The sequence below is a fragment of the Gigantopelta aegis genome, chromosome 7, assembly GCF_016097555.1.
Source record: "Gigantopelta aegis isolate Gae_Host chromosome 7, Gae_host_genome, whole genome shotgun sequence".
NCBI lineage: Eukaryota > Metazoa > Mollusca > Gastropoda > Neomphalida > Peltospiridae > Gigantopelta > Gigantopelta aegis.
Window position 1 is genome coordinate 34,207,102 of NC_054705.1, and position 144,179 is coordinate 34,351,280.

At 37.7% G+C, this 144,179-nt stretch overlaps 2 protein-coding genes across 2 annotated transcripts; one reads left to right on the forward strand and one right to left on the reverse strand.

Annotated features, from left to right (window-relative positions):
• Positions 1-24,972: 24,972 nt before the first annotated feature.
• On the forward strand, positions 24,973-40,454 carry LOC121376806. Its single transcript, XM_041504580.1, has 5 exons — positions 24,973-25,041; positions 27,674-27,796; positions 31,579-31,729; positions 32,404-32,533; positions 39,437-40,454. The coding sequence occupies exons 2-5, from the start codon at positions 27,676-27,678 to the stop codon at positions 39,575-39,577; spliced, it is 543 nt and encodes a 180-aa protein (XP_041360514.1). The 5' UTR covers positions 24,973-25,041; positions 27,674-27,675; the 3' UTR covers positions 39,578-40,454.
• A 20,145-nt stretch (positions 40,455-60,599) lies between these two features.
• On the reverse strand, positions 60,600-116,313 carry LOC121377371 (dual specificity tyrosine-phosphorylation-regulated kinase mbk-2-like). The gene is made up of 13 exons (XM_041505346.1): positions 115,726-116,313; positions 104,310-104,441; positions 102,814-103,051; positions 99,423-99,586; positions 87,015-87,151; positions 80,634-80,774; positions 76,625-76,763; positions 72,266-72,347; positions 70,655-70,888; positions 67,386-67,515; positions 65,040-65,218; positions 64,178-64,297; positions 60,600-61,940 (listed from the first exon to the last, which is right to left on the reverse strand). Exons 1-13 carry the CDS (start codon positions 116,254-116,256, stop codon positions 61,282-61,284), a joined length of 2,886 nt encoding a protein of 961 aa, XP_041361280.1. The 5' UTR covers positions 116,257-116,313; the 3' UTR covers positions 60,600-61,281.
• Between the last annotated feature and the right edge of the window lie 27,866 nt (positions 116,314-144,179).

The window sequence follows — 144,179 nt, forward strand, 5'->3', positions numbered from 1 at the left end:
AATTAATTTTAATATATAATCTATATATAATATTAATGCAAAATTACAAAACATACCATGCACAGTTAAAATTAAAGTTTGTTTTGTTTAACAACACCACTAGAACACATTGATTAATCAATCATTTGCTAGTGGATGTCAAACATTTGGTAATTCTGACACAGAGTAATCAGCGGAATCCTGCTACATTTTTCTAATGGAATGGAAAATGGAATGGAAAATTGTTTCACGTGCACATTCAGAGCAAACTGTTGTAGCACACGCCTGGACGGAGGAACCAGTGGAGGCCGGTACTTATGCCCAAGACAACTTGTTGTAGCACATGCCTGTCCTGGACACAAGTACCAGTCTTAGCCGGTTCCTCCGTCCAGGACAGGAAAGGGTTGGGGTGGGGAAGGAGGGACTGCCTACACTGGCAGGTGCAAGGGAGCACGAGCAGTCCAACCGTAGTTGCTAACAGGCGGGGTTTTTTTCTAATGCAGTAAGGGATCTTTTATATGCACTTTCCCACAGACAGGAAAACAAACACCACAGCCTTTGACCAGTTGTAGTGCACTGGTTAGAACGAGAAAAAATCCGGTGAGTTGAATGGATCAAATGAGGTGGTTTGATCCTGTGATGCAAGGACTTCAAGTGAGCACTTAACCGACTGGCTAAATCCCACCCAAAGTAAGAGAATAATCAATAGATCTGTGTAAAAAAAAAAATAATAATAATAATAAAAAAAATACCCAACACAACTGAACTAAAAAGACTGAGCAGTTATTTAGAATGTATATTCAAAGAAATATTGGTTAAATATCACTGACATTTTACTATTTTAATACAGTTCTTACTTTAACATGAATACACTAAATAGATTACAGCTCTATTTAGTTGAATAATGAAGAATATGTGTGTTAGTTATTTTTAATATAGCCTCACCGTAATGCAAAATTGCAAAACAGACTGAGTCTTAACTAAATCTTTAACATAAACCATATACAGTTAGTTTGTTTTGTTTAACAATACCACTAGAGCACACTGGCTATTGGAAGTAAAACATTTGGTAATTTTAACATTTTCCATTAGCAGCTAGGGATCTTTAATATGCACCATCCTACAGACAGGACAGCACATACCACAACCTTTGATATACCAGTCGTGATCCAGTTTTAGCAGCTAGGGATCTTTAATATGCACCATCCTACAGACAGGACAGCACATACCACGACCTTTGATATACCAGTCGTGATCCAGTTTTAGCAGCTAGGGATCTTTAATATGCACCATCCTACAGACAGGACAGCACATACCACAGCCTTTGATATACCAGTCGTGATCCAGTTTTAGCAGCTAGGGATCTTTAATATGCACCATCCTACAGACAGGACAGCACATACCACAACCTTTGATATACCAGTCGTGATCCAGTTTTAGCAGCTAGGGATCTTTAATATGTACCATCCAACAGACAGGACAGCACATACCACAGCCTTTGATATACCAGTCGTGATCCAGTTTTAGCAGCTAGGGATCTTTAATATGCACCATTCTACACAGGACAGCACATACCACGACCTTTGATATACCAGTCGTGATCCAGTTTTAGCAGCTAGGGATCTTTAATATGCACCATCCTACAGACAGGACAGCACATACCACAGCCTTTGATATACCAGTCGTGATCCAGTTTTAGCAGCTAGGGATCTTTAATATGCACCATCCTACAGACAGGACAGCACATACCATGGCCTTTGATATACCAGTTGTGATCCAGTTTCGACAGGCTTCACTGTAGTAATCTATTAACAAACGAAAAAGATTTGTTTTGGTTGATGACACCACTAGAGCACATTGTTTAATAATCATTGGCTATTGAATGTCAGACATTTGGTAATGTTTATCTTGTATCAGATTAAATATGCTAACTTTTTCCATTGGAATGGAAAATTGTTTAACATGCACATTCAGAGCAAGCTTTTGTAGTGCACGCCTGTCCTGAGCACAAGTACCGGCCTCAACCGGTTCTTCCGTCCAGGACAGGAAAGGTTGGGGTGGGTGGAGGAGGGACAATTTTCTCAATTATAAAAAAAAAGAAGTTTGTTTTATTTAACGACACCACTAGAGCACATTGATTTTTTATCTTATCATCGGCTATTGGACGTCAAACATATGGTAATTCTGACACTGTTTTTTAGAGGAAACCCGCTGTCGCCACATAGGCTACTCTTTTATGACAGGCAGCAAGGGATCTTTTATTTGCACTTCCCACAGGCAGGATAGCACAAACCATGGCCTTTGTTGAACCAGTTATGGATCACTGGTCGGTGCAAGTTGTACTGACACTTTAGCAAATGAAAAACGCGTAATTTTAGAGTTAATAAAAAAACATGATTATTCCTGCTAACTGGCGGCAGCCATTTTGTTTCGTTTTTGTGACGTCCAGTGGTATAGCTTGGGGTGAAGTGACGTCAGCTCCTGACCATCTCCTGTATGTACAGTGTAAACAAAAGCAGTAATTTTCGACAAGGCGCTTCTCTTTGATCAACCCGACTTGTAAAACAGCATAAATGACGTAATAATATAATAAACTATTTAACTAAATATATTTCAAGTTGCATTAACGGAACAAAATGGGGTTATAGTATTTTTCTCTGTTAAATAGGCCAAAGGAAAAATGTACACTATTAGGCCTATTGATATGCTACGTTGGAGCAAAAACGACAACCCACGATACCCAAGTGATAATTTTCTTTTCTTTGGGACTACATAATTGGTCAGTTTTGTGGTTTTAGATGGAAAAGTCTACTTAATCAATAGTTTTACATAACTATTTACAGTAATAAACCATGTCCATTACCATTTTAGGGGCGACAGGTAATATTCCATAATACCGGTATGTATTTTGGTGTCTAGACAGCGTCAATTAATTGGCTCGTCTGGTATCAAATACACACCTGCCAATCAGGAATCACAGGTAGCAGCAACTAACAGCATATACCAATTAACTAAGAAAGCACTCTGTGTATCATTTCAGTACGTAGGTTAATGCATGGATAAAACATTGTTAATTATTTCGACTTGTTGTGTAGACACTTTGACAATGGTATTTTATTTTGTATTGAAAACTAATATATATAGTGCTGGATATATTTATTGCTGGCTTACTGGGATTTATATTATTACAGAACATTGCAATGTATGACTATTTATCATCCCGCAAAAACCAGGTACATTGTGTTTCTCTAGTTCTAAGGCTCATTCCTGACGTTATATTGTTGAAAGAAAGAAATGTTTTATTTAACGACGCACTCAACACATTTTATTTACGGTTATATGGCGTCAGACATATGGTTAAGGACCACACAGATTCTAAGAGGAAACCCGCTGTCGCCACTACATGGGCTACTCTTCCGATTAGCAGCAAGGGATGTTTTATTTGTGCTTCCCACAGGCAGGATAGCACAAACCATGGCCTTTGTTGAACCAGTTATGGATCACTGGTCGGTGCAAGTGATTTACACCTATCCATTGAGCCTTGAGGAGCACTCACTCAGGGTTTGGAGTCGGTATCTGGATTAAAAATCCCATGCCTCGACTGCGATCCAAACCCAGTATCTACCAGCCTGTAGACTGATGGCCTGCCACGACGCCGGTTTATATATTGTTGAATATGCATACCAGGCCAAATGCCTTAATTGTCCTCTCCTTTAACTGAACTTAGTGTTTCACGGGTTGAAACTAGGGTCTGCACTTTTAATACTAATTAAGCACTGGATTTACTGCATCATCACACACATATTTCTCGGCCTTGGTATGTGCTATCCCGTCCGTGGGATGGTGCATACAAAAGGTCCCTTGCTACTAATGGATAAATGTAGAGGATTCCCTCTCTAAGACTATATATGTCAAAATTACCAAATGTTTGACATTCAACAGCCGATGATAAATAAATCAATGTGCTCTAGTGCTGCCGTTAAACAAAAAAACCCCACCCTTTCTTTTCATCACAGAAAAACCTTATAAGACTGAGTTTTGATCAACACTGAACATGCAATGTTTAAAGGGATCCACTATTACTCTAGCTCTTGTACGATGAGGTTGTCCATAGAGAACGTCCTTGTTGACAACCCCCATCCTAGAGCTTTTGCTCAACACATTTGGAAAGCTTGTTAAGTATTGAGGAGTGTAACAATACTAACATGACGGGGAAACCCTTGTTTATGGGGACAACAGGCCGCATCACAAGAATAAACGAAGGAGACGCCAGACTATGAAGGCAGCACGGGGCGGGGGGGGGGGGCAACCAAATGAGATAGCTCCACTGTCAGGGGCGGTCCCACTTGGTAGCGACTCAAGTCCAGAGTATTAACAGGAGTGCCATGGGGGGGGGGCAAAGCCGACAGCTAAACTGCCGGGGGCGGTCCCTTCTGTGTCACCCCCTTCGTTTTAAGTGCGACAAGTGACAGGAGTAGAACCAGAGGGGGTGGGGGGGACAAAACTGCCAGCGGCGGTCGCACCCAAACCAGCACCAACAAGCCAAATGATCACTCCTGATACACCAGCCAGCCCATCGCCGCCTCTATCTGTTGTTGACCAGCCTCAGTGGCATTGTGGTTAGGCCATTGGTCATAGGTACTGGGTTCAGATCCCAGTTGAGGCATGGGATTTTAAATCCAGATACCAACTCCAAACCCTAAGTGAGTGCTCCGCATGGTTCAATGGGTAGGTGTAAACCACTTGCACCGACCAGTGATCCATAACTGGTTCAATAAAGGCCATGGTTTGTGCTATCCTGCCTGTGGGAAGCGCAAATAAAAGATCCCTTGCTGCCTGTTGTAAAAGAGTAGCCTATGTGGCAACAGCAGCTTTCCTCTAAAAAACAGTGTCAGAATGACCATATGTTTGACATCCAATAGCCGATTATAAGATAAAAAATCAATGTGCTCTAGTGGCGTCGTTAAATAAAAAACAACAACCCCCAAACCCCCCAAACAAACAAACAATCTGTTGTTGTAACAGCAAAAATGCAACAAGACCCCAAGAGGTTGAACATGTCTGTTCTGAATAAGAACCTGCTTGGCAAACAAGACCTTTCTCCAAGGAAAGGTCTGCATCAAACTAATTGCCCAGTACCAGCATTCCGTGCGCGATGACTTCATCGACACCTCCAAATTTACGTAATGAGAAATCATAGCACTCAACACCTTCAGGGGGAAAAGGGTGATACCAAATCACAGCCTTTTATTGGATGACGGCAGATTCTTCTGAACACCTGAGCCGAACAGGCTGTATCGGACAGGCAATCCAAGACAAGACATGGATAATTCAATGATTCACCACATGTTTAAGCTGGTCCTGATTTAGGATTATTGTGGAATTTTCAGGGATGTTATGTCAGCCATGTGGACTTCTTTCCCGACTTTGCTACCAACCAGCCCATCACGTCGCCATGAAAATTTCCAAGAACCTTCACCTCCAGGTAAGGTCTTAGTCAGAATTTAAAACTTTTTTGGCCGCAGTTCCAATGTTTGTTAATTTTTTTAAAATAAATAGTCTGACACACTTTATTTTGAAAGCCCATCAAAATTGCTCAAATCACGTTAAAACATTTTTGGCCGAGCACTGAAATTTAATTTTTGGCTTTAGGTCCTTGATGATTAAAATTACATATTAATATTTTCTTTTTAGAATATCACTATCTGTATAAACAGGGTGTTTGTTGTTGTCCTGTTTACAGTAGCTGAAACGAGATTTTACCTTTCAATAATTTTGTATGTAAGAATTTTTTTTATTATGAAGTAAAATGAAAAATATTAGCACACAACCTCATAGTATATTCAAGACACTAGTATTCTAAACAATTTTCTTTTTTTAATATGTCGTTTTAGTCATCAAAAAGACTTATTTCTCTGAAAATGGTTCAGTGGCTGCAAAATGGTTTAGTGGCTGAAAAACAAATACAGTGAAACCAGTCTAAACCGGATCACTGGATTCTGCACAGCATATATTCCAGTTTGCTTTCTTTTCTGGTAGTCATGTCTTCGTCGACTCTTCATTCGTTTATACTAGCTACACTGGTTTGTTCAGCCGCTAACCTATTGAACAACATTGGAACTCTAGCCGTCTAATAAATAACTAGAGATGTTGTTTTAGCAATCTTTGTTTCAATAAAAATATTCAACAAACAAATGAAATATTCCTATACTTATATTTAGCCGCTAACCTATTGAATAACACTGGAACTCTACCCATTGAATAAATAACTAGAGATTTTGTTTAAGCAATTTTAAAGTCACGGACCCTAGTTTCAACGCAAAAAAAAATGGACATTAAGTTTGGTTAATCTACAAACCTGTAACATTTAAATAAAGTTACAACAGAGTGAAACAAGAGTTTGTTGTGACGTTGAAATAGTGAAATACCCTCTATAAATAGAATAAAACTCGACTCCATAATCATTACTTCTCAGATGCATGTGTGTTTTTAAAAATAAAAAAAGAGAAAATTATGATATTAAAAATGCCAGGATGACCAGAAACACTTCGGATGTATGGAAATGAATAATCTAAACAATAAAATCTAAGTAAAGTATTATTTTAGTTAAATCAAAAATGGCTGAGTGTTTAAAAATTACGGCTGGTCACTTTAAACAATGTTTCTATTTTGTTTCAATAAAAAAATATTTTTTTTATATAAAAGCCAACAAACAAAAAAAATTAAAACATTCCAATACTTACATTTAACCGTTAAAGGGACATTCCTGAGTTTGCTGCAACTTTTAAGATGTTATCGACCAACAGATCCTTTTTAACGATTGTAATTACATATCAATTATATGTTTCTGCATAAAATACTAGTGGCTGTATATTAAACGTGTTTCTGATCGTTCTAATAATTTTAATAGGTTAAAATTCATTTTATTTCCTAAAATATAATTTTTTCGTACGTACGAAATTATTTGAAGACAGAATCCAGTTTGGGCTTCTTACAAATATTAAGACGACCAGAAACACATTGAATAAATATACAGACAATGATATTCTAAATAAAAATTTTTTAATTTAATATGGAAGTTTAATTGTAGAAATATTTTATTAGTCGGAAACATTTTACAATGCAACAAACTCAGGAATATCCCTTTAACCTATCAATAACAGAACTTTAGACATCCAATAAATAACTATAGCCTGTCCCATCATTCTATAAAACAGTTTTCTGTAAATAATTTCAGTTTCGTTTGATGTAAGAAGAAAAGAAAAACTGTTTTAAAACTAACGGACTTTTACTATTTTTGTGTGCAATTTACAAATCAATCGGTTCAGAAATAAATAACTTGTAGTAAATTTCATTGTATGAAGAAAGGCGTTCCCTGTGGGATGGACTATAGAGATTTTGTTTTAGCAATCTTTGTTTCAATTAAAATATTTTTTTTTTTTATAAAAGCCAACAAAGAAAGAAATTAAAACATTCCAATACTTACATTTACCCATTAACCTATTGAATAACACTGGAACTCCAGCCACGGAATAAATAAGAAAACTGACAGAGATTCGTAAAGAAACAGTGGGTCGCCACTTCCCGGTCAATTTGTCACGGTATAGTGGACACGAAAGACATAGATGGAAATCCTTCAAGAGAAAAAAAAATCTGATCTTTTGAGTGTAAATCAATTTCTCATTTATTCCATGATGGCTATTTTGTCTTGATCAATAGTGTGGTCTGGACATTGGTAAAGAAGTAGCCAGTACCCTGGACACACAGAGACAGAAAGCGTTCAGATGGTCTTGCAGAGGCAATCAGGGCAAACACACATATTCTTTTCAAAGACGGCAGTTTAATTACTTCATTCCGAGGTTTCGTTTTTTATTGTCTACAACAGGCAAAAACTCTACCTATGAAAAAGCAAGAGAGGTTTAGTTTCATTTGTAATTCTCGGAACAGAACAGAACAGAATTTATTTACACTCTGGCCGTTCAGCAACGGCATAGGAGGGCCACATAATAACAGGCAAAAACTCTACCAACGAAAAAATAAAGGAAGAGAAGTTTAGTTTGATTTTTTATTCTCTACAACAGGCAAAAACTCTACCAACGAAAAAATAAAGGAAGAGAAGTTTAGTTTGATTTTTTATTCTCTACAACAGGCAAAAACTCTACCAACGAAATTAAAAGGAAAGAGATTTAGTTTCATTTTTTATTCTCTATGGGCGAGATGTAGCCCAGTGGCAAAGCACTTGCTTGATGTGCGGTCAGTGAGGGATCGATCCCTGTCGGTGGGTCCACTGTGCTATTTCACTGCTCCATCCAGTGCACCATGATTGGAATATCAAAGGCTGTGGTATGTGCTATCCTGTCTGTGGGATGGTGCATATAAAAGATCCCTTGCGGCTAATGGAAAAATGTAGCGGGTTTTCTCTCTATGACTATGTCAAAATGACTGTATGTTTGACATCCAAGAGCCGATGATTAATAAATCAATATGCTCTAGTGGTGTCGTTAAAAAACACAAACTTTATTTGTTCAATACTTCCCTTTACTAATTTCCCACTGGCTAAGAGATTATCTTCCATATTTCTAAACTTAAAGCCCATTGTGCTATTTCCCATTCCAGTCAGTGCTACATATTGGAACGGTTCATTAAAAGAGAAAGGGGAGTTAAAGCTTAATTTTTAATTTTTAATGTTTAAATCATTAACTACTAGGAGAGGGGTGCATGTTTATTAACACCCCGGCACATTGTTTGGAACGGTTCATTAAAAGAGAAAGGGGAGCTAAAGCTTAATTTTTAATTTAGTTTGCCGAATAGTAGTTTTATTGGAACCTATACAAAAGAGGTTTAGTTTGATTTTTTTATTCTCAACAACAGATAAAAATCTACCAATGAAAAGAAAGGAAATGTACAAAAGAGATTAAGTTTAAATTTTTTTAATGCCTACAACAGGTAAAAACTGTACCACAGAGATTTAGTTTGATTTTTTATTCTACAATAGACAAAAAATTACAAATAAAAAGGAAATATACAAAAGAAATTTAGTTTCATTTTGCCACTTTTTTTCTCTCTTTCTTTCTTTCTTTTTCTTTATACCAGCAAATTGTTTAAATCATTAACTACTAGGAAAGGGGTGCATGTTTACTGACACCCCAGCACATTGTTTAAATCATTAACTACTAAGAAAGGGCTGCATGTTTATTGACACCCCAGCACATTGTTTAAATCATTAACTACTAGGAAAGGGGTGCATGTTTATTGACACCCCAGCACATTGTTTAAATCATTAACTACTAGGAAAGGGCTGCATGTTTACTGACACCCCAGCACATTGTTTAAATCATTAACTACTAGGAAAGGGGTGCATGTTTAAGGACACCCCAGCACATTGTTTAAATCATTAACTACTAGGAAAGGGCTGCATGTTTAAGGACACCCCAGCACATTGTTTAAATCATTAACTACTAGGAAAAGGGTGCATGTTTAAGGACACCCCAGCACACTGTTTAGTCCATACAATATTAGGAAAGGAATTTATATTTTAACACTATTCCGAATACAATGGAAAATTACAAACATTTTTTTTCATTAAATAATTTTTTAAAATAAAGGAAGGAGAAAAGGGAAAAAAAACAAACAAAAAACAAAGAATGAAAGAAAAGAGAAAAAAATGAAAGAAAGAATGAAAGAAATAAAAAAGAAAGAAAGATAGAAAGAAAAAAAGATGAAAAAGAAAGTGTGACATTTTCTATGGACAAAACTAATTTGGTGTAGAGTGCAACAGTTCTCGTCACAATTGAATCAGGGCAAAGAAAGTATTTAATTTACGTATCAATTCCAGTGGACATTAATGGCAGATTCTAGCTGGACTCTACAAGACTTAATACAAATTGAGCATAAATTGATTACACCCCAATTCACTTCACGCTGACCACAATAAAGTTAATTTTTATAGCAAATATCTGCTGAATTTCTTTTTATAAGAGAAAATCGCAGAGAAAACCCCCAACCAACCAAGCTTCTGCAACACATGGTTTCTTTCTCCATCCTGGCCAGTGCTCCATGACTAGTATATCAAAAGCCATGGTATGTGCTGTCCTGTCTGTTGGAAAGTGCATATAAAAGATCCCTTCCTGCTAATGGAAACATGTAGGTTTCCAAAGACTTTAAATAAAAAATTACCAAGTACATGTATCTCACATCCAATAGTCAATGATTAATATATCAATGTGCTCTAGTGGTGTTGCTAAACAATTTTTTTTTTTACTTTTCCTAACATAGTGTCCAAAATGCAATGGGTTGTAGCATCAACACCCCCCCCCCCCCCCCCCCCCCCCCCCATCAGTGAATTCAAGGTTTTTTCCCCCACGCCAATCGGTGCTACACAATGATCAATAATGGTCATATTATGACTTCGTTTTATAGATATATCCATTACACATCTAGCAGGGGTGCTTCCTGATTGAAATTTCAGGGGCAGATCCATAATTTAATGAAATTTAGGAAATTATTACATCCACATTTTTGGGCATGGTTCGTTAGAAATGGGTACCAATGCTTACTGAGGTCTGTACATGGTATGGTTTATGGTGCAATTTACGGTGAGGGTAGGTTCCCACACAAAGGTGACCTTTAAAGGTCATTCTGGGGGTTATTTAAGGTCATTTAGGATCATATTAGGAAAATTTAAGTTTTTTTTAACATTTTTCTTATCTTTGCAGGTAGGGCTTTTTAAAAATTTGCTACGTAAAATTCGCTTTTCATAAATATGATTATAATGGATCATTATATATTACAATTTGCATGCAAACTATAGGGAAACATGATATAAAAATCAACTGATCTCGAAATAATGTGTTTACTAATGTCTAAAACATGTTTAGAAATAATTAATGGTAGCTTTGCTAGAAATGTGTACTCATGCTTACTGATGTTTATACAGAGTAAGGTTTATGGTGAGGGTAGGTATCCACGCAAAGTGTAACTGTATTGAGATCTGTTTGAGGTAAGGTTTATGGTGAGGGTAGGTATCCACGCAAAGTGTAACTGTATTGAGATCTGTTTGAGGTAAGGTTTATGGTGAGGGTAGGTATCCACGCAAAGTGTAACCGTATTGAGATCTGTTTGAGGTAAGGTTTATGGTGAGGGTAGGTATCCACGCAAAGTGTAACTGTATTGAGATCTGTTTGAGGTAAGGTTTATGGTGAGGGTAGGTATCCCCGCAAAGTGTAACCGTATTGAGATCTGTTTGAGGTAAGGTTTATGGTGAGGGTAGGTATCCCCGCAAAGTGTAACCGTATTGAGATCTGTTTGAGGTAAGGTTTATGGTGAGGGTAGGTATCCACGCAAAGTGTAACCCTATTGAGATCTGTTTGAGGTAAGGTTTATGGTGAGGGTAGGTATCCACGCAAAGTGTAACCGTATTGAGATCTGTTTGAGGTAAGGTTTATGGTGAGGGAAGGTATCCACGCAAAGTGTAACCGTATTGAGATCTGTTTGAGGTAAGGTTTATGGTGAGGGTAGGTATCCACGCAAAGTGTAAACGTATTGAGATCTGTTTGAGGTAAGGTTTATGGTGAGGGAAGGTATCCACGCAAAGTGTAACCGTATTGAGATCTGTTTGAGGTAAGGTTTATGGTGAGGGTAGGTATCCACGCAAAGTGTAACTGTATTGAGATCTGTTTGAGGTAAGGTTTATGGTGAGGGTAGGTATCCCCGCAAAGTGTAACCGTATTGAGATCTGTTTGAGGTAAGGTTTATGGTGAGGGTAGGTATCCACGCAAAGTGTAACCGTATTGAGATCTGTTTGAGGTAAGGTTTATGGTGAGGGTAGGTATCCCCGCAAAGTGTAACCGTATTGAGATCTGTTTGAGGTAAGGTTTATGGTGAGGGTAGGTATCCACGCAAAGTGTAACCGTATTGAGATCTGTTTGAGGTAAGGTTTATGGTGAGAGTAGGTATCCACGCAAAGTGTAACCGTATTGAGATCTGCTTGAGGTAAGGTTTATGGTGAGGGTAGGTATCCACGCAAAGTGTAACGGTATTGAGATCTGTTTGAGGTAAGGTTTATGGTGAGGGTAGGTATCCACGCAAAGTGTAACCGTATTGAGATCTGTTTGAGGTAAGGTTTATGGTGAGGGTAGGTATCCACGCAAAGTGTAACCGTATTGAGATCTGTTTGAGGTAAGGTTTATGGTGAGGGTAGGTATCCACGCAAAGTGTAACCGTATTGAGATCTGTTTGAGGTAATGTTTATGGTGAGGGTAGGTATCCACGCAAAGTGTAACCGTATTGAGATCTGTTTGAGGTAAGGTTTATGGTGAGGGTAGGTATCCACGCAAAGTGTAACTGTATTGAGATCTGTTTGAGGTACGGTTTATAATGAGGGTAGGTATCCACGCAAAGTGTAACCGTATTGAGATCTGTTTGAGGTAAGGTTTATGGTGAGGGTAGGTATCCACGCAAAATGTAACTGTATTGAGATCTGTTTACGGCAAGGTTTATGTTGAAGGCGTGTTTTCACACCATTGTGACATTTAAAGGTCACTTTAGTGGTGATTTTAGATGTCAGTGCAAGTCAAAATCAATATTTTGGTTACATTGTTTTAATATCTGTGAGAGTAAGTCTTTTCTAAAACGTGTTGTTTAAGGTTTACTCTTGATTATGACTAATTGATCAGTATATGTTGCAATATTCATATAAACTAAGGGGAATATTCATTTCATGCGACACATCTTTCCCCAAAAATCTTAATGCAGGTTTTAGACCACTATTAATTTGTAGAATCTTTACACGTACCAATTTGTATGGTTGGATATAAGTCTTCCCACATATAACTGGGTTGTTTTTTTAATATACTTTACTTTATCAATCCCAACATCTGATTCAGCTAGCTAGTAGCTCCATACACGCAACATATATATATCTCAGTTCAGGAGGTCCACAACAGTTCCACTCTTTAAGAATGGAAACAACACTGTTGGTTTCGTTAATAATTAATGAACATTGGAACTACACTTGTGTCAAATAAATGTCACATCTATACTTTTGCAAAATTTACCTTTCTCTTTCCTACTCCTTAAATTTTTGTTGGTACTTTATGTATTGTTTCTCAATATGAGTGTCAAAGAACCATCAATCTTTCCCAAAACTATGTTAACAAATGTGTTTGCAATTGGTTTGTTTTATGCATAGATCAGAGCATAGCCATCAAACATGTAAGGTAAGAACACTATCATTCTACAAATTATCACTCTACGTAGCATTCCCTTTCCACAAGTATTAACCCAGTTGATCATGCAGGATCAGAGTAACAATGTTTTTTGTTTTCTATTCAATATTCTATGGAACATGGGGTTACATTAGTTTGTAAGTATGGGCTCATCATTGGAGATGGTTGAGGATCCAAAAATGGCACATTCAGCTAGATAGGAAATTATGATGCAGCTATATAATATTATACACAATTTTTCATCCAAGCATGAAGCATATTCTCGAGTTGTGGTTGAATGCAGACAGACATGTAATACCAATGGCATAGCCAGCATGAGGACCACGAGACACTTGCCTTGTCTGGAATTTCCCCAGATTTATTTTATTTTTCCCAGAACACTTTTAATGGTTTGCTATCTTGGTCACCCTAAAGACAAAGCTTTGATACCATTTGGGTAGTCATCAAATACTGGGCAGGGCATACTCCACTTGAAACACACTGATATCACAGATCATAGTAGACATTGTAGATTTCCTGAACCAGTTGATAATTTGTATGGTGATATGGCGTCATTGATAAAGCCAGGAAGAAGAGATGGCTCTGGATGTGTTTCCACCATCAAGAATGCCTCAGCTACATTTGAAAAGAGCTAATTTCTAAACATACTTTTAAAGCATTCCATAATTTGACAGTAGTCTACCTCCTGCTGAAGGAGACTGGAAAAATAATTTGAATGTAGCAAAACAAGGCAGATATGTATTTCAGAATACACATGTACTGCAATCCAGTGCTGCTATCGATCAATCATAATATAGAACCGGTTAGTTATATGGCAATTGTTCAATAAGTTTAATAATAGAAACCAATTAAGACATACCATTTTAATTGTTACTAGAATAAACAGTGATATTGTCTTTAATTAAATAATAACATTATATCTTAAATATTGATGATATTCAACCACTCCCCCCACCCCCCATAATAATAATAACAATAATAATTTTCCTTAATTTGTGCCAAATGACTTTAAATATCTTAACATGACGGGGTACCTACCCTCTTTGTAAACCTTACACTATATAGCATTAAGCATGTGTCCCCATTTCTAACAAAACGTGCCTGAAATTATATTTGCCTAGTCATTTAGAAAGACAAATGGGATCTGTTTAAATCCCCAATAATATTATATGAAGCATATTTCATTTCATTCTACACCAAAACCAAAAATTAAACAAAACATATATAAATTTATATTTCATATTTTTATTCATAAACATCTTTGGAACAATTAGTTAACTTAAAATATCATTTGACTTTATTCAGGTTGAGAAACAGTCAATTTAGTGAGTACTCCTTTGTCTTTGGGTAAGCGGAAACAATGTCGACATACCATTAAAAACATGCACATTTCCAGCTAACGCACAGGTTTATTTTTCATAACTGCTATACCAAGGCAAATTATAATAGCCTGTCAGTTTGTATGCATTGTAGAGCCAGTTATTTACATACAGTATTTAGAAGAATGTATCGCACAAAATTAATACTGTAAAATAAATGAATTTTTTGTATAAAATTTCCAAATTACATACAGTATAATTACATACAAAACCCCCCACAAAAACCCCAAAATATACAGTATCTAGAAGAATGTATCACACAAAATTAATACTGTAAAATAAATGCATTTTTTATTCCAGATTTCCAATTAACATGCAGATTATACTGACCAATTAGATACATTTAATAATTAAAAGTAAACTTTTAATAGCACTTTCTGGAAAGAACCTAGACTTACAGATAAAAAAAAAATTAAACTTCAATTTCGACCATAACTAGCTTCGAAAATAACACCCTAAAGGTCAAAATGGCATGAGTACCTACCTTTACCATAAACCATACTCTACATAGATCTCAATAAAGGTCAATTTAGCGTGGGTACCTACCCTCACCATAAACCTTACCCTGTACAGACCTCAGAAAGCATTGGTACCCATTTCTAACAAACCATGCACCAAAATGTGGACGTAACCTTTCCTAAACATCTTCCCCTTTAGTTAAATTATGGATCTGCCCCTGAAGTTTCAATCAGGAAACACCCCTGCTAGATGTGTAATGGATATATCTATAAACCAGTCATAATATGAACATTATTGATCAATATTATTGGAAAGAATTAAAAAAGAAACCAATGATTGTGTCATTTACAGCATATTATATATTCAGAAACAATAACCTTTATGTGACCTTCAGAAGTAGGTCAAATTGACCAATTATGAAAGTCCAGCAAATCAAAATGGAAAGTTTGATATTAAGCATCACAGAAAAACATTTTTAAAGAGTTTAATTTCCCCTATAACTGAAATTTAGTGTCTGTCCCATGGACTTTGTTTTTTGGGTAGCTGCAGATCAAACACAAATTGACTTTGACGTATGATTAAAAATATGCAAATTCCCAATTAACATACAGATTTACGCAAGTAAGAGTTGCAGATCTTAAATCTACACATATTTGTTTTACATGAGAATAAATGTTCAAATCTTCCTGACTCTCCGACATAGATAAATCAACCTGGACTATATTGTTTGTATTTAATAATAATAAAGAGATCCATTCTCCATTAAATTCAAACAATAAATAATTGTTGATTGGGTGGCATTCTTTTATTCATTCATTCATTCATTCTTTTATTCATTCATTCATTTATTCATTCATTCATTCTTTTATTCATTCATTCATTCATTCTTTTATTCATTCATTTATTCATTCATTCATTCTTTTATTCATTCATTCATTCTTTTATTCATTCATTTATTCATTCTTTTATTCATTCATTCATTCTTTTATTTATTAATTCTTTTATTCATTCATTTATTAATTCATTCTTTTATTCATTAATTTATTCATTCATTCTTTTATTCATTAATTTATTCATTCATTTATTCATTCATTCTTTTATTCATTAATTTATTCATTCATTCTTTTATTCATTCATTCTTTTATTCATTAATTTATTCATTCATTCTTTTATTCATTCATTCTTTTATTCATTAATTTATTCATTCATTCTTTTATTCATTCATTTATTCATTCATTCTTTTATTCATTCATTTATTCATTCATTCATTCATTCATTCTTTTATTCATTCATTTATTCATTCATTCATTTATTCATTCATTCATTCTTTTATTCATTCATTCTTTTATTCATTCATTCATTCATTCATTCATTCTTTTATTCATTCATTTATTAATTCATTCTTTTATTCATTAATTTATTCATTCATTCTTTTATTGTCATTTATTCATTCATTCTTTTATTCATTCATTTATTCATTCATTCTTTTATTCATTCATTCTTTTATTCATTCATTCTTTTATTCATTCATTTATTCTTTTATTCATTCATTCATTCTTTTATTCATTCATTCATTCATTCTTTTATTCATTCATTCTTTTATTCATTCATTCTTTTATTCATTCACTTTTATTCATTCACTTTTATTCATTCATTCATTCTTTTATTCATTCATTCTTTTATTCATTCACTTTTATTCATTCATTCATTCTTTTATTCATTCATTCTTTTATTCATTCATTCATTCTTTTATTCATTCATTCATTCATTCATTCTTTTATTCATTCATTCATTCATTCTTTTATTCATTCATTCATTCATTCATTCATTCATTCTTTTATTCATTCATTCATTCATTCTTTTGCTGTAACTATTAAAGGTGGGGGCGGGACGTAGCCCAGTGGTAGAGCGCTCGCTTAATGCACGATCAGTTTGGGATCGATCCTCGTTGGTAGACCCATTGGGCTATTTTTCATTCTAGCCAGTGCACCACGACTGGCATATCAAAGGCCGTGGTATGTACTACCCTGTCTGTGGGATGGTGCATATAAAAGATCCCTTGCTGCTAATCGAAAAGAGTAGCCCATGAAGTGGCGACAGCAGGTTTCCTCTCTCAATATCTGTGTGGTACTTAACCATATGTCCGACACAATATAACCGTAAATAAAATGTGTTGAGTGCATCGTTAAATAAAATATTTCCATCCATCCATCCGTCCATTAAAGGTGCTAAATCATACATGTAGTTATAAGGGCCATATATACGTATATATATATATTTTTTTTTTTTTTTACATTTAATGTAATGGGGCAGGATTTAGCTCAGTTGGTTGAGTGCTCGCTTGTCATTATGTACCTTTATGGTCAGTGATTTCAGTGAACAATAAAATTATCTCTAATGTAAAAACAGGCCTGGGAATTGGTGAACCAGGGTTGAAAATTAACATGAAAACCATGGTCGCCAGCAGGGCCAGTTGAAGAAAAATCTTACTGGCCCTTCTCAAATTCAAACTAGTCCTCAAATTTAACTGTATAACAAAAAATAAAAACTAGAATTTTTTTGTTGAATAATAACAATGTATAATAATATATATATATATATTATAATGTATATAATCCGTTTCCGTCAAAACGAAAACGATGAATTTGGCATATAACTTCATAATGAATGAAGTTAAAAGTCATATTAAACAACATATTATTAACTTTTAAACCCATACCAAGTTGGTATGGGTTTAAAAGTATTACCAACCCAAAAAACTTTTTTTAGAAAAAGAAATCCATTATAAATAAAAATGTTTCTTTACAAATTATAATTAAATGATAGATTAAATATGTTTAATACAGGGGTAAGGAAAAATGATAGAACAGCCACTTTATGCAGCTTGACGTGCATAGTCTCTGAAGTAATCGATAATACAGTATACAGAGACTAAGACCTTAAAAGGTAATAGAGCGACTGTTTTAGTGGAGTAGTCTGAGAATGGCAGTCCTCTATATGGCGATGCAAGAGGGATGAACTCTCAAGTAAAGGATTTTCTAGGTGTATATTGTCACATTGGTCATTTGATTCAGTTTCAGTGTTTCTTTTTTAACAGGTACCATACTCGCCAGACTCTAAAATCAATGGTCGCCCAACGGACTACCTTTGTAAAATTCTTAGTCGCCCGTAGCCAATTTTCAACCCTGGTGAACTGTAAAATAGAGGAAATCTAGAGGGGTCCCGTAAATTCTTGAAATCCTAGGTTAAAATCTGTGCCATCTGACACATTTTGGAGGAAAGGACGATTAAAATGTGAGGAAATGCAATATTCCATGAGAGAAAAACAGCTGATCCGAGGAGAATTCCCACTCCTGAATTTTTTTTCTTCTTTTCTTATTTGCCTGTTAGCTGTCAAGGCTTGTTTAGTGCTCTATTAATATGTTACAAATTATAATTGTTATTGTTACCACAAACGTACAGGCTCCATTTTTCGATTGGTAGAGTCAGACTAATTTTTGTCCGAATTAAAGAAAAATGTTCAAATCTGAATAATGTTTATTCATATTTGCATTAGACAAAAAGTATATATTTTGTTGGGTTCTGGTAAACACACGTCGGATTTGACCCTGTGTGACATTAAAAAAAAAAAAAAAAAAAATTCTGGTAGCTACAACAGTGCCATCTATACCAAAAATAATGACAGCACAACATTTTGGGTTCAAATTGGCCAACGTAAAAGTTGCTTTAATTGGCTATATGGAAATGAATGAATGAATGAATGTTTAACGACACCCCAGCACGAACGGCTATATGGAAAATGCACTGGCGTAGGAAGGTGCCAAAAAGTGTGTGTGTGTGGGGGGGGGGGGGGGGGGGGCGGCACACTTTTATATTTACACTTTTACACTATTATAAAGCAAATATAATGCATAATATCTGAAAAGTGGGGGGGGGGGGCACATTCCCCACTTGCCCCCCTGCTTCCTACGCCAGTGAAATGTGAAGTAGAGACCGCACAGGAAGACTGGTAAATGCCAATAAATGTATTTGAACACAAAATAAGGCTTAAATTAAAAAAAAAATGAAATTCACTGCCAGTTTGTTTACGTCTCGTCACTTTTTGCTAAACGGAGTTATTTCCCCTTAACAGAAAATGTGTGTTGTATTCTGTTCACTATTAAATATGGAAAAAGTAATAAAACTGTCAAATAAAAACTACAATCAAATTTGGATAAAATTATGCAATTTATAGGCACTTAACTGGGGAGGTGGGGGTGCATTTTCATCATCAAACAAGTTAAAAATGAAATACAGTCGACATCGTTCCACTAATCAAAGCCGAAGAATTTACTTTGTTAAAGACATGTTAAAAACTTAACAACTAAAACATAAAATTCATAATTGTCCGGTCACTGCAGAAAGGCCTACGAGATATAAACGAATTTCAATCACGTTCGCCACTCAAATAACTTTATAATAGCTAGTGATAAATATAATGAATAAGGTGTGCTTTACTTACTTTAAAATAAAACTTTCCATTTAACTTTGGTTGCTTTATTGACATTTGGGGAATCTTGATATTAAAATCAATTTATCTCGAAATAATATGTTTATAAGTTTCTAAAACATGTCTAAAACATTAATGGTATCCATGCTTATTGAGATCTGTGCAGGGTAAGGTTTATATGGTGAGGGTAGGTACCCACGCTAAATTGACCTTTATTGAGATCTGTGTAGAGTATGGTTTATTGTAAAGGTAGGTACTCATGCCATTTTGACCTTTAGGGTCTAGTTAGGGTCAAAATTGAAATGTTTATGGGGTTTTTTTTATCTGTAAGCTAGTCTAGGTTCTTTCCAGAAAGTGCTATTAAAGGTTTACTTTTGATTATTAAAGGAAGGGACAATTAAGGCATTTGGCCTGGTATGCATATTCAACGATATATAATGCACATTATTGCTTAATATCAACAAGTATAATCATATAGTCAATTAATAAAACGGTTAAATGTGTCGGCTATTAGATATAACGAGCGCAGCCATTTTGTACCATCTCAGTGAGTATAGCCTCTGGCGAGCTGGTGGTTACGTAATACTTAACGCGTAACTTCAGGAACGAGCCTTAGAACTGGAGAAACACAATTTACCTGTTTTTTGCGGGATGATAAATAGTCATACATTGCAATGTTCTGTAATAATACACCTCCCAGTAAGCCAGCAATAAGTATATCAAGCACTATATATATTATTTTTCAATACAAAATAAAATACCATTGTCAAAGTGGCTACACAACAAGTCGAAATAATTAACAATGTTTTGTCCATGCATTAACCTACATACTGAAATGATACACGGAGTGTTTTCTTAGTTAATTGATCTATGCTGTTAGTTGCTTCTACCTGTGATTCCTGATTGGCAGGTGTGTATTTGATTGGTAACCAGTCGAGCCAATTAATTGACGCTGTCTAGACACAAAAATACATACCGGTATTGTGGAATATTACCTGTCGCCCCTAAAATGGTAATGGACATGGTTTATTACTGTAAATAGTTCTGTAAAACTATTGATTAAGTAGACTTTTCCATCTAAAACCACAGAACTGACCAATTACGTAGTCCCAAACAAAAGAAAATTATCACTTGAAAATCGTGGGTTGTCGTTTTTGCTCCAACGTAGCATATCAATAGGCCTAATAGTGTACATTTTTCCTTTGGATTATTTAACAGAGAAAAATACTATAACCCCATTTTGTTCCGTTAATGCAACTTGAAATATATTTAGTTAAATAGTTTATTATATTATTTATGCTGTTTCAGGTTGATCAAAGAGAAGCACCTAGTTGAAAATTACTGCTTTTGTTTACATTGTACATACAGGAGATGGTCAGGATCTGACATCATTTCGCCCCAAGCTATCCCACCGGACGTCACAAAAACGAAACAAAATGGCTGCCCCTAGTTAGCAGGAATAATGATGGGTTTTTTTATTAACTCAAAAATTACGCGTTTTTCATTTGCTAAAGTGTCAGTATGTGTTGGTGGTCCGGGTATGCATCTTTCCAACACATAAAGCTCTTGTTTGAGTTGACCCTACCTTTAAATGTATCTAATTGGTCAGTATAATCTGGCAAATCTGGAATAAAAAATGCATTTATTTTACAGTATTAATTTTGTGCTTAGCTTAGTAACTAGACGTGCTGTGTGAGGCCTGGCGTTGTCATGTTGGAACACTGCGTTGGCGTTGGCCATAACTGGAACGATGTGTGGCCGGAGGATCTGGTCAATGTAGCCCTGTGCATTCAGGTTGCCCTGCACGTGGACCAGGTCAGTTCTGCCAGTGTGTGAGATGGCTGCCCACACCATGACACTACCCCCGCCGAATCTGTCCACTTCCTGCACGCAGTTTGCCGCATAACGTTCACCATGACGCCTATACACGCGACATCTTCCATCATAACGTCGGAGCAGAAATCGGGACTCGTCACTGAACCACACCTGTCTCCATCGCAGTTGAGGCCATTGTCGATGAATCTGGCACCACTGCAGTCGGAGTCGACGGTGTTGTGGTGTTAAGATGACATCTCGAACTGGACGTCTGGCACGAATTCCTACCTCACGTAGGTGGTTCCATACGGTCTGGTCGGATATCCTGCACAAACCTGGTATTGCTGCGGCTGTGGAGGTGGCAGTAGTCAATCGTTCCCGAAGGTGGCGTACCCGGATGTAGCGGTCCTGCCCGGGTATAGTGACCCGTGGTCGACCGGATCTAGGGAGGTCACGTGTTGATCCATGTTGCTGGTAACGGTCCCACAGTCTGGAGATGGTGCTTGGGGACACATGAAATGCCCTGGCAACGGCCGTTCTGGATTCGCCTGCGTCTAGTCGGCCGATGGCATTGTTTCTCTGCGGTTCACTGAGACGTGGCATGTCCTGGATTGTCAACTGTCGGCCAGATACAGAGGCCAGGCAAGCGAACACCCTGCACTTTTATACTGTCGGTGTTCATGTTGCACGTGCAGACAACGCACGTGCAGTGGTGACATGGTTTGCACGTGGCTGCGTTTTTGCGAATATTCACATTTTGGAACTTTATTGTACAGTAGCTGCGTTTTATCGAATGTAACCGTGGGAATGTGTTTGGGACATGCAATGACCTTATATTCACAAAGCATGAACCGGTAGGAAACATAAAATCGGAGTTATAACCCATTTGTACCCTTTTGCGTTTCTTTTTTTGAAGAGTATAGTTTAACGTGTCCATATACCACTAGGGTTTCGAACATGCATGTTTTAATGGTATGTTGAAATTGTTTCCCAAAGACAAAAAGAGTACTCACTAAATTAACTGTTTCTCAGCCTGAATAAAGTCAAATGATATTTTTAAGTTAACTAATTGTTCCAAAGATGTTTATGAATAAAAATATGAAATATAAATTTATATATGTTTTGTTTAATTTTTGGTTTTGGTGTAGAATGAAATGAAATATGCTTCATATAATATTATTGGGGATTTAAACAGATCCCATTTGTCTTTCTAAATGACTAGGCAAATATAATTTCAGGCACGTTTTGTTAGAAATGGGGACACATGCTTAATGCTACATAGTGTAAGGTTTACAAAGAGGGTAGGTACCCCGTCATGTTAAGATATTTAAAGTCATTTGGCACAAACTAAGGGAAATTATTATTATTATTGTTTGGGTTTGGGGGGGGGGGGGTTTAGGGGTGTGTGGTTGAATATCATCAATATTTAAGATATGTTATTTAACTTATTATAATTAAAGACAATATCACTGTTTATTCTAGCAACAATTAAAATGGGGTATGCGGTCAAAACGGCCCCATGATGAAATGGCCCTGAACATGTAAGTCAAAACGGCCAAAGAAAAAAGTCAAAACGGCCAAAGAAAAAAGTCAAAATGGCCAAAAGAAATGGTCAGAACGGCCATAGGTACTATCACGTTAAATTAATTCCCATTAGTAATAATTAGTAATCAATATAGCCTATATCACAGGCAGTTCAAAAATATGTATAAAAATAACCAAAACAAAGGAATCACTGGTAACAATTTATTAGCCTACACAACGCAATTTACTATTGTAATTAAGACCACCAATTAACATTTTATTTAACAACACTGATAGACCGACCCGGCCGTGTCCCCCGGATGAGTTCCATGTGGCGCTATTCGTCAGGGTGTCGTGCGTGCCCGCCCTGTAATTCATTATTTCAATAATTCAATCTCAGAAAGGAAAGGGGTGGTGGGGGGGGGGGGGGTTCCTAGTGGCGCTGCTCACCCGGGGGCCACAACGGGCCTGTTCCCCAATTTACTAATATAATTAAGACCACCAATTGACCTTGTATTTGAAAAGACCGATAGACCGATCTTTGATACCGTCATGATCAACACACATCCTTATTTTGAAGGACGCATCAAGACTCTCCTGCATTTCTCGACACTTGTGTAGATGAAATACATTTTTAAAGTATTATATCTAAGGCAGTCTCGACCTTTTTTTCAAGGGCCGTTATGACTTTTTAACTTTGGCCGTTTTGACTTTTTTAGGACCCTAACTATTTATGATAAGTATTAAAATTTTATAATGTTCTTTATACATGACAGTGCCAAAAGAAAGTCCTACCAAAAAAGGATAATAATAATATATATATATATTTTTTTAATTGCATCGCCGCATCATATTTGAAATTTCAGAGACCGACTATATATTATAATATATTTTAGAACCTTTAGTGTTCCAAAAGAATCCCTAAGCATTTTCACACGATTTATAACTAATAGTGTGAATAAACTGACGGAAATACAAGGTTTTAGCCATTACATTTTCCCGGAATGTCTCCATGTTTTGTTTTTTTTAGCTCGAATTCAGAACTGAGAGCAGCTAAAAATAACCAATCAGGGACGAGCTTTCAAACATTAACCACAAGGTTATCAACGTATAAAAAAATAATTATGTAATATATCAATATTCGTAATATTTTAGTATTCTTGTTCATCAACACTTAAATTGCTATTGAGAGAGAGAGAGAGAGAGAGAGAGAGAGAGAGAGAGAGAGAGAGAGAGAGAGAGAGAGAGAGAGAGAGAGACGGCAACATTGGCACACATATTTTTTTTTTAATAATAATAATAATATAAAAAAAAACCCACCTAGGAATCAAATAAGCCAACCTACTTATTAACAGTTATTTTGTTGCAGTGTTCTTAATCCGTGAATCACGAAAAGGTAATCCTGAACATTTTGATATGATCTTTTGCGTGTGACGTAGTTGTGAAAATTGGGTGTACGATCGAGGATATAGTGAATAGAATAAGTACATGTAATATATCTAAAATAATGAACCATGTTGCATAGTGTTTCTCTGTATAAAATGTCGATATGATTAATTTAATAGATGGTTGTTTTGTTTGTTTCTTGTTTTGTTTGTTGGGTTGGGTTTTTTTTTTTTTGTTTTTTTATTTATTTGTTTCTTTTTGTTGGGGGTTTTTTTTTTTTGGGGGGGGGGTTTGGGGGGGGGGCTGAGTAGGCTAAGTAACATTTGCGTACACGCTTGGTCCTACACAAAAATTAACACTCGAGGACACTATATAGTAGCCTATCATATCTGACACTAGTTCAAGTGTCCTCCAGTAGCAATATATATATAACGGTAGTAGGCCCTATAGAGGACACCATACAAGTCCACATCATAGTTCATACCTTTAACTTCATTTATTTATTTTTATTTAAAGTCTACAAGTCGTTTGTCTTGGCAATTCTGACACACAGTTGAGATAACTGTAACTTTTGTATTTATACACAAACTACTGCTACAAAATTGTTCTTTTGCCGTGTGTATAGGCATTTCATCAGTCTGAATACGATCAACGCACACATAGAATGTACCAGAATTTAACGACAACCGCAAAGCGTTTACAACCGGAAGTAAACAACATTTCCATGAAGTCGAAGAAAAAAGTGCAAACGATTACAATATTCTTTATTTTATAACACTTTCCGGTACTATCATTGTTACTAGTTTTGATTTTATAACTCATATTTGTGTATGCTTTCACTGTTGCATAGAATTGTCTGTAATTTACATTGCAAGGGTCGAAATTATTTCCATTGCTGCTGGCGAAGTTGCCGAATCTTTGCGCGCACCCCTTTAATTTAAAGGAGTATTATTTTTTAAAATAAGTGTTCTTTGTTTGAAATATGCCTATCCAAAGTTCCTATATTAATATACAAATTTAAAACTAGAAAAAGTGTAATATTAACTAGGTGAAACCCAAAAGCCAGCGCAGGTGAGATACCATCGATGTCCCAAACTGCGTTCACCTAACGACAAAAACACGAATACATTTACGGAAATACTATTCTACATTTTTCAGCTACAATATGTAAATCAAAATAGATAGCAATCAATTCTGATCGTTCTAATATTTGTACTAGGTTAAATTTCATTTTATTTCCTAAAATAAAAAAAATTCGCATACGAAATTATTTGAAGATGAAATCCAGTTTGCGCTTCTTACAAATATTAAGACGACCAGAAACACATTGAATATACAGACACTGATGTTCTAAACAAGAAAATATATTTAATATGTAAGTTTAATCGTTGAAATATTTTATTAGTAGGAAATATCTTACAATGCAGCAAACTCAGGAATGTCCCTTTAATTTTCAGTTTTAAAAGATGAAAGAAATAAAAAGTACCTTTTGTCAAATATATATCATATAAAAAATGCTGTTGGATATATTTAATTTTTGGTGTACGTAGCCAAAACAAGTGTTGCGAAAAGTGACTGTCGTCGACCTTAGTAAGTACTACTTGATGGAACAAGTCATGCATGTACGCTGTATTGCTGTATATAGCCTACTATAGTCAATATATATATATATATATATATATATATATATATATATATATATATATACACAACAATATAGTATACGCACTTGACTAGTTCCATCGAGTTATGGTATAAAGCAATTGTCATGATGTCATGTCAGTGTTCGAGATTAAAATATTTTGGACAGTATCCCGGTTGGATACTAACATTTCAAAATATGGTATCCCACCTGAGAATTTAGTATCCCACTTAAATGAAATTCATAAATAACATCGTAACAAACTTGGACGACACTGTTAATATTTAGCAGTAATCTATAAGTGTTTCTGACATTACTAATGATAAACCGTATCGATTTTCTGCAGATGTGGAATCAGTATCTCAAATAAAATTTGAAGGGAGGAAACTTCCAACAAAAACAATAGCGACTTAGCGATTCCCAGTCCATTGCTATGCCACTATTGCTCCAGTGTTGCATTAGACTGGGTACGAGTAGTGGGAGATATTGTTACGGCGTAGCATTAGACTGGGTACGAGCTAGAAAATACTGTTTCTTAACTTCACCAGTACATGACGACTTTCATTGTTTAGCAAAACATAAAAACGCAGGATTAAAAAACAACAACATATGGTATCCCGGGACATCGGGATACAGTTAATCTCGAACACTGCATGTTAATTACATCACATTGTTCGGAGGCTTCCACCCCTCTTGAAAAGTATTCCATTAAAAAAAAAGAAGGCAATCTGGCAAAAAATTGTAATAGTGTTTTCAAGGATTATGTCTGGACAAAATGTGGGGGAAATCTAACGATAATTAAAGGTAGGTGAGTAATTTATTGTAGTTCGGACTGTAAAATTGTTATATCCAAAATCAAAAACAAAAGCACGTTTTTCCTCATGACATCATATTATATTATTTTTAAAAACAATCATGAACATCATGTATTATTTAAAAACAAGAACATCATATATTATTTACATGATTCATGTATATCCATTGTTTTTCTTCTTGTAAATAAAATTTAGTGGGTTTTTTTTTTCTCTTTTTATGCACCCTATCGCTTTTAGTCACCCAATGCTGCATGCCTGCTAACATGCTTTGTAAAATAGCTTCATCTGTGCAATAACCGTGGTGTATGTGGGGGGGGGGGGGGGGGCCATACACACTCTCTCACACACACAGACAGACAGACATACACAGACCAACACACAGACACGCAGAAACACACACTCACACATATAAACACACAGACACACACAGACAGACACACACACACACAATACACAGACAGACAGACACACACAATACACAGACAGACACACACAATACACAGACAGACAGACAGACACACACACACACAATACACAGACAGACACACACACACAATACACAGACAGACAGACACACACACACACACACAATACACAGACAGACAGACACACACAATACACAGACAGACAGACAGACACACACACACACAATACACAGACACACACACACACACAATACACAGACAGACACACACAATACACAGACACACACAATACACAGACAGACAGACACACACACACACAATACACAGACGGACACACACACACACAACACACACACAATACACAGACAGACACACACACACACAATACACAGACAGACAGACACACACACAGACACACACACACACAATACACAGACAGACAGACACACACACACACACACAGAGCTAGTCCTGCATTAATATTTTGCTCACATTAATTTTGTGATTTACAGTCTATATTTATTTCCATTTCAGAAATGGGCGACAATTTAGCGGAAGCACCCCCGGCTGCCGGTGATGACGAGGGGTTTTCCGATGATGAAAATGTGACCGAAGAGGCCATGGACATTGTACCCAACACCAACCCTGAAGCAGAAGGTAGCACTAGTAGCGATGTTATCAGCCAGACCAGGGCTTCTAGATTATGGTAGCCCCACTCCCACGACTAGTGATATTCAGTGTTGGGCTAGTAAATAACTACTATTGCCATGCCCGATAGGGCTTCTAGATTATGGTAGCCCCACTCCCATGGCTAGTGATATACAGTGTTGGGCTAGTAAATAACTACTATTGCCATGCTCGACAGGGCTTCTAGATTATGGTAGCCCCACTCCCATGGCTAGTGATATTCAGTGTTGGGCTAGTAAATAACTACTATTGCCATGCCCGATAGGGCTTCTAGATTATGGTAGCCCCACTCCCATGGCTAGTGATATACAGTGTTGGGCTAGTAAATAACTACTATTGCCATGCTCGACAGGGCTTCTAGATTATGGTAGCCCCACTCCCATGGCTAGTGATATTCAGTGTTGGGCTAGTAAATAACTACTATTGCCATGCCCAATGGCTAGTGGGGAAAAAAAGGAAGGCAAATGTTGTAAATATGAATATCCTACCTCCACCCCAACGTTAGTGTTTTTAAGCTCTGTATCCCCCTTTAGGTGACATACCTGATTATTACTACTATTAAGTGAAATTGTATTAACTTAAAAGTAAAGTAGGACTAGTGAATTTTTAATCGTGGCTAGTAAATGTTTTAAATGGCTAGTGGATTTTATAAAAATTCTAGAAGCCCTGCAGACTTTGTCGATGATAACGCCATATAACTGTAAATGAAATGTGTTGAGTGAGTCGTTAAATAAAATATTTCCCTCCTTCCTGTCAATGATATGTTATGATCAATTACACAAATTCATTTTGGGATTGTGGCTGGATGTAGCTCCGTGGTAAAGCGCAGAATGCGAAATAAAAGCACCGGTCCATTTGTCCTGACAAGTAAAAAAAATTCTGCTTGGACAAGCAAAATGTACCTCCAGTGGACAAGTAAAAATGTTCGAATCTACTTTATTGCATATCGGTTTATAGATAGCATAAAGCGGTTATTTGCATATAGTTGAATTTGAATAAAACAAACCACTTATTTAGACAAGTGAAACTATTAGTAGGCAAGTGATGTATTTGTCTGGAGATTTTTGCTTATTTCTATAGTTGATGCATTCATCTGATGCAAGGGGCCGGACGTAGCCCAGAGGTAAAGTGCTCGCTCAATACACGGTCGGTCTGGGATCGATCCCCATTGGGCTATTTTTCATTCCAGCCAATGCACCACGACTGGTATATCAAAGGCGGTGGTATGTACTACCCTGTCTGTGGGATGGTGCATATAAAAGATCCCTTGCTGCTAATCAAAAAGAGTAGCCCATAAAGTGGCAACAGCGGGTTTCCTCTCTCAATATCTGTGTGGTCCGTAACCATATGTCTGGCACCATATAACCATAAATAAAATGTGTTGAGTACGTCGTTAAATAAAACATTTCTTTCTTTCATCTGATGCACGGTCAGTCTAGGATCGACCCCAGTTAGTGGACCCATTGGGCTATTTGTCTTATCAACCAGGGGATGGGATTTAGCTCAGCCGGTTGAGTGCATACTTGAGGTACTTGCTTCGCAGAATCGAACCACCTCAGTGGATCCATTCGACTGGTTGGTTTTTTTTATCATTCCAACCAGTACACCACAACTGGACAAAGGCCGTGATATGTGCTTTCCTGTCTGTGGGAAAGTGCATATATAAAAAGATCCCTTCAGGCCTTCGGTTTTCACGATAATGAACGTTTCTGGTACTGGGTTTTTACCCCATCTGACACAATGGGGGATTTTTCATGCCCGTACCGGCTCCATTTACCCAGAGTGAGTGCACCACTAGGCTCAATGGTAGGTGTTAGGCCACATACACCGAGTTTCACCCACTTCACGGGTGCGATTATGGGTTTTGTCTCCCGAGTGTATGATCCCACATAGGGAATGATTACCCGACATGCACTGTAGGTTCCGTGTACTCCGGGCTCGGGTGATACCGAGATAGCTCAACTGACCGCAAGCGTGGAGCACGGCCCTGTCCAGTAGTCCCATACCGAAATGGAAATACTGCGGCTTCACTATTCATCCCATCATCATCCATGTTTGTAGTGTCCAAAAATGCAAAAAAATGTCTTTCTCTCTGTGTTTAATGTTTGTGGCGTTTAAAAATAAATAAAAAATGGCAGGTTTCTTCTGATGACTACGTGTCAGAATAAACCAAATGTTTAACATCCAATAGCCGAAGATTAATTAATCAATGTGCTCCAGTGGTGTCATTAAACAAAACAAACAAACTTTTGTTTTAACTTTCCAGCCAGTTCTCCACAACTGGTGTAACAGAGGCTGTGGTGTGTACTATCCTGCTGCATATAAAAAAATCTATTGCTGCTAATGATAATTGGAAAGAATAGCTTTTTGTATGGCAGCAGTAGGTTTCCACTCTCATTATCTGTGTGGTCTTTAACCTATGTATTATGTCATATAGCCATAATTAAAATGTCTTGAATGCATCTATAATAAAATATTCCTTTTAGATATTAGATACATCTGGGCATTAAAAAAAAAAAAGCATGTACAGGCTCGTAGGAACGACGTTGGGAGGGCACTGACGGATCGGGTACAAACTCTATATCAGATTTTGGTTACAATGGCAAACATTAATGTGTAAAAAAAAAAAAGGCTCACAAGTGTGGGGGGGGGGGTTGGGGGGCGGGGGCACATTCCTATGGGCCTGATGTATAAGCTGCATGAATTGGTGAAGCTGTTCACACAAAAGTTGAAATACAATCCTTGTAATCAAAACTGAAACATACTTATTAATGAAAAAAACCCCAACTCAAGTAAGATCAGGTGTGTGACATGTAGTCTTAGAGAGGAAACCCACTACATTTTTCCACTAGTAGCAAGGGGTCTTTTATATGCACCATCCCACAACAGGATAGCACATACCAAGGCCGAGAAATATGTGTGTGATGATGCAGTAAATCCAGTGCTTAATTAGTATTAAAAGTGCAGACCCTAGTTTCAACCCGTGAAACACTAAGTTCAGTTAAAGGAGAGGACAATTAAGGCATTTGGCCTGGTATGCATATTCAACAATATATAAACCAGCGTCGTGGCAGGCCATCGGTCTACAGGCTGGTAGGTACTGGGTTTGGATCGCAGTCGAGGCATGGGATTTTTAATCCAGATACCGACTCCAAACCCTGAGTGAGTGCTCCTCAAGGCTCAATGGATAGGTGTAAATCACTTGCACCGACCAGTGATCCATGACCTTTGATATACCAGTTGTGGTGCACTGGCTAGAACGAGAAATAGCCCAAAGGGTGTCGACTGATGGGAATCGATCCTGGACCGACCGCGAATCAAGCGAGCGCTTTACCACTGGGCTACGTTTAACTGTCTACTGTTTTTCAGTCACCTACTTTTTAAGGGGTGAGACGTAGCCCAGTGGTAAAGCACTCGCTTGATGCGCAGTCAGTCTGGGATCGATCCCCATCGGTGTGCCCATTAGGTTATTTCTTGTCCCAGCCAATGCATCACGACTGGTACATCAAAGGCCATAGTATGTTCTATCCTGTCTGTGGGGTGGTGCATATAAAAGATTCCTTGCTACTAATGAAAAAATATAGCGGGTTTCCTCTCTATGAGTGTCCAAATGACCATGTGTTTGACATCCAATAGCCGACAATGAATAAATCGGTGTGCTCTAGTAGTGTCATTAAACAAAAACAAACTTTAAGCCTACTTTCAAAGATAAGACATTTGCAACTGTGATAACGTGCCTTTAATTATTTCAGTTGATGAAGTGTTGAATGGACCAAAAGCGACAGTGTACTATGCAATCCAGACAGCAGAGCCAGACGACCAGGGGAAAGATTATACGAAGGATGAAGTGGAGGATATGATGAGATCAGAGGCCTATCAAAGAAAAATCTCCACTTGCCATTTGTAAGATATTTCAAAGTTTACACTCTAAATGCGTCGATGTGCGGTCTGAAACCAAAGTAAAAATACTGACTGACATTTGGCTATGACATTAAACAAGTCGGGGTCTTGACATCTGTTGTGTGATTTCGTTTTTGAAGTCGGATTATGTCCAAAATATTATGGCGACTTCGACTTCTCACTACTGCTAATAACTTGGCGACTTGAGCTGACTTTCGGCGAAGTAAACGTTCATTTCGCCGGCAAAATTAGGGTTTGTAAACACTGCATAGGCATAGGGGCTGGACATAGCCCAGTGGTGAAGTGCTCGCTCGATGCGCGATCAGTCTGGGATCGATCCCCGTCAGTGGGCCCATTGGGTTATTTCTCGTTCCAGCCAGTGCACCACGACTGGTATATATCAACGGCCGTGGTATGTACTACCCTGTCTGTGGGATGGTGCATATAAAAGAACCCTTGCTGCTAATCAAAAAGAGTCCATGAAGTGGCGACAGCGGGTTTCCTCTCGCAATATCTGTGTAGTCCGTAACCATATGTCTGATGCCATATAACCATAAATAAAATGTGTTGAGTGCGTCATTAAATAAAACTTTTCTTTCTCTTTGTTTTTTTGAATAGCCATAGTTTAAAAAGGTGCTGAGGTGTCATTAAATATTGATTTCATTTTTTTTGGCCAGATGTCACAAGAGTTGGTACGACGGGCAACGTACAGAGGACTGCAAGGAATGTGGTGGCTTTACCCTCACGCGGTCCTGTCCAATCTGTCTCGGAAAATGTGAAACCGTTTGGAATCGTAACGTTAAAATGGTAAGAGATGCTTCTGAACTCTTTGCTTTTTCGGGGTGGGATGTTGCCCAGTGGTACGGTAGTTACGAACACTGCATTTCGGGTACCTTGACAAATTTTAACCCGTTACCTACCGTTGATACTGCCAGAGTATGTATTGAAAAAAAAAAGAGAGCAGAAAATCTGCTTGAGCAGGGGTTGGGGGGTGGGGCTGTAGGGTTGACCCACTCCCTGCACATGCGACCTATTGTGTTTTGATCAATATATTTGTGCCACATCCTAATATTCAAGCGAAAACGGTAGATATTCAGGCAAAATGAGTGTAAATTTAAGTTTGCGTAACCGACACGTGAACAGAACAGCGGTTCCCATGAAATATTGTGCCCTGCATAGGACGTTGGTCTTTAAAAATGAAAGGTTTTGAAGGAAAAATAATCTGTGTTTTGCATTGGCAGACTTTGATGTTAAGTTTTTTCAATAGTAGCCCACCGGGATACCCGGTTATAAAATCTGGTAGCCCTCTGTAAAAATTAGTAGCCCCATAACTTTATTTTAACTTTTTTTTAAAAGAGATAAAAGCAAGATCATTTATTTTTTATTTAAACATGTAGGGTGGGTTTTTTAAAAATCATGAGCAATATACTGTGAAATATACACTTCTGAAAACTATGTACATCATAGACCTTAATGAACAATACAGTTTTCAGTTTAAGTCGTTAAATAGCAGATAAGCAGATTTTTAGAGCAGTGTGAAGCAAATAAACAAAACAAAAAATCACTTCCTACCTACCCACATTTGAAACTACTCGTCCGAAATGGACAAAACAAAATATTTGTTTGAGGATGGCCTCAAAGGAGGGGTAAATATATGGTATGAAATTTAAAAAAAAGAAAAAATCTAACCAACACCACCAAAAAAACAACCTTTTCTACCTACATTAACTTGTTTGGTACGATTCCAGAAATACACAATAGTTTGTTTTTTTCCTTCTTATAGTTTTAGCCCTAATCTTGTAATAAAGGCTTACAAAATACAAAACAGGTTTGACATGTAGAACTCTGTAGTTACTGTCTGCTGATGATTAGCTAATGGTACAATCCTGAAGATCGATATTGCATATTTTAACACTTAAGATGGCTGTAACTATCTTCTTATATGTGTCATTTTAAAGAATCTTAACTTGATGTTATTCCACAACCATAGCGTTTTTAATTGATGACAACAGCCGTAAGCCAATTATTCCAGCCATGTGTGTGTTTATGTTATCACAAGTCACGGTCAGATGTCATTTTGAGTGAGGATATCGCGCAAAGCTATAGTAAATGATGAGAGAGATTTAATTTAAAATAATTTGTAAGAAAGATTAATATTTATAACCTTGTAAATATTCGTCAATTTATACATTTCTTTAACATAATAATAGATATTAATTTTGTAAACAATAATCTGCCAATTTGCATACACGTATGTCACGGGGATCCTATAATACCCGTAACTGAATAAAACACGATTATCCAAATATCTCTCCTAACTGTATATCTATTAGATCTCTCTGTATCGGGTAGTCCAATACCCGAGTGACTCGGCTCTAGGTAGATGAGAGATAAGATGTGATATATATATATATTTTTATAGCACGTTTAGTTCACTATAAAACAACAAAACACAATACACTTTGGAATCTGTATTAACACTACGCTGACAAATGTACTTGCCGCAGTAGTTTATTAACAACAACAATATAATAACAATCCAGAACTAATCACTTAATTAGTTAATCTCTAGGTGTCTAGTTTACACAATATTCTAATCACTTCACCGTGATACAACACCCACATATACTCTTCAAAAGAAGAAACGCAAAACCACATTGTCGTAACATTTGGAGAATTGATTTAATTATTGAATGGTGAGTCCGATAATTACCAAATGTTGCAGGATTGTTCACAATTCACTCTAGTCCATTGTGAGTAAGTGATAGGACACACCACCAAGGTCAAGGTCATCTGGAGTCAATACCGGGTGTGGCCTCCGCGTGTGTTGACAACTGCCTGGCACCGCCTGCCCATTGAAGCAACCAGAGTACGGATGACGTCCCGGGGGATGGTGGCCCACTCGGCCTGCAAGGCTGCTGCCAGCTCGGGCAGGGTCTGGGGCTGTGGTTGTCGCTGTCGGAGGCGTCGGTCCAACTCGTCCCATAGATGCTCAATTGGGTTCAAATCCGGTGATATCGATGGCCAAGGAAGGACATTAATGTTGTTGTTCTGTAGGAAAGCCGTTGTGAGACGTGCTGTGTGAGGCCTGGCGTTGTCATGTTGGAACACTGCGTTGGCGTTGGCCATAACTGGAACGATGTGTGGCCGGAGGATCTGGTCAATGTAGCCCTCTGCATTCAGGTTGCCCTGCACGTGGACCAGGTCAGTTCTGCCAGTGTGTGAGATGGCTGCCCACACCATGACACTACCCCCGCCGAATCTGTCCACTTCCTGCACGCAGTTTGCCGCATAACGTTCACCACGACGCCTATACACGCGACATCTTCCATCATGACGTCGGAGCAGAAATCGGGACTCGTCACTGAACCACACCTGTCTCCATCGCAGTTGAGGCCATTGTCGATGAATCTGGCACCACTGCAGTCGGAGTCGACGGTGTTGTGGTGTTAAGATGACACCTCGAACTGGACGTCTGGCACGAATTCCTACCTCACGTAGGCGGTTCCGTACGGTCTGGTCGGAGATCCTGCGCAAACCTGGTATTGCTGCGGCTGTGGAGGTGGCAGTAGTCAATCGTTCCCAAAGGTGGCGTACCCGGATGTAACGGTCCTGCCCGGGGGTAGTGACCCGTGGTCGACCGGATCTAGGGAGGTCACGTGTTGATCCATGTTGCTGGTAACGGTCCCACAGTCTGGAGATGGTGCTTGGGGACACATGGAATGCCCTGGCAACGGCCGTTCTGGATTCGCCTGCGTCTAGTCGGCCGATGGCATTGTTTCTCTGCGGTTCACTGAGACGTGGCATGTCCTGGATTGTCAACTGTCGGCCAGATACAGAGGCCAGGCAAGCGAACACCCTGCACTTTTATACTGTCGGTGTTGATGTTGCACGTGCAGGCAACGCACGTGCAGTGGTGACATGGTTTGCACGTGGCTGCGTTTTTGCGAATATTCACATTTTGGAACTTTATTGTACAGTAGCTGCGTTTTATCGAATGTAACCGTGGGAATGTGTTTGGGACATGCAATGACCTTATATTCACAAAGCATGAACCGGTAGGAAACATAACATCGGAGTTATAACCCATTTGTACCCTTTTGCGTTTCTTTTTTTGAAGAGTATATGTTATAATTGAGAAACACTGCCAGGGGAACTTAATTTATAAGGAATTACAACTCTATTCCTAACTGGTTAGTTTTTAATTAACCTTTAACTACTCATTCAGTAACCTTGTAATACAGAATTAATACTGGTACATATCACAATAAAGACAATAACCTACAGTGTACATAGGTCCTCTAGGATGACCGGCTAGCTTTAATATTTTAGAACAGTGAAGCCTACAATTTACTTCGTCAGATTACCGGAAACACTGTCTAAATAATATTGGTATAATACAGTATTAAAATATTTAAAGTCACATCAATCACATCAAGGTTATACAACAGAGCAGAAAAATATATTTACCAAGTCCCTTCGGACACGTTCCCCCGGAGCCTTCCAAATGTTTCTCCCCGATATATCTAAAATCCTAGCTATATATTAAAAAAATCTCAGAGAGAGTGAATATCGCCTGGGGGCACAATGCGGTACCTCACCTATCATGTGATATTGCCACAACTCCCAGAGATAGTATTTTTTTCTTAGATGGTCAGACTTACGGTCGCCATTTCGCTAGCATTACCCCGATCGTAAACTGAACTACCAGAGTTATTATGTAACTACTGGCCACATGGCTTCCACATCTGGTCTAAGTGTGTATTAGGGGAACACGGTCGCGCGGAGGTATTATGTAACCAAGCTGCACACGGCCCTCTAAAACAATTAACATCGCCACAGGCGAAAAGATAAGAGCATGTTCCGTCACAATGTAGGTAGCCTAGAAGAAAATAAACCACGATTGAGTTATGGTTTAGTTTAGACTTCAGCTGGTGGCAAATAGTCTTGATCATGCCAATAGTTTTGTTGTAAGGTGCTTTTGGAGGAAATAAAATACAGAAAATTCAATGTCGCGTGGGTGGGATAAAATAAAATTTATGGCGACTGGTTTTTAGGTTGTGTCAATATGAAAAAAACTGAGATAAAAAGTTTGTTTTGTTTAACGACACCACTGGGGTACATCAATTAATTAATCATCGGCTATTCAATTTTTAAAAAAGGGACCATGAAAAACGTCCAGTTTTGAGGGAATTCCGGTTTACAGAGTCTCCGGTTTTGTGAGGTTTCACTGTATGTGTATATATATATATATATATATATATATATATATATATATATATATATATATATATACACATATATATACACATATATATACACATATATATATACACACACACACGTATATATACAACGTTCAAAATAAGCACTTGTCCGTTTGTCCTGACAAGTGAAAATATACTTTGACAAGCATAATTTACCTTTGTGGTTATCTGGCGGACAAGTAAAAATTTATTATAATAAAAAAACAGTATCGTAATTTTTAGCAATGGTTGTACTTAAAAGAACCAACGAAATCAGTGGCGTCTCATCCCAAAATGTTATACAAATATCGTGGTTTGAGAGTTAAATAAACATGTTGTTGATAACACAATAGTCTTAGCTCATGAATATTTGGAATACCTGTACCTTGGAGTTGCGATTGAGTTCCGAATTCCCCACTCGGAACGTCTCGGCTGACATAAATAATTTATTTGATAACAATACCATTCGTATTTAAAAAAGAATTTTTTTTAATATTGTTTTGTTGTTTAAGTTTAAAACGAAGTAATTGTCTGTTTACAAGTCAGTTTTCCTTTGTACTGATTACATCAAAGGTAATGTGATAAAACAAAAACTTGTTAGATGGGTTAATCTACGATTAGAAAACATATTAGTTAATATATCATTTTATTATTTAGGTGTAAGCTATATTTACGTATATCTCTGCAGTGAATTCTATGCAATAAATTACTTACAAATAATTGTGTATGACAAAACAAAATTACGATCGATCAACAAACCCGTGAAAAGGCGAGATAAGCCCCATCACGTGGTTTCTTGTTGATTTGTTATCAGAACAAGTCCTTTCTATATAAATAAAAGTTAAAATATGGCTTGTCTCCCCACCATAGAGTAGTGATTTCCCTAGAAATTTGGCACGGCATGGTAGACCAAACACTTTTGGGGCATTTTCACCATTTTCGGGGCATTTTTCTTTCATTAAAAATACACAAAAATTAATTGAAATAAACATTAATGTAATTTATGTGCTTGCTTTAATAAATGAATGGCAAAAGATGTAAAAGGCATATTTTATTCATTAATAGTACCTTTTTGGGTGTTTTATAAAGGTAATTTTAGAATCTTCAATAGTCAGTTGAAGTCGTACCATTGTCGAATTTGGAGTGTGCACCGTACACGAACGCAAGCTCCAATTATACGGAAATTCAGCATTGGGAACATGGAATACACATGCAAATCGTGCAAATGAAGCGCTTTGTGGAAAAGCAAGTTATGGGCACTTAGCAGACCTTTCGCTTTCGCCCTAATTTACGTGCAAATGTAAGCATGTTTTCGCCATTAGAACTAGTCGACAGTGTCAATGACAGTGGATTTTAATTCATTTATGGGTTGCTTAGACCCACTTTCGTCAAAATGGAACAATACCATGCGTGACATTATGGTCTAGCTAATATAATTGACATTCAGAAAATAATGTCGAAAATATCGTCTGACCCTTAAATTCTTTTGAGTAGTATATATATATATATTAAGAACACTTGGTTGGCCAAGTGATCAACATTACATGGCAAACGAAATCAAGCCCCAAACCTTGATTGACAAAACAGTAAATTTAGAAATATTCTGGTAAAGACAGTTTGTCACATTTCTTTCATTTAATTCAAGTTACATCTCGCAAAAAAATATTTAACAGACCGATCTAGTGAAAACTACCTTCAACATACTTTCAATGTAAACAAGCTGTTTTTAGGAAGTATTGCCCTTTCACTGCCGCCTGTGGAATTGTTTTTTCTTTCCAGTCAAATTCCATGCATGAGCAGGGCCCGACCATATCAGTAGCCGGGGATGTTTTGACTACCAGTTTGTTGTTTGGGCTACCAAATGTCTGATCCCAGTAGTTTGCTGGGCTACTAGATTTTTTTTTTGCACATCCAGTTACCACACAATCAACAAGACACTTAAACATGTAAAACAACATGTTTAAATGAAAATTAATTATTTAGGTGTTTTTTTAATTTATGGGGCTACCAATTTTTACCGAGGGCTACCAGATTTTATAACCTGGTAGACCGGTGGGCTACCACTGAAAAACGTTACGGTCAAGGCCTGCTGAGGCACACTGGGATGGAACGTGCGGCCTCACCCCCAACTGGTATGAAGTTTCTGTTCAATTGTGTTTTCTTTCCAGTCAAACGCCATGCACGAGGCACACTGGGATGGAACATGTGGCCTCACCCCCAACTGGTATCAAGTTTCTGTTCAATTGTGTTTTCTTTCCAGTCAAACACCATGCATGAGGCACACTGGGATGGAACGTGCGGCCTCACCCCCAGCTGGTATGAAGTTTCTGTTCAATTGTGTTTTCTTTCCAGTCATACGCCATGCACGAGGCACACTGGGATGGAACGTGCGGCCTCACCCCTAGCTGGTACATGTATGTGGTTCTGTCTATTAATTTCTGTGGATTTGTTTTTTTCTTTCCAGTCACATGCCATGCATGAGGCACACTGGGATGGAACGTGCGGCCTCACCCTGGAAGAGCAGCGCACGTACGCCCTCCACACACTCACCGATTCATCAGAAGACTTTCTGTCTGAGGGGTTACAAGACTTATCAACGAGCTAACGAAACACTGACAATCATCGCTGCACCGATCTCTGTAAATAATAAAACCATATCTACGTACTAGCAGAAAACCCTAAGACCTTAAGTATTGTTGAAACATGTATTATTATTTTTTTTTTATATGTATATTTTTCAAGGCTTTGTATATTTTGTGGAGTGGAAAGCAGTCTTCCCTGCTCAGATTTCAAGATGGAGGGAAATGCTGAGAAGTGAGAGTCGTTTCTAGTCTGTCTCACAGGACACCTTTTTTCATACCGTGAAATTTACCTCAAGTTATTTTTTTCTGATTGATTGTTTTCAAAATACTTATACTTTCTTCTTACGTCAAACCAAACTGAAATTATTTACAAGTTATTATTTTTTAGGTTGATATAAACTTGATAGTGTAACTTTTTTTAGACAGCATTGTGGAAGTTTTGAGGCAAATGAGGATAGAAATATGAGATTTATGTTATCACACTTTTCAAAAATCCTATAACCAGGGCTCAAGCTTAACGTCGAAACCATTGGCCATTGCCGTCATTGAGCTATAAATTGCTGTAGATGGAGAGAATCTGCCAGTATTTAACCTTTTCACTTGCAATATGTCTATATAAAGCAAAATAACCATTCAGTCATGTTTAAATTGGTGACTGTTAAAACAAATTTAAAAACCAAAAATAGTTCATACAACTGACGGCAATAAATTTAATCTGATTGGCTTCTTAAATATCAATCCAAACCCACCACTTAGATTAAGGCTCCACATGTTGATTTCTATTGTCAGGTGACGTACACACGTATAATATAAGTTGTAGAAGCATCATGAGGGGTATATGGCTTTTTATGTACCCTCTGTGTGTTCTTTTACCCCGAGCCAAAGGCGAGGGGGTAAAAGAGCACACAAAGGGTACATTAAAAGCCATATACTCCGAGAGATGCTTCTACAACGAATTTATCTTGCCGACATGTTAAACCATATAGCCAAATAATCAAAATAATGCCAGACAATAATTGTGAACAATTTATTAACGGAGCCGTACCACGCGGACGCGAACGAAACCACTTGCCAGTGACGAAAAATAGTTCCATCGATAAACGAGTTTTTAACTTCAAATGTTTGTAATACGAAATTGTCTGAAACAGATATTAATTAAATAAAACCCAATTTTGATTGATTATCAATGTTATTTATTAACGGAGCCGTACCACGCGGACGCGAACGAAACCACTTGCCAGTGACGAAAAATAGTTCCATCGATAAACGAGTTTTTAACTTCAAATGTTTGTAATACGAAATTGTCTGAAACAGATATTAATTAAAAAAAAAAAAAACCTTTTTGATTGATTATCAATGTTATTTATAATCTAATTATTGCTTTAGCATTAATTGGGGTGGCTGGAAACTGTTGAAAATTACAGACGGGGTATAAGAGAATTTGGCTCCGCCCACAGGGGTATAAGGGATTTGTCCAACGGCAAACAACCAATGAGATTAAAGAATTTTACATGAAGGCGAGATAACAGTGTATGTTACATAAACGCGAGCACCGTATATAACTTGGTTCAAAATATGTTTTAATTTCTCTTAAACCTGTGTTTTAATGATAAATGTATGTCAGAAAAGAATTCTACACTCTGTCCATCCTTCGTTTCAGTTAGATACCTTCAGACCATTGATCCTTCGCAGGCATCGAAATAAACATTATGTCTGGTAACCCATTTACAGGTTACCACAACTATATGAAAGTTAGTATTGAATTCCTGTTATCGGTACCACTAATGAAATCTGGAAGTAAATTTATCTAGTGGGCGCTGCTTAAACATGGATTGCCGAAATTGCTTTGCAATTGCACAAATGCGCATGAACATCGGTGCAATTTCGTACAAGAAAACGAAACGTGGGAAGTAAATTCATCTAGTGGACGCTACTTAAATGCAAAATGACTATAATTGCTTGCAATTGCACATCGATACAATTCCTTACCAGAAAATGAAATGCGGAAGTCCGGAATGCATTGCCTGGTTTACATTTGGAAACGAAACTACCGTTTGTTGAAACTTTTGTCAAGAACGAAACACCGTTCTCAACTTTTCTTACATGTGGTAACCTCCTGGTAACCTGAACGACCGTTCTCGACTTATTTCATTGCCTGCCTTAGGACTATAGAGTGGTCCCCTTCAAACACTGCGCTTGACTGGGACCAAAGCTCAGCTTCATTTCAAACAAAACCAGTTGGGGAGGTGCCTTGTTACCATGTTATAGGTGGATGATAAAACATGTTTTTAAGAATAAAATTAGGGTGTGAAGGACTCAATATTAGATTTGGATATTTTTTTTTTTTTTTTTTTTTTGGCTGCCCTGAAAAGCATCACCGGTAACCAATCATCGTTAAAATTGATGTAAATATATATAATTGTTTTGTATATACGTGTGTGTTTGTGTGTGTGTGTGTCTCTATATATATATATATATATATATATATATATATATATATATATATATATATATATATATATATATATATATACAAAATCTGAGATTTTTCATCACCAGTCATTGTTGTTACTTATATTTTGTGTAAATTATGATAAATATATCTACTTACATGTACATTTTGTATTAGCAAACAAATCACCAGGGTTTTTTTGGTAATTGTTTTACTATCTGTATGAATATATGTTTAATATATGTCGTAGTGTTTGTTGGTGATGGAATCTCATCATTGATTGGTTTGAATTATTTGAAATCTCATCATTGATTGATTGGATTTATTTTGCATCAACCAATCGATTTTCTATTACATGTTCAGTTAGGATTTGAATTTTAAGAACCATGCATGTGTTCACAGGGATCGACCTTGAAAATACCTATTTTGATATATTTTCTCTTTGCGTATACATATTACATGAAAACAAACACCAAGCCCAAGCTAAAGTCGCCAATTGCTAAACCAAATTAATAGTTTTCGCTTTGGCGAAAAAATATGTCAAAGATTTTATTTTTTTTCATCTCGATTTTTAGCAACCAAACATGCTTTCAACCAGTTTTGTTCAGTTGGTTGGCCCCACAGTGTGAATAAGCCCCATTTGGTTGAACCCAAACATATTTGTATCAGTTTCATCATCTAAACTGGAGGGATAGTTACAAATATTGTAAACTGATGGTGAGTGTCTTTTCTATTGTGTGATTACATTCTTTTTCCGGGATCGAATGAAAATAACACCCGGAAAGCTAATGACGTCATTAGAAAGTGACGTCATTAGCAGTTGGAATAGGCCAAGTTGACGGTTCAAGGGTCTCCAGTTAGATTGTAGCCAGGTTTTTTTCTCAAAAAATACCAAATACAATGTATACATTAGTTCCGTAGAAAAATGATTCAGTTTACAATGGACATAACCATATGGAGATTTTAGATTTGCCGGTGTTATTGTCTATTTGATGCCCGCAAATGTTTCATTTTTAACCTAAGGCTGAATCAAATAGACAATAACATCCGCAAATCTAAAAACTCCATATGGTTATCTCCTAAATATTTTCTGCGAAAACCGATTAAATATATATTTTTTAAATCTATCAACACATCAATATAGCCCAAGCGATCAATCTTTTTAATGATATTAATTATGAAGAAAGGAAGGAAATATTTTATTTAAAGATGCACTCAACACATTTTATTTACAGTTATATGGCATGAGACATATGGTTAAGGACCACACTTCATGTCGCCACTTCATGAGCTACTCTTTTTGATTAGCAGCAAGAGATGTTTTATATGGACCATCCCACAGACAGGATAGTACGTACATACCACATAGTACATACAACGGCCTTTGTTACACCAGTTGTGGAGCACTGGCTGGAACGAGAAATAGCGTAATGGGGCCACCAACGGGGATCGATCCTAAACCAACTGTGTATCAAGCAAGTGCTTTACCACTGGGTTACATCCCACCCCTTTACTGGAAGATGATTAGTGTTTGTATAAATTGTTTTTGTCGGCAGTATAGGTATATAATCAGAACCATTACCCCAGCGGTTACTCATAAGAGGGAAAATATTTTTTTCATATTTTCTCAGTTAGAAATATTCTGCATTGGTCTCATGTAGCCCAGCAGTAAAGTGTTCGCTTGATGCACGGTCAGTCTTGGATCGGAAAAAAATTGTTTTGTTTAATGACACCACTGGAGCACATTGATTAATTAATCATCGGCTATTGGATGTCAAACATTTGGTAATTCTGATTTGTAGTCAGCAGAGGAAACCTGCTACATTTTTCCTAATGCAGCAAGGGATCTTTTATATGCACCATCCCACAGATAGAATAGTACATACCACAGCCTTTTATATACCAGTCGTGGTGCACTGGCTGTGACGAAAAATAGCCCAATGGGCCCACCAATGGGGATTGATCCCAGACTGACCGCACATCAAGCAAGTGCTCTACCATTGAGCTACATCACGCTCATCCTAAGACAGTGTCAGAATTATCAAATGTTTTACAGCAGTAGCCAGTGATTAATAAATCAGTGTGCTCTAGTGGTATCATTAAACAAAAGAAACTTTAACTTGTAAGTCTGTGTGAGCCTGTGTGCATGCATGCATGCGAGAAGATAAAATCATAAATACACGTGTTTAAGAACTGGTGAAATTTCCCCAGTCATTATTGTCACAATTTCTGTAAATAAAATCATTGTTGTATTGTGATGATCTATGTTTTAAAAAATATATATGAATATGTGTATAAAACATTTTGCCTTTTGTTTAATTTTTAAAACCATTTACTTTTTTGTCCATGTGCATCCTAAAATTATTTGTTTGGGTTTTTGTTGTTAAAATCCTGCTTCAAAATGTGTGTGTGTGTGCACACGCGTGCGTGCGTGCATGCATGTTTGATATTTGAGTCGTGTTGCTTATCTGTAATGTAACTTTCATTTTTCATGTTTTGTATTGGGACTACCCCATGAATTTATATTTTGTATTGGGACTACCCCATGAGTTTTGTATTAGACTACCCCATGATTTTTGTATTGGGATTATCCTGATATGTAATCATGTGTAAAACTGCTTTTGCAAGACATGAATAGTTGTATATAGTCCGTCCCACAGGGAAGGCCTTTTTTCATATTGTGGAATTTACTAGAAGTTATTTATTTCTGAGCCGATTGTTTTCTAAATTGCACCCAAAAATAGTATGTTTTTGTTAATTCCAAAACATTTTTACTTTTCTTCTTACGCCAAACCAAACTGAAATTATTTACAAAAAACATTTTAATAGAATGATAGTATGGACTGTAGTTTAGCTGCCATTACATTTTACACACATTCATCTTAACCATTCGTGTCTGTGCTCAAACGATGTTGTGGACTGAGCCTTATGACGTCATGAAGCAGGGTTACTTTTTTACTTTGTTATGGCATACTATAGTATTACCATCTAATTTCTTTGTAGCTCATAAAGAGTATAAAATTATGAATTTAAAGGCATATTGTCACAGACCACTGACCTATTTAATGGTCTAACAAAGTATTACCTGAACAAAAATAATTTGATTTGTCCGTAAATGTACTTTATTCAACCATTGTCATAACCACCATACTCCATTTAAAAATGATATTTTGTAAAAAATAATTGAATTATGGCAATGGTCCATAGTTCAAAAACTAAAATTGCCAAGAGGGTTGACATGGATTTCACTCCATCATGGTTCAGTTAAGATGATGCAGTAGCTAGATTTGGTCTCCAACAATTAATGTAATGTTTAATTATTATCCATTTGTAGAGAAATAAGGTCCTTAAATCTGTGACAGTATGCCTTTAAAGTAGTTTTTTTCTTTAACTACACCACGTAAAGCAAAGTTACATGATGTTGACTAGTATAAACTCTACAAGAAGAAACCCGATTCGCATATCTGAAACTCTGACCTACTTTCGAATAGGGGTATCAGGTTTCTTCTTGTTGTGTTTGTACTAGTCATTGACGTGTAAGTTTAATCTTGTAAGTGCACTAAAACATGATCCAACTAAAGGTATATGGCATCAGAGTTAGGATACTGTGTGTATTTTAGACACAGTACTTACCGACCGTTGGTCAGCGAAATTATCCAGATGGAAAAGACCCTCATTGCTATTTTTGTGTGATAAATTCCTCATTTACAACATGAGTACATCTATAAATGTTACCGTACCCATATTGTTAAAAATATCTTGGTACATATCAAAGTGATATGTCCCACTAGAACGCCAAGTGGGACGTAACACTTCGACGTCACAGGATGATGTCATTGATTGGCGCACTACAACAGTACAGGAACGTCAACCAAACCAGTTGAGTGATATAAATTAAGATCAATTATGGGCAATAAATAGGATATTAAACTCACTACCATTTCGTATTGTGTTTATGTCCCCCGACTGTGAAGTGAATTTTCATTGTCACTTGCTAAAGCTTGGGACATAAACATGTTATAAAGCAGAAGCTTGTTTAATATCCTATAAATACATGTACGTCGTACATAAACTAGTTACATCATGGTGTATGTACATTATACTAATGGGAGATGTTTACACAACCATATTGGGGCAGCTATAGTGGGCATAGTAATAGCGGCACGCTGCACACCATCACATTACAAAAGGGTTAACATGTGTAATATATTAATTTGGATACCATTTGTTTTTCATATTAATGGAACAGACATTAACAAAAGAAAAAAAGAAGTCCAGACTGGATTTTCTTTTAAATACTTTCGTAACTACGAACAAAATATTTTTTAGGAAATAAAATGAAAATTAACTTAGTACAAATATTAGAATGATCAGAAACACGTTTAATATACAGCCACTAATATTCTAAACAAGATAATATATTTCATATGTAAGCTTAATCGTAAAAACATTTTATTAGTTGATAACATCTTAAAAATTGCAGCAAACTCAGGAATTAACCATACCCCAATTTACCTTGCAGCTTTTCATAAAATAATTTAAAAAAAATAAATATATATTTTCTCCTTTTTTATTGTGTAAAAATTTCCATTTATTTAAAAAGCAAGATACCAGTATTTGTTTAAAGTTTGTTTTGTTCAACAACATCACTAGAGCACCTGATGAACGTTAAAGAAATAAACAATCCTTAGATACAAGTTGGTACCACAGGTCTTAAATGCCACCTGTGTGCCAACAGCTTTTCTTACCGAGCCCATCCTGAAAGTATGTTGTTCAAGTCAGAACTATCAGTTTTGTAGGAATAACTGGGATTCTGGAAAAATGCCAATACATAATATATATGAACTGTCTATTTACCCCTCGGCAGGACCGTCAAATTCGGCTGATTTCTTTACGGGACAGATTTAAATCATCTCCAAAATAAACTTTGAGTTCAGGGCTGTCTCTCTGCTAAGAATAACCGATCGAACAGTACGCAGTTGGCTCGATCGACAGGGATCGATCCTAGACCGACCGCGCATCAAGCGAGTGCTCTACCCCAACAGCAATTAAAGAGACAGACCTTAGTTTTTAAAGTGTTCCAAAGTGTTTATCGTCACCCTGGTGTTTGTAATGCTACAAAAAAAAAAAAAAAAAAAAAATTCTAATTCTTAAAACACATTTGCGTCTAAAAAGTAATGGTTGTAGAGATGACCTATGACCTATGACCTATATTGTATTTTTAAGAGGGAATTTGCCAGTTTTATTCAGAATGGGCGGGTCGTAGCCTGGTAGTACAACATTCACTTGATGCACGGTCGGTCTAGGATCGACCCCCGTTGGTGGCCACATTGGGCTAGTTCTTGTTCCAGCCAGTGCACCGCAACTGGTATATCAAAGGTAGTGGTATGTGCTGTCCTGTATGTGAGATGTGGCATATAAAAGATCCTTCACTACTAATGGAAAGATGTAGCGGGTTTCCTCTCTAAGACTATATATAAAAAACCCACGCCAAATGTTTGACATCCAATAGCCGATGGTTAATAAATCAATGTGCTCTAGTGGTGTCGTTAAACAAAACAAACAAACTTTATTCAAATGTGTTATTACAGGTTTGTAGATTAACCAAACTTATGCTAGGCTCAAACTGTCAACTGTCACAACTTATGACTGGTGCGCTCAGATTAACAACTAGTGAGTTATATGACGAGAATTGAGTTTTTAGAGCACTCTGACTAGCAGCTGGACAGTCGTTGAAGTCGTGACAGCAAAACGTTGGCAAACTTTTTTCTGGCAGTTGGTAGTCTGTTTTCATGGGTTCAAACTAGGGTCTGTGGTTTTAACTCTTGAACGGCTTTATCTCTTGAACGTATCAGACGACTCCTTTGGGGAAGTCAACAGGCTGGTAGGTACTGGGTTCGGATCCCAATCGAGGCATGGGATTTTTAATCCAGATACCGACTCCAAACCATAGTTTTCAGTTAACAGCCCTCATGCCTGACCACCACCTCGTGTTGCTGCTATACAAGTGGAACCATACCACTTGCACAGTTGTTATCAGTTGGTACTACATATAACAAATAACTTCCAACCAATGGGCTATTCAAATACTACAGATGTCAACCTATGTGTAATCATCAAAGAAAGTTTTCAAAAAGCATATCAGTAGTTTGTTGTATTTTTTTTATTTTATTTTTGAAGAACTATTTCCTAAACCGGACTATATTAAGCTGCTACAGCAAGTAACGACATCACAAATGGTGGTGTGTTGCCTTAAGTCTGTCACCGAGGATGTGACAGTTACACTCCCTACTGATCTTTTGAACTGGGCTTGTCTTTATGATGGTATCTAGCTCAGTGCTCGCCAGAATTGCTTGCATCGCAGGATCGAATAGTATCGGTGTAGCCTGGAGAAATTACCACTTGGGTGTGCATAAATTGGTGCATAGTCGTTCTCTGCAGATTCCAACTCTGTAATTGGTCCACATCATTAATTCCACTCGGGCACCCTTGAGGAATTTGAAAAACCCAAGATGGCTGCCAAGATGGTGGCCAAATCAGGGAAATGGCCACAGCTTGCCTGTGACTTGACAGAGAACAATAATTCTTGCATCTACCCCGTGGTTTTAGGTGCCAAGGAAGACACTGGTGGGACCCATTCTCCGATTGGTTTTTTATCCCACGATTTGTATATCAAACACTGGTATGTGCTGTCTTGTCAATGGTGAAACTAAATATCTCATTCCAATTTACTGAACTTAAAGCTTGTATATTTATATTTTCATGTATTTGATATGGTTGGGGTTTTCTTTTGGGGTGGGTGGGTGGGGGTGTTTATTTATATTTAACTGAAAATTGTTATACGTTTAGTTTTTTGGTGGGTTTTTTTTTTTAATTGTTTAAAGTAAAACTTGATGTAAAATGTTATACCTTTTGATATGTGTTTCTCTACAGTATTTATGAACATGGTGATTATTTTGTCTGCATCTGTCACAAGACTTTTCTACCAACATTTGACAGGGCATTTCATATGAATTTTTGTCAGAATTGTGTGTAACATTCTCCTAGTAATTATTGTTATGCATTTATAAATGATGTTATCTATTGTATTTTATAGTAAATGGTTTACTGTATACAACAATCAAATGTTAGCCCAAGTTTAAATGAATTAATTATAATGGAATTATTAAAGATGGGTCACATTTAACTGACACTAATATATGTATTGCAAATCTGTTTTGTTTAAAATAGTTCCTGTGATTTATGTTCGTAGGAAAGAAAGGGAAAATAAGCTAAAAAGAAAGTTGGAGAAAAAAAAAGATTAAAAAGTGAAGTGGACAAACAAAAACCTTTATAGTTTCAAGACACCACTAGAGCACATTGATTTAGTAATCATCGGCTATTGGATGTCAAACATTTAATAAACGAAAACGACATGGATTATTTTGACTATGATGACGATGATGGACATATGTCAAGTGATTAAAACAGTTTTGAATTTTACTTGCGAACTGCACAGTTCTCTCGGTGATTACAACCATAAAAAAAGAGTAAAGTTTGTTTTTATTTAACGACGCCACTAGAGCACATTGATTTTTTATCTTATCGGCGGCTGTTGGACGTCAAACATATGGTCATTCTGACACTGGTTTTTTTGTTGTTGAGGAAACCCGCTCTCGCCACATAGGCTACTCTTTTACGACAGCACAAACCTTGGCCTTTGTTGAACCAGTTATGGATCACTGGTTGGTGCAAGTGGTTTACACCTACCCATTGAGCCTTGCGGAGCACTCACTCAGGGTTTGGAGTCAGTATCTGGATTAAAAATCCCATGCCTCGACTGGGATCCGCACCCAGTACCTACAACCCTGAGTGAGTGCTCCGCAAGGCTCAATGGGTAGGTGTAAACCACTTGCACCGACCAGTGATCCATAATTGGTTCAACAAAGGCCAAGTTTTGTGCTATCCTGCCTGTGGGAAGCGCAAATGAAAGATCCCTTGCTGCTAATTGGAAAGAGTAGCCCATGAAGTGGCGACAGCGGGTTTTCTCTAAAAAAATGTGTGGTCCTTAACCATATGTCTGACGCCATATAACCATAAATAAAATGTGTTGAGTGCATCGTTAAATAAAGCATTTTCTTGCTTTCCATATAACTTAAACGGTTGCAAACATATATATGATTTACTGAACACTCAAACCACCATTCCAAAATCACAAATAAAATATTCTGAAGAAGGATATCTATGATATATATGATTGGGGAAAATATTACATTCTATCCTTTAGATCTGTCAAAAGCACAACATTATCTTGGTTTCAAAGTTCACTTGGAAATAGAATACTAATTAAAATGTCATTCTCTAATACTCTCAACATCCCCACAACTTCTTTACACTTGTTTACTGCTGTTGCACCCCCCCCCCCCCCCCCCCCCCTCTCGCCCTTTCCGTCTTATAAATATCATAGAAAGCATTAACATATTTAAATAGCATATTTTGTTTAGATACTATTGTTTAAATATGTATTTTGTAAGGCAGTGACCATGGTTCCCCAACCTGAGCACTGCCTATGTTCTGGGGGCAATAAATCTTTTAAAAAACCCCAAAAAACCCAACAACAACATGGCCACCATTTTGCTTCTGGCAGTTTGACACAGTGCCAACAAGTTTTTTTTTATGTTCACTGAGATCTACTGAACATTTCTAGATGGGTGGCACAATATCAGCAGAAAAATCCCACGGGACTCCATTTTGTGGCCACTGGCTCCCTGACTAATATTAAAATTTAAAACTAAATATTTAAAATTAAAATTACATATCAAAGTTGATTTCCGTGAAAATTTACCCATTTTTAACAATGTTATGGCCCTTGAACAGGAAATACAAAAAAATTAAATAATAATTCCCGGACTTTTTTTCTTTTTTTTACAATGCCCCAAGATACGGATCTGACATTTTATGTATAACTTTAGCATGTTCTGTTACAGACCAAGTCTGACTCTCATAGTGACGTACCCATATTTCATAGAGAGATGGCGCTTTTGTTTATCAGAATAATTCAGATCACCCGGTCATGTGTTTAGTAACTTTAGTACAATGTCGAAAATCGTGCTCTTCAGGCTGACATTAAAATAATTTCTCATCTCTGAACTCAAGAGATATGAAATGCTTGAAAAAGTTAACAATATATATATATATTGGTTGAAAGTTATTTAATTGATAAATGAAATACTCACAGGAGAGAGTCTAATGACCAACCGTCAAGCTGGAGATGGATGTGCAACTGAATTAACACATTTCATGTGAAGCAATAATATTGAGTATGGTTGTTCAGGTGGTTACCTGATGTCATGGTAATCACAACAGGCAGGAGGTGATCCAGACTCAGATGTATGTGCTGTGTCTTTAGCATGGGTTGTCTGGACTGGCGAGTAATGGTCTTACTTGGGGTCGAGAAAGTTTATTGAAGTTAAAAAAAAAAAAAATTACAGCTGAATACACAAATAATTATTCAGTAATTTTGTCTCATTTTTTCCTGAAATATTTTCTGGATAAAAGTAAAACAGATAGAAAAAGGTTAATATCCTTGGTCATAATTCACACAAGATTTCTAAAATTTTCCAAAATAATTAACAAACAGTTATGACGAAAACTTTGACATTAGAAATGACAGTTGTATTGTTATTTACCATTAAATATAAGAACTCAATTTCCCAAACCATTAAAGGGACATAATCTAGTTTTTAAACACTAAGGCATATTTTTTACAATTAGTGCCGTTTATGATCACTGAAATCAAACATTACTTATATTTTATTGTTGAGATTATCCATTTCCGTACAACCGAAGTGGTTCTCATCATCTTGGCGTCTTCATATTTTTAAAAGCGCATGTGCATCTGAGAAGTATCAGTTATGGAGTCACGTTTTAGTCTATTTTTAAGGGTATTTCAACATCACAGACCCTTGTTTCACTCTGTTGTATTCAGTTTTGTTACATGTTTCTAAATTAACAAAACTTACTGTCCCATTTAAAGATTTTTATGGGTTGAAACTAGGGTCTAGGTGAAAAATATGCCTTAGTGTGTAAAAACTAGGGTCTGTTCCCTTTAATGTAATAGTCTTGTTTGCCAAACTACATTTTTGGCTAAACGTTGCAGTTCGGTACCCACAATTGTTATTTGTGGTATTTGCAACTTTGGAAGGTGCTGATGAAGGATACGAGGGGTGCAAACTTGGTACAGTTGGTACCCTTGAGCATTTTGAAATATTCAAGATGGCTGCCAAAACACACAACTGGCAATATTTCTGGTATGTTATCACCACTAACAAAACAGCTGATGTTTATTATGGTATTTTAAGGGTCAAGGAGTTCATTTTGAACTAGCCCCAACTAACAAAGCATCACAACATCATTCAAGATGGCCGCACCCATATCAGCCCGAACAAGGAAATTGTAATGATCACATTTTACATCCACTGGAAAACAGATTTTAATGTTAGCAGTTGAATTTTATGGCCAAAGGAATTCATGTATAACAACATCTTACTGAGAGATTTCAACATCATTGAAACACAAAATGACCACGAAAACGGCCACCAAGATTAGGCAGTAGTCATATCTTGCATTCAATTTACCCCAAACAAATAATTTATACTTGAAATACATGTGGACATATAGATCAAACTTTAAACTTTTAGACCTTCGTTCAAAAGTTTATGTCGAAATTACTTTCTTTTTTTAATATTATTAAATAGTCCGATCCTCTCTTCTTTCTCATTTATTTTTGAACTGTCCTTCTAAAATGCTTCAAATTATATAAATATTCGACCGAGCAGTCAATTCTTTTTATTTTTAAAAGGCTTGTAACTTTTTTTCTTTTTAAAAAAAATTCTATTAACTTTTTTACTAATTGCTATTTTCAAAATTCTGCCCATTTTCAACTCTACCCCTCCCCACTCCATCCCGAGTCAGGCCACCGATCTTATCTAATTTCTTTTCTAATCTAGCGACCAAATTTAATGAGTAGAATTTTCTTTATTAATTAGAGATGCTCATCAAGATTTTAAAGGCCCACTATTTAATTTTTGGATGTAAATTTCAAAATTGTCCGCTTAATTTTTTTCTGTCCCGGAACAAGCCCCTGACTATCCAGAGACAGGCCCCGAGACGGACATGCTCGAAACTCTAGTGGTATATGAGCATGTAAAAATTATTCGCACTCGCGCACTCAAATACAGGGTTGTAGTGTGCAAGGAATTCAGCTCTCGCATTTACTTGCTAATACAGATTAATTTTATCATTGCTTGAATCCAAGATGGCAGGCAACATCATATAAACATAAATGGGATGCATGCTATGTTCTGGCACATGCACTTTCAGGCTGTGATATTGCTGCTATGGTACAGGGGCTTTGGAAGAGGTACGGCCGTTACGCACTTGTCAATGATTTTTTTTCCCAATGGCGCTTGCATAGTATAGATCACATCCTATACTGTGTGCAAACATGTTGCAGCGATTTGCAAAATGTTCAAAATCTGTTAAAACACAATTATTTGTGAGTTATTGTAGTAATTTGTATGCGGGTGCATTATGGGTGAAATTTACACAGGATACCGTGAAGTATCTGAACGTATGTTATAATAATGCATATACCAATGGATGATCAGACGACGATGACCATGCAGTGCCAGCAAGATGTTTGTCGGTCATCGAGTCAAATGCTTTGGCGCTTTACTTCGCTCAACAGCATATTCGCTTAAGAGCAGAATTGAAACAACCTCAAATGACCTGCGGTGTACAAATGTGTACCTCAAATCTGTATGTGTAAATCGCTGGCACAAGCTACTGTATATTATGTAATCAGATTTGTATGTAATGTTTAAATATGTTCTATGGATCACTGATCTGAAATAAAAATCTATTATTATTATTATTACATTGCTTTCATGGCCGTAGAAACTTTTAATTACTTCCAACGCTTATGTGGTATAAAGGGTTACAACAGTAATAATCATTAAATTTTCTTGAATCATTTAAACGTATGAAATCTGAAAACTTAAATGATGGGGACGGGTCACCAAATAAGCTACAGAATTTGTTGCCAATTCATCGGTTCCCCTTTGGCGCAAACAGACTATACTTTACATACATGCAATGTATTTTCTTGTTTAGACATCCACAGTCTGTGCCACCATCCTAGAAAAATGTTTTTTGACATGACATAAGAAGAAAAGTTTGATTTGACGTAAGAAGAAAAAAGTTTTGGAATATTTTTTTTTTAAATCCCCCCAAAACAACAAAAAAAACATTGTGTGCTCAGAAATAATTAACTTCCATAGTATGAAAAAGGTGCTGTCTGTGGGACGGGCTCTAGTGGGGTCACCAACAGAAGCACTACACGTGGCAGAGCTCCCTTCCTAGGATATATAATTTGCAACCCCCTCGGGGAGAGTGGAAAGTAAATGTACAACCGTAGGACCCCATGTGCTACTAGGATAAACCGGGTCTGGGTGTCATCAAGAGAAGCACTGCACGTGGCAGAGCTCCCTTCTTAGGATATATAATTTGCAACCCCCTCGGGGAGAGAGGAAAATAAATGTACAACCGCAGGACCCCATGTGCTACTAGGATAAACCGGCTCTGGGTGTCATCAAGAGAATACTTTTGATGCAAATACTTCTGACAGAGTTTTACAGGCAAAATGAGCAGAGAATACCTCTCCCCTTCCCCCATTAGACACACAATCAAGGACAATGCTACCTGGACATTTTACGACAAGTTATCACATAAATATCTTACCAATGGCAGGCACAGTAGTATTTAATGTGCTATTTAAGGTTAGGTGCACTTTGAACTCTGACACACTGAGAGTGAGATGCTATTTGGTATATCGCTACTTTCAGACATGTTGACACATACATGTGTATCTATTTAACAAATCACCGGCCTCGGTGGCATCGTGGTAGGCCATCGGTCTACAGGCTGGTAGGTACTGAATTTGAATCCCAGTCGAGGCATAGGATTTTTAATCCAGATGCCGACTCCAAACCCTGAGTGAGTGCTTCGCAAGGCTCAATGGGTAGGTGTAAACCACTTGCACCGACCAGTGATCCATAACTGGTTCAACAAAGGCCATGGTTTGTGCTATCCTGCCTGTGGGAAGCGCAAATAAAAGATCCCTTGCTGCTAATCGGAAGAGTAGCCCATGTAGTGGCGACAGCGGGTTTCCTCTCAAAATCTGTGTGGTCCTTAACCATATGTCTGACGCCATATAACCGTAAATAAAATGTGTTGAGTGCGTCGTTAAATAAAATATTTCTTTCTTTCTATTAAACAAATCTGACAGTAACAACTTTATTACTCAATACAGAATTTTTATTTTCAAAACAAAAAATATATACATGTGTTTATATTTTAAATATTGCTTTGTTAAAAACCATGGACGGAATACATACATTATATGTAAATATAAAAATATGCTAAAATGTTTTATAAATTGAGATACTTGACAATTGCACAACATATACTGTATAATATAGTTAACAGTCTTTATAAACACACCACACTTTGTACAAATCTTATTTACAGGTAAAGAGGCATAATATATCGGGTGTGAAAAATTTTAAGCTGAATAGTGGAGAAAGTGAACAATACAGAACATTGCAAATTTTGTACAAAACCAGTTTACTATGTTGTATACATCATAGCTAAAAGTGTGTTATGTTTAACGACACCTCTAGAGCAAATTGATTTATTAATCATCGGCTATTGGATGTCAGCTTTAAACTTTTAACTTGTTAGCAAATAGTGAACTTGGGTAAAGGTCAGTTAAAGGTCAAATAATATCAGGCCACAGACGGCCTCAGACCACAATTAATTACACTATGTTTTCTCATATAGCCCCAGTGGCTGTAGCACTTTTATTAATTTCACCAGGACATAGGCATTTCACAAGAAACCTTACCTGCCTGGGGCCAATGAACACTCAAAAGGACGACCCCTGTTGTCCAGCACTTTTTCGCGTTATATCAATGTAAACAAACACACGTGGGCTAAGAGACCGAATCACAACCATTTTTGTGCATTTTATACAAATGTTGCACTACTTCAAGGTGCTATGGGGGACAGTATGCACTATCCAGTGTAAACCAAGTGCACATATTCACTAACTGCATCCTCTTCCCTGTCAAACCCAGTGTAACAATTCAGCATACAAAGCAGCTCCCCAGCCATTACTATAACTATATTTTCTCGCATTCGTTTCCGTATTTTCGCCAACCAAATGGCTGGATAACTGTAGTGTGATGCCATACCACAATTAATTATGCTATATGTTTCTATATAGTGTCAGTGGCTATAGCATTTGTATTAATATCAGCAGGCCCATGGATTTTTGTATGTACCTTTGCCTGCCTGAGGGAAACATACCCTGAAAAGGACAACCCCTGTTGTCCAGCTCTTTCTCCCAGGATATTGGTTTAAACAAACACACCCACTAAACCTGGCCAGAGTACACCCATTTTACACAACAAAAAAACAACAACCTACTTTTGCATGGGCCGGAATTACCACAAACAAATCTTCAATGTCAACAAGTTACACATGTTTACAAACTACATGCTCTCCCCTGTCAAACTCAGTCAAATATTTGCCACTTCAAAGCTGTCTGCTATGAAATAATCACAGTCAAACAGCAGACTACTTGTGCGGACAAATTTCCGGATTTTCCACAACCAAGTGGTAAGATAACTAATCTGAGTTAAAAAATGGATGTTAAACTTACCGTAAATAACAATAATGGGTGAACAGATAGTCATTTATATAGAGAGAAATGTTGCTATTTACCATTACCAAATGTTTGACATCCAATTACCGATGATTAATAAATCAGTGTACTCTAGTGGTGTAGGTACAAAACACATTTGGTTAACCCTTCTATAGTCCGTCCCACAGGGAATGCCTTTTTTTCATGCTATGGAATTTGCTACAAGTTATTTATGTTTTAGCCGGTTGTTTTCTAAATTAGACGCAAAAATAGGTTGGTTTTTTTATTTTTTATTACCAAAACACTTTTACTTTTCTTCTTAAGTCAAACAAAACTGAAATTATTTACGAAAAACATGTTTATAGAATGATGGGACGGACTATAGTAGTTATAACAATATTTATTCACAAACATTGTGACACAACAAGAGAATACTAACATGAAGTAGTGACGCAGTACCAGATACCGCACAAATCACTATATAATACTAACATGAAGTAGTGACGCAGTACCAGATACCGCACAAATGACTATATAATACTAACATGAAGTAGTGACGCAGTACCAGATACCGCACAAATGACTATATAATGCTAACATGAAGTAGTGACGCAGTACCAGATACCGCACAAATGACTATATAATACTAACATGAAGTAGTGATGCAGTACCAGATACCGCACAAATGACTATATAATACTGTATGGCTTTGGAAATTAAAGAAGGAAATACTGCAGTGGTTCCACAAAATAAACTTTAAATGTCTTTATTAATACTTTGTGTATAAAACTAATCCTTGTTTGAGAAATTTGGCAGTTTGGTGTTTATTTTGATTTTAAAAATTATTACGCACACACACACACACACAAACACACAGATATGCACACACACACACTCTCACACACACACACACACAAACACACACACACACACACACACACACGCACACACAGAGAGAGAGAGAGATCTAGTATAACCAGCATCCATTCATATCGACTCGGATCCCTTGTAGGATTGTTTTAAGGATCCGCGGAGCCTGATGCACAAATAACAGGGGCCGCCTTCCCAGGATGTATATTTTGCCACCCCCTCGGGGAGGGGGGGGGGGGAAGGAAAACTGACCTTGGGAAAATAAATGTACACATCACCATGGAGCCCCCTGAAGTGTGGGGCCTGTAGCATGTGCTACATGTGCTACTAGGATACACCGGCTCTCATCCCTTATCCTCTCTTGATTATCTTGATTCTATAGAGGATACTCCCCGAGTGTCTTGTGATATCATAATTTATCAGCATGAGTTGATAAAAGTATGAACTGCCAGGTTTGTCGAGGATTTTTATACTTTTATCAATGAGTGCTGCTAAATTATGGTATCACAAGACACGAAGAGGGTATTCTTTTTATCATCCATTATCATTCTTTTCATTTGCGACAATTGTAAACAATGTCAGTAATGTGGGTTGAATGTCACTATATTTGGCAGCGGTAGACTCGTTTTAAAACTAGCAGAACGACAGTGGCGTGACGTCACTAATGATAGGTTTAGTGCTGAAAGATATACAGTGACGTAACAAAAGAAGCAATATCTCCTTGGAGAATATGGCAAATTATAGTGCCAGCGATATGACCTACAAAAGCCTTTAATGGATGATAAAGCAATATACTACTGTAATTAGTATTCAATATGTCATTTATAACCCAATTCAAAACCTGTCTAACACTGATCATATTCAAATAAAAAGTCTACCATAGGTAGGAATCGTAGTGTGATGACACGTAAATCGTAAATGACATTAGTCCTATATGACAAGTTGTGTTGGAATTGGACCAATTAAAACATGTCCTATTTCTCACAACAAATCGTAAACTCTCAGCCAATCAAATTACATGGTGCATATAAAAGATCCCTTGCTGTTAATCAAAAAGAGTAGCCCATGAAGTGGCGACTATATTTGTGTGGTCCTTAATCATATGTCCGACGCCATATAACCGTAAATAAAATGTGTTGAGTGTGTCGTTAAATAAAACATTTCCTTTCATAAGAGGCTAAACAACATACTGTATTTGAAGCTGTTTTGTTGAGTACTGGTGTATATATATATATATATATATATATATATATATATATATATATATATATATATATATATATATATATATATATATAAAATAATACACAGTGCACATATATTATATGTTGTGTCCTTAAAGGCGCATACCCTAGTTTCAGCCTTTGAATAGAGACAGCAAGTTTAGTTAATATACAAACCTGCAACCCACCTTTGGATAAGGTTATAACAGAGCGAAGTTAAAGTCTGTGATGTTTAAACAGGGAAATAACATCTAAAAGTAACCAGAGCTTGTCTCGATAACCGTTATATTCAGACGAACGTGCCTTTTTAGAAACTAGAGTATGTCACTTTAATAAGAAAGTGGTTGTTATATAAAGAAGTCATACTAACAGGCTCAATAATATACAGTATTTGAAGTTGTTTATAAAAGGAATAAGAAAACACCTAAAACACTTTAGAATTCAATATTACCCCTAAAATAAATAAATAAATAAAGAACAAACAAGAAATAACAACAACAAAGAACCGATATAAAATGCAAATGATTTCACAACAGGCATTAAAACGGAGTGAAACAAACTTTAAAGGTGCAGATCCTAGTTTTAACCTGTAAAAAAAATGGACACTAAGTTTAGTTAATTTACAAACCTGTAACTCATTTGGATAAAGTTACAATCGAGTGAAAGAAGAGTCTGCGACGTTAGAACTATTCTTAAAAATAGACTAGAACTCGAATCAATAAATCACTACTTCTTAGACACACATACGTATATAAAAATATGAAAAATTTAATTTTTGGTACTACAAACACCAGGATGACCAGAAACACTTTGGTTCTACATAAATGGATAACCTAAAGAATGAAATATAAGTAATTTTTTTATTTCAGTGATCATAAACGGCTCTAATAGCAAAAAATATGATGTAGTGTTTAAAATCTAGGGCCTGTCCCTTTAAACAAACAAAGAAACAAAATAAAAATTACAAATCACAGATATAACAAGTGGTGTAGGAGAAAGGAGCCCAGGGGAGTGGGTGGGTGGGTGGGTGGGTGGGTGGTGAGTGTAGGGGTAATTACATCTGGTAAGTCTGACACAGTCTTCTGAGAAAACCGGGGGGGGATTTAACTCAGTCTGTTGAGTGCTCGCTTGAGGTGCTTACGTCGAATGGCGGGTGGGGGTGGACGGAAAGCAAATTTGGATTATAGAGCCAATGAACTGACAACTAAGTTTAAAAAGTTACTCCACTATTAAAGTGGCAGATCCTAGTTTCAAATTTTATAGCATATCTAGGTAGGGTTTGCTATGTGAGATCAGAATTTAGAAAAGAATGAGAGACATTTTTCATGTGTGTGTGGTTTTTAGTACATGGCACAGACACAGTTTGGGCATGAATTTAAAAAAGAACGAGAGACATTTTCCATGTGTGTGTGGTTTTTAGCGCATGGCACAGATGCCATGTGGGCATGAATTTAGAAAAGATTGAAAGCCATTTTTCATGTGTGTGTGGTTTTTAACATTTGGAACAGATGCAGTGTAAGGCATTAAAAAATCAAGCACATTGATAATTTGTAATAAACCTGGGGGGGGGGGGGGGGGGGCGTGATTTACCTCAATTAACTGAGTGCTTGCTTGAGGTGATTGCATTGTAGGATCGAACTACCTCGGTGGATCCATTCAACTGATTAAAAAAAAAAAATTCTCGTTCCAACCAGTGAACCACAACTGGTCAAAGGCCATGGTATGTGCTTTCCTGCCTGTGGGAAAGTGCATATAAAAGATCCCTTGTTGCATTAAGCAAAATGTAGCAGATTTTCTCTTGATGACTACGAGTCAGAATTACCAAATGTTTGACATCCAATGACCGATGATTAATTTTTCAAAAGTGGATGAAGTTGAGATTTATTTATGGACGGTGGGGTGCGGGGAGGGGCTATAGCACAAACTTATAATATCCACCCATTGGTCAGCCACATTTAATACTACACCACTGGGTTCACAAGGTGGATCCAGGGGGAGGGGGGGGGAGGGTGTCACAAAATTCTTAAAACAGCAATTTGTTTTTGTTGAAGACAATAGTCTCTATACCTGTACATGTAGCTCCCAAAGGGGGATTTTGAGCATGTTCAAACATTGAAATAATGATGTTTAGAAATATGTTTTCAGGATAATAATTTTGTGTTGTATATTGTGGATGGTGAATTAATATTAAAAAAAAGTCATAAAAAAGAGCACTCCAAATGAGTGGGAGTGTGTGTCTCGGGACCTGGTGACCCCCCCCCCCCCCCTTCCCCATGGTACAATATATGTTTCAGTTGAGCAAGTACAGTTCTACATGTCGTCACTGGTGATAAATGAGCAAGGAATGGTTGTATGGCATTATTGAAATAAATCCACATACACGTACATCTTCGTATACGCAACACGTGGAACAATTTTATACCGATCCTGCCGTCTTCAGATGGGCGGGAAAAACTTTCCCGATCCTGAGTCGTCGAGAACCGAATCCTGCCTTTCATTTGAGAGTAATAGGATTTTCTCGCTTGCTACATGTGTAACGTTATATTTATCACCCGATGCATGTGCAGAATTTGCCTTGTCGCCAGACATGTGCACAGGATTGACTTTGGCTCCAGATGCATGTGCAGGATTGACCTTCTCACTTGTTGTGTGCATAGGATTGACCTTGTCACTTGAGACATGTGCAGGATTGATCTTGTCACCAGAGACGTGTACAGGATTGACCTTGTCAGTAGATGCATGCACAGGATTGACCTTGTCACCAGAGGCATGCACAGGATTGACCTTGTCACCAGAGGCATGCACAGGATTGACCTTGTCACCAGAGGCATGCACAGGATTGACCTTGTCACCAGAGGCATGCACAGGATTGACCTTGTCAGTAGATGCATGTGCAGGATTGATCTTCTCGCTAGATGCATGCACAGGATTCAACTTGACCGTGGATACATGTGCAGGATTAATCCTTTCACCCGACACCTGAACAAGAGAAACCTTTTCGCCGGAATGCGACAAGCTCAATTTTTCAATCGATTCTTCCACCGCATCCTGCGATTCTGGTTTCTTCCCACTTCTCATACTCTTCACACTCGGAACTAGAACACAAAAACAAAAACAATCATTAAAAACAGAAAGGGGCAGGACGTAGCCCAGTGGTAAAGCGCTGGCTTGATGCGTGATCGCTTTTGGATCGATCCCCATTGGTGGACCCATTGGGCTATTTCTCGTTCCAACCAGTGCACCACGACTGGTACATCAAAAGTTGTGGTATGTGCTATTCTGTCTGTGGGATGGTGCATATAAAAGATCCCTTGCTACTAATAGAAAAACGTAGCGGGTTTCCTCCCTATACGACTGTGTCAAAATGACCATAATATATGTTTGGCATTCAATAGCCAATGATTATGACACTCAATGTGCTCTAGTGGTGTCGTTAAACAAAACAAACAAACTTAAAAAAAAACCCAGAAAATAATTTATTGGAATTAAATAGGGGTACACCTACTTCATGATATATGATATGATACATATATAAAGGATAATAATCGAGTTACCAGTTATTATCAAATTTATGTCCCGAGTGAAATAATTTTCAGTTGTCACGAGCTTTAGCGAGTTACAAATGAAAATTATTTCACGAGGGACATAAATTTGATAATAACTAAAACTGAGTTTGTTATTCTATTTATTACCTCAGCTATTTTTTTCTTCTAAAAACCTTTATTTTTCACGCACATGCACGAAGGCCAACCTGTACAGAAATGATGTAAACCACTAAATACGCACTGTTCTGAGAATTACTACGTTGTAATTTAATCATGTTCATAGATAATTAAAAAAACACACAAGTTCTCTTTATTCTGCTTCAAAATCTATAATGAATTGCATTAAAATGACATTTTGTTATTAATTTAACACCAAAAACAGAGACCCGTAAAGGCAAACTCTTTAAACTACATGACGTCATTTTGGGTTTGTCAAATCGTAATGACGTCATATTTAATACCGACAAAGTCATTGGTTTGTAAGCGTCAAATTGTCCAATAGTATTGTTCGTTAAACCAATGCAGAGTATTTCTCACTAAGAAAATATGGAAAATATTTTCCCTGTTATGAGTGACCGCTGGGATAATAACACGATATACATAACACATGATACGATTCGTATCACAATACCTGATTCACAGGGTTTTCCCAGTAAAAATACAAAATAAACATAACTCAAGTGACACAGTGATGAAAGAAGGAAATGTTTTATTTAACGACGCACTCAACAAATTTTATTTACCATTATATGGCGTCAGACATATGGTTAAGGACCACACAGATATTGAAGGAGAAAACCCGCTGTCGCCACATCATGGGCTACTATTTTCGATTGGCAGCAAGGGATTTTTTACACGCACCATCCCATAGACAGGATAGTACATACCACGGCCTTTGATGTACCAGTCATGGTGCACTGTCTGGAGTGAGAAATAGCCCAATGGGCCCACCGACGCGGATCGATCCTAAACCGACCGCGCATCAAGTGAGCGCTTTTACCACTGGGCTAAGTCCTGTCCTCTGACACTGTGATGAAAGACAGTTAAATGTGGAAACACCACATCATAGACTTTTTGACATATCCTGTTTTTCCTTCCCGCCGATTGGGCCCACTGGGCTATTTCTTCCTTCCAGCCAGTGCTTCACAACTGGTGGTGTAACAAAGGCTGTGGTATATACTATCCTGTCTGTGGGATGGTGCATATAAAAGATCCCTTGCTGCTAACTGAAAAGAGTAGCCTATGAAGTGGCGACAGCAGGTTTCCCCTCTCAGTATCTGTGTGGTCCATAACCATATATGTATGTCTGACACCATATAACCGTAAATAAAATGTGTTGAGTGTGTTGTTAAATAAAACATTTCCTTCCTTCCTTCCTTAATCATGTAGGCTACAAACTTTAATTTATCTGGAGTACCCCCACACACACCAATGTCAATTAAATCAAAGAGTTACTGTTATATGACATCAGACATATGGTTAAGGACCACACATAAAACATTTCCTTCTGTTTTTTCTTGAAGGAAATAATGAACTGTTTTTCATAAATTGATACAAAATTGAAATAGGAATCGATGCACAAGAAAAGGTATCATGTTACTCTATATAAAGAAAAGTAAAAATATGGCTTAATTGTGCCCCTACTAGAGACTGTGGCCTATCCTCTATATATTGTAGCCCCCCTGCCCCCCCCCCCCCCCCCCCTCCTTCCTCCAGATATTGTCCCTATGGATTTGCCTATGCCATGCCAAGCTGATTTCAGTTTACATTTCACACTTTATACCCACCACTTGCAATCTCTTCATGGCTATGTTCAGCAGACGCTCCCACTGGTGGAATTCTTTCCCTTGTTTTGGCACTCTTCTTTTCCTTGAGGGACAATTTCCATTCATCACTTTTTGTCTTTTCTGCAAAAATATAGAAGAAATGTAAGGTGTGAGACCTACTCAAATAGCAATGTTTGAACATCCGTTTCTTAACTGACCACTGACCACTAACCAAAGTGACTAGGTTTTGCATAGGGCTGAAAACTTCTGTCTAGCTTAAGGGCTACATGAACACCTCTAGAGCACATTGATTTATTAATCATCAGCTATTGAATGTCAAACACTTGGTAATTCTGACATATATAATAGTATATATGATAGTCAGGGATCCGAGGGATAATTAACAAGTCGTATTCTTGACAGGTGGTTGTGCCGGGACTCTATTAGGGCCTAGTGGCCTCGGTGGAGTCATGGTTAGCCCATCGGTCAACAGGCTGGTAGGTACTGGGTTCAGATCCCAGTCGAGGCATGGGATTTTTAATCCAGATACCGACTCCAAACCCTGAGTGAGTGCTCCGCAAGGCTCAATGGGTAGGTGTAAACCACTTGCACCGACCAGTGATCCATAACTGGTTCAACAAAGGCCATGGTTTGTGCTATCCTGCCTGTGGGAAGCGCAAATAAAAGATCTCTTGCTGCTAATCAGAAAGAGTAGCCCATGTAGTGGCGGCAGCGGGTTTCCTCTCAAAATCTGTGTGGTCCTTAACCATATGTCTGACGCCATATAACCGTAAATCAAATGTGTTGAGAGTGTCATTAAATAAAACATTTCTTTCTTTCTATAAGGGTCTGGTTGACTCCAGGGATAATTAACAAGTCGTACCTTTGACAGGTGGTTGTGCCGGGACTCTGTAAGGGTCTGGTTGACTCTCTGAACCGGGGGAGGTGTGTCTCTGCCTGTGCTGGCTCTTCAAGACTCGGTCTTTGCGGTGAACCAGACCTTCCTTGATCCAGTCATGCTGCAGTGCTTCGTCGGGAGTCATCCGCAGTGCTGGGTCCCACCTGTGGGTTAAAATCAAACACTGTATTAGCTCTGCAATGGGGGCGGTTTAGTGCTCGCCTGAGGTGCTTGAGTCACAGAATCAAATCACCTCAGTGGATCCATTCAACTGATTGGATTTTTGTTATTGTTCCAACCAGTGCACCACAACTGGTCAAGGCTGTGCTATGTACATGTACTTTCCAGTCTGTAATGCCCGGCGCAGACGAGCGGTTTTTAACGCATGCGTCTTGTGTTAAGAAATGCATCCATATGAACGCAGTAAAAGCACCTCATGTGCGACCCCCTCTGCGTTGCGTTTTTTAACGCTGCGTCGATTTTTCAAATATCAAACATGTTTGATTTTAGACGCACAAATGCATCCGTCTCCTGCCGCATCCGTCTAAAAACGCACATGTGTGCCTTCTTGCGTCTGCGTTGTGTTCACATTTTTATATTGACCAATCATCTGTCTTTTCAGTAACATGCCTTTCATGTTATCTACGGTGGCTGCCATTCTGGACATGTCAAATGAAGTGTTATTCCAAATTCACTTTCTATGAAGTTAGGGTATTTATAGCCATATATTACGAAAGCATATTGTGAAAATAGTGATTCAGTAAAATCACAGTATTTCGTGCATACCACGCATGTATTGCAATTTATGAAAAAACCCCATGCCAATGTCATATATCAGTGTGAAACAGCATATAACAAAATTAACAATTACTGGTTTCAGTGATGAATAGAACTGTGAAAACAGACCTGACCATTAAAAATGACTAACAGGTAAATGTTTTAACACAAATAATTTCCAACTGCTCATCTTTGAAACAAAGACTAGGCATGTGTAATAGATGAAATTAAAAAACATAAATTATTGCATTCATTGTACTATGCCTAATAATAATAATTAAAACAAACAATTGTGAAATAAGAAAGATTTATATCGTAATAGTATATTGTACATAATGTTTTAAATGAAGTTTATTATGTTTTAAAATGTATTAATAAATTACATTTAATCTTTGTTATTTTTCCTAGAGTAAAGTATAAATAAATTAATTAATAAAAGAAATCATCAGTAAATCGCAGGAACGCATCGCAGGTAGGCGCACACGAGACGCATCCGTCTGCATTGAGTCTGCATTTTTTAACGCAGACGGATGCGTTAAAAAACGCTCGTCTGCGCCGGGCATAAGAAAAGAAAGGAAAGGAAATGGTTTATTTAACGATGCACTCAACACATTTTATTTACGGTTATATGGTGTCGGACATATGGTTACGGACAACACAGATATTGAGGGAGGAAACCTGCTGTCACCACTTCAAGGGCTACTCTTTTCGATTAGCAGCAAGGGATCCCATAGACAGATAAGTACATACCACGGCCTTTGATGTACCAGTCTTGTTGCACTGGCCGAAGCGAGAAATAGCCCAATCACTGGGCTACGTCTTGTCCCCTCACTTTTCGGCTTCGTACACAATAAATATACACAAATGTAGCATATTTCACTTGAAATCCATATTTAGTAAAAGGTACAATTTTTTAATTACAAGGTTTTCTTCAAATACACCCACGTGCATTAATAACGTTCAAACAAAAAATTTCAATAGCAATTTTGCATTGGAATTTTTCCAGCATTCTGAAAACAGAAACGTCCTGTACCCAGTTTAGTGTTATTGTAAGGAGATGTAAAGTGATGTCAGCATTCCAATGACGTCACTGGCCTCGGTGGCGTCGTGGTTAGGCCATCGGTCTACAGGCTGGTAGGTACTGGGTTCAGATCCCAGTTGAGGCATGGGATTTTTAATCCAGATACCAACTCCAAACCCTGAGTGAGTGCTCCGCAAGGCTCAATGGGTAGGTGTAAACCACTTGCACCGACCAGTGATCCATAACTGGTTCAACAAAGGCCGTGGTTTGTGCTATCCTGCCTGTGGGAAGCACAAATAAAAAATCCCTTGCTGCTAATTGGAAAGAGTAGCCCATGAAGTGGCGACAGCGGGTTTCCTCTCAAAATCTGTGTGGTCCTTAACCATAGGTCTGACACTGTATAACCGTAAATAAAATGTGTTGAGTGCGTCTTTAAATAAAACATTTCTTTCTTTTCCAATGACGTCACTTTACAAATTCTAAATTATCTGTATACGGTTATGTTGAACCATGTGGATAATGATATCACTCACTCAACACATCGTCTGACAAAATCCAGGAAGTTGGCATCACTAGTTTTAATAGACTGCTGTAGGTCCCGAGAAGAAACCCGCCTCTTCTTGCCCTTACTGTTTGTAACGCAGCGTGGGTTGCCCTTTGAATCTGAAACAAAGAAACAAAAATATCAAAGGTCGTGGTATGTGATGTCCTGTGTAGTAAACTGCATATAAACGATTCCTTGCTACTAACGGAAAAATGTAGCGGCTTTCCTCTCCAAGACTATGTCAAAATTACCAAATGTCTGACATCCAATAGCTGATGATTAATTAATGAATGTGCTCTAGTGGTGTTGTTAAACAAAACAAACTTTAAGACTATGTCAAAATTACCAAATGTCTGACATCCAATAGCTGATGATTAATTAATGAATGTGCTCTAGTGGTGTTGTTAAACAAAACAAACTTTAAGACTATATGTCAAAATTACCAAATGTCTGACATCCAATAGCTGATGATTAATTAATCAATGTGCTCTAGTGGTGTTGCTAAACAAAACAAACTTTAATTCTGAGACAATATGTCAAAATCACCAAATGTTTAACATCCAATAGCCGATGATGAATAAATATGTGCTCTAGTGGTGTTGTTAAACAAAACAAATTTTAATTCTGAGACTATATGTCAAAATTACCAAATGTTTAACATCCAATAGCCGATGATGAATAAATATGTGCTCTAGTGGTGTTCTTAAACAAAAACAAACATTAACTTTTTCTGCACTGCCAAAAAGAGGACTGCCACTCTGAGACCATCTATACATACCATTCATTTCAATTTATTTTCATACTTATTTCTAATTAAAGTTGAAGCATGCTGTCCTGGGTACACATCTCAGCTATCTACGCTGTCTGTCCAGGACAGTGGGTTAGTTGGTTAGTGGTTAGTGATAGAGAAGAGGGTGTAGTAGTCTTATACCTACCCACCGAGTCGTTAAAATTCACTCTGAGTGGCAGCCGGTACCATGTTGCGAACCCTGTACCTACCAGCCTTATGTCCGATGGCTTAACCACGACGCCACTGAGGCCTGTTTCCATTAGTAGCAAGGGATCTTTTATGTGCACCATCACACAGACAGGATAGCACATACCACAGCCTTTAATATACCAGTCGTGGTGCACTGGTTGGAACGAGAAATAGCCCAGTGGGCCCACCGACGGGAATTGATCCCAAAGTGACTGCCCATCAAGCGAGGGCTTTAACACTGGGCTACGTCCCACTCTGGCAATGCAGAAAGAATGTGGGCGTGGCTATCCTCCTGTACGCGAGGCACTGGGTGTGGCTATCCTGTACGCGAGGCACTGGGCGTGGCTATCCTCCTGTACATGAGGCACTGGGCGTGGCTATCCTCCTGTACATGAGGCACTGGGTGTGGCTATCCTCCTGTACGCGAGGCACTGGGCGTGGCTATCCTCCTGTACGTGAGGCACTGGGGCGTGGCTATCCTCCTGTACATGAGGCACTGGGCGTGGCTATCCTCCTGTACGTGAGGCACTGGGTGTGGCTATCCTCCTGTACGCGAGGCACTGGGCGTGGCTATCCTCCTGTACATGAGGCACTGGGCGTGGCTATCCTCCTGTACATGAGGCACTGGGTGTGGCTATCCTCCTGTACGCGAGGCACTGGGCGTGGCTATCCTCCTGTACGTGAGGCACTGGGGCGTGGCTATCCTCCTGTACATGAGGCACTGGGCGTGGCTATCCTCCTGTACATGAGGCACTGGGTGTGGCTATCCTCCTGTACGCGAGGCACTGGGCGTGGCTATCCTCCTGTACGTGAGGCACTGGGGCGTGGCTATCCTCCTGTACATGAGGCACTGGGCGTGGCTATCCTCCTGCACATGAGGCACTAGATAGAGGAACATAGCCTAGTGATAAAGTGCTTGCCTGATAGCGTGGTTGGTCTGGGATCGATCCCCATCGGTGGCCCCACTCTGCCACTGCATTACTGAATGATTTTCAATTTCAACTTATTTTTGTGCTTATATTCAATTACGGTTCAAGCACACTGTTCTGGGCATACACACCTCAGCTATCTGGGCTGACTGTCCAGAACGGGGGGGGGGGGGGTGGGTTAGTTGTTAAAGGGACATTCCTGAGTTTTCTGCAATTTATAAGATGTTATCGACTAAAAGAGACTTTTTAACAATTGTAATTACATATCAAATATATTTTTGTGCATAAAATATTAGTGGCTGTATATTAAACGTGTTTAAATTTCATTTTATTTCCTAAAATACATTTTTTTCGTATGTATGAAATTATTTGAAGACAAAATCCAGTTTACCGTATACGCAAATATTTTCGTGGCTAAAATAATTCGCGATCGGGCTTTCATTTTACATTTTTGCGAGGAATTATTTTCGCGACTGTATCCCCCAATAATAAAATCAAAATTACCCATATTTCATTTGCCAAACTCTTTTCAATGACAATTTCATGCACACACTTGGACATGTTCACCATGCTGTCAGCGAAACGTCAATGTTGTATGTATGTCTGATAAGACTATTGTCATGTTATCGATGGAACACGCACATGCGATACAGAAAATTGAAAAACGCAAATATCACAAGAAATAACTTTTAATTATTGGTGGTACCCACGAACTTCAATTCAAAGTTACAAACAAAACAAACAAAACTGATATTACGTAACAACAGATTTACACCCCAACTGTGTGTCACTTCGATCAAATCCACGTGACCGTGCAGGTTTACAGAATTACGTGACCTTACGGATCTCTGCTTGATTCTGATATGGGTTGGGCATGTAGAGATAAGACCATATATTATAAGGGAAATATTATTTTACCAAATCAGAAATAAGTACGCGCGTAATTAAATTCGCGGTGCTATCAACGTGTTCGCGATTTTCGCGGTATATTTTATTCGCGGACATATTTGCGTATACGGTAGGCTTCTTACAAATATTAAGACAACCAGAAACACATTGAATATACAGACACTGATATTCTAAACAAGAAAATATATTTAATATGTAAGTTTAATCGTAGAAATATTTTATTAGTCAGAAACATCTTACAATGCAGCAAACTCAGGAATGTCCCTTTAATTGTTAGTGGTTAGTGAGAGAGAAGGTGTAGTGGCCTTACACCTACCCACTGAGTCATTAAAACTCGCTCTGGGTGGGAGCCAGTACCGGACTGCGAACCGTGTACCAGCCTTATGTCCGATTGCTTAACCGAGGCCGGTTCACTAGTAAATGAAAACCACCTGTACACACCAAAAAAGAGTCTCCGTCTCGTTGCCTGGTCCAGGACCGGGTTGGGTGGGAGTCCCATGATCTCCATGATGCAGGCGAGTTGCTCCACTTCGTTTTCCCCAGGAAACAGCGGGTATCCGGTGTACAGCTCCGCGAGGATGCAGCCGAAACTCCACATGTCGATAGGCATCGAGTACGGCAAGCCGAGGATCACTTCCGGTGAGCGGTAGAATCGGCTCTGGATGTAGGTGTATACTGGAAGGTATAATATATTAATTATTGAATACAGAATGAATGAGTGGATGGATGGATGGGGGGATGGAATGGATGGATGGATGGATAGGTGGTTGTATGTGTATACTGAAAGAAAATATATAAATCATTGAATACAGAATGAATGGATGAATGGATGGATGCATGGATGGATGGATGGGTGGGTGAATGGATGGATGGATGGATGGATGGATGGATGGATGGGTGGAGTGCTGGGATGGATGAGTGGTGGGATGGATGGTGGGATGGATGATGCATGGATGGATGGATGGATGGATGAATGGATGGATGGATGGTGAGATGGATGGATGGGTGGATGGGTGGGTGTGTGGATGTGTGTGTGGTGGGGTGGATGGATAGGTGGTTATATGTGTATACTGAAAGAAAATATATTAATCATTGAATACAGAATGAATGAATGGATGGATGGATGGAAGGAAATGGTTTATTTAATGACACACTCAACACATTTTATTTATGGTTATATGGCGTCGGACATATGGTTAAGGATCACACAGATATTGAGGGAGGAAACCCACCGTCACCACTTCATGGGTGGGTGGATGGGTGGATGGGTGGATGGATGGATGGGTGGGTGGGTGGGTGGATGGATGGGTGGGTGGATGGATGGGTGGATGGGTGGGTGGGTGGGTGGGTGGATGGATGGATGGATGGATGGGTGGATGGATGAATAAATGCACCATCCCACAGACAGGATAGCACATAATATGGGCTTTGATATACATGTACCAGTCGCAGTGCACTGACTAGAGCAAGAAAGAGCCCGATGGACCCACCAACGGGGATTGATCCCAAAGTGACCACACATCAGGCGACCACTTTACCATTGGGCTAGTAATATTACAGCGTAACAGTTGTAGTTTGTTTTGTTTAACGATACCACTAGAGACCATTGATTTATTAATCATCGGCTATTGGATGTCAAATAAATTCTGACATATAGAGAGGAAACCCGCTACATTTTTCCATTAGTAGCAAGGAATCTTTTACATGCAACATCACATAGGAAGGATTGCACATACCAACGCCTTTGGTATAGCAGTCATGGAACAAGAAATAGCCCAATGGGCCCACCGATGGGGATCGATCCTAGAGCATCCGCGCATCAAGCGAACACTTTATCACTGGGCAATGTCCCGCCATTTTCTTTAGGCCTTTACTCTCCTTTTAGACTAACGGAAGGAAAGTTTTTGAGTTTGGTTAAAATAGTCAAGAGCTAAATTAATAGATTTAGAAAAGACAGACAGAGGGTGATAGATGAGAAAGATGAATGAATGAAAGTGTGGGAGTCAGCCTTGATGGGATTTAAACAGCTGTCATCATACTTCATAATCTTACCTCTTTGGTGCTCGTAACAGCTAGAACCGAAATCTATGACCTTTATCGAACTTTGGCCTCTTTGTCGTAACAATATATTTTCCTGAAACAAAGACAAACAAATATTTTCCTGAAATGAAAGTAAAGACTGTTAACAATGAAAAGTATGTGATACATTTAGAAAAAGATCATTTTGTTTAATGACACCACTCAGAGGGAGATCGGGGGGGGGGGGGAGGGGGTGCCCCCCATCATCTCCTAAATTTTTTGACAGTTATAATTTTATTATGTATCAATTTTTTTTTACGATCCCCCCCCAAACCTCGCCCAAAGTTCCCTTGTCATTACCCCCCCCACCCCCCTAAATGGATTTTCTGGATCCGCCACTACCACTAAAAAAAGAGTAAAGTTTGTTTTATTTAACGACGCCGCTAGAGCACATTGATTTTTTATCTTATCATCGGCTATTGGACATCAAACATATGGTCATTCTGACACTGTTTTTTTTAGAGGAAACCCGCTGTCGCCACATAGGCTACTCTTTTATGACAGACAGCAAGGGATATTTTATTTGCGCTTCCCACAGGCAGGATAGCACAAACCATGGCCTTTGTTGAACCAGTTATGGATCACTGGTCGGTGCAAGTGGTTTACACCTACCCATTGAGCCATTGAGCCTTGCGGAGCACTCACTCAGGGTTTGGCGTCGGTATCTGTAGACCGATGGCCTAACCACGACGTCACCGAGGCCGGTCCACTACCACTAGAGCTCATTTTTACATCCTGTCACGCAGTCTATAGAGGTAAAAAAAAAATCCCTTGCTCATTGTGCTTTTTCTTGTCAAAAGATGCGGCGAGTGCTGTCCTGTCTGTGGGAAAGTGCATATAAAAGATTACTTGCTGCTAATGGAAAAATGTAGCAGATTTTCTCTAAGACTACATGTTCATGTAAAACAAACTACCAAATGTTTGATATTCCATAGCCAATGGTAAATACATCAGTGTGGTCATAAACAAAAACTTTAGCAGCAAGGCATCTTTTATATGCACTTTTCCAGACAGGACTGCACATACCACAGCCTTTGACATACATTTGCACTAGTTGGGACAGGAAATTTCATATTTCAGCTACATGGTCTTAAACAAAAACTTTAGCAGCAAGGCATCTTTTATATGCACTTTTCCAGACAGGACAGCACATACCACAGCCTTTGATATACATGTACCAGTTGTGTTGCACTAGTTGGGACAGGAGATTTCATCTTTAAGCTACATGATCTTAAACAAAAACTTTAGCAGCAAGGCATCTTTTATATGCACTTTTCCACAGACAGGACAACACATACCACAGCCTTTGACATACATGTACCAGTTGTGTTGCACTAGTTGGGACAGGAAATTTCATATTTCAGCTACATGGTCTTAAACAAAAACTTTAGCAGCAAGGCATCTTTTATATGCACTTTTCCACAGACAGGACAACACATACCACAGCCTTTGACATACATGTACCAGTTGTGTTGCACTAGTTGGGACAGGAAATTTCATAGTTCAGCTACATGGTCTTAAACAAAAACTTTAGCAGCAAGGCATCTTTTATATGCACTTTTCCAGACAGGACAGCACACACCACGACCTTTGATATACATGTACCATTTGTTTTGCACTAGTTGGGACAGGAAATTTCATCTTTAAGCTACATGGTCTTAAACAAAAACTTTAGCAGCAAGGCATCTTTTATATGCACTTTTCCAGACAGGACAGCACATACCACAGCCTTTGATATACATGTACCAGTTGTGTTGCACTAGTTGGGACAGGAAATTTCATATTTCAGCTACATGGTCTTAAACAAAAACTTTAGCAGCAAGGCATCTTTTATATGCACTTTTCCACAGACAGGACAGCACACACCACGGCCTTTGTTATACATGTACCAGTTGTGTTGCACTAGTTGGGACAGGAAATTTCATCTTTAAGCTACATGATCTTAAACAAAAACTTTAGCAGCAAGGCATCTTTTATATGCACTTTTCCAGACAGGACAGCACATACCACAGCCTTTGATATACATGTACGAGTTGTGTTGCACTAGTTGGGACAGGAAATTTCATATTTCAGCTACATGGTCTTAAACAAAAACTTTAGCAGCAAGGCATCTTTTATATGCACTTTTCCAGACAGGACAGCACATACCACAGCCTTTGATATACATGTACCAGTTGTGTTGCACTAGTTGGGACAGGAAATTTCATATTTCAGCTACATGGTCTTAAACAAAAACTTTAGCAGCAAGGCATCTTTTATATGCACTTTTCCACAGACAGGACAGCACACACCACGGCCTTTGTTATACATGTACCAGTTGTGTTGCACTAGTTGGGACAGGAAATTTCATCTTTAAGCTACATGATCTTAAACAAAAACTTTAGCAGCAAGGCATCTTTTATATGCACTTTTCCAGACAGGACAGCACATACCACAGCCTTTGACATACATGTACCAGTTGTGTTGCACTAGTTGGGACAGGAAATTTCATCTTTAAGCTACATGATCTTAAACAAAAACTTTAGCAGCAAGGCATCTTTTATATGCACTTTTCCAGACAGGACAGCACATACCACAGCCTTTGACATACATGTACCAGTTGTGTTGCACTAGTTGGGACAGGAAATTTCATCTTTAAGCTACATGATCTCCTTAATAGGGCTAGCTCTGGATTAGCAGAAAATGTCACCAAATTATCTGCTAAACTTCAAAAACGACAGATACCCAGTTATATTCTAACAAAATATAATTTATTTCATGAAATTATTTCGCTAATTCTTTTTGAAATTCGCAATTGGCGAATTTGGCGAGTGCCAGAACTAGCCCTGCCGTAATTAACAAGAATTACTCAGAATTAAATGTCTTGCATACAATAAACTTATTCCGTGAATAAAAATCTCAGATTTGTTAAATTAAAAAAAAAAATTAACAGTTTTAGGGGGCGAAATTTAGCTCAGTCACTTGAGTGCTCGCTCGTGGTGCTTGCATCACAGGATTGAACCACATCGGTAGATCCATTCAACTGATTGGTTTTTTCTCGTTCCAACCAGTGCACCACAACTGGTCAAAGGCCATGGTACGTATGTGCATATAAAAGATCCCTTGCTGCATTAGAAAAAATGTAGCAGGTTTTCTCTGATGATGTGTCAGAATTACCAAATGTTTGACATCGAATAGCCGATGATGAATTAATCAATGTGCTATAGTGGTGTTGTTAAACAAAACAAACTTTTTTAATAACATTTTTAAATCACAATGAAATGCTGACATGAAAATCTCAGATTTGTTTAACAATGAATGATACTAAAATTAAAATCTCAGTTTTGTTTTAACATTTACTGGTTTTAAATCACAGCTTGTGAATGATATTAAGATAAAACTCGCATATTTGTTTAAAGTCTTCTAAAACTGATGGGAAATGGCAGGTATATAGCACAAATGGTTACAAGAGACAAACACCTGACAGGGTTGTATAGAGACAAGGACTGGGATGTGGAGGTGGATAGTGAAAGAAGTTGAAAGATAAGAGGAGCTGCCAAGATCAGGAGGAAATATGATGGAATTTAAAGGAGAGAAAGGATAAGGGACATTGGGGAAATCAAATCTCGGACAAGGACTGGGATGTGGAGGTGCATAGTGAAAGAAGTTGAAAGATAGGAGAAGCGGCCCTTGATCAGGAGGAAATATGGTGGAATTCGAAGTAGAAAAGGGACAATATGATGGAATTCAAAGGAGAGAAAGGATAAGGGACACTGGGGAAATCAAATCTTGGACAAGGACTGGGATGTGGAGTGGACAGTGAAAGAATTTGAAAGATAGCTGGAGCTGCCCTTCATCAGGAGGAAATATGGTGGAATTCAAAGGAGAGAAAGGAAAATACAATGGAATTCAAAGGATAGAAAGGATATGGGACACTGGGGAAATCAAATCTTGGACAAGGACTGGGATGTGGAGTGGACAGTGAAAGAATTTGAAAGATAGCTGGAGCTGCCCTTCATCAGGAGGAAATATGGTGGAATTCAAAGGAGAGAAAGGAAAATACAATGGAATTCAAAGGAGAGAAAGGAAAATACAATGGAGAGAAAGGAAAATACAATGGAATTCAAAGGAGAGAAAGGAAAATACAATGGAATTCAAAGGAGAGAAAGGATAAGGGACATTGGGGAAAATCAAAATCTTGGACAAGGACTGGGATGTGGAGGTGGACAGTGAAAGAAGTTGAAAGATAGCCAGAGCTGCTAAGATCAGGAGGAAATACGGTGGAAATCAAAGGAGAGAAGGAATAAGGGACACTGGGGGAAAACATCTCAGATTTGTTTAAAACATACTAACCGGTTTTAAATCACAGTGAATGATGCGTTCCCGATGTAAAACTTTGAGACACTGGAGAAGCGAGAACGCAAACCTTCGTATCAAGGCTATACTGAAACCTTGGAAGTTATTCTTCTTGATCAGTTCATACAGATTCATTCTGAAAATAAAAATAAACTTATGATTTTATTTTGTTTGACGACACCACTAGAGCACATTGTTTTATTAATCATCTGATATTGGATGTGAACCATTTGGTAATTCTGACATTAATCTACAGAGAAAAGCTGCTACATGTTTTGTTTAATTAGCTGCAAGGGATCTTTTATATGTACTTCTGCACAGACAGGATAGCACATACCATAGTTGTGGCCCAAATCTAACATGTAGTCTTCAGAGAAAACCTGATACTCAGACAATTTATAATGTAAAACTCCATTCATTAAAAAATTATACCCAGACAATTTATAATGTAAAACTCCATTCATTAAAAAATTATAACCAGACAATTTATAATGTAAAACTCCATTCATTAAAAAATTATATCCAGACAATTTATAATGTAAAACTCCATTCATTAAAAAATGATACCAGACAATTTATAATGTAAAACTCCATTCATTAAAAAAATGATACCCAAACAATTTGTAATGTAAAATTTCATTAATTAAAAAACAAGATACTCAGAAAATTTTATAATATAAATCATTAAAAAATGATACCCAGACAATTTATAATGTAAAACTCCATTCATTAAAAAATGATACCCAGACAATTTATAATGTAAAACTCCATTCATTCAAAAATGATACCTGGACAATTTATAATGTAAAATTCCATTCATTAAAAAATTATACCCAGACAAGTTATAATGTAAAACTCCAGGTAGATGATTAATAATCTAAAACAAGTACTTAGTTAAAAAGAAATAGTTTAGTTTATAATGTAAAACAATACTTCTCACTAGTCCAAAAGTACATGTAATAATCAATGATTTATAATTTAAAATGTGCATGTACCCCATTAGTTCGAAAGCGATTCAAAGAAACAAAGAAATGTTTTATTTAACGACACACTCAACACATTATAACGGTTATATGGCATCAGACATACACATATATGATTAAGGACCACACAGATATTGAGAGGAAACCTGCTGTTGTCACTTAATGGGCTACTCTCTTCGATTAGCAGCAAGGGATCATTTATATACACCATCCCACAGACAGGGTAGTACAGCCTTTGATATACCAGTCATGGAGCACTGGCTGGAATGAGAAACAGCCCAATGATCTCACCGATCAGGTAGCCTTATGAAAGTTAAAGTTTGTTTTGTTTAATGACACCACTAGAGTACATTGATTTATTAATCATTGGCTACTGGATGTCAAAAATTTTGGTCATTCTGACAGATAGTTATCGTAGGAAACCCTACGGGGATTGATCCCAGACCAAGAGCACATCGAGTGAGCGCTTTTACCATTGGGCTACGTCCCGTCCATGATTTGTAATATAACGTGTACTACTTCATTACTTAAAAACTAATACATCCATGATTTATAATATAAAACAAATATTTCTCACTAGTTTAAAAGTAATAACACATGATTTATAATATAAAACAAATATTTCTCACTAGTTTAAAAGTAATAACACATGATTTATAATTTAAAACAAATATTTCTCACTAGTTTAAAAGTACATGTAATAACACATGATTTATAAATATAAAACAAATATTTCTCACTAGTTTAAAAGTAATAACACATAATTTATAATTTAAAACAAATATTTCTCACTAGTTTAAAAGTACATGTAATAACACATGATTTATAAATATAAAACAAATATTTCTCACTAGTTTAAAAGTAATAACACATGATTTATAATTTAAAACAAATATTTCTCACTAGTTTAAAAGTAATAACACATGATTTATAATTTAAAACAAATATTTCTCACTAGTTTAAAAGTAATAACACATGATTTATAATTCAAAACAAATATTTCTCACTAGTTTAAAAGTAATAATACATGATTTATAATTTAAAACGTGCATGTACCCATGAGTTCATAAGTGACGCAAAGAAAGTTTGTAATATAATTATAGGACATACTAAATGAGCTTCTGTTTCATATCATGTTTATGTCCCAGTGTGAAATAATTTTCATTTGTCACAAGCTTTAGCGAGTAACAATGAACTTTTTATTTCACGAGGGACATAAACATGATACGAAATGAAAGTGAGTTTAATATATCCTATTTATTACCCATAATCGATCTTAATTTATATCACTTGTTTCCTTGATGTTCTATTCCTGTATGGTTGTAGTGTGTCATTCGATGACGTCATTGTGTGATGTCGAAGTGTTACGTCCCACTTGGTGCCCTAGTGGGACGTATCACTTTGATATGAACCAAAATATTTATAACCATATGGGTAATAACTAGAGATTATTATACGAGTCGTACTTATTTTACAAAACTCGTGTCAGGATTCATGTATTATCCTCGCTCTCGCTCGCGCAATACCAAAATCCTGACACGAGTTTCGTAAAATCAGTACGACACACTGTAATAATTTCTTTATTTCTTTATTTAAAGCGTACGACAGTGGGGAGGGGGTTGTCAGTTATGTACGACTTTTATTGTTTTAATAAAATGATGATTTGCCAGCCCCAAGGATTGAAAGAAACCACAATGTTTATTACTGTCGATCTCGCTCTCAGTCTCAGATGGCTTTGGTCCGGCGTTTTGAACCGACCACCAACTTAATATCCCAAAATCCTTTGCGCCAAACATACCGGATGCAGGCAAAAATTCAAGCATGGCAAGCCATAGTTGTATAGATTTATATGCAGATGTGTTAAAATATGTATCTACGTTGCCTACTACTGTTCACAAAACGCCAAACCATCTATACAAACATTTTATTAATGCATGTGTTCGTGAACGAGCACGCAGGACGTCAAAAAACTGTAAAATGTGCGCAAACTGAATGGAAAGCGGCTTGAAAAACGAGACAAGACCCAACTGAGAATGTTTCAGCCACAACTAGAAGGAGACGATGAAATGACGTCATATTTCAGTTGCACTGTCTGAGCTAGGACTGGAGAAGCAACGTCATGTTATGATGTCGCTTCCCAAAATTATGTCATCATACTTGTTATTATTACACGTGTGCTTCGTATGATTATTATTAACTCGGTTATGTTGAACCATGTGGATAATAACACTTGTTATTATACGTGTGCTTCGTATGATTATTATTAACTCGGTTATGTTGAACCATGTGGATAATAACACTTGTTATTACACGTGTGCTTCGTACGATTATTATTAACTCGGTTATGTTGAACCATGTGGATAATAACACTTGTTATTACACGTGTGCTTCGTATGATTATTATTAACTCGGTTATGTTGAACCATGTGGATAATAACACTTGTTATTATACGTGTGCTTCGTATGATTATTATTAACTCGGTTATGTTGAACCATGTGGATAATAACACTTGTTATTACATGTGTGCTTTGTATGATTATTATTAAAGGGACATTCCTGAGTTTGGGGCTTTGTAAGATGTTTCCTTTAATAAAATATTTCTACTATTAAATTTACATATTAAATATATTTTCTTATTTAGAATATTAGTGTCTGTACATTAAATGTGTTTCTGGTCATCTTAATATTTGTAAGAAGCCCAAACTGGAGTTTGTCTTTAAATAATTTCGCGTGGACGAAAAAAAAACATATTTTAGGAAATAAAATGAAATTTAACCTAGTACAAATATAAAAAAGAAAAGAAACGCGTTTAATATACAGCCACTAATATGTTATGCAGAGAAATATATTTGATATGTAATTACAATCGTTAAAAAGTCTCTGTTAGTCGATAACATCTTAAAAATTACAGCAAACTCAGGAATGTCCCTTTAACTCGGTTATGTTGAACCATGTGGATAATAACACTTGTTATTACACGTGTGCTTCGTACGATTATTATTAACTAATAAACTGTACTTACCCCATGAGTTCAAAAGTGATACATAGATGGTTTCTGAAGTAGAAGTATTCCAGCATGTGGATGATGTTATATTGATTATCTTTGTCTTTACGCCTCAACGCATCGAGAATCTTCACCTCAACTAAGGCTTGGTGGTGAAATCTAAAGGTAAAGGATGGAAGTGTTTTATTTAACAAAATTAACTTTTCAAATTAAAAGTATTTATCTCGCTTTAGGAATGAATGAAGGAAGGAAGGAAGGAAGGAAGGAAGGAAGGAAGGAAATGGTTTGTTTAACAACGCACGGAACACATTTTATTTACGGTTAAATATAGCATCAGACATATGGCTAAGGACAACACAGATATTAAGGGAGGAAACACGCTGTCGCCACTTCATGGGCTACATTTTTCGATTAGCAGCAAGGGATCTTTTATATGCACCATCCCACAGACAGGATAGTACATACCACAGCCTTTGTTACACCAGTTGTGGAGCACTGGATAGAACGAGAAATAGCCCAGTAGGCCCACTGACGGGAATCGATCCTAGATCGATTGCACATCAGGCGAGCGCTGTACCACTGAACTACATCCGGCTCCCTAAAGGTAAAGAAACAAAACTAAATTTTAGAAATTCACACAGATTCTCACTTTTACAATAAAAGTTTTCTCTCCATATATAAAATATTCTGCACCATTAATCTATTAACATATAAAATATAAACACTAGTATTTTATTAATTAAATTTGACTGGAATTAGTTTTAATTTTTTTTTTTTTTTAGCAAGGCTGGTTTTTATTTACTGTATTTTTTTTCTCAATAATTTACACTGGATTTTATTTCATTTCATTTGTTTATTTTAACTTATTTTCGTGCTTACATCCAATTAAAGTTCAAGAATGTTTGCCTGGGCACACACCTCAACTATCTGGGCTGTTTGTCCAGGACAGTGGGTTAGATGTTAATTGTTAGTGGTTAGTGAGAGAGAAGAAGATGTAATGACCTTACACCTACCCACTGAGTAGTTAAAACTCGCTCTGGATGGGAGCTGCCACCAGGCTGCGAACCCTGTACCTACCAGCAGGGCTTCTAGATTATGGTAGCCCCACTCCCATGGCTAGTGATATTTAGTGTTGGGCTTGTAAATAACTACTATATCTAGCCCGATGGCTAGTAGGGGAAAACCCCTTGTCAAATGCTGCATTTACATGTTTTGTAAATATAAATGTTTTGTCCCCTCTTTCCACCCCCAATCTAAGAATTTTAAAGCTCTATCTCCCTCTTTAGGTGACATATCTCATTATTACTATTAATTAAATTGTATTTATTTAAAATGGGACTAGTGGATTTTTAATCATGGCTAGTACATTTTTAAAATCACTGATCCCATGGCTAGTGGATTTTTATAAAATTCTAGAAGCCCTGTGGCACCAGCCTTATGTTGGATGGCTTAACCACGACATCCACCGAGGCTGGTTGTATTTTATTATCACTCTTGATGCATCCATCCATCCATCCATCCATCCATCCATCCATCCATCTATCTTATCCATAATCCATCGATCCATCATTCATGCATCCCATCCATCCATCCATCTATCTTATCAATAATCCATCCATCCATCCATCATTCATGCATCCATCCATCTATTCATTCATTATTTCATCCATGCATCCCATCTATCCATAATCCATCCATCTATCCATCATCATTCATCCATCCTTCTAATCCACCCATCCATCCATGCATCCCATCCATCCATCTGTCCATCCATCCATCCATCCATTCAAGATCATTAAAAATGTATTTAAGGACTGATCTACCAAACTAGTTTAACTACCTCAAAAGTTTTGAAAGACTGAGTATATTACATTACTGCCTTTGTTTTGAAGACTGACATGCATTTACATGACTTCAAATTGTTTTGATAGACTGAGTTAATAACATCTACTGGTTTGAGACTGGGTTATTGGAATAATATGAATTACAACATATTTCTATCCCCTATATTTTGTTTTTTTGTTCTTTCTTTCTGTTGTAATCAGTTTAAACATATATTACAACAGATACTGTTGTGACAAATAACACTAGGAAATTATATATATCACAACAAACAGGAAGGAGTGACATTAAAAAAGTCCGTCTCTCAATCTTTGAGGCAAGATATTTTGTTCAGTTATCTACATTATATACCTTTGTATGACACCAAATAATTGAAATGTGATTTGTGCTTCAGTGTTCATCCATCCATCCATCCATCCATCCATCCATCCATCCATCCTTCCATCCATCCACCCACCCATTCATCCATCCATCCATTCTTCCATCGACCCATCTGTCCATCCATCCATCCTATTCATCCATTCATCCATCAACCATCCATCCATCATTCATTCACCATCATTCATTCACCATCCATCCATCATTCATCCACCATCTATCCACCATCCATCCACCATCTATCCACCATCCATCCCATCCCATCCCATCCATTCATAATCCATTCATCCATCCATCAACCATCCATCCACCCATCAACCATCCATCCATCCACCAACCATCCATCCATCCACCCATCAACCATCTGTCCGTCCATCAACCATCCATCCATCCACCCACCCATCCATCCATCCATCAACCATCCATTCATTCATTCATTCATCCATCCATCCATTCATCATTCATCCATCAACCATCCATTCATTCATTCATTCATCCATCCATCCATTCATCATTCATGAATCATCCATCCATTTGTCCATCCATCCATTCATCCTTCCATCAACCCCCAAAACCATCAATATATCCAACTCTCCATTTAAGATCATTAAACATGTATTCAATGACTGATCTACCAAACTAGTTTAAATAAATCAAAAACGTTTGAAAGACTGAGTGTATATATGTTTTGAAAAAAAAGAAAGAAAAAAAAGAGTTTCTTTTGTTTAATGACACCGCTATAGCACATTGGATGTCAAACATTTGGCAATTTTAACACGTATTCTTAGAGAGGAAACCAGCTACATTTTCCATTAGTAGCAAGTGATCTTTTATATGCATTTTCGCCACAGGCAGGATAACACATACCACTGTCTTTAATATACCAGTCGTGGTGCACTGGCTAGAACAAGAAACAGCCCAGTGGGTCCACCAACAGGGATCGATCCTAGACCGACCGAGAATCAGGCAAGCGCTTTACCACTAGGCTATGTCCCACTACTTTCTTTGTTTTGAAGACTGACATGTATTTACACGACTTCAAAAAGTTTTGATAGACTGAGTTAATATCATCTAATGGTTTGAGACTTGGGTATTGGAATAATATGATTTACAATATATTTCTATAAGCTATATGATTTTTTTTTATTATATATTTTTTTTTCTCCAAATATATCTCAACAAACAGGAAAGATTTAAATTAGTAGATTATGTCACTCATTCTTTCAGTCAGGTGATGAAATTTTTTTACAAGACTGAGTTAATGGGAATACTGGAAAATATTTCTGTTATATCATTGAGAAAATTGTCTGGCTTCTACCATCCATCCATCCATACATCTAACCATCAACTCATCTCATCTAACCTATCCATCCATCCATCCATCCATCCATCCTTCCATCCATCCTTCCATCCATCCTTCCACTCATTCATCCATCCATCCATCCATCCAACCATCCATCCATAATTCATTCATCCAGTCATCCATAATCCATCCATCCATCCATACACATCCATCCATCCACATCCATCCGTTCATCATTCCAATATCATATTTTTTTTATTTACCAAAATAGTTTAACTACCTCAAATGTTTCGAAAGACTGAGTGTATTAAGTTCAGTCTTGGTTGTGCCGCCTATGACATGTATTAACACTAAGTCAAAATGCTTTGATAAACTGATCTAATACCCTCCAATAGTTTGAAAAAAATATAAATTTCTTTCAATTAACGCCACCACTAGAGCACATTGATTTATTAATGATCAGCTATTGTATGTCAAACATTTTGTATTTTAGATAAATAGTCTTAGAGAGGAAACCCGCTACATTTTTCTGTTAGTAGCAATGCATCATTTATATGCACCATCCCACAGTCAGGATAGCACATACCACAACCTTTGATATACCAGTCATGGTACAGTGACTGGAATGAGAAATGGGCCAATTTGATTTCTTTCTTTTGTAATCAGTTTAATACATACAATGAACAAATAATGTTGTTTTGAATAGTAAAGTAAAGTTTGTTTTATTTAACGACAAAACTAGAACACATTGATTTTTATCTTATTATCGGCTATTGGACGTCAAACATATGGTCATTCTGACACTGTTTTTTAGAGGAGACCTACTGTCGACACATAGGCTACTTTTTTTTTTACAACAGGCAGCAAGGGATCTTTTATTTGCACTTCCCACAGGCAGGATAGCACAAACCATGGCCTTTGTTGAACCAGTTATGGATCACTGATCAGTGCAAGTGGTTTACACCTACCCATTGAGCCTTGCGGAGCACTCACTCAGGGTTTGGAGTCGGTATCTGGATTAAAAATACCATGCCTCGACTGGGATCCGAACCCAGTACCTACCAGCCTGTAGACCGATGGCCTAACCACGACACCACACCGAGGCCGGTGTTGTTTTGAATAGATAAGGAAATTAGTTTAAGTATATCACAGCAAATAGGAATGAGCAAAATTACTCAAATAATGGGCCAAATTTTAAAATGTCTTAGACACATGTAACTAAATACATTTACAATGCTTAAACACCGTGTTTAAGAAAAACAGGCTTCATAAATTCGGCCCACAGTGTTTCAAAACCTTTTCCATCAGGACTGGTCTCGGTGACATCGTGGCAGGCCATCAGTCTACAAACTGGTAGGTACTGGGTTTGGATCCCAGTCGAGGCATGGGATTTTTAATCCAGATACCGACTCCAAACCTTGAGTGAGTGCTCCTCAAGGCTCAATGGGTAGGTGTAAACCACTTGCACCGACCAGTGATCCATAACTGGTTCAACAAAGGCCAAGGTTTGTGCTATCCTGCCTGTGGGAAGCGCAAATAAAAGATCCCTTGCTGCTAATCGGAAGAGTAGCCCATGTAATGGCGACAGCGGGTTTCCTCTTAGAATCTGTGTGGTCCTTAACCATATGTCTGATGCCATATAACCGTAAATAAAATGTGTTGAGTGCGTCATTAAATAAAACATTTCTTTCTTTCTTTTCCATCAGAAAATGACAAAAGTTTCAAAAGACTGAGTTAATGGAATAGCTTGAGACTATTTCTGTTATACCATTAAGAAAAAATAGACTGGCTTCAATTTATTGCCAAGTTGTCATGGTTACTACAGACATTAAATAGCAAAAATCAATTATTTCTTCAGAATATTCATTGTGTTTTTAAAGGTAAAAGACATTTTCATGTGACCAATACAGCTTCGTTAATTACTTGTTAATGACCAACTAAATCTTTCTGAAAAACAATGGAAACTGGCTGTGTTGTCATTATTTTTCAAGAATGAAAAATAATGAGAACATTCCCCTACTTAAAATAAATAATGATGTCCATGTGTATATATATACTAGTAAATAATGATAAATGTCATATGTAAGTATATATACACCAGTAAATAATGATAAATGGCATATGTAAGTATATATATACCAGTAAATAACGACATATATCACATATTCAAACCTGATGGATGCATTAACAGTCATCAAACAAAAACATTTCTATGGTAACTTTACATTGAAAATTGTCCTTCGCTCTGGAAACAAAACATGTTATGCACTAATTCAGTTTTATGTAAGGTTATCCAAAATGGTAAAATATAACTTTTCTTTCGAATATACATGTATGATACTGACACTAATTAAACACACTCAGGTAATAACATATATATATATATATATATATATATCATATAATATCTTACATTTTCAGTGCAATCAAAGTATGTGATATTTTTAAGATCACATACTTTAAGAATTTGATAACTTTGCAAATTAGATGTAAATTAATTGAAGTCACGGCACTAGGTTTATTTGACATTTAAGCAAACGTACTTGTGTGACACTCCATAATTGACGTTTGCATTCATAGTCATCGAATAAAAACATTTCAATGTCTATTTGACACTGAAAGCTGTCCAGCGTTCAGAAAACAAAAAAAACTTTAATATATATATGTGTGTGAGTGTGTGTGTGTGTGTGTGTGTGTGTGTGTGTGTGTGTGTGTGTGTGTGTGTGTGTGTGTGTGTGTGTGTGTGAGTGTGTGTGTGTGTGAGTGTGTGTGTGTGTGTGTGTGTGTGTGTGTGTGTGTGTGTGTGAGTGTGTGTGTGTGTGTGAGTGCGTATGTGTGTATGTATGTATAAACATTAGCACAAAACACTTTTATACCTTTTTTTATTCCTAATCATTTTGATGGCGACCATCTGATCCGTCTTGTGGTCGTATACCTTAACCACCTGACCAAACGAGCCTTTACCTAGAACCTCGAGCATCTCATAGCGGTACACAAACTGGTCATGCAGAACCTGGGGGAAACAAGCATGGTAGTCTAAAAAAACAAAATCTAAAAACGAGCAAGGACTTTTAGCTAGAAACTGCAGCATCAACAAACAGGGAGTATTAAAAATATTTTTAAATCTAAAAACAAGCAAGGTATAGTCTAAAAACAAACCAAAAAAATCTAAAAACAAGCAAGGTAGTTTAAATACAACAACAGACAACAAAAAAAACTAACAAGAAAGGTAGTATAAAGTTGTTTTTTAAAATCTGAAAACAAGCAAGGTAGTCTAAAAAAAAACCCACACAAAAAAAACACCCTAAAAACAAGGCAGTTAATGCTAGGCTCAGCCTACCAATTGTCAGCACAAAGTTGGCCAAACTTTCTGCTGTGACGACTTCTACGTATTTTCAGTTGCTAGACTGAGTGCTCTTAGTATTACAACTTGATTCTTGTCATATAACCCATCAGTTGTTAATCTGAGCGCACCCGTCGTACGTCGGGGGCGATGGGGAAATTACAATACAACTGACGAGTTGGCCAACTTCGTCGTGACAGTTGACAGTCTGAGACTAGCATTATAACACTAGACCAAAAAGTCTACCGGTCTTTAAAATCAATTTAAGTTAAGTTTAAGTCCACAGTACTGTATGGTAATTGCTGGGGGTTGAGGAATGAGTAAAGGGAGGCTACTGGTCACATTATAAATTCTACATCTAAAATCCGAACCACATTGTTAACAACTATGATAAATTACTTGCCTACCTTTAATTATACTGTTAGATTTTCCCAACATTTTGTCCAGACACAAATCATGAAAAAAACATTACAATGACACAGGAAATGTTTTATTTAACGACACACTCAACACATTTTGTTTTACAGTTATATGGCATCAGACATATTGTTAAGGACCACACAGATACTGAGAGTTTGTTTTGTTTAATGACACCACTAGAGCACATTGATTAATTCATCATCTGCTATTGGATGTCAGACATTTGGTAATTTTGACTCTCAGTCATCAGAGGAAACCCGCTACATTTTCCTAATGCAGCAAGTGATCTTTTATATGCACTTTCCCACAGACAGGAAAGCACATACCATGGCCTTTGTCCAGTTATGGTGCACTGGTTGGAACGAGAAAAAACTCAATCAGCTGAATGGATCCACCGAGGTGGTTTCGATCCTGCGATGCAAGCACCTCAAGCGAGCACTCAACCGACAGAGCTAACTCCTGCTCCCAGATATTGAGAGAAGAAACCCGCTGTCGCCACTTCATGGGCTACTCTTATCAATTAGCAGCAAGGGATCTTTCATATGCACCATCCCATAGACAGGATAGTACATACCACGTCCTTTGTTACACCAGTTGTGGAGTACTGGCTGGAACGAGAAATAGCTCAATGGGTCCACCGACAGGAATCGATCCTAGTTCGATCGTGTATCAGGTTGTTAGCAATGTGTTTTGGACTCGCTGGTATTAATATAAACTTCACAGATCTACAGCACCAGTCAGCAAGTCATGCTTATTATTTTTTTTTTTATTATTATTATTTTTTTGTTTTTTAACTGCAAGCAAACAAACTGCATGCAGTTTACCTCTTTTTGTTTCGGATAATTTTAATGGCGACAGTTGTGTGAGTCATGTGATCGAATGACATGACGACCTGCCCAAACGACCCAAGACCCAAGATTTTTAGGATATCGTATCGGAATGCAAGATGGTCATGTTGTACCTTATTGTTAGTAGCAAAACAAAATACAATATTAAAATCATAGACTCTTAGTTTCAGCCCATGAAAATGGACACTAAATTTAGTTAATCTACAAACCTGTAACGATTTTGGATAAAATTATAAGAGAGAGAAAGAAAGAAAGAAATGTTTTATTTAACGATGCACTCAACACATTTTACTGACGGTTATATGGCGTCAGACATATGGTTAAGGACCATACAGATATTGAGAGAGGAAAGCCACTGTCAGCACTTCATGGGCTACTCTTTTCGATTAACAGCAAGGGATCTTTTATATGCACAATCCCACAGACAGGGTAGTACATACCACAGCCTTTGATATACCAGTCATGGTGCACTGGCTGGAATAAGAGAGAGAAGCTAAAGTCTGTGATGTTTAAATTGGGAAATACTATCTAAAAATAACTAGAGCTTGTCTCGTAAACCATTAATTCCCAGACGAATGTGTGTTTTTAGAATTATGAAAAATGCATTTTGGCGTATTGCCAAAACCTGGATGACCAGAACCACTTTACGTGTATGTAAATGAATATTCTAAATAATAAAATATCCGTACTTCTAATTTAAAAAACCAAACAAAATTACATATACAATATAAAAGAAATAAATGTGATAGTTTTGCGATCTTTGCCATGACATAAAAACCTTTATTTGTATGTACTGATATGAAGCTAACTATATTAAAAATAGGTAATTTAAAATTTAGTTTGAAGTACTGGTAAACAAGTTGTGCCAGGCTTATGTCACATGACCTTTTTGGGGGTGAGGGTGGGGGTGAGGGTGAGGGTGGGGGTAGGGTGTGGGTTGGGATGGTTGAATCACTGACCAACATTATTTTAATAAAATATAAGGCATTATATTTTGCCAATGTATATAAGTAATTGCAGGATAAACCAATTTAGCGGGACACTGAAAGTGTGTTTTATTCCAATGTACCAGCCTCAGTGGTGCAGTAGTTAAGCCATCAGACTACAGGCTGGTAGGTACAGGGTTCGCAGCTCGGTACTGGCTCTAACAAAGAGCGAGTTCGTAAGGGCTCAGTGGGTAAGTGTATACGGCCATCACACCCTCTAACCACCTAACAACTAACTCACTGTCCTGGACAGACAGCCCAGATAGCTGAGGTGTGTGCCCAGGACAGTGTGCTTGAACCTTAATTGGATATAAGCACGAAAATAAGTTGAAATGAAATGTAATATTCCAATGCATAACATACGATACAGTTACTTTAATTATAGCGAAAATCACTCAACCGAAACAAATGGCCGTACGGTGTTTTCGAAAGAGACCTCTTCATATATTTTTAATTCTATTCATGGCTAATGCATAACCACTTTCTGCACCACCAAGTCCAAACAAATTAATCTTGTTTTCCTGACTTGCTAATACCACCTGCATTTGGCACAGAATCAGAAAACAATATACTGTAGCATTTGTTGACAATACCGTACTCTATCTAAACAGCTAGTTTTCTCATTTACTCAAGAGTCGAAGTGTAATATCTTGTCGGTTTGTTGGCTGCCAAATGTATAAAGCATGCTTTTGTATTCTTAAAGGGACACCGGTCTTTGTGGTGTGACACCGGCCTTGGTGGAGCCATGATTAAGCCATCAGACATAAGACATAAGACTTGTAGGTACTGGGTTCGCATCCCGGTACCAACTCCCTCCCAGAGCAGCGAAGTTTAATGACTCAATGGGTAGGTGTAAGGCCACTGCACTCTCTTCTCTCTCACTAACCACTAACCACTAAGACAGTCCAGATAGCTGAGGTGTGTGCCCAGGACAGCGTTCTTGAACCATAACTGGACCTAATCATGGAAATAACTACAAAGTAATGAATGAATTTAAAGGGACTAACCTGAGTTCTTAGCCCTGGCAAGACTTCAACTTGTCCCCCCCCCCTTCCACCACCCCTAACAAAATAAACACACATCCTTTTTTTTACTAGGGGTTTTAAACACTGTCTTACCGTGACATGTTTCAAATATAAATATTTATATATGGATAATATATTTGGAATGACTTTTGGCTAAATTATTTCAAATTTCGTTCAGACAAAACTCTTTTAAAATGGCTACAAATTTAACTCGTGAACTCAGGATAGGCCCTTTAAATACTAGTACAGGGCTTCTAGATTATGGTAGCCCCACTCCCGTGGCTAGTGATATTTAATGTAGGGCTAGTCAATAACTCCAATCACATTGCCAGATGGCTAGTGAAAAAAGAAAAAAGTTGCCAAATGATTCGTTTAAATCTATATTGTAAATATGAATATCCTAACCCAAATGTAAGGGTTTTTAAGTTCTATGTTCTTCTTTAGGTGAAATGTCAGATTATTAGTATTAGTAAAATTGTATTTATCATGGCTAGTTAATTTTTTAAAATTACTGATCCCTTAGCTGCTGGATTTTTAAACACTTCTATAAGCCCTGACTAGCAGTGCTCATTTTAACTGTTGAAGCCCCTCACTATATCCCATAGGTACTGTTTTTATATGTTACACCCCCTCCCTGAATAATATAGCTGCCCTTTTAAAATGTTGCACCTCATCCTTAAATACTATAGTATAGATACCTTTTTTCAATTTGCAAACCTCCCTGAAAACTATCGGTGCTCATTTTAACTGTTGAAGCCCCTCACTATATCCCATAGGTACTGTTTTTATATGTTACACCCCCTCCCTGAATAATATAGCTGCCCTTTTAAAATGTTGCACCTCATCCTTAAATACTATAGTATAGATACCTTTTTTCAATTTGCAAACCTCCCTGAAAACTATCGGTGCTCATTTTAACTGTTGAAGCCCCTCACTATATCCCATAGGTACTGTTTTTATATGTTACACCCCCTCCCTGAATAATATAGCTGCCCTTTTAAAATGTTGCACCTCATCCTTAAATACTATAGTATAGATACCTTTTTTCAATTTGCAAACCTCCCTGAAAACTATCGGTGCTCACTTTAACTGTTGAAGCCCCTCACTATATCCCATAGGTACTGTTTTTATATGTTACACCCCCTCCCTGAATAATATAGCTGCCCTTTTAAAATGTTGCACCTCATCCTTAAATACTATAGTATAGATACCTTTTTTCAATTTGCAAACCTCCCTGAAAACTATCGGTGCTCATTTTAACTGTTGAAGCCCCTCACTATATCCCATAGGTACTGTTTTTATATGTTACACCCCCTCCCTGAATAATATAGCTGCCCTTTTAAAATGTTGCACCTCATCCTTAAATACTATAGTATAGATACCTTTTTTCAATTTGCAAACCTCCCTGAAAACTATCGGTGCTCATTTTAACTGTTGAAGCCCCTCACTATATCCCATAGGTACTGTTTTTATATGTTACACCCCCTCCCTGAATAATATAGCTGCCCTTTTAAAATGTTGCACCTCATCCTTAAATACTATAGTATAGATACCTTTTTTCAATTTGCAAACCTCCCTGAAAACTATCGGTGCTCATTTTAACTGTTGAAGCCCCTCACTATATCCCATAGGTACTGTTTTTATATGTTACACCCCCTCCCTGAATAATATAGCTGCCCTTTTAAAATGTTGCACCTCATCCTTAAATACTATAGTATAGATACCTTTTTTCAATTTGCAAACCTCCCTGAAAACTATCGGTGCTCATTTTAACTGTTGAAGCCCCTCACTATATCCCATAGGTACTGTTTTTATATGTTACATCCCCTCCCTGAATAATATAGCTGCCCTTTTAAAATGTTGCACCTCATCCTTAAATACTATAGTATAGATACCTTTTTTCAATTTGCAAACCTCCCTGAAAACTATCGGTGCTCATTTTAACTGTTGAAGCCCCTCACTATATCCCATAGGTACTGTTTTTATATGTTACACCCCCTCCCTGAATAATATAGCTGCCCTTTTAAAATGTTGCACCTCATCCTTAAATACTATAGTATAGATACCTTTTTTCAATTTGCAAACCTCCCTGAAAACTATCGGTGCTCTTTTTAACTGTTGAAGCCCCTCACTATATCCCATAGGTACTGTTTTTATATGTTACACCCCCTCCCTGAATAATATAGCTGCCCTTTTAAAATGTTGCACCTCATCCTTAAATACTATAGTATAGATACCTTTTTTCAATTTGCAAACCTCCCTGAAAACTATCGGTGCTCTTTTTAACTGTTGGAGCCCCTCACTATATCCCATAGGTACTGTTTTTATATGTTACACCCCCCTCCCTGAATAATATAGCTGCCCTTTTAAAATGTTGCACCTCATCCTTAAATACTATAGTATAGATACCTTTTTTCAATTTGCAAACCTCCCTGAAAACTATCGGTGCTCATTTTAACTGTTGAAGCCCCTCACTATATCCCATAGGTACTGTTTTTATATGTTACACCCCCTCCCTGAATAATATAGCTGCCCTTTTAAAATGTTGCACCTCATCCTTAAATACTATAGTATAGATACCTTTTTTCAATTTGCAAACCTCCCTGAAAACTATCGGTGCTCATTTTAACTGTTGAAGCCCCTCACTATATCCCATAGGTACTGTTTTTATAGGTTACACCCCCTCCCTGAATAATATAGCTGCCCTTTTAAAATGTTGCACCTCATCCTTAAATACTATAGTATAGATACCTTTTTTCAATTTGCAAACCTCCCTGAAAACTATCGGTGCTCATTTTAACTGTTGAAGCCCCTCACTATATCCCATAGGTACTGTTTTTATATGTTACACCCCCTCCCTGAATAATATAGTTGCCCTTTTAAAATGTTGCACCTCATCCTTAAATACTATAGTATAGATACCTTTTTTCAATTTGCAAACCTCCCTGAAAACTATCGGTGCTCATTTAAACTGTTGAAGCCCCTCACTATATCCCATAGGTACTGTTTTTATATGTTACATCCCCTCCCTGAATAATATAGCTGCCCTTTTAAAATGTTGCACCTCATCCTTAAATACTATAGTATAGATACCTTTTTTCAATTTGCAAACCTCCCTGAAAACTATCGGTGCTCATTTTAACTGTTGAAGCCCCTCACTATATCCCATAGGTACTGTTTTTATATGTTACACCCCCTCCCTGAATAATATAGCTGCCCTTTTAAAATGTTGCACCTCATCCTTAAATACTATAGTATAGATACCTTTTTTCAATTTGCAAACCTCCCTGAAAACTATCGGTGCTCTTTTTAACTGTTGAAGCCCCTCACTATATCCCATAGGTACTGTTTTTATATGTTACACCCCCTCCCTGAATAATATAGCTGCCCTTTTAAAATGTTGCACCTCATCCTTAAATACTATAGTATAGATACCTTTTTTCAATTTGCAAACCTCCCTGAAAACTATCGGTGCTCTTTTTAACTGTTGGAGCTCCTCCCCTGAATATTATAGATGCCCTTTTTACAATTTTTTGCACCCCCTCCCTGAATAATACAAATGTATGCTCTTGTTTAAATGATGGAATCCTTCCCTGAGTACCACAGGTGCCCTTTTGTACTCCTTGAGATAATATAGGTGCAATATGCCCTTATGAAATGTTGCAGCCCCTCCCTGAATATTATAGATGCCCTGTTGTAAATGTTACAGCCCTTCCTCAATACTATAGATGCCCTTGTGAAATGGCACGCCCATTCTGAATACCCTAGATGCCATTTTTAAATGTTGCACCCTCTATGAATACCCTCGATGCCATTTTTAAATGTTGCACCCTCTATGAATACCCTCGATGCCATTTTTAAATGGTGCATCCTCTCTGAATACCCTCGATGCCATTATTAAATGTTGCACCCTTCAATCAATCAATTAATCAATCAACCATTTGACTTGTGCTTACATCCACTGAAAATTCAAGCATGACTGTCTTAGCTATATCCTCCAAGATTGCCTGGTGGATGTTTTGTTTTGGGTGTTTTGTTTAACAACACCACTAGAGTACAGTAATGTATTAATCATCGGCTATTGGATGTCAAACATACAGTCATTTTGACACAGTCGTAGAGAGGAAACTCGCTACATTTTTCCATTAGTAGCAAGAGATCATTTATATGCACCATCTCATAGACAGGATAGCACATACCACAGTTTTTGATATACCAGTCATGGTGCACTGGCTAGTATGAGAATAGCCCAATGGGCCCACCAATGGGGATCGATCCTAGACCGACCGCACATCAACCGTGTGCTTTACCACTGGGCTACGTCCCCCCCCCCCCCCCCGGTGGATGTGTCCAGGACCAGGGGGAATGTTGTACCCCCCAAATCCTCTAAATGTCATCTCTACATGTTGCACCCTTCCCTGAATACTACATATGCCCTTTTTTTTATGTTGCACCCCCTCCCCAGAAAAAAACTTGCATCCACCCCAGCCTTAATGGTTGAAGTATGAAGGAAGGAAGTGTTTTATTTAACGACGCACTCAACACATTTTATTTACGGTTATATGGCGTCGGACATATCGTTACGGACCACACAGATATTGAAGGAGGAAACCCACTGTCGCCACCTTATGGGCTACTCTTTTTGATTAGTAGCAAGGGATCTTTTATATGCACCATCCCATAGACAGGATAGCATATACCATGGCCTAAGATGTACCAGTCGTGGTGCACTGGCTGGAGTGAGAGAGAAATAGCCCAATGGGCCCACCGACGGGGATCGATCTCAAACTGACCGCGCATCAAGCAAGCACTTTACCACTGGGTTAAGTCTCGCCCCATGAAGTATGAAGAAAACTGACACAATAAACAGTTTATATTACAACAATGAACCCTTCGGTTTGTTAAGACGTCACTGTTACGGCTCATTAAGATATCAGAATAAACCAACAGCTTAAGCTAGAACCATAACAATCAAGATATAATTACGTCAATTGTGCTACAGTGCGTTACTATATTTGTTCGCTAATCCGTTGTAAATGTTGAGCTTGAAATACAATACCTTAATTGGCTATTATTGTGTCTCCCCCCCCACACGCAATTACAGTGTTTGATTTGGCACACAAGATCAAATGTTTTCTATCTGGATATTATTACTAGTACTCCATGAAACATGACTGATTTATAACATGTACCATAAATGCATTACGCCAAGTTATTAAGTTGTGGTGAATGTTGGTCTTGGATCCATTATGATATGCACTACAAATAACTTTGAACCAGGTTATTAAGTTTCAGCAAACACCATTCCAGTTATCTTATAAATCTCTTAATATATATATATATTTTTCAATCATGGCATGTGCGTATGACATAAAAATGTACTGAACAACCTGTGTGTGATAAACTTAGTTTTATCATGACCTGTGTGTGTGATAAATTTCATATAGTTATGACATGTGTGTGATAATCTTGATATATCCATGACCTGAGTGTGATAAACTTTATATAGATATGACCTGAGTGTGATAATTTTAATACAGCCATGCTCTGAGAGCAGGGCTTCTAGAAAAAAAACATTTAATCCACTATCCATGGGATCAGTTATTAAAAAAAATTACTAGCCACAATTAAAAATTCACTAGCCCTACTTTACTTTAAGTTAATAAAATTAGATAAGAGGGAGACACAGCTGAAAAACACTAACACTGGGGGGTCGGGGTGGGGGCAGGCATTTCATATTTACAAAATAGACTTAACTGCAACATTTGACTATTTCTTTTTTACTAGCCATCGGGCATGGCAATATTAGTTATTTACTAGCCCAACATTGAATATCACTAACCATGGAAGTGGGGCTACCATAAGCTAGAAGCCCTGCTCTGTGTGTGATAACATTTATATATTCATAACCTGTGAGTGATAATATTAATACAGTCATACTCTGTGTGTCATAATATTTATATATTCATAACCTGTGAGTGGTAATATTAATACAGTTGTACTCTGTATGTTATACTTAAACTTCATGTAGTTATAACCTGTAGGTGTATGTATGTAATACCACACCTTATAATCAATGTGAGCTGTATGATAACCTTCATATAGTTATAACCACTGTATGGATAACCTTCAAATCACCATGACTTGTATGTATTAATGTTCAACAAACTTTGATATAGCTATAACATGTGTGTACTAACCTTAATATAGTTATGACCTGTGTGATAACCTCCATATTGTTATGAACTGTGTGTAATAACCTTCATATAATTATGACCTGTGTGTGATAACCATTATATAGTTATGACCTGTGTGTGATAACCTTCATATAGTTATGACCTGTGTGTGATAACCTTCATATCATCATGACGTGTGTGTGATAACCTTTATATAGGTATGACCTGTGTGTGATAACCTTTATATAGTTATGATCTGTGTGTGATAACCATCATATTGTTATGACCTGTGTGTCATAACCTTCATATTGTTATGGCCTGTGTGATAACCTTCATATAGTTATGACTTGTATGTGATAACCTTCATATTGTTATGACCTGTGTGTGATAACATTTATATAGTTATGACCCGAGTGTGATAACCTTCATAATGTTATGACCTGTGTGTGATAACCTTCATATTGTTATGACCTGGTTGTGATAACCTTCATATTGTTATGATATGTGTGTGATAACCTTCATATAGTTATGAGCTATGTGAGATAAACTTCATATAGTTATGACCTATGTGAGATAAACTTCATATAGTTATGTCTTGTGTGTGATAACCTTCATATTGTTATGACCTGTGTGTGATAACATTCATATACATTGTAGTTATGACCTGTGTGTGATAACCTTCATATAGTTATGACCTATGTGAGATAACCTTCATATAGTTATGACCTGAGTGTGATAACCTTCATATAGTTATGTCTTGTGTGTGATAACCTTCATATTGTTATGACCTGTGTGTGATAACATTCATATAGTTATGACCTGTGTGTGATAACCTTCATATAGTTATCACCTATGTGAGATAACCTTTATATAGGTATGACCTATGTGAGATAACCTTTATATAAGTATGACCTATGTGTAACAACTTTTATACACTAGTAGTTATATGACCTGTATGTGATAAATTTATATTATTATGACTTGTGTGTGATATCTTTTAAAAGTTATGAACACTCTTTATGTTTCACAAGTGAACTGAGTTGCATATTCTGTTTATTACTCATAGCCATTTTGTGTTTCATGGAACATAAATTTTTTTAAAACATAAAAATGTTCCAAGTTACCAAGCCTGAGAACACATTACAATGAACCTACATAGCTGTGACAGATCACTAATGATGTCCACCACCACCCCACACCTCTGACCCCTACCTCCAGGATTGTTTCCCAGCTCTTAATGGTTCTACAACACAACTGTTTTGGGTCTAATATCAGTACTGTGATATTGTTGAATGTGCTGGCGTGAAGACAGGCAATAAATACATTGATATTATCACCTCACTGTAGGAATGGTAGGAATTTCACCATCAATCATTACTTTTAATTGGTTTGCACCAATAGATAAACATTCAGTTGTACTATTGGTTAGAATTATATAGTCAAATCTGCTTAATTGCATAGCCCCAGTGCGTGTAAAATTTATGCTAATAACCAGTGTAACCGATCATCCGATAGAGCCCCATTTTCAGGTTATAAAGTAAAGTTTGTTTTATTTAACGACACCACTAGAGCACATTGATTTTTTATTTTATCATCGGCTATTGGACGTCAAACATATGGTCATTCTGACACTGTTTTTTAGAGTAAACCTGCTGTCGCCACATAGGCTACTCTTTTATGACAGGCAGCAAGGGATCTTTTATTTGTACTTCCCACAGGCAGGATAGCACAAACGATGGCCTTTGTTGAACCAGTTATGGATCACTGGTCGGTGCAAGTGGTTTACACCTACCAATTGAGCCTTGCGGAGCACTCACTCAGGGTTTGGAGTCGGTATCTGGATTAAAAATCCCATGCCTTGACTGGGATCTGAACCCAGTACCTACCAGCTTGTAGATTGATGGCCTAACCATGACGCCACCAAGGCCAGTCAAATTCCAGGTTATAACCAACGGTAAACTTTACAAATGCCTTGTGGACAGTCTATCTTACTCTTAACTGCAGAACATTGTCTGAATGCCGATACATGTATACATTTCATTTGTTTATACATGTATAATTAAAGTTCCATTCATTGGGGTATGAACAACAACAAAATCCATCCTCAAACTTCATGGGCTACTCTTTTCGATTAGCAGCAAGGGATCTTTTATATGCACCATCCCACGGACATGATAGCACATACCACGGCCTTTGGTACAACAGTTGTGGTGCACTGGCTGGAACGAGAAATAGCCCAATGGGAGTGGTAGTCTTCTTTTTGGCAGTGCAGAAAAAAAATTAAAGTTTGTATTGTTTAATGACACCACTAGAGCACATTGATTTATTAATCATCGGCTATTGGATGTCAGACATTTGGTAATTTTTACATAGTCTTAGAGTTAAAGTTTGTTTTGTTTAACGACACCACTAGAGCACATTGATTTATTGAGCATTGGCTATTGGATGTTAGACATTTGTTAATTTTGACATATAAAAGAACTTACCTTGATGTAGGATCCACTCTCGTCGTCAAAGCCATTGTTCTGAGGTGAGCCTGCCACAGCTTCAATCTTCTTTCCTTCCAAACCGAGGAACCAGATCTCAGGATAATCCAAAATCTCCGCCTGCTCAAACTGAGTCATCTTACTGCGATACAATTTTAGTGCCTCTGAAAAAATGTAAGTCATGAAAAATCATTTATTTTTATGTATAATTTTAATGCCTCTGGTTAAAATTACAGTAAAGTACACTTACAACGAACATGCATAGAACGAACTGATCGTAAAGTCACGTTTTATCTCCCTATACATTAATAACTAACTTATGCAAATGTGTACAATGAACTACTGGTATAACGAATTAATTAGCATGGTCTCTTCTGATTCGTCATAAGAATACTTTATTGTAATATAATTAAACATGGTTATAAATTATTTAATTATAGTTTTGGTACCTCTGAAAACCCCCCCAGTAATCATAAAAAACTACTGTGCTTTATGTATATTTTTAATGCATATGAATAAATGTAACCATTAAAATATCTATGAATTATATACATGTATATCTATTATTTATGTATAGTTTTAGTGTCTCTGATACAAAGAGTAATCATGAAAAACTACTATTAGTTATCTATAATTTTAATGCCTCTGATTAAAAGTCATCATTAAAAATGTCTATTAATTATTTAATTATAGTTTTGGTACCTCTGGAATAAAACAACAGTAATCAGGAAAAACTGTTATTTTATTATTATTTATGTATAGTTTTAGTGCCTTTGAAAATCAGTAATATTGAAAAACTACTATTATATATCTATGATTTTAATGCTTCTGATTAAAAGTAATCATTAAAAATGTCTATTAATTATTTAATTATAGTTTTGGTACCTCTGAAAACCCCCCCAGTACTCATGAAAAACTAATATTATTTATGTATAGTTTTAGTTCCTTTGGAAAAACAGTAAACAGGAAAAATTACTATTATTTGTGTATACATGTAGTTTTAATGCCTCTGATTAAAAGTAATCATTAAAAACATCTATAAATTATTTATGTATAATTTTAGTGCCTCTGAAAAAAAAAAATCATGAAAAACATTGATTAATTATTTATTATTAATATTTATCATAAATTTTATGCATATGGCAGGGAGGTTATGACTTAGATATTACAGTTAAGTTATAGGTTAAAAGAACATACAGAGGTATTATACGTGTACATCTAATAGCCGATGATTAATTAATCAATGTGCTCCAGTGGTGTGGATAAACAACACAATCTTCTTCTTCTCCGTAGCAGAGAACTAATGCTATATTTAGTAATTTATTTGCCATTTATTATCATACTGGTCATATTTATTTATTGCCTATTATCATACTGGTCATATGAACTCACCACATATACTGGTCATATTTATTTTCCGTTTATTATCATACTGGTCATATTTATTTATTGCCTATTATCATACTGGTCATATGTACTCACCACATATCATACTGGTCATATTTATTTGCCATTTATTATCATACTGGTCATATTTACTTGTTGCTTATTATCATACTGGTCATATTTACTTGCTGTTTATTAACACACTGGTCATATTTACTTGTTGCTTATTATAATACTGGTCATATTTACTTGCTGCTTACTATCACACTGGTCATATTTACTTGCTGCTTACTATCACACTGGTCATATTTACTTGTTGGTTATTATCATACTGGTCATATTTACTTGTCACTTATTATCATACTGGTCATATTTACTTGCTGTTTATTATCATACTGGTCATATTTACTTGTTGCTTATTATAATACTGGTCATATTTACTTGTTGCTTATTATCATACTGGTCATATTTACTTGCTGCTTATTATCATACTGGTGATATTTACTCACCACATATTATCATAATGGTGATATTTACTTTCCATTTATTATCATACTGGTTATATTTACATGCCACATATTATCATTTATATCAATCATTCGTGGCAGGCCATCGGTCTACAGGCTGGTAGGTACTGGGTTCGGATCCCAGTCGAGGCATGTGATTTTTAATCCAGATACCGACTCCAAACCCTGAGTGAGTGCTCCGCAAGGCTCAATGGGTAGGTGTAAACCACTTGCACCGACCAGTGATCCATAACTGGTTCAACAAAGGCCATGGTTTGTGCTATCCTGCCTGTGGGAAGCGCAAATAAAAGATCCCTTGCTGCCTGTCATAAAAGAGTAGCCTATGTGGCGACAGCGGGTTTCCTCTGAAAACAGTGTCAGAATGACCATATGTTTGACGTCCAATAGCCGATGATAAGATAAAAAATCAATGTGCTCTAGCGGCGTCGTTAAATAAAACAAACTTTACTTTTTTTTATATCAATCATGGTATCATGGGTCATTTATTAACATACTAATCATATTTACTCCCTGCCTATTACCATACTAATCACATTTCTTCACAGCTTATTACCATACTAATCATATTTACTCCCTGCCTATTACCATATTAATCATATTTACTCCTTGCCTATTACCATACTAATCATATTTACTCCCTGCCTATTACCATACTAATCATATTTACTCTCTGCCTATTACAATATTAATCATATTTACTCCCTGTTTATAACTATATAATCATATTTACTCCCTGCTTATTGTCATATTAATCATATTTACTCCCTGCCTATTACCATACTAATCACATTTCCTCACAGCTTATTACCATACTAATCATACTAATAATATTTACTCCCTGCCTATTACCATATTAATCATATTTACTCCCTGCCTATTACCATACTAATCATATTTACTCCCTGCCTATTACCATACTAATCAGATTTACTCTGTGTCTATTACCATACTAATCATATTTCCTCACAGCTTATTACCATATTAATCATATTTACTCCCTGCCTATTACCATACTAATCATATTTACTCCCTGCCTATTACCATACTAATCATATTTACTCCGTGTCTATTACCATACTAATCATATTTCCTCACAGCTTATTACCATATTAATCATATTTACTCCCTGCCTATTACCATACTAATCATATTTACTCCCTGCCTATTACCATACTAATCATATTTACTCCCTGCCTATTACCATACTAATCACATTTCCTCACAGCTTATTACCATACTAATCATATTTACTCCCTGCCTATTACCATATTAATCATATTTACTCCCTGCCTATTACCATACTAATCATATTTACTCCCTGCCTATTACCATACTAATCATATTTACTCCCTGCCTATTACAATATTAATCATATTTACTCCCTGTTTATAACCATATAATCATATTTACTCCCTGCTTATTGTCATATTAATCATATTTACTCACATCGTGTTACCATATTAATCATATCTACTCACCACTGGGGGTCATGGGCAGCTTATTACCATACTGGTCTCGCTTGCACCTCTCTGTGCCCGGGTACGTGGCGAGCTGCTGGGTGATTCCATCTGTCTGTTTGAGCTGCGGTAGAGAGTTGTTGTTCTGTTCCGTCCCCGACTCATACTGGAGTTTCGAGTGGGCGTGACCCTGCCGGTCCGGGTTATGCAGGTGGGGCAACGTCGTGATGGTTGGGGGGACAGTGGCCACAAGTTTATTCTGGAAGAACAAAAAAAGAAAAAAGGAAAGGAATGTAGATTTAAAGATGCACAGTCCTTTAAAATCATTGTGTTGAAGTTTGTTTTGTTTAATGGCTATCGGGTGTCAAACGTTTTAACAAAAAGTGCCAACATACATGTACTTCTGAATTGTAACTGGACCAGGCACAGAAATGGAAATCATTGCCGTAGGAAGGTGCCACAAATTGGGGGGTGGGGGGTGGGGGGTGGGGGGCACACTTTTATATTTATACATTTTTATACTATTATAAAGCAAATATAAAGCAAAATATCTGAAAAGTGGGGGGCACATGCCACTCTTATCCCCCCCCCCCACTTCCTATGCCAGTGGAAATAGTGCAGAGGGGAGGTCTAGAGTGGCATTTAGGCAACACTTTTAAGGGTGTTGGGTCATGCTTCCCCAGATGTTTTTGGCACAGACAAAAAGTACCAATATATCTCTGAATTGTACTGGAAGTTTTTGGCAGACAAAAACAAAATGTCATCATACCTCTGAATTGTACTTGATGTATTTGGCACAGACAATTTTTTTTTAACATACCTCTGAATTGAACTGGATGTTTTTGGCATGCACAAAAAATATCAACATACCTCTGAATTATACTGGATGTTTTGGGGAAAAAACAAAACAAAAAAATTACCAACATACCTCTGAACTGTACTGAACATTTTGGGCAAAGACAAAACAAAAATAATATCCAACATACCTCTGAATTGTATTGGACGTTTTGGGGCAAAAACAAAACAAAAAAATGACCAACATACCTCTGAATTGTACTGAACATTTTGGGCAAAGACAAAACAAAAATAATATCCAACATACCTCTGAATTGTACTGGACGTTTTTGGGCAAATACAAAACAAAAAAATGCCAACATACCTCTAAATTGTACTGGACATTTTGGGGTGAAGACAAAAAAAAACAAAAATGCCAATATACCTCTGAATTGTACTGGACAAAAAACAAAAAATGCCAACATACCTCTGAATTGTACTGGACAAAACAAAACATGCCAAAATACCTCTGAATTGTACTGGACAAAACATGCCAACATACCTCTGAATTGTACTGGACTAAACATGCCAACATACCTCTGAATTGTACTGGACAAAACATGCCAACATACCTCTGAATTGTACTGGACAAAACATGCCAACATACCTCTGAATTGTACTGGACAAAACAAACAAATCCCAACATACCTCTGAATTGTACTGGACAAAACATGCCAACATACCTCTGAATTGTACTGGACGTTTTTCGCACGGACTGGTTGGCCTTGCTTGCTGCTGTTGATGGGGATCTGTGTTGCATATCGTCCTTCGTTTGTCAGACGGTGAGAGCGGTGGATGCTACTGTGCTGTGGACTCTGCAAACAGAAACAACAAGCATTCTGAGAGTACTGCAGAAACAATGTCAGGTGTCCCATACAGATACAACAAGCATTCTGAGAGTACTGCAGAAACAATGTCAGGTGTCCCATACAGATACAACAAGCATTCTGAGAGTACTGCAGAAACAATGTCAGATGTCCCATACAGATACAACAAGCATTCAGAGAGTACTGCAGAAACAATGTCAGGTGTCCCATACAGATACAACAAGCATTCAGAGAGTACTGCAGAAACAATGTCAGGTGTCCCATACAGATACAAGCATTCTGAGAGTACTGCAGAAACAATGTCAGGTGTCCGATACAGATACAGCAAGCATTCTGAGAGTACTGCAGAAACAATGTCAGGTGTCCCATACAGATACAAGCATTCTAAGAGTACTGCAGAAACAATGTCAGATGTCCCATACAGATACAAGCATTCTGAGAGTATTGCAGAAACAATGTCAGGTGTCCCATACAGATACAACAAGCATTCTGAGAGTACTGCAGAAACAATGTCAGGTGTCCCATACAGATACAACAAGCATTCTGAGAGTACTGCAGAAACAATGTCAGGTATCCCATACAGATACAGCAAGCATTCTGAGAGTACTGCAGAAACAATATCAGGTGTCCCATACAGATACAACAAGCATTCTGAGAGTACTGCAGAAACAATGTCAGGTGTCCCATACAGATACAACAAGCATTCTGAGAGTACTGCAGAAACAATGTCAGGTGTCCCATACAGATACAGCAAACATTCTGAGAGTACTGCAGAAACAATGTCAGGTGTCCCATACAGATACAGCAAGCATTCTGAGAGTACTGCAGAAACAATGTCAGGTGTCCCATACAGATACAAGCATTATGAGAGCACTGCAGAAACAATGTCAGGTGTCCCATACAGATACAACAAGCATTCTGAGAGTACTGCAGAAACAATGTCAGGTGCCCCATACAGATACAAGCATTCTGAGAGTACTGCAGAAACAATGTCAGGTGTCCCATACCAGGCCCAACAGATATTCGAATCTTCTAAATTTAAGGGCCGTGAAAATCAAACTTGGTCTGTAGCAGTACATGACAAAGCTATACACAAAATTTCAGCTCAGTATCTAGTGGCATTACAAAAGAAAAGTCTGGAAAATTATCTGTGGGATGGACAGACAGATGGATGGATAAATGGAAGGATGGATGGATGGAAGGATGGATGGATGGATGGACAGACAGACGGATGGATGGATGGACATACAAAATGAGGGACACCACTAGAGCACATTGATTTATTTAGCATCGGCTATTGGATGTCAAACATTTGGTATGTTCGACATATAGTCTTAAAGAGGAAATATGCTACATGTTTTTTATTACAGCAAGGGATCTTTGGTAATTGTGATATACATAGTGTTCAGAAGAAACCTGCTACAATGGATCTTTAATATGCACACTGGCCTCGGTGGCATCGTGGTTAGGCCATCGGTCAACAGGCTGGTAGGTACTGGGTTCAGATTCCAGTCGAGGCATGGGATTTTTAATCCAGATACCAACTCCAAACCCTGAGTGAGTGCTCCGCAAGGCTCAGTGGGTAGGTGTAAACCACTTGCACCGACCAGTGATCCATAACTGGTTCAACAAAGGCCATGGTTTGTGCTATCCTGCCTGTGGGAAGCGCAAATAAAAGATCCCTTGCTGCTAATCGGAAAGAGTAGCCCATGAAGTGGCGACAGCGAGTTTCCTCTCAAAATCTGTGTGGTCCTTAACCATGTGTCTGACGCCATATAACCGTAAATAAAATGTGTTGAGTGCGTCGTTAAATAAAACATTTCCTTCCTTTCTTTCTTTTTTAATATGCACATTCCCACAGACAGGGACAGGATGTAGCCCAGTGGTAAAAGCATTCTCTTGATGCGTGGTCAGTCTGGGATCGATCCCCGTCGGTGGGCCCATTGGGCTATTTCTCGCACTAGCCAGTACACCATGACTGGTATAACAAAGGCTGTGGTATGTGTTATCCTGTGTGTGGGATGGTGCATATAAAAGATCCCTTGCTGCTAATCAAAAAGAATAGCCCATGAAGTGGTGACAGCGGGTTTCCTCTCTCACTATCTGTGTAGTCCTTAACCATATGTCCAATGCCGTATAACCGTAAATAAAATGTGTTGAGTGCGTTGTTAAATAAAATATTTCCTTCCTTCCTTTCCCACAGACAGGATAGCACATACCACAGCTTTTGATATACTAGTACAGCAGGGCTAGCTCTGCCACTCGCCAAATTCACCAATTGTGAATTTTAAGATATATTGGCAAATTTTATTTTATTTTATTTGGGGGGGGGGGGGGGGGGGGGGAGTGTATTATAATTCATATTTTGTTGGAAAATAGAAGTAGGTTTAGAATTTTTAAGATCATTTGTTGAAATTTTCTAATCATCCATAGCCAGATCTGGTTCAGCCAAATTAATACAAATTCTGTGACCAATTTACTTGGACAAATGATGTCACAATGACATCAATGTGATGCAATTTTAAAATTCATTATATAGAGGATAATAAACGAGTTACCAGTTATTATCAAATTTATGTCCTGAGTGAAATAATTTTCAGTTGTCATGAGCTTTAGCGAGTGACAAATGAAAATTATTTAATGAGGGACATAAATTAGATAATAACTGGTGCCGAGTTTAGTTATTCTATTTATTACCTCAGATTTTTTTCTGTAAAAGCCTTTATTTTCGACACACATGCACGTACATGTGTACATGTATAGATACGATGTAAACCACTTTACGCACTGTTCTGAGTATTACTAAAACTTTGTAATTTAATAACGTTCATAGATATATTTCAAAGACAAAAGTTCTTTTTATTCTGGTACAAAATCTATAATGAATTGCATTAAAATGATATTTTGTTATAAATTTAACACCAAAAACAGACAGTCGTAAACGCAAACTCTTTAAACTACAAGACATCATTATGCGTGTTTGCCAATGTGACATCATAGTTAGTACCGACAAGCTCATTGGTTTGTAAGCATCAAATCATCCAATAGGATTGTTCGTTAGACCAATGCATGATAATTTCTCAATGAGAAATATTATCATTTTTATTTTCCCCGCTATGAGTGCCTGCTGGGGTAATAAGTTTTTTAAATTAATGTTTTCACTGGTCAGTTGACAATTTCAGCTGAGCTGATAACTCACACAGTTCACACACTGAGGGTACCTTTGCCACAAGAGGCCAAACATATCAAACAGGATAGTTACATGTATTTCCTTCAAAACCTTGACATGCAAACATTTCACCAAAATAGCCCACATACAAGAGTTCTCAGCTGCATGAGTGAAAAGGTCTCAAGTAACGTTTTGCTTTTGCTCCACTGATACAGGTAGATTCTAGTGTGCGGTAGACTTCAAACAAAACTGACAGTGTGCAAAGTAAGCAGATATTAAAGCATGTAAAAAGATTATTATCAAAGCTCGCACGGTTGTGAAAAGTTTGTTTTATTTAACGACGCCACTAGAGCACATTGATTTTTTATCTTATCATCGGCTATTGGACGTCAAACATATGGTCATTCTGACACTGTCTTTTAGAGGAGACCCGCTGTCGCCACATAGGCTACTCTTTTACGACAGGCAGCAAGGGATCTTTTATTTGCGCTTCCCACAGGCAGGATAGCACAAACTATGGCCTTTGTTGAACCAGTTATGGATCACTGGTCGGTGCAAGTGGTTTACACCTACCCATTGAGCCTTGCGGAGCACTCACTCAGGGTTTGGAGTCGGTATCTGGATTAAAAATCCCATGCCTCGACTGGGATCCGAACCCAGTACCTACCAGCCTGTAGACTGATGGCCTAACCACAACGCCACCAAGGCCGGTCACACGGTTGTGAAATAACCGACGTGAGACACATTTTATGGTCCAAATGTGGTTTACAAAAATCAGCTTAAATACAAAATCAATTCCTCAAATGAATATTTTACTTGTTTTCTACCAGGAGCTTGATGTAGATTAAGTTGGTAGTAGAGTGGCTATATTTGTAACTGAGCAATAAGTATTGAAGTCTTAATCAAAAGTTATATCCTATAATTTTTTGGCTGACATCAAGACTTAAAGGGACAGAGCCTAGTTTCAACCCGTGAAAATTAACACCAAGTTTAGTTAATCTACAAACTTGTAACATATTTGGAATAAGTTATAATTGAGTGAAACATGAGTCTGTGACTTTGAAATGGTGAAATACCCTCTAAAAACAGACTAAAAGTCGACTCCATAACTTACGTTTTTAAAAATATGAGAAATGCTTTTTGTGATATTAAAAACACCAGGATGACCAAAAACACTTCGAATGTACGGAAATGGATAATCTAAAACAATAAAATATAAGTAAAGTATGATTTCAGTTATTAGAAACGGCTCTAATAGTAAAACATATGCGTTAGTGTTTAAAAACTAGGGTATGTCCCTTTAAATGATGCAGGATTACTGCAATAAACACTTGAACACATTGCTATAAGCATTATGATGAGTCTTCTTGTGTGAGATATCAACAATGTACATTGACTTTTATTAACAACTTTTACTTTTTTCTTCTTTTAATATTAGTTTTTAACCAATATAGAACATTCTGCTTTGTTATCTGTGCAATTAAATTGTTTCTGGTAAAATATTAAAAGTTTGTGGAACATTTTGATTTTTGTATGCAATTAACCGATATTTGTCTTTATAAAGTTATTCAAATATGTGACATAATTTGTATTGATTTAATGCTATATGGTTCTGTGCAGCCAAATAGTATGCAAATAACTGATTTATGGTATAAACTGTTATGCAATAAAGTAGATTCGACTACTATTCTCGGGTCTGTGCAGCCAAATAATATGCAAATAACTGATTTATGCTATAAACTGATATGCAATAAAGTGGATTCGACTGTATTATTCTCGGTTATGTGCATCCAAATAATATGCAAATAACCGATTTATGTTATAAACCGATATGCAATAAAGTGGATTCGACTGTATTATTCTCAAAAATCTCTAGAATGAAAACTTGAAAACTGAGTTAGGTTTAACAATACCACTAGAGCACAATGATTTTATTAATCATCAACTACTGGATGTCAAACATTTGGTACTTTTTACATTTAGTCTTAGAGAGGAAACCCGCTATGTTTTTCTATTAGTAGCATGGGATCTTTTATATGCACTTTCCCACAGACAGGATAGCACATACCACAGCCTTTGATATACCAGTCATTGGGCTGGAACGAGAAATAGCCCAATGATTTCAACGACTAGGTAGCCAAATGAAAAGTTAAAGTTTGTTTTGTTTAACGACACCACTAGAGCACATTGATTTATTAATCACTGGCTATTGGATGTCAAATATTTTGGTCATTCTGACAGATAGTTATCAGAGGAAACCCGCTAGATTTTTCCATTAGCAGCAAGGGATCTTTTATATGCACTTTCTTGAAGATAGGATAGCACATACCATGACCTTTGATATACCAGTTATATGTGCCAAATCTCCTTCTTTTTCAATCCAAATCTCAGGTGAGATAATCAGCTGACATACTACATATGTATATATTATTAGGGCCGTAGCTAGGATTTTTTGTTGGGGGGGCGGGGGCCAACTGAATAGTTAACAGTATAAAACTCCTTAAACGGTTAAGAAGAGAATTTTTTTTAAGTTTCTATTTTTTTTTCCGGATTTAGCTGCGGCCCTGATTAAAAAGAAAGAAATGTTTTATTTAACGACGCACTCAACACATTTTATTTACGGTTATATGGCGTCAAACATATGGTGAAGGACCACACAGATAATGAGAGAGGAAACCCGCTGTCGCCACTTCATGGGCTACTCTTTTTGATTAGCAGCAAGGATCTTTTATATGTACCATCCCACAGACAGGGTAGTATATACCACAGCCTTTGATATACCAGTCGTGGTGCACTGGCTGGAACGAGAAATAGCCCAATGGGCCCACCGCTGAGGATCGATCGCACACTGACCGCGCATTGAGTGAGCACTCTACCACTGGGCTACGTCCTGGCCCCTGGCCCTGATTATGTCTGCCGATTATACATATCAAGTTGGTGCCATTTATAGATGAAACATTTTCATTTACTTAAAATTAAATAAGTATACTTCTTTTTCTTTGCCTTAATTAATGAGAATACACCTTACCATTTTGTTGTATGCAGATTGGCGGTCACAATGCTTGGAAAATTTCATTCTGGTTTAATAATGGGTGCTAGTTATAGCTCAGTGGGTGATCTCTCGTCTTACAGCAGACAAATACCAAATCACTATAGCGATGTACATGACACAGAAACATCCAAATATGCGACCACGGCAAACCAAATATATAATAACGTTAATCAGACTGCGTCAGAGTATACATGTTTCTCTTTTGTTTTCCAACTTTCTGAATTAACCAGGCAGGTAATTTTGTGTCATTTTGCTATGGGAATTTTGGACATCTTCTTAGATCTTATAATGAAGATAATTAAAAAAATAAAATTAAATTAAATTACATTACATTTTCTAATTACTGATCCAATGCATATAACTTCTAGTAAAAGAAAAGAAGATTTTTGTTTCCAGACAGCAGAACTATATATTCCCATAAATTAGTCATTGTACAGATATGAGAATTATTGCACACGATATAACCATATGTCAAATGCTGACAGGTAAACACATACCTCGATGTGTTAATACTATATTAGCACATGTACAACCTTGTGAGATGTTATAATGAAGATAGCTCAATATTATCATGAAATCCCTCAGTAGATATGAAACATATTACACATGGAACCATTAAACTGTTAACAACCATATGTTTTGGTTATTAAAAACATTTTCTAACTTTCACACCAGACATGCAACTACATGCGTAATGTCCTTTGAAATCCTCTTGAGAAATGATAAACACAGAACATAATTCTCCATCTGTTACATGTAAGTCTGATTTTTAGCAAAAGAACAGAATGTTGCTTTCTACAAGGAAACAGCAGATTCTTGTGAAATCACTGTACAGACTTAAGAATAATTACTTGTGAAATCACTGTATAGACATAAGACTAATTACTTGTGAAATCACTGTACAGACATAAGAATAATTACTTGTGAAATCACTGTGTAGACATAAGAAGAATTACTCGTGCAATCACTGTATAGATAAGAAGAATTACTTGTGAAATTACCATATAGACATAAGAATAATTACTCCTAATCTTATCAGCAACAATATGTTTTCGGCTTTTTGTTTTTCACATATTCAAACTTCCAAAACAGGTATACAGCTTTGTCCAATAACTTTAACATGCTTCATAAAGCTCTTGGGAAATAGTAGAAAAGATATGCCAAAGATTATTAAACAGAATTTCCATTTCACTTCTAACACAAGAATACAATACTGATTTCTATACTACAGAATTATTCTCAACAGATTTTCACCAAATCACTGTGTAAGATATATAAATGTAAAATTATTACAACTGATACTGTTAATAACCATAATGTTTTGTGTCTGTTTGTCTTCACATTTTTTAAATTTCTGAACCATGTGGACAACTTTCTCTTATAACTAAAATCCTTCAAAAATGTCTTAAGAAATGGTAGATCCTTTAGAATTTCAAACACAAAACCACACTACTGGACTTCACAACAGAGCTATACATTCTAATGAAATAATTAAATAGACATGTAGATGTATATGACATAGTTATTACATCAGACAGTTTACAGTTATATTTTTTGTTGTTATTAGGTTGTTGTTGTTTGTTGGGGGTTTTTGGGGGGGCGGGGGGTTTCACTTCACATTTTCTAATTCCTGAAACTGCATATAACTTTCTCTTATAACCAATATCCTTCATCATTATCTCAAGAAAGAGTAGATCCTAATGAATTTCCAAACACAGCACACAATTTTCCTTCCATCAAGTTGTACGTATACTTCTAGCAAAAAAAAAGAACACTTTATATTCCACAGCAGAAATATATATATTCCCAAAAAATAATCACTGTATAGATATGAGAACTATATCACAAGGTATAACCATGTCAAACGCTGATAGGTACAAACAACGTGACACAATCATGAGTTAAGTACTAGTTTAGCTCAAGTAAAACCTGTTGCTCTTGGTAGCCTAGCAATTTCAGATAGATCACCATATGTCAATAGTTATATGTAGTCCACCTGAGACAAACATCTAATTAGCACCTGCCATGAATTGTTAGCAATTAACAAGAGGTAGAAACCCACAGTCTGTTACAATGTAGTGGACTACAGGGACTATAGCCTATCCATGTATAGCCAGTATTGGATTAGAGGGATTGGATTTATATATACGAGGAGTAGCTTGTTAATTAAAAGAATGGGTTAATGGTCAGTGTATATATATATATATATATATATATATATATATATATATACTGTTAACCTGTTTTATATATATATATATATATATATATATATATAACAGGTTAACAGTATATATATATTAACCTGTTATATATATATATATATATATATATATATATATAAAACAGGTTAACAGCCCCTCTCTATAAAACACTAACCATTAACCTATCCTTCTAATTAATGAGCTACTCTTGACTCACTAAAATCAAAACCTATGTTAGCTCTTGATCTTTCTTTTTTGACCGACCATTCAAAACTGGGGCAAATTACCGTAATCAAAATTGCACACCTTTTCTCTTTCATTATTCTTTGCTCCTTCAAAATTCCATAGCACCATTACCCCCCCACCCCCACCCCCCACCCCCCCCGTGCCTGTTACCGGCCACGGTCGGACTGTTGGCGCTCCCTTGCACCTGACAGTGTAGGCGGTCCTTCTTCCTTCCCACCCCCACCTTTCCTGTCCTGGACAGAGAAGAGCTGGCTTTTGTGCCCAGGACAGGCGTGCACTATAACAGCTTGCTCTGAATGTGCACATAAAGCCCTATGACCTGACCTGACCTGACCCATCCTTCACAAATATGATAAAGTATTACACAGATAATCAGAGGGAACCTGCTATACTGCCATGCAATAGGGTACTATTTACAATTAGCAGCAAGGGATCTTTTATATGCATCATCCCACAGAGAAGACAGCACATACCATGGCCTTTGTTACACCACTTGCTGATCACTGGTTAAAACGAGAAATGGCCCAATGGGTCCACTGACGGGGATCGATCCTACAGACTAAAAACGAATCAGTCTTGCACTTTACCACTGTACTATACTCTTCAAAAAAAGTAGGGGAACTCTATTAAGAATTTACAATTGCCAAAATTGTAAGGTATATTAGCTGTAGGGAATGGTTATATGATAATAGTGAATTAATAGGGCAAACATTACAACCGGTAGTTCAGTATGACAGTAGGTTTTATGACCACCAAAGATTTTGAAGGACGATCGGGGTCAGATGTGAAATTTGAAAGTTGACATTTTTTTGTCAGTAAATCGCAAATTCAAACAATAAAAATTACTAAAACCAAAACAATAACAACTGTATGATCAACAGAATGAAAATGATTGACAGAAATAATGTTCCACAGTGATTAATGGACCTTCCTGGAAATTGTCAAAATCGAGAATGACACCCCACGCATGTGTAATGGGCAACACCATGATGCAAGTGCAAACTATGGAATGTGTTTCGGTGTGTTGATAAACAGACCTGAATGTTCTTTACTAGCATGTCTGTGGTAAAAAAATATGTTCGGTCTAATAGTTGATATTAACATTAATATTTCAGGTTCCCCTACTTTTTTTGAAGAGTATATATAAACATGGAAATTAATTAAGGACCATCTGCAGTTAAAAAGGCGTCTAAAAGTAATAGTGCGTACTGAATGGATTTGGGCCTGATATTGAGAGCTTTTGCTGGGTATTTACAAAGATGACATGAAGAAATTGTTTATGATAAGCACACCAGTGTGATTCCATCTCCATATGGTTAATTACCATACATAGTTACATTTTCTGTCTCTTTTGCCAGAATACATTAATTGTTGATGCTGACAAAGAGAGAGATGGAGGGAGTGACATAGACAGATGGAGGGAGAGCGAGAGATATATAGAGAGACATGGAGGGAGAGAAAGATAGAGATGGAGAGAGAGATGAAGAGACAGAGATGGAGAGACAGATGGAGGGAGAGAAAGAGCGAAATATATATACAGAGAGAGAGAAAATGGAGGGAGAGAGAGATAAAGATAGATAGATGAAGGGAGAGACAGACGGAGAGACAGATAGAGGGAGAGATAAAGAGAGATTGAGAGAGAGAGAGAGAGAGAGAGAGAGAGAGAGAGAGAGAGAGAGAGAGAGAGAGAGAGATGGAGGGAGATAGAGATAGAGAGAGAGATGGATGGCGATAGAGATAGATGAAGGGAGAGACAGAGAGAGAGGTGGGGAGAGATGGAGGGAAAAAGATAGAGAGAGAGAGAGAGAGAGAGGGGGGTGAGGGAAAGAGAGAGAGGGGAAAAGAGAAAGAGATGGGGGAGAGAGAGAGAAAGAGGGGGAGAGAGAGAGGGAAAGAGAGAGAGGGGAAAAGAACGAAAGAGAGAGGGAAAAAGAATGAAAGAGAGGAAAAAAGAGAGAGAGAGAGAGAGAGAGAGAGAGAGAGAGAGAGAGAGAGAGAGAGAGAGAGAGAGAGAGAGAGAGAGAGAGAGAGAGAGAGAGAGAGAGAGAAGAGAGAGAGAGAGAGAGAGAGAGAGAGAGAGAGAGAGCGAGAGAGGGAAAGAGAGAGAGAGAGAGAAAGGGTGGGGGGATGGGGAGAGAGAGAGAAATAATTGGAAAATAAAATATTTCTGTACTAACAAGAAGTAGACAGACACTGAGAGACAAAATGAAAGACAGATACATGCAGACAAAGGTGGTCAAATGAGAGAGAACAAGGCAGACAGAAAGATGGACAAAATGAGACAGAGAGCGGGACAAGGACGGAAAGGGAAGGAGAGACAGACAGAAAGAGAGACAGACAGAAAGAGAGACAATAATACAGATATAAGCCTTGCATCATATTGTGTAAAAACATTTCCTGCTTTAGAGGTATGTAAATAGATGATAAATAGAGAATAATACACGAGTGGCCGTTAGATACCATTTATCTCACAACGAGTTGTTTTAAAATGTATGTAACGACCGAAAGTGAGTTTGATACATTTTTAAACAACAAGTTGTGAGATAAATTGTATCTATTATTGAGTTGTAATCACCATTTGAAAAAAATAAATCATATTACCATAGGACAGAATTCAGGACCAGCATATGATTCAAGATGTTCCTGTTCTTGTTCCAAATCACTTTCCAGTGTCACTATATCATGAGGAGCTGCAGGTGTATGGGGCTCATACACCTCAGACTTTAACCTCCTACAGAAATCTGTTGGATCTTCAAGCATGTGTGAAGGTTCACTGTATGCCTTTGGACTTCGAGGCTGTCCCTCGTAACAACTGAGGTCAGAAGTCCTGTACGAAAGACGTGGAGAGAACTGGCTGGTCACTTGTATGCTGACATGAACTGCAGTCCGAGGGACATCATCAGAGCGAGAGTCACGTTCACTAGAGCTAACGGAACCAAACGATGCACTTCTGAGACACGAAAGATCTGCTGAAGATTCGCAGTTGTCAAAATCTGATGCCGACCATGATCCTTTGTGGCAGGCCAAACCTTGGTGATGGAGGCTGAACTGAGGAACACCATAGGAAGAGGAGGAAGGTGATAGAGACTCGGCTCCTATACTGAGACTGTCTGAAAGTCTGAAGGGAGACATCCCCTTTCCATACCACACAAACGATTCAGCACTTTCTGATGAGGATGAATTCCTAGGACAAACAGATTCACGGCCCTCGTAGACAGATGGACAGTGAGGTCTGGGAGGGATTCTGTTAGAGGTCTGGCACTGACCACTCTGCTGACCATTTGTGGAACAGACAGGTCTTAGCAGACCACTTAAATCTAGTAAACCGAAATAATTTCTGTTTGGCAGTGGTGATCTGGGTCTTGGAGGGATGGTATGAGATCTGTGAGTGACGTTCAGTAGAGTCATGGGAGTTGTAGGAGATTCAAGAATATAGCTGTCTGAATGTCTTGCTGGGATGTCATACTCCGAATTTGCAGAATTTCCAGAATGTCTAGACACCATAAGAGGACTTGAGTGGCATTCTGAACTTTTAGTCCTCAGAGGGCTAGATGTTGAATATCCAGATAGCCTAGCCGCCATAAAAGGACTTGAATTACTTCCTGAACTTCTTGTCCCCATGGGGCTAGACAAGATATTTGAACTGGCAACACAGCTGTGAAAGTATTTTACGGGAGAGGTGTAACCTTTGCTTTCTGCATTATTTCCAGAACTTCTGGACCTTTCCAAAGGGCTTGTATCATGTCCTGAATTCTTTGGTTTCATAAAGGAAGGGATAACAGAATAGTCTAAGTTAGTTACAAAGTTGTTGTCACATTTTGGAGGATAAATACAGCCTCTGCTTTCTGAATTTTCAGAACTGGATCTTACAGACGAACTTGTATCAAGTCTTGAATGCCTTGATCTTCTGATAAAAGAAGAAATAACAGAATCGTCTAAACTGGTTATGTAGGTATTGATAGTTTTTGGAGGAGAACCACAGTCTTTGCCATCATCATTTCCAGAACTGTTGGGTCTCAAAAAAGCCCTTTCCTTATGTTTCAAGCTCTTAAGCTTGGCTTGATCCTGAAAACTGCTATCACTGCCATCTGAAGACCCTGGTTGAATCGTGAAACCTGTGTCTATGGCATTTCCAGAACTGTTGGGTCTCAAAAAAGCCCTTTCCTTATGTTTCAAGCTCTTAGAATTGGCTTGATCCTGAAAACTGCTATCATTGCCATCTGAAGACCCTGGTTGAATCGTGAAACCTGTGTCTATGGCATTTCCAGAACTGTTAGGTCTCAAAAAAGCCCTTTCCTTATGTTTCAAACTCTTAAGATTGGCTTGATCCTGAAAACTGCTATCACTGCCATCTGAAGACCCTGGTTGAATCGTGAAACCTGTGTCTATGGCATTTCCAGAACTGTTGGGTCTCAAAAAAGCCCTTTCCTTATGTTTCAAACTCTTAAGATTGGCTTGATCCTGAAAACTGCAATCACTGCCATCTGAAGACCCTGGTTGAATCGTGAAACCTGTGTCTATGGCATTTCCAGAACTGTTGGGTCTCAAAAAAGCCCTTTCCTTATGATTCGAACTCTTAGGATTGGCTTGATCCTGAAAACTGCTATCATTGCCATCTGAAGACCCTGGTTGAATCGTGAAACCTGTGTCTATGGCATTTCCAGAACTGTTGGGTCTCAAAAAAGCCCTTTCCTTATGTTTCAAGCTCTTAAGATTGGCTTGATCCTGAAAACTTCTATCACTGCCATCTGAAGACCCTGGTTGAATCGTGAAACCTGTGTCTATGGCATTTCCAGAACTGTTGGGTCTCAAAAAAGCCCTTTCCTTATGTTTCAAGCTTTTAAGATTGGCTTGATCCTGAAAACTGCTATCACTGCCATCTGAAGACCCTGGTTGAATCGTGAAACCTGTGTCTATGGCATTTCCAGAATTGTTGGGTCTCAAAAAAGCCCTTTCCTTATGTTTCAAGCTCTTAAGATTGGCTTGATCCTGAAAACTGCTATCACTGCCATCTGAAGACCCTGGTTGAATCGTGAAACCTGTGTCTATGGCATTTCCAGAACTCTTCGGTCTCAAAGGAGAACTGTCTTCTTTGTACACAGTTTGGAATTCTGTACTAAATGATGGGGACTTCACTTTCGAAGATCTTGCAATGGAATCACCAGAACCATTCAATACTTTTGTATTTTTAGGATGTGCTGTTTTCAATGAACTGTTGCCGGATGCAATACATGTACCTTCCTGCTTGGTGACATTAATTGAATTCACAAACTTCTTGTTTCTCATACCAAAGCACTTGCTGTCAATATACAGGAAACTTTTATGACCTCGAGACCCGACATTAGCATTGGCAGCAGAATCAGATTGGAGTCGTCTGTCCTTACACTGACAATTCTCCATCTTAGTCTGAGCATCATTAGATCCGTGACGTTTTATCTTTGGAATATCTGTCTTGGGAATTTCACTTTGAGTTTTACTTCTGTTCCCAGAAAAGTGAGGAAGTCGACTCTGAGAGTTAGCTTCATCCAGTGTGCTTTTCTTTTTGATTCTGACACTCCCTTGTTTAGAGACCATCTGTTTTGCTACTTTGATCTTGGTGTTACTTTTATATATGATACTTCTCTCAGACAGAGTGCTTTTTTCAACATTTTTCTGCACATTAGGTGAAGTTTTAACTTTTGTTTTAGAATGTCGACTGAATTTCAGCTGGGGTCTGATTTCTACAATGTGTTTTGTAGAATCTGTACAGTTTTTACCGAAGACTTCACCAGTACATTGGTTCACCTCACTAGTATGCTGGTTTACTTTACCTGGCTTGGTACCTTTGTTTTTATTGTTGCCACAAACTTTTCTCACTATCTGAGGTCTTACTTCCACAATGTGTTGCAAACTTGGATCAGGCAAACTGGCCATTTGATGCTGATACTTTGACTGATGTTCATATTTTGTTTTGGGTTGACAATTTTCTTGATGTTGACAATCTGCTAGTGGTTGACATTTTACTTGAGGTTGATAATCCTTTAGATGCTGATATTCTTTTCCATGTTGATAATCTGTTTGATGTTGATATTCTGCTTGATATTGACAATCTGCTTGAGGTTGATAATCCTTTAGATGCTGATACTCTTTTCCATGTTGATAATCCGCTTGGTTTTGATAAGCTTGTTCAGGTTGATAATCTGCTTGAGGTTGACCATTTGTCAGAGGTTGATACTCATATTGAGGTTGAGGTTGAGAATGATGATGATGATGATAATATTCTGTCTGAGGTTCATAATCCTTTTGACACCGAGACTTATTCTGATGACTTGCTTGATATTGATAATCTTTTGAACACTGCGACTGATTCTGATAACTTGCTTGATGTTGATGATTTCCTATACATTCCTGTGGCTGGTGATAACCACACAGCACTTCATTATCAGCCATCTGCACAGAATTCTCGTAGTCTGACAAACAGTTTGGTAACATGTCATAATCACTGCACATCATCAAATTTTCTGAACTGCTGTCCGAATTTGGCTGTCTCGTCCGTAAATCAGCAGTGTCTGACTTATTGTGATAAGGATTCAGAAACTGGGAGTTCAGCCGTAGATGATACGGTTTCAGCTGCAAACTATTCTGAATGTGTTCTGACCGACTAGAATGGGTAAATGTCTTAGACTTGCAAACAGTGGCTCTGGAATGTGTTAGACCATCAGAGTTATTTCTTACACTAGATGAGTGAGGTGGATAGGACAAAGTCTGGCAGTGACCATTCTGAATATGATCTGAGTTACCATTCTGAATGTGTTTTGACTGACTGGCATGGATACTGGCATGGGCAAATGTCTTAGACTTGCAAACAGTTGCTCTCGAATGCCTCAGACCATCGGAATTATTTCTTACACTAGATAAGCGAGGTGGATAGGACAAAGTCTGATAGTGACCATTCTGAATATGATCTGAGTTACCATTCTGAATGTGTTTCGAGTTACCATTCTGAATGTGTTTTGACTGACTGGTGTGGGTACTGGCATGGGCAAATGTCTTGGATTTGCAAACAGTGGCTCTGGAATGCTTCACACCATCGCAGTTATTTCCCACACTAAATGTGCGAGGTGGGTAAGATAAAGTCTGGTGGTTAGCACTCCGTCTACCTTCAACATGATTCCCTGTCGCTTTATGAACGGCAATGCTTCCAAAAGTACAACCTTGAACATTTCTAGGATTTCTTCTGTTGTTGCTACCCTGAAAAGGTAAGGTCATTTCTTTTCCATTATTATCATCATGTTTTATTGCTTGTTTCTTCTGTTTCCCATGCTGGGATGCTTCACAAGTTGGTTCACGTCTTTTCCCATCTATATGATGCTTATGATCTGAATAACACAGACTTGCATATCTTCTATCAAGAACATTTTTACCTATGTTGTCATAGATATTTCCAATCTCTTGCTGTTTGTCAGTGCTTCTTTGCTCTTGCACTAAGGCTGCATGTCTTGACTGGAGACAGTCTCCAACAGACGCTACATTCCCTTCCATTCCACCCTCATTTATCGGAATATCATAAACAGATTCCCGATTCTGAAATACTGGAATTCTTGCATTCTGGAAACAGCCATCATTATTTTTACTATCAACATCACCTTGGCAACCAGTCTGACCAGAATTTGATTTGGGCAGAGATAGGACCTTTTGTGGATGAATTGGTTCCACTTTGCTTAATATATTTGTAGAATGTGTATTAGGAACATTGCTATGGAAACCAGACTGACCAGAATTTGACTTGGGCAGACAGGGGTCCTGTTGTGGATGAACTTGTTCCTCTCTGCTTAATGTTTTTCTAGAAGATATATCATGAACATCGCTATGGAAACCAGAATGACTGGATTTTGACTTGGGCAGAGAATGGTCCTGTTGTTCCACTTTGCTGAACGTTTTTCTAGAAGATATATCATGAACATCACTATGGAAACCAGAATGACCAGAATTTGACTTGGGCAGAGAATGGTCCTGTTGTTCCACTTTGCTGAATGTTTTTCTAGAAGATATATCATGAACATCGCTATGGAAACCAGAATGACCAGAATTTGACTTGGGCAGAGAATGGTCCTGTTGTTCCACTTTGCTGAATGTTTTTCTAGAAGCTATATTATGAACATCGCTATGGAAACCAGAATGACTGGATTTTGACTTGGGCAGAGAATGGTCCTGTGGTTCCACTTTGCTGAATGTTTTTCTAGAAGATACATTAAAAACTTCACCAGACTGACCAGAATTTGACCTGGAGGAAGATGCTTCTTCCTGTTGTGGACAGACTTGCTCCTCCATTCTTCTTATGTTTTTTCTAGAAGGTATAACACCGGCTTTTGTAAATGCAGATCTTCGCTTTCCATCTTCTCTCTGAGTCTGTCCAGACACGTAAGACCCACATAAGAGTTTTGATGATGCATTTGATACACAAACTGCTGCAGCTGAGATGGGAGTTTTCAGACTCTGATTCGCTCTTAAAAGAGGAACTGTCTCCCTCCTTGGAATATTTGTCTGGCATCTTATTCTGCCTGCTACCTCAACAGATATTTCTGGCAGAGGTCTGCGATGTCTTTCTGGTATAGTCCGACTCTCAAGAGCCGACTTGCTGTACCGTCTTAGAATAGTCCTCACATCTATTGTTGCTGCTTCACCACCACCATCATCATCATCACACTCTAGGTCATAGGCTGATGCTTTACCTGACCTTGAGGGCAGTCTGCTTTTGGAATCCTTAACATGAAGACCCTTGTGACAACTTGCTGGAATAATTCTCGCGGAAATTCGTCGAATGTTTTGACAGCCATGGTTCGATTCCATGAATTCGGAAAGCTGCATCTGTAAGGGTTTTACACTACAGCACGGTTTGTTGTTGTGCCGGTTTGTTTTTGATTTTGAGGTCTCTGTTTCTAATTGCTCCTCCGATGGAATGCATGCGACAGCAAGCCACATCTTTGGTAACATCAGAATCTCAGTTAAGATAAGGTTATACTCATTTTGAAAACATCTCCGGAAACATCAGAATCTCAGTTAAAATAGGGTTATACTCATTTTGAAAACATCTCCGGAAACATCAGAATATCAGTTAAAATATGTTATACTCATTTTGAAAACATCTTTGGCAACATCAGAATCTCAGTTAAAATACGGCTGTTCTGATTTCAAGAAAAATCTTCAGCAACATCAGAATCTCAAGCAGAAAAGTGTCATACTCATTTTAAAAAAACATTCTTTGAAATTAAAATTGTTTGTCTTTTCTTTACTCCATTAACAGATGCTATTTAATTCACAATGTCCACAAATTACTATGAATTGATATGTCACAGTGTATATCCAACATTAAACTGCCGTTTTGTTTTTAAATCTCTGGAGTTACAGAAAACTGTTTTCTGTTTAAATCATTAACAAATATTACTTCTCACTGCCCATAATCTAATGTTTAAATATTCCAGTATGTGTCCGAAAATCACTTACACTGTAACTTCTTTGGCAACATTAAAATTTCACTTGGAATAAGAATATACTATTAAAACGTCTGTAAAAGTATGAAATATTGTCTTCTGTTCAATTAATTGACCATTCACAAATACTATTTTATTCACAATACACAGCTCTCTCCACTGTTTTGGCAATAGTTCAGTGTATATCCATGTGCACACTCTCTGTTAGAACTATGTTAACGGACAATAGTCATAATTCAATAGCACACCATGTACTTGTATTTAGCAACACTGGAATCTCTCTTTAGAACCATGTCAACTGACTATTCATAATTCTACATGGTAATATCACGCTGTTCTTCAGTTTAGGTCATTCACAATGTTTATAACCTAATAACATTGCAATACACAGACGAAAAACACAAGCTCATCAGATTTTGATTTCAACATTTTACATACCAAGTCCATATATGCAGTTTTTTTTCCTTTAGCAGTATTGTAGATTATCATCAGATTATGGACAGACGTATGCAAGGGGATGTACGGTATTAAACAAGGCAGGATATATCATCTGAATATTAAGTAGTTTCCAGAAAGCAAAGAAAAACTTACGTTTCTGATTAACAGTCAATGGCCTTTAAAACAAAACAACTATACACTTCTTCAGTTTGTCAACAATTGGTCTTTCCTTTTTTGTTTAGTATACACATCAGTTTATCAACATCAAGAATTTTCCTTTTTATTTAATATACACTTACTCAGTTCATCAACAGTTGGTCTTTTCTTTTTTGTTTAGTTTATACCTGTTTTTTCATCCCTAATAATTTGTATTTTGACAGTATCATCAACACTTACTTGATACATCTTGTTTTGTGGAAAACATTTTTGTTCTTTTGTTTTGTTTTTTGTTTTTTTACTGACAAATCAAACTTGACTTGTAGTTGTAATGCGATACACTTTTTAATCAGCAGACCATCTAATTTTCAAGAAATCTGGTAATTAGATATCTACAGAAATTTCCTCTAATGAATTGAAAACAAAAAGAGAGAGAGAGATTCAGAAAAGTGAAATTTCTTTGAATGTTTTCTCACAAATTGAATTAATCTAGATGCATGATCATAATGAGAAATTCACTCTGGTGGCCAGTAAACCATCCAATGTTTTAACAACTCTGAAAACACACAGATGTTTTCTGCACTGAATGAATAAAACAGACACACTCAAAAGTAAATTTTGATTTCACAACTGAAGAATCAAACTTGATATATGGTCATTAACAGTAAGTAAAACTCTTCAGTGGTAAACAATCTAACATCTCAAGATGTTATCTCAGGGAAATGAATATGCCGAAATTTCTTAACAGATATTTTTGCTGATGAAGATATTATCTCAGGGAAATGAATATGCAGAAATTTCTCAACTGATGTTTTTTTGCTGATCAAGATGTTATCTCAGGGAAATGAATATGCAGAAATTTCTTAACTAGTTTTTATACTGATCAAGATATTATCACAGGGAAATGAATATGCAGAAATTTCTTAACTAGTTTTTATACTGATCAAGATATTATCACAGGGAAATGAATATGCAGAAATTTCTTAACTAGTTTTTATGCTGATCAAGATATTATCTCAGGGAAATGAATATGCAGAAAATTCTTAACTAGTTTTTATGCTGATTGAGATATTATCACAGGGAAATGAATGTGCAGAAAATTCTTAACTAGTTTTTATGCTGATCAAGATATTATCTCATGGAACTGAACAAGCAGCAATGTCTTAACTGATTTTTCTGCTGATTGTCTTGTGGGATATAGTTCGAGCACAAATCTATTGAAATGGTTTCTGGTTTTCTAATTTATGAATAGTACCAGAACTTTGTTCCTGGTTTTCCCACTTTATGTATCCAATCAGAAATGTTTCATGGTATCCTAGTTCACGAATACTATCAAAAATAATTCCTGCTTCCAAATTTATGAATACTGCCAGAAATGTTGTCTGATTTGCTCATGTATGACTAGTATCAGAACTTATCCCTGCTGTTCCTGTCTTTCTCTCTTGGTTTCGGAATTTTCAAATACTATCAGAATATTTTCCTGGTTTACCAATTTATTAATAGTATCAGAACGTTTTCCTGCTGTGTTCCTGGTTTGTTTTCTTGATTTCCCAATTTTCATATGCTATCAGAACATTTTTCTTGTTTTCTAATTTAAGAATAGTTTCAGAACCTGTTCCTGGTTTTCTAGTTTATAAATATTTTGTTGGTAATTCTCAACAAATTTATTGGAACTACATTCCACGATTAAAACTGTTTCTACAGAGTTATTAGTTTAATTCTGCTTCCTTGTATTAACAATAATTCCATATATTACAATTCAGTCCTGTTCAGTATTTTGCAATAGTCATTTCTTCCTATAGATGTGAAACAAATAAACTAATTTGGGTCTCAGTAATTGTATCATTTATCTGTGAAAATGAATCAAGTCTTTATTGCAAGCACTTCCCACGGCTTAATTATCTATCAAAATACTTGTGTATTCCAAAATACTTGTGTATTCCAGTTATTTGTTTAATTCCAATAGCTTAATTCTCCATCAAAATACTTGTGTATTCCAGTTATTATTTTTCTGATTTAATTCTCACAGCTTAATGCTCCATCAAAATACTTGTGTATTGTAGTTAATCCATTACTGATTCAATCCCCACAGCTTAATTCTTCATCAAAATACTTGTTTATTGTAGTTAATCCTTTTCTGATTCAATCCCCACAGCTTAATTCTTCATCAAAATACTTGTGTATTGTAGTTAATCCTTTTCTGATTCAATCCTCACAGCTTAATTCTTCATCAAAATACTTGTGTATTGTAGTTAATCCTTTTCTGATTCAATCCCCACAGCTTAATTCTTCATCAAAATACTTGTGTATTCCAGTTATAATTTTTCTGATTTAATTCTCACAGCTTAATTCTTCATCAAAATACTTGTGTATTCCAGTTATTATTTTCTGATTAAATTCTCACAACTCTCAAAATACTTGTGTATTCTAGTTATTCCTTTTCTGATTCAACCTCCACAGCTTAATTCTTCATCAAAATACTTGTGTATTCTAGTTATTTTTTTTTCTTCAAAGTTTTATTATTCATATTTGAAATATTAACCAATTTCCTTGATGCTTTCTTGTAACAAATAGCCAAACAGAAAATGTTTTTTTTGGTGCACTTTTCTGTCTGTTAAAATATTCTACTTCTCTTCTTCTCGTGAAAAGTCAGCATGAAGTAATTTGTTGCTAATTTAGACAATTCAAAACACAACAGCTGTTTTCCCTTCAACAGATTCTTATCAATGATAGTACAACATCCCAGCAAAATCCACAGAGTTCTCTGTACACTACTTTCTGTTCATTAGTACACAATTGTAACAAAATCCACAGAGTTTTGTCAGTATATTACTTTCTGTTAATATATTCTTGATGTTCTTCTGATGTTTAAAAGACAGCTTACATTCCAATTGGTTTTATACAACTCTAAAAAAAAATATACACTTTTTTTCTTCAGCATAAGCCTGTTATATTTGAAGAGAAATGTTCTTGTTATTTTCCATTGAAATATTCTTTTTATGCTTGTCTTCAAAAGTCAGTCAAAGTAATTTATTTTTGTTCCAAGTTTTCAACACGAAATGTCTATTATTACAAACAGCCAGTTTCAAGGGTTTTTTTAAAGTTTTCTGGTAAATCATGTAAGCTTGAATCCTACCTGTACATCCTGATTTCTATCTTCAACACCTGCTTTTATTAGAAATAGCTAAAATAAAAATTATTTCAATTATTTGAAACTTTCTTTCTGTAAAAGCACAAATGTTTATTTTTGTTAATGTTGTTCAAAAATATATAACGTTTTTTTTTTCAATACACGTTTGTTAAAACTAGTGAAAAAGAACACTTCTCGCAAGTACTGGCATTTGCTTTCTGTAGAATCACATAAGTTTCCAAAAATGTGTTAATTATTTCTTCAACATAAATAGTCAAACAGAAATGGTCCTATTAAAATCCTTAAAAGTTTTTTTTTTCTGTTCCAAGTGTGTTCAAAAACACAAACAGTGAAACAGAAATATTCCTAGTAAAATTCGTAATTTTTTTTAATGTTCCAAATGTCTTAAAATATACATCAGTTTTCTCTGCAACAAAATGCCTGTTAAATAGCCAAACAGAATTGGTCCTAGTAGAATCTTAAAAAAAAAAATTCTGTTCCAAAATGTCTTCAAAACTACAAATAGTCAAACCGAAATGTTCCTTACAGCCAAGGAAGAAATATTCCTGGTGAAACGTTCCTTACAGCCAAGAAAGAAATATTCCTGGTGAAACGTTCCTTACAGCCAAGGAAGAAATATTCCTGGTGAAACGTTCCTTACAGCCAAGGAAGAAATATTCCTGGTGAAACGTTCCTTACAGCCAAGGAAGAAATATTCCTGGTCAAATCCTTAAAACTTGGTTTGTCTCTGTCCCAAATGTCTTCAAACATACACCAGTTTTTTCTCCTACAGATTGCCAGTTAGATAATAATACAAATAATAAAGAAAGAAATGTTCCTAGTAAAATGTTCCTTACAGCCAAACAGAAATATTCCTGGTAAAATCCTTAAAACATGGTTTGTCTCTGTCCCAAATGTCTTATAAATGACACCAGTTTTCTCTCCTACAAAATGCCTTTTAAATATTAATACAAACAGCCAAACAGAAATGTTCCTTACAACCAAGAAGGAAATGTTCCTGGTAAAATCCTTAAAAGTCGGTTTGTCTCTGTCCAAAATGTCTTAAAAAATGACATCAGTTTTCTCTCCTACAAAATGCCAGTTAGATGTTAATACAAACAGCCAAACAGAAATGTTCCTGGTAAAATCCTTAAAAGTTGATTTGTCTCTCTGTCCCAAATGTCTTAAAAATACACCAGTTTTCTCTCCTACAAAATGCCTTTTAAATATTAATACAAACAGTCAAACAGAAATGTTCCTGGTAAAATGTTCCTCACAGCTAAGGAAGAAATGTTCTTGGTAAAATCCTTAAAACTTGGTTTGTCTCTGTCCCATAAGTCTTCAAAAATACACCAGTTTTCTCTCCGACAAAACGCCAGCTACAAATAAATTTCACGTCTGCTCTAGTGACAGATGAGGCAGGTTCCGACGTCTGCCACGATTCTCACTCTGACTCTTCACCAATCCCACGGATTCCGAAAAATGAGCACTGATGTAAAAACATTATGCAGCTGAACCTGCAGCAGAGTTGCTGTTCACAGCGAGTGAACATTACTCGTAAAAAAAATAATAACCCACACCTGACAACATGGCCTAACCCTGCTGAATTACTCGCTGTTTTACCAACACATACCATTATACCGATCCATCACAATCTATAACATTATGTTTGGATATTTATTTTCATTGTATTCTAGCTCCCATAGTTTTGTTGGGGTTTTTTGTTTAATGGTTTTTTTTTTTTTTTTGCTTTTATTATTAGCTGGAATACTGGAAATGTTCCAGAATCAATATGGGGAACAGGGGTATGTTACTGATGGATACATTTAAAGACTGTTTATTCCATCACAGACGTGCAGTAAGTACCTGGGCATCAACAAGACCGGGAGAAAGGAGGTATTTTTCTCCTGAGACATTAGCATCAAAAAGCGAGCTATGCTTCCATTATGAGAAAAGATGAAACACATAGTTTACGAGATTCCTCTCACTCCAACCATGGCCTGTGAGGTAATGAAAATGTATGGACTTCGACACAAGAATGGAAAAAGGGTTTAGTAATATCAGGTGCAGATCTAGGGGAGGGTTCTGGGAATGCCTCTTCTCCCCCAAATACTGAAGTGCACACCGTGAGGTAATGAGAATATATGGACTTCGACACAAGAATGGAGAAGGGTTTAATAATATCAGGTGCAGATCTAGGGGAGGGTTCAGGGAATGCCCCCCCCCCCAATACCGAAGTGCACACCATGAGGTAATGATAAGAATATATGGACTTTATGGGTAAGACTGGAGAAGGGTTTAGTAATATCAGGTGCAGATCTAGGGGAGGGTTCTGGGAATAACCCTCTCCCCCCTTTCCCAAATACTGAAGTGCACACCAAGAGGTAATAATGAGAATATATAGACTTTATGAGTAAGACTGGAGAAGGGTTTAGTAATATCAGGTGCGGATTCAGGGGAGGGTCCTGGGAATGCACCCCCTACAAATACCGAAGTCCTCCCCCCAAAATCTAGTGTTTAGCAAATGAATAGTATTAATTTATTTGTTTTCAGTGGGAGGGTGGGTGGGTGGTTAGGTGGGTAATGTATTATCTTCACAGTTGTAGGGCCAGTGTCACCTCAAGTTACTCCCTTCCACTTCCGATATGTATGTTTTATGATATTTGTAAATCACAAATACATTTAGAAGGGTATCACTATGTTAAACAAATTGTTTCGTTATGAAGACTAATTGAGTTTGGGATAACTGATGACTTAGGCATCAGAATATGGAGGAGGGGAAGGCAAGAGAGAGGGGGACGGCCCCAGGTCTGAAAATTATACATGCCCTCTAGTTGACAGGCAAATTAATATATAACTGTCTCTCTCTCCCCCTTTATCTGTCTTTCTCTCCCCACCCACTCTTTCCCTATCTCTCCTTCAGGCTCTTTCTCTCACTGTATTTCTATCCCTTCCTTCTCTCTCTCTCTCTCCCCCACTCGATCGATCCCCATCACTGGTTCCATCGATTCTTCCAGAGCACCTCTCTCTCTCTCTCTCTCTCTCTCTCTCTCTCTCTCTCTCTCTCTCTCTCTCTCTCTCTCAATCTCCCCCCTCTCTCATCTCTCTCCCCTCTCACTCCTCCTCTCTCCGTCTCTCTCACTGTCTGTCTCTCTATCTCACACACTCTCTCTCTCTCTCTCTCTCTCTCTCTCTCTCTCTCTCTCTCTCTCTCTCTCTCTCTCTCTCTCTCTCTCACACTCTCTCTCTCTGTTTCTCTCACACACACACTCTCTGTTTATCTCTCCCCCTCACTTTCTCTCGCTCGCACACACACACACACACACACACACACACACACACACACACACACCCTGCCACCCCTCCTTCACTGTTGCTGCTGGTATCTTCCAAACACCTATGGGTTGAAAAAAACTTTTACCTTTATTTCATATTTATTTTCATCCTGGCTAATGGTACCTTTAATTAGTTTACACACGTACTTGTACATTCAGTCTCGCTTTTAACGGGTTTAACGTGAAAACCTCACCATTTTCAGTAATCTGTGGGATCTACTGGAGTGCGGCACCTGCTGTGCTGTCTGTAAAAATTCAGCAGACATCTGGTACAGTTTGCGGTAATCACAGGTATTCGCTCAGTCAGAGCATGTTCACTGTACACAGGTGAATACACGGGTTTCTAATTTCTACAAATGTTGGCAGGGCTTCTAGATTATGTTAGCCCCACTCCCATGGCTAGTGATATTCAATATTGGGCTAGTAAATAACTACTATTGCTATGCCCGACAGCTAGTGGATTTGTTTTTATAAATATGAATATCCTGACCTCACCCCAAACCTCAATGTTAGTGTTTTAAAGCTCTATCTCCCTCTTTAGGTGACATATCTGATTATTACTATTAGATGTATTTAGTAAAATTGTATTGACTTAAAGTAAAGTAGGGCTAGTGAATTTTTAATCATGGCTAGTAAATTTCTAAAAAACACTGATCCCATGACTAGTGGATTTTGTAACAATTCTAGAAGCCCTGGTTTGCAACCAAAACTGGTTTGCAACCAAAACTGGTTTGCAACCAAAACTGGTTTGCAACCAAAACTCGTACCTACGACGTTCATGCAATAAATTTATTTATCATCCATTAAAATCTTTTGTAGGAGATATCGCTGGCACTATAATTTGTGATATTCTCCTGCGATATTCTCCTAGTATATATCACTTCTTTTTGTTTACGTCACTGTGTATGTTTCAGCACTAAACCTATCATAGTGACGTCACGCCACTGTCGTTCTGCTAGTTAACGAGTCTACCGCTGACAAATATAGTGACATTCAACCAACATTACTGACATTGTTTTCAACTGTCGCAAATGAAAAGAATGATAATGGATGATAAAAAAATACCCCCCCCCCCCCCCCCTCGTGTCATGTGATATCATAATTTATCAGCACTCAGCAAGCCTCGGTTTTTATACTTTTATTGACTCGTACTAATAAATTATCATATCACAAGACACTCAGTGAGTACCCTCTTATTTGTCAGCACTCATTGATAAAAGTATACAAATTTTCGGCAAGCCTCGGATTTTATAGTTTTATCGACTCATACTAATAAATTATCATATCACAAGACACTCGGTGAGTACCCTCTATTTGTCAGCACTCGTTGATAAAAGTATAAAAATCCTCAAACACTCAGATTTCATACTTTTATTAACCCCTGCTGATAAATTATGATATGACAAGACACTCAGGGCATATCCTCTATGTACTTGAAGAGAATTTAATAAATACGGTACAAAAATAATTTCCGACAATGTTACTATACAAGTGCAAGTCAATATATTGATGTCTAATTTCTACAGGTGTTGCCAACCAAAAATAGTGCCTTCCATGTTCATGCAATAAATATATGTACTCAAACAGAATTTAATAACGCTTGTTTTGTTTTGACACTACTACAGGACAGTACATACCACAGAATTAATGTACCCATTATGAGGCACTGGATGGAACAGTGGTAAAAACCCACAAAGAATTAATCCACCGAGGGGGTTCGATTTGCCGACCCAAATACCACAGGAGAGAGCTCTACCGACTGAACAAGACCCAGCCCTTGTTTAAAATTACAATTTGTTTTGTTTAACAACACCACTAGAGCACATTGATTTATTAATCATCGGCTATTGGATGTCAAACATATGGTAATTTTGACATAGTCTTAAAGAGGAAATCTACATTTTTCCATTAGTAGCAAGGGATCTTTTATATGCACCATCCCACAGACAGGATAGCACATACCACAACCTTTGAAACACCAGTTGTAATGCACTGGCTGGAATGAGAAATAGCCCAATGGGCCCACTGATGGGAATCGATCCCACACCGACTGCACATCAAGCGAGCGCTTTACCGCTTGGATACATCCTGCCCCCAAAATGGTGCCTATGACGTTCATGCAATAAATTCATGAACTTGTAGAGAATTTAATAAATACTGTACAAATAAAAGTTGTATTAAATTTCTTTTTACTAAAACTGCAAGTCAGTACATCGGTATCAAGTTTCTACAAGCATTGGCAATGAACAATGGTGCCTGCCATGTTCATGAAATGAAGAAAATGTTATAAATACTGTAAAAAATGTTAATCGTTGAATCTACAGAACAATCTTAATGTAATATTATATGTTGCCTATTGAACAATTCATAATGTACAATATGTATGTTTATAAAGAAAACCCCCATAATAACACACACACAAGAAAAAAACCCCAAGCAAACAAACAAATAAAAAAAACCCCAAAAACAATAACAACAGGTGGGATAACATTAATTTAATTTTAAGGTTCATGCATGCTGTCCTGGGCACACACACCTCAGCTAACTGGAACAGGACTGGGACTGTCCAGGACAGAAGGAAAGAACTGTTTTATTTAGTGACACACTCAACACATTTTATTTATGTTTATATGGTGTCTGACATATGGCTAAGGACCACACAGATATTGACAGAGAAAACCCACTGCCGCCACTTCATGGGCTACTCTTTTCGATTAGCAGCAAGGGATCTTTTATATGCACCATCCCACAGAAGGATAACACATACCACGGTCTATTGATATACCAGTCATGGTGTACTGGCTGGAGCGAGAAATAGCCCAATGAGCTCACCGACGGGGATCGATCCCAGACTGTCCGCGCATCAAGTGAATGCTTTACCACTGGGCTATGTCCCACCCGTCCAGGACAGTGGGTTAGTTGTTAGTTGTTAGTGGTTAGTGAGAGAGAAGAGGGTGTAGTGGTCTTACACCTACCTACTGAGTCGTTAAAACTCGATCTGGGTGGGAACCGGTACCGGGTTGCGAACCCTGTACCTACCAGCCTTATGACCGATGGCTTATGACCATGACATCACTGAGGCCAGTGGAGGGGGTAACATGTAGATATCTTTACAAACCAACTGGGATACACCATCAGTCATCATACAGCCAGGAAAATGTTATTTAGACATTTTTGTCAAACTCTACTCAATCAGTGGTGTACCAATCAGTGGTGTACCTTAAACAAGACACTCATCATTCACCTGGTGTAAAGTAAATCAGAAACAACAGCAGGGCTTCTAGATTATGGTAGCCCCACTCCCATGGCTAGTAATATTCAGTGTTGGGCTAGTAAATAACTACTGTTGCCATGCCCGACAGTGCTTCTAGATTATGGTAGCCCCACTCCCATGGCTAGTGATATTCAATGTTGGGCTAGTAAATAACTATTATTGCCATGCCCGACAGTGCTTCTAGATTATGGTAGCCCCACTCCCATGGCTAGTGATATTCAATGTTGGGCTAGTAAATAACTATTATTGCCATGCCTGACAGTGCTTCTAGATTATGGTAGCCCCACTCCCGTGGCTAGTGATATTCAATGTTAGGCTAGTAAATAACTACTATTACTATGCCCAACAGCTAGTGAAAAAAAGTTGTCAAATACTGCATTTAAGAAAGAAAGAAAGAAATGTTTTATTTAATGACGCACTCAACACATTTTATTTACGGTAATATGGCGTCAGACATATGGTTAAGGACCACACAGTTTTTGAGAGGAAACCCGCTGTCGCCACTACATGGGCTACTCTTTCCGATTAGCAGCAAGGGATCTTTTATTTGCACTTCCCACAGGCAGGATAGCACAAACCATGGCCTTTGTTGAACCAGTTATGGATCACTGGTCGGTGCAAGTGGTTTACTCCTACCCATTGAGCCTTACGGAGCACTCACTCAGGGTTTGGAGTCGGTATCTGGATTAAAAATCTCATGCCTCGACTGGGATCCGAACCCAGTACCTACCAGCCTGTAGATCGATGGCCTAACCATCATGCCACTGAGGCCGGTATGCTGCATTTAAGTCTATTTTGTAAATATGAATATCCTGGCCCCACTCCTACCTCCTAAATCTTAGTGTTTTTAATCTCTATCTCCCTCTTTGGGTGACATATCTGATTATTACTATTAGTAAAATTGTATTGACTTTAAAGTAAATTTGAGCTAGTGGATTTTTAATCATGGCTAGTAAATTTTAAAACTTACTGATCTCATGGCTAGTGGATTTTATAAAAAATTCTAGAAGCCCTGATGCACGGTCAGTCTGGGATCGATCCCCATCGGTGGGCCCATCAGCCTATTTCTCATTCTCATTTCTTATGGGAAAATGTAGCAGGTTTCCTCTCTAAGACTGTACATAAAAAAAACACCAAATGTTTGATCTCCAATGTGCTCTAGTGGTGTCATTAAACAAAACAAACTATAGTATATAGAAAGTTTAAAGTTTTGTTTTGTTTAAAGACACCACTAGAGCACATTGAATAATTAATCATCGGCTATTGAATATCAAACATTTGGTAATTCTGACACGTAGTCATCAGAGGAAACCCTGCTACATTTTTCCTAATGAAGCAAAGGATGTTTTATATATACACTTCCCCACAGACAGGAAGGCACATACCATGGCCTTTGACCAGTTGTGGTGTATTGGTTGGAACGAGAAAGAAAAAAACAATCAGTCGAATGGATCCACTGATGATGACGAGGGTGATAACTAGTTTAACGTGCCCATATACCACTAGGGTTTCGAACACAGGATCCACTAAGGTTGTTCGATCCTGCAATGCAAGCACCTCAAGCGAGCACTCAACTGATTGAGTGAAATCTCACTCTATTTATAGTACAAACCAGGGAAGGAAAAAACAAAACTTAAGTAAGGTTTTTTTTTTTGCCTTCTCCTGAGTAATCCATTTATCTGTGTCAAGCCAGTAGAGTAATTCTGGCAATAACATATGGCGTTTACAATTCTGTATTTTTTTCTCATTTCAAGTTTATTTTCGTGCTTATATCCAATTAAGGTTCAAGCACGCTGTCCTGGGCACACACCTCAGCTATCTGAGCTGTCTGTTCAGGACAGTGGGTTAGCTGTTAGTGTGGTCAGTGAGAGAGAAGAGGGTTTAGTGGCCTTACATCTACCCATTGAGACCTTAAGAACTCGCTCTGGGTTGGAGCCGGTACTGGGCTGCGAACCAGCCTGTAGTCCTATGGCGTAACCACGACACGACCGAGGCCAGGGGGTTAGTTGTTAGTGGTCAGTGAGAGAGAAAAGGGTATAGAGCCAGTACCGAGCTGCGAACCCTGTACCTATCAGCCTGTGGTCGCATGGCTTAACGGCCGCTGGTTATCTGTGTCAAGCCAGTAGAGTATATCTGGCAATAACATATGGTGTTTACAATTCTGTATTGATTACGGCACATCTGGTAAAGCAAAGTAACGGTGGAAGGAACTCCGTTTGTGATTATGCTCTCGGTAACCTCCCAGAAGCGGCAATAAAGTCAGTGCTGGCAATGGAGAAGGCTATGAGAGGAAAAGGAAAAGAATCGTACCAAGCTAGTGGAACCAATTAATTCTGTTACGCAAGCTATGAGGTAGACTGCACCGGTTAACATATTTACTTTTATACGATTCCATCATTCACAGGGTTAAACACGTTGATCAGACAACCAGTTTGATGAGACTACTCTGGGTGGGTGGGTAGATAGATGGGTGGATGGATGGATGGATGGATGGATGGATGGATGGATAGATAAATGGGTTGGTGGGTTAGTGGATGGATGGATGGATGGATGGACAGATGGATGGATATGGATATGGATGAATAATTGACTGGATGGATGTGAGAGTGGGTGTGTGGGTAGATGGATAGACAGATGGGTTGGTGGGTGAGTGGATGGATGGATAGATGGATGGATGGATGGATGAATGGCTGGCTGGCTGGATGGGATGAGATGGATGGGTTGGTGGGTGAGTGGATGGATGGATGGATGGATGGATGGGTTGGTGGGTGAGTGGATGGATGGGATGGGATGGGATGGGATGGGATGGGATGGGATGGGATGGGATGGATGGATGGGATGAGATGGGATGGGATGGATGGATGGTTGGCTGGCTGGCTGGCTGGCCGGACAGATGGATGAACGGATGAATAAATGGTTGGATATATATAACAGATGGGTGGATGGATGGAAGGATGGATGGATGGATGGATGGATGGATAGATGGATGGATGGCAGGATGGATGGATGGATGGATAGGTGGATGGATGGATGGCTGGATGGATGGATGTGTGGATGGATGGATAGATGGATGGATGGCTGGCTGGATGGCTGGCAGGATGGATGGATGGATGGATGGATGGGTTGGTGGGTGAGTGGATGGATGGGATGGGATGGGATGGGATGGGATGGGATGGGATGGGATGGGATGGGATGGGATGGATGGATGGGATGAGATGGGATGGGATGGATGGATGGTTGGCTGGCTGGCTGGCTGGCCGGACAGATGGATGAACGGTTAGTTGGCTGGTTGGATGTGTGGATGAGTGGAAGAGTGAATGTATATTGATGATTGGATTATATGGTTGGATTGGTTCATGAATTGGTTAGTTGGGTTGATATATATATGGATGAATAAATGGTTGGATATATATAATGGAATGATGGATGGATGGATGGATGGATGGGTGGATAGATGGATGGATGGCAGGATGGATGGATGGATGGATGGATAGGTGGATAGATGGATGGATGGATGAATGGATGGATAGATGGGTGGGTGGGTGGATGGCTGGATGGCTGGATGTGTGGATGGATGGATGGCTGGCAGGATGGATGGATGGATGGATGGATGGATGGATGGGTTGGTGAGTGGATGGATGGATGGATGGATGGATGGATGGATATGGATATGGATGAATAATTGAATGGATGTGAGAGTGGGTGTGTGGGTAGATGGATGGATAGATGGGTTGGTGGGTGAGTGGATGGATGGATGGATGAATGGATGGCTGGCTGGATGGGATGAGATGGATGGATGGATGGATGGATGGGTTGGTGGGTGAGTGGATGGATGGATGGATGGATGGGATGAGATGGATGGGATGGGATGGGATGGGATGGGATGGGATGGGATGGGATGGGATGGGATGGGATGGATGGATGGTTGGCTGGCTGGCTGGCTGGCCGGACAGACAGATGGATGAACGGTTAGTTGGTTGGTTGGATGTGTGGATTGGATGATTGGATTATATGGTTGGATTGGTTCATGAATTGGTTAGTTGGGTTGATATATATATGGATGAATAAATGGTTGGATATATATAACAGATGGGTGGATGGATGGATGGATGGATGGATGGATGGGTGGATGGATGGATGGATGGATGGATGGGTGGGTGGATGGATGGGTGGATGGATGGATGGATGGCAGGATGGATGGATGGATAGGTGGATGGATGGCAGGATGGATGGATGGATGGATGGAAGGATGGATGTATGGCTGGATGGCTGGATGGCTGGCAGGATGGATGGATGGATGGATGGATGGATGGATGGATGGATGGAAGGATATATGGATGGATGGATGGATGGATGGATGGATGGAAGGATATATGGATGGATGGATATATGGATGGATGGATGGATGGATGGATGGATGGATGGATGGATGGCAGGATGGATGGATGGAAGGGTGGATGGATGGATGGATATATGGATGGATGGATGGACGGATGGATGGATGGATGGATGGCAGGATGGATGGATGGAAGGGTGGATGGATGGATGGATGGATGGATGGAGAGATGGATGGAAACATGTGAAAGGAATCTGGATGAATAGACAGGTTAATTCAGTCAGTGCTAGCAATGAGAAAGGCTAGTGGAACCAATTAATTCTGTTATGCAAACTATTGGGTAGACTGCACTGGTTAACTTTTATATTGCCCCAGGGCTTACAGGCTTAAACAAAAGGATTAGACTAATGGAGGTGGATGAAAGGACTGATAGATAGAAGAACTGATGGATGGATGGATGGGTGGATGGATGGATGGATGGATGGATGGATGGATGGATGGATGGATGGATGGATGGATGGATTGAGGGATGGATGGATGGATGGATGGATGGATGGGTGGGTGGATGGATGGATGGATGAATGGAAGGATAGATGGATGGATGAATGGATGGAAGGACAGATGGATGGAATGATCGATAAATGGATCAACACATTGTATTTATGGTTATATGGCATCAGACATATGGTTAAGAACCACACAGATATTGAGAGAGGAAACCCACTGTCACCACTTCATTGGCTACTCTTTTTCAATTAGCAGCAAGGGATCTTTTATGCACCATCCCACAGACAGAATAGTACATACCATGGCCTCTGTTACACCAGTTGTGAACCACGGGCTGGAACGACAAATAGTCCAATAGGTCCACCGATGGGTGGACCACGGGCTGGAACGACAAATAGTCCAATAGGTCCACCGATGGGTGGACCACGGGCTGGAACGACAAATAGTCCAATAGGTCCACCGATGGGTGGACCACGGGCTGGAACGACAAATAGTCCAATAGGTCCACCGATGGGTGGACCACGGGCTGGAACGACAAATAGTCCAATGGGTCCACCGATGGGTGGACCACGGGCTGGAACGACAAATAGTCCAATAGGTCCACCGATGGGTGGACCACGGGCTGGAACGACAAATAGTCCAATGGGTCCACCGATGGGTGGACCACGGGCTGGAACGACAAATAGTCCAATGGGTCCACCGATGGGTGGACCACGGGCTGGAACGACAAATAGTCCAATGGGTCCACCGATGGGTGGACCACGGGCTGGAACGACAAATAGTCCAATAGGTCCACCGATGGGGATCCGTCCTAGATTGACCACACATCAAGTGAATGCTTTACCACTGGACTACGTCCTACTCCCAAACAATACATGTGACTATCGGTAACTTAGCATTCTCAACTCTACCTGATCTAACGTACACTACCTGAGTTAATTTACGACACACTGCAACTCACATTTACAACATTCAGTGTTCGAGATTAACGGTATCCCGATATCCCGGGGATACCAGAATTTAACTTTGGATACCAGACTTTAATAACGCAGTATCCCACTGGGATACCATATATTGTTGTTGATTTTTTTAATCCTGCATTTTTATTTTTCGCTGAAACAATGAAAATCATCATTTACCGGTGAAGTTAAGTAACAGTGTCGTCCAAGTTTGTTACGATGTTATTTATGAATATCATTTAAGCGGGATACTTAGGTGGGATACCAGATTTTGAAATGTTAGTATCCAACTGGGATACTGCCCAAAAAATTTAATCTCGAACACTGACATTCTATCATTGTTATGACCTTTGATGTTATTTAGGACAAATTTTACAACCATATGTTGCTCGACCGGCCTCGGTGGCGTCGTGGTTAGGCCATCGGTCTACAGGCTGGTAGGTACTGGGTTCAGATCCCAGTTGAGGCATGGGATTTTTAATCCAGATACCGACTCCAAACCCTGAGTGAGTGCTCCGCAAGGCTCAATGGGTAGGTGTAAACCACTTGCACCAACCAGTGATCCATAACTGGTTCAACAAAGGCCATGGTTTGTGCTATCCTGCCTGTGGGAAGCGCAAATAAAAAATCCCTTGCTGCTAATCGGAAAGAGTAGTCCATGTAGTGGTGACAGCGGGTTTCCTCTCAAAATCTGTGTAAATCCGTAACCATATGTCTGACACCATATAACCGTAAATAAAATGTGTTGAGTGCGTCGTTAAATAAAACATGTCTTTCTTTCCATATGTTGTTCTAACTAATACTCACATTGTAATACTGTGTTTTAGTTTCACTAGCTGGCTTTCTGTATTTGTGTTCTGTTGGCTAACTTGGCAAACACTTCATGGGTATAAATCTATCAGAGGATAACAGCTTCACAGCAGGGGATATTTAGCTTGTAATAAAGTTGAGGTTTGTTTTGTTTAACAACACCACTAGAGCACATTGATTTTTTAATGATTGGCTATTGGATGTCAAACATTTTGTAGTTCTGACATATACTATCGACGTCCCAAACAAAAACCCCCAAAACATTCTAACAACAAGGGGACATGAAAATCATAAAACTTAAATTATTTTGCCTTGTTGATCTGGCACGTGTGAGGACGTGTGATACGCAATGAATGTTAGTTTATTGTCCTCCTCCATTTTAACTCAATTTCTATGAATCAATGGACCCGATATTAGTAAAATTAAAGAATAAACAAAAATGTATGATTTTATGTATTTGTAAAGTGTTGTATCTAGATACTTACTTGTCTGAACTTTATTGTTAATGGAAAGGTTTCCCAAACTGTGAAGGAAAACCTCACAAGTGAACATGCTGACGTCAACAAATCAGATGTTGATTGCACGAACCGTGCACGAGAAAACAAACTGAGTGGAGTTTGAAGCATGACGCAGTTAGGGACGTTGACGACAGTCTTCAAAACAAACTCCCATACACAACAGTTTTCCATTAAAAACAGGGGACCTTTTATATCCAAATTCCCAAAGTCAGGACAGCACATACCATGGCCTTAATATACTAGTCGAATCATAGTCACTTTGTACCCAAGTCATATCGTACCATCCATTTCGTACCATGCTGCCTGGTCATTTCGTACCCTAGTCATTTCGTACCTTGGTCATTTCGTACCATTGCAAAAAGTCATTTCGTACCCAAGTCATTTCGTACCCTAGTCATTTCGTATCATTGTGAAAATTCATTTCGTACCCTAGTCATTTCATTCCAGTATATAGAAAACGAATTGACTATAGCATAAAAGCAGTGGGTTTTGTTTTAAAACTTTATTTTGACAGTTTGAAAACCAGAACACGTTATTGTGCAGCATATCGTTATTGATACCCATAATACCTGTCAACTGTTATTTCGATTTTACCTGACAAGAGCCGTATATGGTATTTACTACTAACTGCCAACTTCGATTTTGTGTGAAATGGCTCCAGATAATTTGTCAAAAACAACAAAACAATATAATGGACCAACAAAATATTATTTATTTATTAGGTCTTCTTTTCAAACTTGCTTATTTGCATCTTATTTTTTTAAGAAATAAACAATAACAGCCATTTAAACATTAACTACCTCACTGATTGACAAATTAGCCAATTGCTAATGTTTATACAAAGTGGAAATAATTTTTAGTCTTTTGCTGAAACATATCCCCCTATTAAAAAAACCTCCTGTGGCTGAAGCCTAACCTCCTAGTCACCTGCCACCCCTATTTTGAGGGCTAATTAATATATTAATTTTTTTTTTTTTAAATATTTATATTTAGGACTGTCCGATCTAAATTTGCGTTACAAATTGTTAGTTGTTTGCTGTATATTAAATATTGTTTGGGAAAATAACGCACAATTTTTTTTATTGTAAAGTCCTTTTTCCCTGTTTGTTTAAATATCAAAATAGCCCCAGTAATTGTTCTGTCCCAGGTTGGACTACTGGCATCCGGTGGCCGAACCTGGGATAGACATGCTCGAAACCTTCGTGGTATAGGAGCATGTAAATATTTTATTGATTGATCTTTTGCTGATAAAATATCCCTTAAATTAACCACAAATTTGTAATTTAATGTTATTTTGTAAAAGACATTACCGGGGTGATTGTTATAAATTGTTATACCATGGTATGATATGACTTTCAGTTATGGTACGAAATAACCAAGGTACGAAATGACTAGGGTACGAAATGACTTTTTGCAATGGTACGAAATGACCATGGTACGAAATGACCAAGGTACGAAATTATTTTTTGCAATGGTACGAAATGACCAGGGTACGAAACGACCAAATTAGGTACCAAATGACTATGGTACGAAATGACCATGGTACGAAGTGACTAGCAACCTACTAGTCACTGGTTGGGACTGGATAAGAGGTGGTTGAACCCTATGACCCAAGCATCTCTGCTACGACTTTCTAGGTGTTTATGGAGGGTTTAAGTTTAACGACACCACTAGAGCACATTGATTTATTAATCATCGGCTATTGGATGTCAGATATGTGATAATTCTGACAAATAGTCTTAGAGGAAACCAGCTACATTTTTCCATTAGTAGCCAGGGATTTTTTATATGCATCATCCCGCAGACAGGACAGCACATACCATGACCTTTGAAATACCAGTCAGTATGTACTGGCTGGAATGAGAAATAACTCAATGGTCCCACCGATGGGAATCGATCCCAAACCAACTGCACATCAAATCTTATAGAGTAAACCCACTACATTGTCTCATTTGTAGCAAGGGGTATTTGGATGGATGACTGGATGGGTGAATGGATGGATGGATGGATGGATGGATGGATGGATGAATGGATGGGTGGGTAGGTAGATATGCACCATTCCACAGACAGGATAGCACATACCATGGCCTTTGATATACCAATCGTGGTGCACTGACTGGAATGAGAAATAGCCCAATGGGCCCACCAATGGGGTTTGATCCCATACCGACTGCGCATCAAGCGAGCTCTTCACCACTGGACTACGTACGAAGTATCTCAGATGAATGTTCCGCCATGTGAACTAAATCCTGCCCTAGCTTATACAGGTTCAAATGTCTGTTTTGTTTAACGACACTACTAAAGCACATTGATTTATTAATCATCGGCTATTGGATGTCAAAAATGTGTTTTGTTTAACGACATCACTAGAGCACATTGATTTATTAATCATCGGCTATTGGTCGTCAAAAATGTTTGTTTTGTTTAACGACACTACTAGAGCACATTGATTTATTAATCATCGGCTATTGGATGTCAAAAATGTTTGTTTTGTTTAACGACACTACTAGAGCACATTGATTTATTAACCATCAGCTATTAGATGTCAAACATTTTGTAATTTTGCCATATAGTCTTAGAGAGGAAACCTGCTACAGGTTTTTTACTGAGACAGGCAGAGACAGAGAGGAGACAAAACATAGAAAGAGAGACAGGCAGAGAAAGAGTGGAGAGTAAATATGTTTATTTTGTTTTAACAACACCACTAGAGCACACTGAATTCCTAATAATTGGCTATTGGATGTCAGACATTATAATTCTGAACGTTTATCATCAGAGGAAACCTACTAATGAAATATCTATAATAATTAAACGAGCTTCCATTTCATATCATATTTAATCGAGTTTAATATCTTATTTATTACCCATAATCAATCTTAATTTATATCAGTCAGCTCGTTTGGTTAACGTTCTTGTATGGGTGTAGAGCGCCAACCAATGACATCATGAAGTGTTACGTCCCACTTAGCATTCTAGTGAGACGTATCACATTGATATGTACCAACACAGTTTTAACCATATGGGTAATAATGCAGTTTATGTAATGAAAGAAAGGAAGGAAATGTTTTATTTAACGATGCACTCAACACATTTTATGTACGGTTATATGTATGACGTCATACATATGGTTAATGACCACACAGATATAGAGAGAGGAAATCTGCTGTTGCCACTTCATGAGCTACTCTTTTCAATTAGCAGTAAGGGATCTTTTATATGCACCATCCCACAAACAGGATAGTACATACCACAGACTTTGCTACATCAGGAGCACTGGCTGGAACGAGAAATAGCCCAATGGGGCCACCGATGGGAATTGATCCTAAACTGACCGCGCATCAAGCGAGTGCTTTACCACTGGGCTACTTCCCGCCCCTATTTATGTAATGGTTTGGCCACCCAGCAAAATTATGCAAATTAACTGCAGGTATTTCATTTGTATCAACCCAAGTAAATATAACAATTTCTATATTAACACAGTGTATATGTTATAGCAGGTGGCATCATCCAATACTAAGATACACACACATGGACACAATGTTCTTTAAAAATATATATACACATTTTTCATCTATTTATGTCATACATCAAGAAAAAAATCTATAAAACTTACATTGTGCATTCTGAAAATTTACGATCGACTTCTTTTCCATTTTTTTTTCTCAGGTAAAAACTCAAATCTAATCCCAAAGAGCGGTATATTCCATGTTGTTCACAGCAGCATTTGTAATAATGGCGATTTTCTCCGTTTTCGTATCTCGGGAAACAAGATTCACCTTGGTAATAATACCCAGTGTCCTTCCAGATTGGAATAAAGTCACAAATAGCAATCAATATGGTAAATGTGGTATCTTCCGATAAAGAAATATGCTTTTGCATATCAGCAGAGTAGCCCACAGTGAAAGAGTACATATCATATTTATTTATATTAACAATAAATCAATTGTCACAGGATGCTACAGGGAGATAACTCTAGTTTCCTTTCTTAATGCACGCCAGCTGGTTGTTCATGTCTATGGTATGGAAGAAGTTTGTTTTGTTTAACGACAACACTAGAGCACATTGATTTACTAAACATCGGCTAATGGATTTTGACACAGTAATAGAGAGGAAACCCGCTAG

Coding starts and splice junctions, on each gene's coding strand:
- LOC121377371 (XM_041505346.1), bottom strand. CDS start 116,256: ATGTCTCCCTTCAGACTTTCAGACAGTCTCAGTATAGGAGCCGAGTCT. Junction 104,442..115,725: donor GTCCTGAATTCTGTCCTATG/GTAATATGATTT, acceptor TTCTGTTTGCAG/AGTCCACAGCACAGTAGCAT. Junction 61,941..64,177: donor CCATGAAGAGATTGCAAGTG/GTGGGTATAAAG, acceptor TTTGTGTTCTAG/TTCCGAGTGTGAAGAGTATG.
- LOC121376806 (XM_041504580.1), top strand. CDS start 27,676: ATGGGCGACAATTTAGCGGAAGCACCCCCGGCTGCCGGTGATGACGAG. Junction 27,797..31,578: donor CACCAACCCTGAAGCAGAAG/GTAGCACTAGTA, acceptor TAATTATTTCAG/TTGATGAAGTGTTGAATGGA. Junction 31,730..32,403: donor AAAATCTCCACTTGCCATTT/GTAAGATATTTC, acceptor TTTTTTGGCCAG/ATGTCACAAGAGTTGGTACG.